This window comes from Pleuronectes platessa, chromosome 1 (assembly GCF_947347685.1).
Source record: "Pleuronectes platessa chromosome 1, fPlePla1.1, whole genome shotgun sequence".
Lineage (NCBI taxonomy): Eukaryota > Metazoa > Chordata > Actinopteri > Pleuronectiformes > Pleuronectidae > Pleuronectes > Pleuronectes platessa.
The window spans coordinates 15,852,751-15,993,956 of record NC_070626.1 but is presented as its reverse complement, the minus strand read 5'-3'; the positions used below and the strand labels follow the sequence as shown (position 1 = coordinate 15,993,956).

The window sequence follows — 141,206 nt, the reverse complement described above, 5'->3', positions numbered from 1 at the left end:
CACATTGATGTTGGACGGAATTCAAATCCTGAATCTAACATTTAGTGCAGTCCACAAAACCCGTGCCAGAATTTACCTGGCTCCAAGAAGTTCCTTAGATCTGAGACTAAAACTCTTGAGTCAGGAGAGAATCTGCAGGAGGTCCAGCAGCTCTGACTGAGGAAGGTGTTAGAGGAGATCCTGAATCCAATCGGCACTTCTCTTTCATCCGTGCCTGGACTGAACAATTTCTTATGGGGTTCAAAAAAATAATTCTCATCTGAAAACCCCCTGCTGGTGAGTGTCAACAAAGAAAAATCTCTAACCAGGTTCTCACGACTGCAGCCGGTGACAGGAGCAGTGTCAAAAGTCAGAGTTTGACTGTCTGCTGTTGGAAATTCAAGAGATATTCTGATTGAAGTAAGAGTGCAGATGGAGAAATGGGATGGGCAGGTAAAACAGTGATGTTGTGTTTTTCCATTTCTTTTTCCAACGTTTGTGGGTAGACAGAGTGAGAGCCTGTGAGTATGCGGGAGTGTTTAGACAATATATCAGGGCTCAACTGATTCACTTCCATTTCAATATTTCATTACAAGTCGCAAGTAAAATTTGTTTATCTTTCTTTATTGCCATTTTAAATAAAAATATATTGACAACTAGTGCAAATGAGGTAGTTTCATAACACAGTTGTGGTGGTTATGCATAATTATTGGACAACAGGAGGAAATAACAGCGGAAACTTTCTCATATTGATTTGATTTGAATTTGACCATCATCGTTAAACTTTGAAGAGAGATTATCTGGTCATTTAAATGACAATTTATTTACCAAACCACTTCTTCAAAAAACAAAACATACATATTTGTTAATTTCATTTTACGCGTCAAACAGAAATCCGATCGCAAACCCAGACAGACGGAGAAGGTAAGGCAAACTGAATACAGAGAGGTGAGTCAACCAAACAACACATCCCAAGCCTTTTCTTTTTTTACAGCTGTTACACACATCACACAGACGTCTCCTGTGAGCACATCATCGTCTCCAGCATCTCTCTCTGCAGGACAGCAACAATATTTTAATGTGATTCCGTCCTGAGATGAACAGAAGGTGGAATATGTCACTTTGGGACTTGATAGAATTGCAAATGACAGTTGGGAGTAGACAGAGACAGACCCGAGGCCGGGCTCACAGCTTGTTCATGACTTGATCAGTAGAGTTCACCAACTGTACACACAGCACCATATGACATTTTGGGGGCCTTTACTATGAAATACATAGTTTGTGTCCTCTGTTCTCATTGAACGAGTCACGCACCAAGCTGTTGGGCGAGAGCAGATGAACACACACCTGTGACATCAGAGACACTTCCTGTCTTTCTTTTCTCCGGCCTGTCAGAATACTAAACCGACATCTCTGAGATGCTTTTACTGCAGTGTCATAATTTTGAAAGTAGCTGCTTGGTCAATGAAGGACAGTGAATAGTACACAATCATTTGATGAATAAAAAAAAAATGTATTAAAAACATTAGCATTTTAATGATTTGTTGCAATGAGACAGTTTACAGTCAATTAGGTGGAATGTCACTTACTGTTGAGAGGAGAGTAGTAGCAAGTTATTTCAAGTACGAGTTGTGGTGACAAAGGTAATGGCCGTCTGGATTATGTTCTGAGGCAAATTATCTTTGAGGGAAGAAAGCACTACATTTTAATGGACCGCAGTGAGTCACTGAGGTGGTCAGAGTGGGCGTGCACAGCGCCGGAGTTTGACATCGAACTCAAAGGACAAAGTAAATCTCAATGATATGCAGCACCACTGCCATCCGCCCTTTGAGTAAGGACACAAAGTGGCCATCTCTTTGTAATATCCATTCATCAGTATTTCAATTTGGTTTTTGCATTCTTTTCATTGTGAGGACATGTCCTGTTTCCCATTGAAATGAAATGTCGTAATGGTCTCTGAAACCGGCTGCAATAGATACAATTCAGTGTCTTCCTGTCCAAACTCTGTTGGGGAAAATATCCAAAGTCTAGTACTTAACCTACAATATGGAGGCAGTACCTCAGTTTACATAAAGGAAGTCCCTTGGCTGCCTTGTATACTTTCATATACTGCTGATTTACCACCATTCACCATTAGTATAAGAGGAAAAGAGACTGCCCAACAAAGTTCACCGATGTGTGATGGCAACTCATGTTCAGCGAACGCAGCGCTGCTCTGTCTCACAACCTGACGACTTTATATATTCACGTTTTGAAGCAAAGTCTGAATTTGATCATTAAGGCTCACATCTTACAATAGGCATGAACATAGCAAAGGCATTAGCTTAAGGCAGCAGCTAAAAATACTGCCCTGTGTTTTGTGTTCTTGTCTGAGTTTTGTATTAAGTGTTAAAAAGAACAAAATGCTCTGAATCCAATTAATTTAAAGAAGGCATCAATCTCTGTTAAATTACTGTTATGTATTTATGGCCTGAGCTGAAAATGAAAAGAAAAAAACTTGCCCCTGTGGTGATGAAGGTGACTTAGAAATCTTTGGCTTCATTGATAATTTACTATCCAGTCTGAGTAATGTCTGCGGTAAGTCTGCAGTCAACAATGACAAGTTACACACTAAATCTAAATGTGGATGTAGGTCACCAACGTGAGTGAGACTCAGTGTCTTGCTCAAGGACACTTCAACACGCAGCATGTCTGAACTACTAAACCTGATATTACTGGATGACCCACTGCACCACTTTACCATGTCGCCTGTATCCGGAGTGAGACCCCAGTGGCAGTGTCGGACAACACCTCCACATTCCAAGATTCAATTGGATTTTATATCATTCAAAAACCATTGTGGAACTTTAAAACAGTTCAAAAGAGCCTGTGGAACCAGTACGTTGTCATATCTACACAGTCAGATGCTACTCTGTTCTAAAATTCAGTCTGACATAGAATAACAGGAACGTAAAGGTCAGTTTCCTGCTCTGCTTAAAAGCCTATTTTGTGATTAACAGTTTATTCGTGGTCTCTCAGAGAATTAGACTCCCCCTTTTTCTCTACTGACTGTGAAATCATATCATAGAAGGGGAAAAACACTGTCTGGTTCACCGTTGAGTGGAGAAATTTAATCATGAGTATTTTTGGCTTTGGTCAAGGTGAATTTAAGCACCGCCGGCTGGCTGTTCCAGGGAAACAGAAGGTTTGGTAGTTCTACAGAAGACAGCACATAACAATTTTCAAAATACTTTCTGGTAATTGAACCACACGTGAAAAATACAAACACTGTAGACCAGGTATATAGAAATTCCTGATCTATCTAATCCTAGAATAGGAGATCTGCTGCGTGTATGACACCACTTCACAGTACATGATCGTGTTTTTTCGTACAATCTATCCTTCTCATTACTACTACACTGCTAATTGACTGCAAAAAGATTACTTCCATCTCTTGCTCCTGGCATAACTTTTAGTAATTCTGTGCTGCTATCTGTCTAGTCAGCTGACCAGTGGTTTACACAACTGAGGATTTCCACTCAGGTCCTGTCCTGACTCGACCCTTCTCTGCCGTGATCTCAGAAAACAAAAAGGTCCTGGTCCTCGTCCTGGTCCTGGTCCACTACGTGCAGAACTCTGGCTCGAGGGTTTTCATATGCGGTAAGCCCTGGCAGCGATCACCCGATCACCCCGACCCTCTCTTCCCTTTAATGGCTTCCGATCAAGGCCCGAATGAGATATAAACTCCTCCTTCTCACCTACAAATCCCTCCATGCCCCAGCCCCACAATATCTAACTGACCTCCTCCACCCCTAAACTCCATCCTGACAGCTGCGGTCCTCAGACGCTGCTCTTCATCTCCCCAAACCAAACTGCTCCTTCCTGCCATTAGTGCTGTTTATTTCTGTGCTGCTATGACACATGTAGAAGTGTCCATGGTCTCTTGAAGGCACTTTATAATTTTTTTTTATAATTAGAATAAATTCTACTTTTATCAACCTACTCTTATTCAGTTTATATTAAGACTGTTTCAGGTTTTGAATGATTCATTTCTGGGTTTCTGATCTACTGTGTTACATGGTATTCACCATAGCCTGTTTATAAAGATGGATGACATGACAGCTCCCAAAAAGGTGAACCCTGAGCGTCTTGATCTTCCCTATGAGATTTGCTTTAGTATATACAGTGGATATAAAAAGTCTACACGCCCCTGTTCAATTTCAAGGTTTTTGTGATGTAAACAAATGAGACAAAGATAAATCCTGTCCAAACTTTTTCCACCTTTAATGTGACCTATAAGGTGAACAATTCAGTTGAAAAACAATCTGAAATCTTTTAGGAGGAAAAATAAAAAATATAAAACTTACCATAACCTGGTTGCATAAGTGTGCACACCCTTAACCTAATACTTTGTTGAGGCACCTTTGGATTGTATTACAACACTCAGTCTTTTGGGGTAGGAGTCTAATAGCATGGCACATCTTGACATGGCAATATTTTCCCACTCTTCTTTGCAAAATGGCTCCAAATCTGTCAAATTACGAGCACATCTCCTGTGCACAGCCCTCTTATGTTTACCCCACAGATGTTCAATTGGAATCAGATCTGGGGTCTGGCTGGGTCATTCCAAAAAATGCATCTTCTTCTAGTAAAGCCATGCTTTTGTTGATTTTGATGTGTGCTTTGGGTCATTGTCATGCTGATAGGTGAAATTCCTCTTCATCTTCAGCTTTCTAACGGTAGCCTGAAGGTTTTGTGCCAAACTGACTGGTTTTTCTTAACTGTTCATAATTCCCTCCACCTTGACTAAGGCCCCTTTTCCAGCTGAAGTAAAACAGCCCCAAAGCATGATGCTGCCACCACCAGGTTTCACTGTGGGTATGGTGTACTTTGGGTGATGTGTAGTGGGGTTTTTGCGCCAAACATACCTTTTGGAATTATGGCCGAAAGGTTCAACCTCGGTTTCATAAGACCATAACACATTTCCCCACATGCGTTTGGAGACTTCATGTATGTTTTTGCAAAATTTAGCCGGACTTGGATGTTTTTCTTGGTAAGAAAAGCTTCTGTCTTGCCACCCTGCCCCATAGCCCAAACATATGAAGAATACGGAAGATTGTTGTCACATGTAGTACACAGCCAGGCTTGCCAGAAATTCCTGCAGCTCCTTTAATGTTGCTGTCAGCCTCTTGGAAGCCTCCCTGACCAGTTTTCATCTTGTCTTTTCATCAATTTTGGAGGGATGTCCAGTTCTTGGTAATGTCAATGTTGTGGCATATTTTCTCCACTTGATGATGGCTGTCTTCACTTTGTTTCGTGGTATATCTAATACCTTGGAAATTATTTTGTACCCTTCTCCTGACCGATACCTTTCAATAATGAGATCGCTCTGATGCTTTGGAAGCTCTCTGCAAACCAAGGCTCTTGCTGTAAGTTGCAACTAAGAGAATGTCAGGAAAATCCTACTAGAACAGCTGAACTTTATTTAGGATTAATCAGAGTCACTGTAAATGATGGTAGGTGTGTACAGACTACTATTTAACATGAGTTTGAATGTGATTGATTAACTTTGAATACAGCCACATCCCCAGTTATAAGAGGGTGTGCACACGTATGCAACCACATTATTTTAGTTTTTTATTTGTATTTTTTCCTCTAAAAGATTTCAGTTTGTTTTTTCAATTGAATTGTATCATGTAAACGGTCACATTAAAGGTGGAAAAAGTTCAGACAGGATTTATCTTTGTCTCATTTGTTTACATCACAAAAACCTTGCATTTTAACAGGGGTGTGTAGACTTTTTATATCCACTGTAGATCATGAATCCCACCTCCTCCATGTTAGTGGATGGGAAATGGTCCAAACTAAAAAGTCAAAGTACCTGTCAAATGTTTCTCAAAGATGGTTTCTGTCAGTTCTTCATCATCAATAGAATGATGTATGTTTAAGTGATCACATTTGCAGTAAGTCTTGGTTAATTACTTATTTGATGCTAGAAAAAGGGGGTGAAATATCATGATTGACAGCTGAGACTGGGTCGGATTGGTCGAGCTCATGTATCGACCGGACCTCACTACCACAGCTCCATCTCCAAATTGCTAATGAGCAGAGTATGGCTCCGAATGATGTCCCAGTGCAGGAGGGCAGCATCCACATCTCGGTATATACAACAAAATTCTAAACTACTAAATAAAGCCTAAAAATGTGGTGGATGACATTTAAATCAATCACATACAGAAGTGAACGTGATCAATTGTACTTGAGCTTTTTGTTAAATATACACTATAAATAATATTCAACAGAGATATACAGTACATCATGTGCACACTAGTTATGTCTCCATCTAGACTGACCTTTTGAACCAGGTTGACCTGTCTTGTGTCTGCGCCCTGTATGAAAATGATCTTTCATCTCTAACCTCACTGGATGTATTTTTACCCAGAAGCCTGGAACCTAATAAATTGCCCAGAAAATACAATTCTGCAATGGACATTTCACAGCACCTTAACACTGCAATTGTGTCGACCGGATTGTGCCAATTGTGTTATGTCAAACAGTTTCTTTCCTGTGTTTGACATTTTATGAATTTCGAGTGTAAAGTGTAATTTTAAGATTGAGGCCTATGATGAAAGACACTAAAAAAAACACTAAAAGCAGACTGATCCTTTTGTTGTTTGATTTAGTTTCAGACACAGAAAGCATTTTAACAACATTGCGATGGATTTGATGTTGCTGAACAACAGCACTCTACTTTTGTTTCACTTTATGAAATGTTTTTGTGTCTTAGTGCGTCCACAGAGTTGCTCTATGTCAGACTGTAAACATCCACGTACATGTTGTTCCAGTATCAGTAATAAATCCAGATTCTATACATGTGTGCATCAACTAAAAAGCTGAGAAAGAAAGAAGAGAAAGAAGATGGATTTTAAATGTTAATTTTGGTCACACTATAGATGGCTACCTTATAAGCAGTGTGAGGCTGTTTATCGGAGTGTGTGTGTGTGTGTGTGTGTGTGTGTGTGTGTGTGTGTGTGTGTGTATGTGTGTGTGTGTGTGTGTGTGTGTGTGTTTGTGTGAGCTGGGGGGGGGGGGGGGGGGGCTTACCTCAGTTGATTCTTAGACAAACAAGAAGTCTGATCTGCACAATCAGAGCGGATCAGTGGCCTCCGGCTTGTATAGAGTTCTTGCGGTGCTTAATTTTCAAAAAATCTCTGATTGTGTCTTCATGTTTCCTTAATGTACTCATCAGCAGTACCTCCCTTTCCCTTTCATCCTGCTCCGTGGCAGTGCAATTCTCCTCTCTGGCTACTGAACATAACTGCTGAGACAGGTAGAAACTCCATGTTTGGTTTTTTTTCAGGAGTACACATCAGTTGTAATGTTCTTTCAAATCTCCCAACAAACTCACAACAGCGAGCCCTTTCATAATGCACCAAGTAATTGCCTGAAATTGTTTACAGATCAATATGAGCATTTCACCAGAGTCCTCTATCTGGCCAGGTTCTGAATGTATGGTGTGTCTTATTTTCATTATTTTTGTAGCTTTGGTTGGGTTTACTGACTGCTGAGAAATCTGTCGGTCCCCTCGGCTTGTTGGATTTGTAGCTTCTTTTTGCTTCCACCAGCCCCTGGTTAGCCCCTAAATTACTTCAGCTCTCCATCGGTTCACCCTGAACAGACAATGCACAATCCAGAGATGTGAGCTGGAAGCAGCTGCTCCCTGTCTCATGTAAGGCAATCTAACCAAACGCACCAGACACAATGTGCTTTAAATTGGATTATATCTACATATATACAGCTGCAGAATAGGCAGTGACACAAGCAGTGCCAGGAACTGTTCTGTATACTTTAAGATGTAATGTGCTACAATTCTTCATTAAAATGTCTAAAAACAACAAGAACTATGTTATATTTTGTTTACTTGTGTGTTTACTGCGTCATGTCCTCTTTACCTGTGGCTTTACCCGTCTCTGCCTTTACTTCCTGGGTAAACGATGATTGACGAAGGAAAAACACACTGCTAGCCAGTTAGCCCAGCGACTGTTTTATCTATCTGCTAGGTTATAAAGAGTTAAGTGGGTTCAAAGTAGATATTCTCAGACACTGGGGAGTCTGATTTAACATTTTACTCATGACCCTACTTTATTTATCCATTTTACAGCCTCTGAAGAGTTGTTTAATAGTGGGAGTAAACATAGCCTCTCTCTGTGTAACTATACAGCAGGTAGATATTCTCAACACACATCCATATGTCTGCTAATTACAGTTTGTCATTGAGCCGTTCACAGCGTCCACATCAGAGCCAGGACTGGGTACCTGTAGATCTACGAGGCCCTGGCTGTGAATAGCAGTAACACTGCCCTCGGTCATAATATCACGATGATGTGAACAATATCTCACAGACCACGGAGCAGCACTGTGGAGCTGAGATCACGGCTGCTGAGAAGTGACAGATGTCACACTCTTGACCGACACAGATGCCTGTGCTCTGTGAGCTATCACCACCTCCTTTCATGAAATAAAGGAGTTCTCTTCTGTAACGTCTAAGCTTTAGAAATCATCTCCATCTCCCACCTCGGTCCCTGGTTGCTGTGTGTATTATCGTGTGACTGTTCTGAAACTCAACCACCTGAATGTGTGTGTGGGGGGGGGGGGGGGGGGTCACCATGTTGACCATATGGCCGGCTTATTATGCACTGGCAGGGCATCTTAATGAGAGTCCACAACCTGACAGAGATATTCTTTTGAGCCGACACGCACACGCACACGCACACGCACACAAGCACACACGGCTGCAATCGAAGCCCTGCACTGACACCTCGTGGTAACAGGCACACTTGCCAACAAGATCAGTCAGTACAGATTAAAGGTTTATTTAAGGTCAATGATGAATTATAAATTTTCATAAATTACAATATACATGGTAGAATGACATTAAGCCCCAAGACACTGATATAACTTGTTTAGATATAGTGAAAATAACAAGATGAACAAGGCAAATATGGACCTTTACATAAAGTGTGAGACAATAAAACTGGATTTAGTTTTCGAATAACAACAGAGTTCTTGTTTCCAAGAGCTTTAGATGAAACATAAACTTTACAGCCATTATGTGAGATAAAGGATGGATAAAACCTGGAGTTTCATGCTTCTGTTGGGCCACTGCTCCCCAGCCTGAACACAAATTTCAGACACAGAAGTACACAAAGCTCAATCCATAATACTATGACTTGCCACATCAGGGTCATAAATATGGATGGCATAATATTATATTGGATATCTGATGTAGGAAACATGTCAGATGCCGAAATAAAACACCAGTGCACCTGTCACACAGCATCTTCTTGCCAACACTTATCTTTACTACAGAACACTAAGCTAAATGTTAGCTTCAGCTAATTAAAAACACTACAGTGTGTGTGAGCAGTGCAAATGATCCTTGTACTTTTTACTGCCCCTCATAAAATGGTTATAGAGGAAATGTAATTTTTAGTCAGTGAGAAACCAACACACTTCCTGGTTTGAGGTAATGGCTTACATAAACTCTGATAATCAGAACACATACACGCACACACAGACACACACCAGGGGGCTGGCCTTTACTGTCTATGGGTGTTTCTTTCATAAACTGGTGATAACACACAAATAGATTAACTAAGGACAGCTTGACGGACTCACAGATTGACGGGAGACTAAGGTAGTTACACGTCCCGTCGATCCCAAAACTCAAATTTTTCAAACGAAATCCATTTGAATTACCTACATTTGTTTTCATGATTTTGGATTTCACCGCTTTTAACTGTACTTTGGATGAAACTTCTTTCCTGTGGATAAAAGTTTTGCGCTGCGTTGAACAGAAGGTATTACTTCTTTTAAGCAATACAAGGACAGCAGATGTGTTTTGATGAATACTTGAGGATCTAATCAATAGAAGAATTTCCAAGATATCAAGGTAAAGTATTTATTTTTTCTATTACACGCATATTGTGCTAATTTACAAAAAGTCTTATTCGGGTAAATGTTTTAATATGTTTCCTCTTTGACAAAGACTCTATAGGTCACTGTAAAGCTGGAGAAGTGGAGGAGATAAGAAGATGGAAGAACTCAAATACAGAGGGAAAAAGAGAGAGGGAAGACACAGGTGAGAATGACTCTACTCTGCATGTTGCCTTTTTTAAAGGTCATTTTCAATTGAATGAATGACTCTGATCTTACATGTTAAAAAAAAGTGAACAATAAGCTGTATTTAAATACACTACCTATTTTCTGTAAGCGGAAGCCCGCTGATCCCAGCCTGGTGAAATCTATTCAGAGAAAAACAAATCTGTCGAGCTGATACTTGTGCTTCAGGTAGCAGAAATCATTCTATGGCTACATTGATGTTTTGTGATCCTTGCCATCTTGGTGAGGCAAACTTGATAAAGCATTTGGTTCTGTGCTGTGGCAATATGATAGTTTGCTCCTAAAGTCTCATCTGTATAAATTGTACCAAGATCAATACGGGAAGTAAGCTTGGCCGACAATGATTCACTGATGGAAAAACCTGTCAATGATCTGAATGTCTTTGTTTTATTATCGTGCGCACGTTGATATTATGCTGACGATAAATTTTCAATATATCGTGCAGCCCCAGTAGTGAAACAGATTCAGAAACGAATACACTCAGAGCATGTAGCTTTAAAATAAGGCAGCTGTTCCACATCAACACAGTTATTCAACACTTCAATATATATTCTTATCATGATGGATATTAGTCATAACATAAACCATATTCCCTGTGTCCTGACATGCTTCTCTTTACTGCTGTGGCTGATGTCATCCCACAGATACTGACCAATATTAAGGGAGTGTTCCTCCATTTCAAATGTTAAATTTTGTGAATCACATTCTAAATATATATATAAAGCATTTTTTTTTCTGCTCCACAATAGGCCAGACAAGAAGCCAATAATAAAAAAATTTAAATACAATAAAACAGCCCAGAAAAAAAAAATCTTATCAGTGTCTGTTTAGATAAAAAAAGAAATCTTGTAAAACCAGGAGTGGCTTTATAGCATCTAAACGCCCTGATAAAACTGTTTATTATTCTGACGGATACGCCCTACGAAAACTATTTGTAATTCTTACATTGATTATTATTATTCTTAGTTGTAACTATGATGAGCGGGTGAATATATGTGTGTGTTATGTTGCTATAGAATAGTGTGATTGAAAATTGAACACTGACTTTCTTCCAGCCTTTTAAAACCTGTGAATCAGCTGAAAGTTCTTTAACGATGTGATGACTGAGTAGATGCATCACTGAAGGAAAGCTCCCACGCACACGTTCTCATTTCACAAAACAACAGCAGCACTATTAGCCAATATTCGATAGCTGCTATGGGAAAGTCAAAGATCAGGCAAATTGTTATCAACTAAAGGAAGAGAATCCTCACCCTGTAATTATTCTGCACTTTAATCAGCCAGCAGCAGCGGGGGGGGGGGGGGGTTGGTTGATAGATACTCAAACATGTGTTGGTTCAAAGGGTTGTCTTGGGTTAAAATCCTGGGACCCAATGACCTGTCATTCAACCTTCCCCTTGTGCTAATCCCATCTAAAGAAGACCTCCATTGGGTCAAACTATTTGTTACAGATTAATAGACACTGTGGGTTATGATTTCCCAACATATCATCCCTTAATTCACTGCAATCAGTCTCATCCATATTATCTAATAAAGATGAAATTACAGTTTTTGATATTTTGACCTCTGCTTTTTGGGAAGTAAACTGGCCTATTCCTCAAACTGCAGAACACAAGGTTTTTACAGAGGTGCAGACTAAGTCCAGACATCAAAAATATGTTTTTAAATCTAAGGCAACAGTCTATAATTCAATGGTTCTCAATAGCGGAATTTGATCAAATCAAAAGTGAGTCAATATACAGATCTGTGTGTGCATTGTGAATCTGGATACAGGGATACATGGGATCCATTCCAGCTGAACCCAATCGGAGCTGAGAAGGAATCGAAGAGAAGATGTTTTCAGCTGGCCCAGTACCTGGTGGCTGTTATTGTGGGGTTAGCCGTCTTGACAAGTGCTGTTGTCGCTAAGGTAGGATTATCTTCTTGTCTATATTCCAGCATGGGTTTCAATACGATAATTTCCACTTCTCTGTGGTGCTGGAGCAAAGGACAGTCCCCTGCACGAAAACTAAGTTTCCTAAGTCAGAAGCCTGAAGCATTTTCATTTTTGATTAGATTTTTTTAACTTTACCGACACCAACAAATCCACGTTTGATAAATATCAGGGTGCAGCCCTTTCTCTGACAAATGGAAAAACTTATATATACCTTCATCGCCATTAGGTTCAATTATTATGCGTTTTTTGTTTCGAGCGCACCCATTATATCTTTTCCTATTATTCATACATTGTGTGTGTATCCATCTGTAATTTAATGTATTTTATATATACACATAACACATTCTTTTCAATTGATTGAATTTATTCACCAAACAGTATTGCTGGTTCCAGGTTTTCTCTGGTGAGGCTGGAGTTTCTGTAAATGCTGTAAAGTGTGTAAATGATGATTCAATGTTAAAGAGCATTTAATCCGTTAAATAGTTAGTATAACAGGATTATTGTGAACTACAAGCTGTGACTTGAACTCCCATTAAGTGTTACTGGGGTCGACATTTTGGAAGAGTAGAATTGGTTTGTTGTTAAAAAACAAATTTGCAGTTCAACAAATCATTAAAATAAAAGCTGTTTCAAATGTATATGAAGTGTTTAATGTTAAATGAATCAGCTATAGACAGTCAACAACAGCAAAAACAGCAAAACATGCCTGAATATATATATATATATTTTCCATTTTAAGTTCGACATTTGGTGCAGTGTATATCAAAACGCTTTTTTCCATCAGGACTTTTATAGTTTACAAAAACAAGCCTCTTATCTGTCTGTGCATGCCTACTCACAGTAACATGAACAATATCGCTGCTATTTATGAGAGGGCAAAGCTTACACTTGATCCCTTTGTACCCAAGTCTATCGCTCTGGTGCTTTATCTCTTTCTGTCTCTGTGTGCATTTCTGTCTTCTACTTGCAGATGCTATCTTCATTTTCTCTATCAATCTTTACCTCTGCAATATGTCCATGTGATGACATCGTCCACCTCCGTGCTTCTCTCTCCATCACAATAACAACCATTTCCCTAAACATTATGTAATCCGAAAACTTGTTTATTTCTCAAAGTGATGAGCTTTCGTAATGGGTGTGGTTAAAGTTATGAGGTGTCCTTAAACGCACCGTGAAATGAAAAATACATTGGTGAGGGCCAGCTGTTGTTTTAGTTTTCAATGCAGCTAGCTATCATCAACTTTTCAGACACTACCTATGACCATTTCCACCACAGCTTAGTAATTCCATTGTCTTATATCATAGTCGTTCTAATAATTACAGTAGATACAAGATCGGCTACACGCAGGACTTTACCAGAACAAATGATGATAAAGTCAAGGGAAGAGGATCTTTTAAAGTCTCTCTAACATAGTTACCCAAACACAGAGAGACACACATATAATCATATAATATAATGAAATGACACCGCAAACGTTGTCAGTCACAATAAGTCCTCTGCCTCATGCTCTGTGGTTAACGTTCTGAAGTTGTCTGTCCAATCAGGGCTCTCTCCTGGTGCTGTCCACCATGTCGTCTCCGACCTCCTTGCGCAGCCCAAAGGAAAAACAGTTCTACATGCTGATGCTGGTGTTCTGCTTGGTCTTCCCCAACTTCCTGATGTTTGTCAAGTCGCTGTGGAAATGTGCCTTCAAGAGCTTCGTACAACCCAACATGAAGACCCTGGCCTTTGTACGTGTTTACGAGTCGTGCTTTTAGTATGTTAAATGTTTTGCATGTAATAATGAAAAATGTATTATATATCCTTTTGTCTGATTATATTGTTTATGAGGGACACTCTTCAAGTTTTGATCAAGCAAAAAGTGATTCAACTTTAAAATAAAATAACTTTAAAATGTAGAGGATTTAGAGGTATTTTTAACATTTGGATTTTATTTCCTTGCTGATAACAAACCAGTTTTCAACCACCTGTAGACCCCAACAAATAGTGAGTGTGTGGAAATGATGTCCTGTTTGTGTCTTTTCCAGGTTTGTGCTATCGAGTGTCTGGTGTCTCTGGGCACTTCAGTCCTGGTGCTCGTTGTTATGCCTCAGTTTGACGTGCTGACTAATCTCTTCATCAGTGGAGGAGTCTGCATTGTGTCGGCCATTCTGCAGATTGTTTTCAGACTACAAAGAAAAACATGGAAAATTGTCTTCCCTCTCTGCTCCCTCGTTCTCACTGTTGCAGGTAACTAACTTTTTTTCTAAAGTTCAAGTAATTTATTATCCATCTCTGCCCGTCTGTTTTTGTTTGTTTGTTTGTTTTTTGCTAAGTTATACCATAGCAACAAATTAAGTTTACATTCACAAAGCATAACCTCTCAATGTCCTTTACATGAGTGTTGTTCAGTGTTCTGACTGGTTGGTTTGTAAGTTCTTATTCTATCCAAAAAGAAAATCTGATTATGGCTGTTAAATTCATCAGACTTAACAAATCACTGGTTCACAAAAGCAGAACATTTACCTCTGTTATAAGCTGAGTCATGTTTATTTGACCTCCCTCTTGTTTTGATTGGACACATTTCTGCGGTTTGTGACTTCATGATGTAACTGAACCAATGTGCCTATCAGACAATCAGTCCCCTCACTTTCTTTCCATTGTGATTGTTCATTCAAGCCAATGTCTGGTTCGTATGATCTGTAACTGTACGATTTACTAACTGGTACAACACTGAAAAGCTTAATAGCATTTTCTCAATATGTTCACTTCCACAATGTCCTTAAATATGAAAACCAGCCTTCAAGAAGTTTCTTTTGAAACTTGTTTGCTCTTCACAGATGTATTAGTTGTATTTGACCATATTTTCTCGGATGATACATGAGCACTTTAATGTCTTATCCAGTCAGAAGCTGAAACAGGAAACCACTGGTTTGACAACTTCTTCAATCCAGCATTTTCTTTAATACACACAGTAGCTTGCACGAGGAAAACAGGTACAATGTAAACTAACTTGTTTACTGATTAACTAACAGGTTACTGTCTCCTGGGAGTTGACTACTATGCGCGTGTGACATCAAAAGTGGATCTACAGAAAGCCGACTGCTTTATCTATGTTGGACTTGGAATTTTCTGTTCACTCCTCATCTCCCTCTGCTGGTGGGAAAATCCACTGCAAGCTACTAACCGAATGCAGGTATAATGCTTTTTTATTGTTCTGTCTTCACTGCAAAGACACTACTTTTTCAAATGAGCCTGACTTGAACTAACCCTTTTCACCCGTGTGGTAGATTCAAACCCCCCCGACCCTTAGCCTTTAACTGTTTCGACTCTGTAATATTTTGTAATCTCTAAATGGCAAGCTGCATCTTCCCCTAGAGCTGGTAGATGGTGATCTGTTTGGACCTGTATATTTGTAGTGCACATAAGTAATGACTTGACATGATCAGTGAAACTCTTCCCTCCATTTTCCTGCAGAAAAAACTGTCAGAACTGGACGGGTTCAGGGACTTTGTGTTTGTCATCAGCAGTCTTCTGAGGATAATCGTGATAGGTAATTATCTGGCATCCATGTTTGCAGCCACACATAATACTCAAAACAGCCATGCTTGCATAATTATGCTCTTAAAATCTACTTTCACTTACTTTTTTTGTTGTTGCCATGCTTAAACTGTAAAACATGTCATTTCAAACATTAACAGTGGAGAGCAAGCAGATATGTGTGATGTCAGGGGTGCAGATAGATTTCAAGGGATATTCTCCTGCTGTGATGAAGTCTTTAATTGTTGCTACAATTTGTTTAATGTTTGTTATTGTGTTGTAGGAGGTGTATACCTGTGTTACTATGTGCTTATCGATAAGTCTATCGTCTGGGCTGACTATAACATGCAGCCTGATGACTGGCAGCTATTGCAAATAGGACTGGGGCTGTTATTCTTACAGGTAAGTTGGAGGAGGTAATACAAACAGACATTGTTAGAGACAGACAGATAGGGTGTCTAGCACTGAGTACAGTTGGTTTGTATTGTCCGCTGTGGCTGTGTTGTCCTTGGGGGATATTAATTAAGGATTCTTTGACAGGTCAGGTGAGGTAATTTTATTTGATTATGTATTGCCTGACCAACATTTTAAGACATGATGAGACTGAATAACTCTGACAGTTGTCATACAGTCACTGATTCCTGAGCTGCCATCTTCACTGACATTCCCGTCCTCTGATCTCAGGCGTTCTGCTCGGCTGCCTGCCACTGGTTTGGGGTGGTGGCCTGTAAGATTCATGCAGTCCGGATGAGCTTTGCGTTGCCAGTATGTTGCACGGGGCCTGCAACCCTAATGTTGGGATTGATACTTTTCATAACCGAGGCACACAAATTGGATGGCAAAGACCATGGGACTATCCAAGGTCAGTTTATTTACACACATCAAGAGAAGGGGAAATGTGTGAAATGTTTGGCTTCAAGTTACTCACGCACCTTCGAGGGCACATCTGTACCAGGAAGCTGTGTCAAGAGTAAACGTCATTTCGCTAACAACCAGAACAACATTTCGTCGTTTCTACTGCAGGGTTTTGTGATAGCTTGATCCACCTGAGTCAAAAGAACACAACCGCGGTGGTCATACTCGAGATTACCAGGAGCATCTGTCGTACTTCCCTTAACAGGTACATATGATCTGAGCCTGTGAACAAATCAGTGACTCAGTGTGTGTGGGTGTGTGTGTAGTTTTCATGGTTTGTAAATTTGCTTGATCTGAGTTGCATGTTTTTCGACAGCTCTTACCTGCAATGGCCCTTTTCAATGCTGGCACTGGAGGGAGTGTGTATGTGGTCAGGCTTTGTCTCATGTACCTACTACGTGTGGAAGATCAAGGTACCAGTATAACATATACAAACATACACACACAGTCGTGTCCTTAATTTCAATGGATATTGCATTGACTTACATTTCTTTCTTTCTTCAACCCTCACCACTACAAATTGCCTAACCCTTTACCTACCTTAGCCTTACCCTATCCAAACCATAACACGTGTCTCTACCTCAAAGTTTCATGGTTTACATTATGGTTACTTGCTTTTTATCCCTGTAAGGAAAACGAGTTCTCATGGTGTGACTGTATAAACAGATCAGATCCCCACAACTTGAGTAATACCATCACTCTGAAATTTCTCCCACAAGCCAATAAAATAGATTTCAAACTGTCTGCAGCAAACCCAGATGAACAGTATCAGTTGAGTGGAAAGACTTGCAGCTGTTGAGGTTTTATTAATGTTTTTAAATGACTTAAACCTAAACGCTCCTATGGTTTTCTATGGTTTTCAGGTGCAGCGTATCGAGAGAACCTCTCAGCTCTTTGTTCGTCGTCTCTATGAATCTGCTTTCATTGACCTGTCTCTGCTACTCAACACGAAGATGAAGGTGCCACGAGCCCGAAACGAGGAGAGGTGGGAGGAAGTACATTTTTTGCAGATTGCATTATATTAATCACCAAGTGCACGTGTGGTGTCTGTGTGAAATAACTGGCTCCATAACGGATCAACGTTTGTTTGCTGGACTGTTGAGAGACGTGTGTTCACAACATTAACTGCTTTCCACCTCTCCTCTGCTCTGCTCTACAGCCAAGATGATATTCAGGAATGCGTGATCTATCTTTGTGCCACCATGTGGCATGAGACCTACGATGAAATGCTCAAGATTCTCACCTCCATGTTCAGGTTTGGGACACGGCCACCTCGATGTACCAGCCTAACATACATACATAACATGGGCTTCATTTATTTTTCATGTCGCTTTAACGAGCAACTCAACATCTTAACGTGTTGTTGTCACTGACTTCCACTGTTTAATTTGTCACCTTGCTGCGCTGACGCAAAGGTACACTCAAGGGTGTGTCCATGTAATGCAGCCTTATTGTTGGGTGTGAATGCAGACCACAGGGTTCAAATAGAGTCAGCAGTGCAAGATGTGGGCTATCTTCAAGCAGCAAGGCAGTGAAACAGAGGATTTCAGCCTGTTCTTATGTTGCTTTCTAAAATGTCAATCATTAATCAAATGTGTATATGACCTATGATATTACAGAAATTAGAGGCTAAATATGTTTCTGCTGGAATTGTATTAATTGTATTCTTAATTTGACAGTTTGTACAAAAGAAGAAAATAAACTAAGCTAACAGGCTTCCGTTACTGCAATTTGTTGTTTCAGGTTGGACCGCTATCGAGGCGACCCGAAGGAGGAACATAAGGACTGTTTTGACTTTGAGTGTCACATTTTTGTGGACGATGCCTTCATGACTGACGAGGACACGGGAAAGAGGCTGGTTAATACTTATGTTAATGACCTGATCAATGTTGTCATAGAGGTTTATAGGTGAGATTCTGCATCGGTCTACTATTTATCTACACACGTAAACATTTATCTGTACGACCAAACATCTTTGTCTCTAACCAACCATTAATCCATCCAACAACTCAGGGTGTTTACCAACAAAGAGCCAGACGATGTGTCGATCATTGAGGCTCCCTACGGAGGCAGGCTGATGTTTATAATGCCTGAAGGCAACATGCTTTATATTCACCTAAAAGACAAAAAGCTGATCAGGAACAAGAAGAGATGGTCCCAGGTATGGAGTGCTAATGGTGGCTGTGTGTGTGTGTATACATGCATCTGGATATGTGCATGTAAATCATAAAGGCGGCTTTACAACTGACAAGAGACAGACGAATAATAATGCTAATGTACCAAATACACCAATATGTTAATTTAACATCTCTGTATTGATATCATTGTCCTATATTATCTATATCTGTAGATATGTCTATAGTTATAATTGAAGGTATGCTTTATAATAATGTGGATACAATTACATTGTTGTTCTAGTTTTAGATGGTTCATTAAGAAGTCAATTCTGTTCCTCTGAAACAAATGTCCTTAACAACTGGACTTGGATTTTTGACTTTATATCATGTCTATGACTTTCAGATCATGTATATGTATTATCTACTCGGGTGGAAGGGTTACATTGTCAAGAACCCTCAGAAGATCCCAGTAAGACTTTTTGCATTTGTTTATTAAGTGCAATTATTAGTAGTTTGACAACATGCATTCCAAATATTGATCCGTGTCATTCTTTTCACAGCGTCAGAACAACCTATGCAGAGCCAGTCTGATCTCTTTAGATGGTGAAAGTTACCTGTTGCCTCAGTATGACAACGACTACAAGAGGAAATTAATCTCAGATGACCACACTTATATCTTGGCTCTGGACGGAGACACTGACTTCCAACCCAAAGCTGTCATTCTGCTAATAGACAGGTCAGTAAGAGACAAACACACCACGTTACTTCTACCATCATGGTTCAGGACAAACATCTCATCATTTAGCAACTTGAGTCATCGATAAACATGCAGTCAATGTTTCAGTTATTAAATAATTTTCAAATTTGTATTAATATTTTTTTTATTGATAGGTTGAGAATGTATGAAAATGTTGGTGCAGCATGTGGTAGAATCCATCCTACCGGTATGGGTAAGTAGTCTTTTAACTTTAAAATGTTCTTTATCGTTTATTTTAGGGCTTTATTGTTGTACTGGCACCTTAGGCTGGGGACCCATCTACTAATAGGACATGTTATCCAGCTACAGGGGATGAACAACACAAAGTCATGCCTTGAATATCACATTGAGAAGCACCATGTGTCTTATCTATTCATTCATTCTTATTTTTGAAGCTAAATGTAGCTATTAGACTGGCAATGCCAGGTGCTTTCTGGGTTCAGGTAGCATTCTCCTCAAGATCTAAACATAAGTCAGAGGGTTTTATCTAATCTTTTTTAATACATTACAAAAGATATGTGCACTTTAATTACACCATGCGTCATAAGAATATCTGCATTATGTACTGAGAAATTACCAAAAATGTCAAAAAAAAGTGAAAAGAATTATCAAATGAAACCGATCCAAGAGTTAATGGTTTCTAAGTTAATTACCCACCTGTCCAGAATGTTTCAGAAAATCTGTCCCGTAGTTTTTGTGTATTCCAGTAAACAGACAGACAGACAGACTAATGCCAATGAAAACATAACCACCTATGAGGTAAAAGGTGGTTCAATGTCAGATAATAAGAAATGGACTGGTACAATCCAGCAAAAACCCAACGTGTCTCGGAAAAGACTTCAGCTGGAAATAACTGAGCGAAAATGTTCCTCTTTCACTGATGAACATTGTCTCCAATTCTCTTATCCTCTGCCCTCCGTTTTATTTCTTCCATGTTCCTGTTCAACTCGTCTCCATGTCGCTCTCTGCTCACCCCCCCACGTCGGCCCACCATCCCAGGTCCCATGGTGTGGTACCAGAAGTTTGAGTACGCCGTGGGCCACTGGCTTCAGAAGACAGCAGAGCATGTGTTTGGCTGTGTGCTGTGCAGTCCGGGGTGTTTCAGTCTGTTTAGAGGGTCGGCTTTGATGGACGACAATGTCTTAAAGAGATACACAACAACTGCAACAAGGGCTGCAGAATATGTGCAATATGACCAAGGTTGGCTCACAGACACACAAGGGCACATGCCAATTTTTAACATCTCCTAGTTTTGTCTCATTACCTTTTTTTGGTCTGTTCATGTCCATGTAACACATCTCTGTTGTGTCCTGTTTGCACATGAACACTTTTGTAGGGGAGGACCGTTGGCTGTGTACTCTGTTACTGCAGCAGGGATGGCGCGTCGAATACAATGCTGCATCAGATGCGTACACCAACTCTCCACAGGAGTTCAAGGAGTTTTACAACCAGAGGAGACGATGGGGACCATCCACACTGGCTAATACACTGGACCTTCTGCACAGGTCATTACATAACAGTTTCAATCCATGGCCAGTCACTTTCAAAACATTACGTTCAAATTGGACACATTTCTAGGGTTTCCGACTCATGTGTATGAACTTCACCTCCCCCGATCAGCTGTTTACTCGTATATTGTGACATGTGTTGTACTCATAAGCACTCTTTTGTGGTTGGGACTTCAATTATAGTGGTGCAGAGACAGTGAAGAAGAACTCCTCAATCTCCAGGCTTTACATTTTCTACCAGATGTTTTCAGTTGGTTCCTCGATCCTTGGTCCAGCATCAGTGACTCTCATGATAGCAGGTGGGTTAAAGTTTAATACTCCCTAGCCCTTCCTTATTGGTGATCTTTCAATGACTGCAGCAGGGTTAACGGCTCTTATCTCCAATTAATTACGTACGTCACACATTTTATGAGTTCATGAACTTTTTCCCAGAATCTTTACAGGACCAGGATTTACAACACTTCCTGGTACAGATAACATTAGTGTTGAAAATTAACTTCTTCCCTATGCAGCTATCGTGTTTTTGTTTTTTTTCATTTTAATATTTAAAAAATATACTGTCAAACAACTGACACAATTTGTCTCAAAGGACTTCACAAATTGGAATCTTCCCATAAATTTGACCTCATCGTGAACCAATGCGACCTCTTGAGACGCCTAAATCTCTGTTGCACTGTGCGATAACATTTTATGACACTGCATGTCAAATATCTAGGTCTCAGATTGGTCATAAAATACTGGTCACACCTTTTTACAGTATCAGTTTTGAGACGTGCAATAAATCCCAGCTGAATCACAGTTCAACACAGTCTGTATTGGGTTGGTAAATGTGGACTGTGGCAGCAGATGCATTATGGGATTTTGGTCATCAATTTGTCCACATGAAGGCAAACTCTTATTAGAAACCCAATTGTACTAAACTTCTGCAATGTGACCCCAAAGCGCATTGTATTTAAGTGAACCTGAACTGGGAAGTATCTATGCAGTGACGGAACACAATCTATTCAAGTTTTCCGCTACGTTCATTTTGTATTAGTGTCCCACCCCTGCTACATTAGACATTATGGGTCCGGTCTCAAAGTCTCGAGTGTCCTTCCTCCTCAATCCCCCGCTGAACCTGCGCTCACTTTACACTTCAACGATAAACACCATCACTATCAGACGTTATCATGATACGTACAGTATTTGAAATGTACTGTTTGTTTGAGTCACTCTCACTTTAACCCTGATGTCCTTGCTGTGCACGTCTCATGTTGAGTGTAGCAGGTGTAACTGCATGCGCACAAAACGTTGCACTCTTTTTCTATAGCAGAGAAATGTGTGTCTCTTAGACTCAAGAGTGAATCAAGCAAACACCAAGTCAGCTTCAAATACTGTACGTGTCCCTGAGCTGGTCTGAGAATTGGAATGTTCACATGTGCGCAAAAAATGCTGACTCATCGCTCTGAGTTTGTTTGGTGGGCTGAAAGGGACCAAGTGGGAAAACGTTCGGAGATTACAGATTCAGTGACAAAGTTTTCTTCATGTTTCTCTCACAATGGACATCGTTTATCTGAAACATCCCAAAATTGTAAGTATATACTGTAAAGTGTGAAAGGTGCTACAAGCAGGTTAAATGAATACAACAGCAGATTGAAAGGCTGCAACATGTTTTCATAATATATCCATTGACTTGACTGAATCAAGACAGACTTTGTAATCACCTCATGTCACTTTACTAGGACTTGAAAGGCTCACTGGTTTAGTTTCCACCCAAATAACTTCACTGTCCATCGTCCTGCATCTGTTTCTCCGTTTGACCTTCTCTGAATGTCTCTCCGGTTCCGACAGGTGCCTTCCAGTTTGTCTTCAAAATCGAAGGGACACTTTCCATCCTCATCGCCAGCCTTCCCCCCGTGTTCTACATCATCGTCTGTTTTGTGGCCAAGTCTAATAATCAAATAACCATAGCTGCCATTATGAGTGTGTTCTATGCGTTCCTCATGACCGCATCCCTCTTCTCCATCATCGGTGGGTAAAACCTTTAAATAAAGAAAAACTTGATTTCATGTTACTGACATTTCTATGAAAACATTTTCCCTTTTTAGGTGACATGGTGATCCAGGGCACCTTCCTGACCCCTACTGGTGTGTTTTTGGTTTCTATGACAATCATGTACCTGGTGACAGCCTTACTTCACCCAGAGGAGTTTGGTATGATTTTATTTTATGATTCTAAATATTATCAGTTTTTAGTTAAATGTTTGATGCTACCAATATGTCACTTATGTAATTTTTTTATCCCACAGTGATGATTGTCTATGGTTTGATGTACTTCATCTGTATTCCAAGTGGATATCTCCTACTGACCATCTACTCACTGGTTAACATGCACGTTGTGACCTGGGGCACAAGAGAAACCACTAAGTAATGCATTGATAATTATTAGAATGGCGCCTGGCTGAAAACGAACAAGTCCAGCAATTTAAATTCGACAATAATAATCCTCAATGTTTGTCTGTATTTAAAAATTTGCTTATTTTTCTTTTATACTTTGTTCCTTCTGTCTATAGGAAAGAGGAAGTGAAGAAGAACACAAATATTATGTGTGACAGAAACTGTACAATCTGCTGTTGGGACATGAAGTGTCAGGTACTGTTACCAACCGGTCACAGAATACCTTACAAGTGGAGGAGTAGCTGTCTGGCTAAATGTATTTCATCCCGTTGCTTTGCAGGTGACACAGGAAAGCGAGAATCTGATGCTTCAACAAATCACTGGCCTGAATGCACAGCATGCCCCAAACACTTTGAATACCAACCTGCAAACATCTCAACACGCGACTGTAAACCTGGAGCTTCAAAACAAACCTGACACCACCATGGAGGAATTTTTCGAAAGAGCTCAGGCCCCTCCCACAGACAAACACAACAAGACAAACATAGACAAAGACGATGACACTGATTCCAGTAGCAGGTATTTCTTTCTTTTTTCTGTCTTTCTCCAAGCCTGTCGAGTCAGAAGCTTGGTCAATCGGCCAAACTGTTTGCCAATCATTTTTTAGATTTAAGTTATGGTCTGTCCTCATAGAAGAACACAAAACAATATACTGGAATTATGAAATGTATATTCCCCAAAATTCACAAAAAGTGTCTGTGTGCATGTGTGCAGTGATGACAGCTCTGAAAAGAAGAGCCTATCAATGACTCCATCAATGAGTGTAATCGGTGACGAGGATGATTTCTTACTGACTGGTATCCCAGAAGAAACCGAGGAGCTCCCTGTTAGTGGTGAGAGGTCTCATTTAAATTGGATGTGTTCATAATACCAATACTACTAATTACTGCAATTCAATATGAGAAGCACATAGCATAATGTGTGTGTGTGTGTGTGTGTGTGTGTGTGTGTGTGTGTGTGTGTGTGTGTGTGTGTGTGTGTGTGTGTGTGTGTGTGTGTGTGTGTGTGTTAGACTGGGTGATACCGGTGAAAGAAGAGTTCTTGAAGAAGCTGACTTACGCTAACATGAGAAGGAATCTACAAGCACAAATACGGTAAATGCATTTTTTTTTTGTATAGCAACAGGTCCAAAAAGTGTCAGTATTTGTGTAAAGGTTATTATTATGTTGTGTCTTAAATTGGTCTCAAATCACTGTTGTATCGGGTAAAACTATAAATGCAACTGTATAGAAACGGTTATTTGTTCTTGCAATCTTCTCCTCAGATACACACTTCGCAACAAAAATCAGGATGACTTGTGCGAGGAGCTGGTCCTGATGTTGACAGATACTCTCAATGTAGAGCTAAGTCATGTAGGGCCCGAAGATGTTCTGTCAAAAAGCCAGCTGGAGGAGCTACAATATGCACTGACAGAGCGGGTGATGACAACTGATTTGATCATCATACAAAAACAATGTGTTGTTCTTAGAAATGCATTGATATGTATTCTAGAGAATTTGCCGTTCATTGTATTGCACATTAGCGCTTCTATTTCAAAGGCTTTTCAATTTAAATGCAAACCAAATTTAACACTTAACTGCAGGGGAGCAATGACTGAATCACTGAGTGAGAGACTCTTATCTTTCAGGCTCGACGTATCATTAAGGTCAGTCAATTGAACAGACTGGAGAAGAGAGTGATGAGAGCCATCGAGAAAACACTCATCGCCCCGCAGGTGCAGAAACTAGATGAGGTAAGATACTGATTCAGCCCCTCGGTCTGTGAGAAGTAAATACTGAACAGCAGCTAGCAGAGATGAGTCATCGTAGCTACAACACTGAATATCATTTTCCATACAGATAAACAAATAGCAATTTAAGTATTACCACGACAACACCTCACTTCTGACACGTCTGAGAGGTGTTAAGGTCTGAATACAGATAAATGTTCTGGTTTTATTTTCAATGATTAGTTTATGAGAGTAAAGTAATAAAAAAGACGAAGCAACCAACATGAAATATCCAGATTACTTTGTATTGCCTCAGGCAGATGAAAATAGATATTTGGAAAATGGAGCGATTAGGTTGATCAGTGAACCATTCATTTCCTTCTTTCCACTTTTGCCTTAAATTAAATTAATCCTGCAATAAAATCCTGTGAATATGAATATGTGTTTGTGTGTTTAGGGTGAGCAAGACTTCTGGCACAAGTTACTCGAGCGCTACTTGAAGCCTATCGTTGACGTGAAAGCACATCAAGAGGAGGTGACCAGAGAGCTGAAGTCCCTGCGCAACAAGGTCAGACTTACTGTTACAGTAATGTGGTTATACAGTCATATTTACTGTACTGGTAGTAATATCTTATACACCAAACTAATCTTTAGTGTTTTTTTGTTCAATTTTATTACCTGGTGGTCAACATGCAGACACCGGTATCTGTTTTCAGTTATTATCACATGTTAATACTGGAACTGCTGACTGCTCCCGTTATGTTATTTAGGAAACATCCTCTGACTGGGTTGTTGGAAACTTGACATTAGCAATGGCTCATGGGAATTTCTGTCTATTTTGAGGGGACACAAATTTTTCTTACAATTTTTTCCAGCTACGAATACAGTCCATAAAATTTTTGGGTATTTCACTATTGAGTTTTAAAAAAATAGCATTGAATTCTCTTTCTTCCCTACAGTCCGTCTTCCTGTATTTCATCATCAACGTGCTGTGGGTGGTAGCTACCTTCTTCCTGCAGGCCATTGGAAATGATGTCATCAGCATCAAGATCCCTAAATACTATCCAAATGGAACTGAAGCGGAAGAATCCCTCAAGGTTGGAGCAAACAGACAGAGACAGAGACAGAGATAGCAATCGGAGGACTCTAACATATTTTTGAATGTCTGTCAGTGCTGCTGTAAATCCCACCAACAGTTATCGCTCCTTGTGTTGACAGGTGGAGCCACTCAGTTTGATGTTCCTGTTGTCTTTTGCTGTTCTGCTCGTTATGCAGTTCCTGGCGATGTTATATCACAGGTACACACACACACACACATACACATACATAGAATTATCATCACTTAATACCCAATTTTTACAGCTAAACATTCAGACACATACTCGATAAATATCGCTGTGCATACACTGACCTTGACTCGGAAGTTAGCATTCAGACACTGGAAGTTTATCGAGTGGCAAAGAAAAGTTTTCAAACTAGTTCTGAATATTTCCCCCCCACCAAGAGCAGGGGAGTTCTGATATAAATCCTTCCTTTATGGACAAATATGATATCCCTTGTTGTTTTCACATCTGTTGTGCAGCTTTTTCTTCTCTGTATTTTCTACTTGACTTAACACTCGGGGCTTCTTTGTTTGCAGGGTCTACACTCTGATCCACGTAGTGTCCTATCGCAGCACAGAGAAAGACTACAAACAGAAAGATGATGTAAGTAGCAACACTCACACAGACACACAGATATTCACATCAAACTTTGTTATTTTTTGGATTAAAATACTCAAACATGTAAGGTCCAAGATTTGTAGATGCTTGATTATCTTAATGCACTTTGCCGCTTTGGCCCTACGACGTGACATTGTTGTTAAATTGGTAATGGAGTTGTCATTTTGAAAACAGAAAAGAGTAAAGGATAACCATACAAAAAAGGTACTCCCAAAATTCAAACTGGCTCTACTCGATTTCCTGATAAATCGTATTCACAAAACAACAAAATCGAATCAATTCATCTTTGCACCCAAGTGAACGTTTGTGCCAAAATTTGAAGAAGTTGCCTTGAGATATCAAACTCAAAAGGCTGGAAGTTACAGCAACCTGGACCTTTGAACACCAAAATCGTATCAGTTCATCCCCAAAGTCCACGAAAATGGATGATTGGACAGGAAGCCTCAAAACATGGCACCTCCACTGCCAGCGACAGATGTAGCCATATAAAGGAAAAGGAGCACCATGTAAAACTGAAGTCATCCAGAGGGACCAGACCTCTCACGACTTCTACCTCAGACCTTAATTAGCTGGTTAGGGCTCTGGCTTGTAAACAAACATTATTGGGGAGAACAAGTGATTCAAATGTCAAAGCTTTATAAATACTCCCACTCCTCGACCCTTCTAACAACAATAAGAAGCTGCCTAGCACTATGGTTATTAAGATAATTGATGCCCACAAAGCGGGAAGGCTGTGAGAGGTGTGTTCAGGTCAAGAAGCATTAAGCTGAAGGTTTTTGCAAATTGCCCTCACTCTCCCGTCCTGAACATAAGCAATCAATGACGGTCAGCCCAAAAATCACAATCTTAGTTGCCTCAAAAAGTGTTTACAGGCTTTGATACTTGCTGACCATGGACTGGATGGTTCTTTTTTTTTGGAAATGTGCCACTTATAAAAACACATGAGAAACACCCACCAAGATGTGAGAACTGGCTCCATGTGTACAAGCTGTGGTCCTTAGCAAGGTAGTTATTGAGGCAAATGACTCACATTTATAATATAAACCATGCTGTATAATTTATAAACTTTATAGAGAGAAGGAAGGATGATAAAACTCCACCAGGTAACTAACAGATATCTGCACAGGCTGGTTTAAAATGGTCCAAATGACAGGCTGCCTCGTTGCACTGTCTGATATTGGATAAGCTTCCGCAAGCTTGACGATGATATTACTTACACACACACACACACACACACACACACACACACACACACACACACACACACAGAGAGAGAGAGAGAGAGAGACACCTGATCTCAGGCATTACAAGCAATAAAAAGCCCTTCACTGGCAGCAGTAAAGTCGTGTTTACAGCAGGTGATCTGCCAGAGGAGCCACAGAGGGAGGAGAGCCAGGGGAGCAGGTGACTCACCTTTATCATAGGATGGAACACATCTGTCCTCCAAGGTGGCGAGATGTTCCGATGCGATATCTCCACGTGGTTTATTCCCCCTGCGTGCTTCTTGTTTGGTTGTCAAAGTCTACCATGTTGTCCGGCTTCCTCCTCTAGCAGGCTCAGAGTTCACACGTTTCATTGGAGGCTTCACGCAAACTGTAGCTTCGTCACTTGAACCCGAGTCCAGACTGTTTACTAACTTTTCTACAAGCCAGCGTCACCTGCGTCCGTTTCAGCTGCAATACCACCTGTCACCACACAACGCACCGTGCGCACGCATTGCTAACCAGGAGGCGCTATTTCACGCATTATTTTAGTGAATAGATTATAATTTGGGTTATAAATTTTAACAAGATAGATTAAAACAAACATAAGGAAAACAGATTGATGTAAAACACAGTTACAAGGTGCTTTACAGATTGAAAATAAGAACTTGAAGGCAAACAACAGGAGACGGTTGAAAAGCAAACTATAAGAAAGATCACGCAGCAAAAGAGCAGATACAGAAATGGAAAAATGTCACAAATGATAAAATAATGATGATAAAATATTGTTAAATTATTAAAATAGACATTAGAACAAAACTAGGAGAAAGGCCTAGGTGACACGAACAACATAAAATACACAAACAATAACGTAAAACAAATCAAAACTGACATAAAAGAATAAACAATACCAATTGTTATGACAGCAATTTGAGCATGACCGTTAAAAATAATAAATAGAATCGGGTCAAATTAGGGGATGGGACATGATAACAGTTTGCGTTAAGCTGGGATTTAAGGTAGTGTAACTATACCCACATTGCATGTACCCAACAACCACACAGCATATATCCCTTTAAAATTATATTTGTTTTTATAACACTAATAATAAAAACAATTTAAATTGTCAGTTTAGTTTTTGTTAGCAAAGTTGACATAAATAAACACAAAATGTTGTAAACAGCCACATACAGCCACACAGGACTGCAGTGACCAGCAGTGACCAGCAGGGCTCTCAAAGTCCAACTCTAGGACAAGTTCCTTTTCAGTGACCATAAGCGATGTCATGTTTATTCATCGCTGCGTCATTGGTCTTTAGCTAGTTTTTTATTCAAGACAACTGAGCGATATTTAATCAAATAAAATATATATTTTAACATCTCATGATTTAAACCCATTGGCTCGAGGGTCCAAGGCATGGACCAACTTCCCCCATGTGCTATTCTGTCATTATATATAAAACATGACCATCGATTGTTTTTGTGTTTCCTTCGACTAGGAGGTCGATGACGATGTCCTCATTATGGAGAACCACAGTGCAAATGGACTCGTCCTTACCAGTGATGACCTGTGAAACTGAAATCCACCTTCAACAAGTAAAGCCCATTAACCAGTGCACACTGTCTGGGGAGGCAAAATGGCACAGTGGGAAATGAGATGTAACAGAATGAATAAGTTTTACTTAGTAAATTCAAATGAGGTTGTAAAGTTTACACAAACAGATCTAAAACAGTAATGTTTTAAAGTTAGTATGTTTTTCAAATGTTTTTGCTTTTAATAATTGTATTTATTGATCCTGAAGTATGTCTGAAAACATCAGGTCATTAATTAAATATACATATCGAAAATCACTAAATCTATGTTGTATGGGTTGCACATATCATGAGGGTAGAAATAAGGAAACACTATCAGTTCTGTAAGATTTCTAAAATGCTACATTTGCACATGAAATATTGTGAGAATTACTTCCATCATTTTATTGTCAAATGTCATGTATTTTATACTATAAATGCTTTCTAGTGAGTTATTGTTTGCCTGTAATATTGATTGTATTGGTGTAATTACATATAATAAAACATTTTAAAATGCAGTTTCACCATTAAGAGATACTGGTAGAGTGCCATGAAATAATTGTGTGATAACTGCAATTACTGGAAATAAGATTTTTTTGGTCTGAATTTGCAAAGATGTAATTTAAAATGCTGCCTTAATTGAGACATTGTCTGACCACCAGGGGGCATGGAGGCAAGTGGGATTTAGTGAGGTTTATAAAAGGAGGATGAACTGTGTCTGTCACTTATCTATTCAAAGACCTTAAAATGAATTATACTTCAGAATTTGTTCTATGCAGTACTTTCTTCTCAATATAGCTTAGAGGCAGTCCCATCTCCCCACTTAGATGACATCATTACAAAAACAACAGAAGACAACCTGAGTTGACCTTTTTTTAATGAAGAAGTCATTTCATTCAAATGAATGGAAGCAGTAGACACAGATATTAAATAGAGGCAATTGCAAAGCAATCATCCAAGATATTATTGGGCAGAGAGGTTTCAGCTGAGGGTGAGGCTGCACAACTGTAAAGGTTAAAACCCATTTAATCACTTTTTCAGATTGCAGGGTCGAAACACACACGCCTCCCACATGACACAGTCGGACACTGTACACTGCACACTGGGAACCATCAAGTTGTCATGATTAAAAGTGTTGCATCAGGATGATGCCTCTGCCATTTCAGGCAAAGACCCGAGTGTGATTGCTGCTGCTGTTCCCCAAACACCCAATATAAAAAAAAAGAAAAAAAAAACAAGAGTGACACTTTATCTAGAACTCAATGGATGACACATTTAAACTTTCAATTCAGGTCGTCACATGATGCGAAATGATGAATACAGGTTTGATTCACCTGTGTTTTTGTTCCTGTGCTATTCAAGATATAGCAAGGGCGTTACGTGCTATTGTATGTAGGGACACCAGTTCAGAAAATGTCATTCATGAGCTTCATCTAATGTGTCACCCTCAAAGAAACACATCAGGCTTTACAAAATGGCTTCCAGTGGTACTGTGTACACTGTACACAGACAAGCTGATCTTAAACTCGTTGGATGTGGCTACTTGGAAACAAACCCTATTCACTAGATAAGATGTCATTTAATTTACTGTGTGATAAAATTTTGAATACTTGAGTTTATATTTCTTCTTTTGTCCTGATGGGAGATTTCCACTGGCCACACATCAAGCCTCACCACTGTCAGCCAATAAAAACCACTGCCAGCCCAGTGAGCGACAGTCAGTCTTATCAGTCCCCAGGTCGGTGCTTCAGTAATCAAAAGCTTCGCTGAAGTTGCGTTTGTGTGTTCCTCTGCCGGCGCCGACGCCACCACCGTTCCTGAATCCGTTGCGTTGGCCGCCACCTCCCCCGAAGCTGCGTCCCCTTCCGCCTCTGAAGCCTCCTCCGCCTCTTCTGTCGCCACGGTTACCATTGCCAAAGCCTCCGTCGCCGCGGTTATTGTGCTGCTTCTCCTCCAGGTCTGGGAGCTCCTCGGCGGCTGACAGTTGCCAACGACGACCGTCCTTCCAGCCCTCCTGTTGAGAGAGGGAGCAGGGTGTAAATGAGTTTGACTTAAACAAGAATATACAAATTTCACTTTGGAGAATTCAGACCACCGCTCGTCTCGAACAGATGGGAATTATCACTGTTGTCCTCACCTGCATCTGCTTGACTTTGTCAACTGGGATATCGAAACAAACTCCCTGTTGGAAACACAATATGGGAGAGATGGTGAGTTTTTCTGTTCCTGTTCTGTTCAAAGAAGTCAGTCTCTGTACATACTGCGCTTTCAGAATGGTCATCTATAGAGAGGTTAAGTATTTTGCCAACAGACATTTTTTTGCTATACATAACAAGCTATTGTGTGACCTGAGTTGCTGAATTTAGATATAAACTTCTCACTGCATAATTATTTTTTATGCCGATGGAGGCAAGTCACTAATATGCCCATCAAAAAAACGTTCATTGGACCATTTGAACCAAATTCAAATAATCACTACTCTTCATTTAAAACTGTAGACAAAACATAACATTCTCTGCCTGGGGCAAGGATTCCTCAAAAGCCTACTCATGCAGTGAAAGGTATCTTTTGCTGAAAGCTCTTATATGAACACACTCAATGCCACGTAATATAATGCAAAACTGCAAAAAAGAACGTGCAACATGTAAATTGTTCAAATAAGTTATTTTACACATAGGTACATTTTTGTTGGAGTACATACCGTTTTGCCTTTAAGGAAGCACATTCTTTGAATGTGGTTCTCAAAGTCTTCGCCAAGTTGTTCTTTGATGCTTCTCCAAGCATAACCCAGATTATGCATCTCCTGAGAACACACCATCTGCATGGTGGTGAAACCCTGGAAATATTCAAAGGAATAATAAATTAGTTCGATGTAGGGTAATACATCAACTAAAGGCCAAACAAATGAATATAGGAGTCTAAATATTAAGCTGATAAGCACAACGTTCTAACTTTTTGGCTCATCCTATTATTTGTTTGTTGGCCCTACCCGCACGGATAGAAGGATAACACAGCTGCACAGTTGTGATCAGAGACTGTAAATAAAGATGAATAATGCTTCTTCACTTCCTCCCACTGTTCAGAGATGAAGCTAAAATATCCTGAATAAGAACACTGCCATCTTGGGCATTTGGAGGCCTAGGCTGTGCAGTAGTTATCAGGTGATGGTCTCCTCAATACATATTCCAGACCAACCTTGAGTTAGTTGTGGCTGTCAATCATTACATTTGTACCCATGTTTATAGCATCAAATAACTAATAAAAACCAAAGTTCCCGGATAAATAAACATTTGAAGAACATGTAAAATAAAGAAACCGTCTTTGAGATAAATCCATTTGACATGTACTTTGAATTTTGGTTCGGTCCATGTCCCATCTAACAGAGGAGGTGGGATTTATGACTTAAACTGCAACCAGCCGAGGTGGCGATCGAGACACTGTCATGTCATGTTGTCCTAGTTTATAAAAACAAGTCTATAGTAGTGAGAAACAGTACAGCCTGACATGAGCACACATTAATCCTCTATGGAAAACAAGCTGTGTGTGAGGGTGAGCAATGGTTAATATTATACGGTGGTGTGTCCAGTTTTATTGTTGCATACACTGTATGTGGGTGTATGACTTACAGAATCAGAGTTCAGCAGTGACCTCTGCTCCAGACTTGTGGCTCCAGAGATGTGGGCAAGGGCAGCAGCGAGTGCATCGACGGCGCCTTTCTCCTCGATCAGCTTCTCAGCTGAAGCTCTAAAGTATCCAATAGCTGTGACCGGAACTGAGTCCAAAAACCTGGACACAATGAAGAAAAAAATCATAACAATCTGACACTTTATTCTGCGCCATAAGGAAATACGTGTCACACTGGACAGTATCATGATTAAGATTTCAGTGGGAAAGAGGCTTTGAGGAGCCACAGTCTAACGTCTACGTAGCCACTAAGCCCTGCTACTCACTTGACAGCATCCTTGCTTGATGACTTGATGATATCATTGGAAGTGGGAACTCCAACTCGTTTGAATGTGATACCCTGGATGGTCAAAACATGAAATGTAGTTTAAGAGTCAACACAGAGAAATTTGATGTAGTCAGAATGTCTGAAAAGTATTTAATTTTATTTTGGTTGACCGAATACAAAAGAACATTTACCGCTTTGTTTTCTACGTAGCGCAGCTGGTCTTCCTCTTTCCTCTGGTAGAAACAGATGCAAACTCCAAGCCTGCCTGCTCGGCCTGTACGTCCTGAACGATGGATGTATGACTCCACATCCTGACAACAACCACAAAGACAGCAATATATTTCAGAGAAATGAAATGCAACAGGCATTTATGATTTTTTTATTCATCGAAAACGTTAGGGTAGTGTGCAGTGAACACATATCCACCAAGAGGCAATTCTTAATTTTCTAAATGAAATAAATCAGTGTGCTTAAGTGCACTGCCAAGGTTTTCATATTAAATTCAACAAAATCAGAAAACATGCAAATGCTCAGTTTTAAATTTATTTACCAACTTGAGTAGAATCTAAACCTTAGAAATCAGTGCATATTCACTTATCTAACCACTAATCAATGGCAACAGTCATACAAATCTGGTTAAATACTGGCAACAGGTCTCACCTTGGGTGGAGAGCACTGGACCACCAGGTCGATTTCAGGGATATCTAATCCACGAGATGCAACATTGGTGGCAACCAGAACCTCAAAGGTCCCATTCCTGAAGCCCTTCAGGGTGATCTCTCTCTGTTTCTGAGGAATATCACCATGGAGGGTCTGTGTACTCTAAAAATATAAAATAAAAATAAAATGAGACATGAATGAGAGAATTTTCTTGCTTTATTGTAGCTACTGCTTTCCACTTCTACTGGACTGTATCTGAGTGAAATTAAGACAAACCATGAAACAATATTTAAAGATTAAAAAAGGAAAAATCATAGCTTACAAATGAATGCTTCATAAAGGTGTAATAAAACGGCACTGTGGCTATAAATAAAAATGTCATGAATTAGGGCAGGGCATTATGGGCCGAAAATTGTTTCGGTGTACTTTTTGGCATTCAATATTTCATGCCTTCTTTTCATATGGGTCTTTGATACTGGAACATACGTCTTTAGAGAGGAAATGACCAGTTAAATTCAACGATACATTTTAAAAAGTTGCAATCACACCCAGCCTTGTATGTGTATGTATATGTATAGGTAGAAGTTTGTATGTACTTGTTTGATGGATGCGTTCATGGAGAGTTCATTGGCCTCTTTCTTTGTCTCCGTGAACACGATGCTCCGGCCGTGTCTGCCACTGTAGACCTGGATGACATCACCGATCACGGCTGCGCGCTGTGACCAGTGACAGGCGATGGCAAGATGCTTCAGACGAAATGAGGAAAGGGAGAAAGAAAGACATTTTCATTTATCCCGCTGGCAGACTAACTCCATCTAGTCCACGTATGTCAATGATAAATACAGTAGTTTTATTGGAAATTAACTTGTGCTTCCCTGAAGGAGATATATGTGAACTTATTTTACAGCCTCAATTACTTTAATTGCCCCTGCTTACAGGCAACTATAAGAAATCAAAGCCTTGGAGCTAAAAATGCTGCAATGCTTTTTATATCCACCACATATCCAATGCCCCTATCTCGTCCCCTAGCCCTTTCTTACACACACACACGCAGACTTACCTCCACAGTTGTTGCAGCTTTCTGAGTTTTCTTGCCGATTAGGTCAACATGTTTGCATTCTGGTCTCATGTATTTCTTGGCCACTTGGTAGACCCAGGCGGGGCAGGTGGCTGAAAACAGCAGCGTCTGGGGATTGGCTTCGCCGTCTAATGACACACACAAAAACAGACCAATGTCATTATGTGGGAGGGGAAAAAACATTCTGTATCTAAGATAATCTGAGAATCTACTCGTCCAAATTTATTTCACAAACCATCACAGACAGATTTACTTTACCTTTCTCATATGATGTAGCCAAAATTTCTTCAACCTGTTCTGCAAATCCCATGTCCAACATTTGGTCGACTTCATCCAGAATGACGTGCTTCACCTTGGACAGGTCAAGCTTGCTGTTCTGGAGGTGGTCTTTGATACGACCAGGGGTTCCAACCAAAACATCAATACCATTACGGATGGCATCAACTAGACGAGGGAAGAAGAATGGAGAAAGTCATTACATAGTGAGTGTAATTATGGTGTGTATTTTCAATGTTTTGTTATTTGCTTTCTCCGTTAAGAAAAAGCGTCTTTGATTATTATTCTAAAAGCTTTATAAATAAATGTTATTATTGATGAACTGTTCATTTTACAAGTATACTGTTGAAAAAAGAAGATACGCTCTACATAAAAAATTACTTGCGCCAACCATTGCAGTCTCTGTGTGCATATTTCTACATTCTTTTTTTAGATTAATATAAGGTCACTGTGACCTTTGACCACTGAAATGCAATCGTTTCAACTTTTAATAAAACTTACAACTGACAAATTGATGAAATACCCCCAAGCAGTCTTGAAATATCAAATTCAAGAGAGCAAAATCAATATTTTTTCAGATTAATATAAGGTCACTGTGACCTTTGACCAATGAAAGTTAATCAGTGAGTCCAGATGTAATGTGCCAGATGTATTGAAATTCCCCACTGACAGTCCTAATAATATCACAGGAGATCATCGATCACATCATCGAGTCCAAGTGAATGTTTGTGCCACATCTAATGAAATTCCACCAAAATGTTATCAGTTCATCTTTGAGTCTCAGGGAATGTTTGTACCAAATTTCTGGAGATATCATGTTCACCGGAATGGGGGGGCTGTACGGGCAGACGTACGACCAACCCGAGAACATAATGCCTCTAGCCACTGGCTGAAGCCAGCACCAAGGTATAAAAAAATATATCATTTGACTTTACTCACTCCTGTTTCCACTATTTCCCTTTACATCTATTTAGAACTGTTAACTCAAAAGCCTCTAATATGAATGTGAAGACTAATGATGAGCACTTCTATGAAAGACAACAGTTTTAGCATGACACTTACTCTGTGGGTTGTATGAGCTGCCGCCGTAGAAACAGACGATGGAAAGTTTGTTGGCGACGTCTTTGAAGTCCCTAGCGACCTGGATTGCTAACTCTCTGGTTGGAGTCAGCACCAGGACCTACAGACACACAGAGAAGAGAGTCAGTCTTTTGTAAACACGATGGAAACTGATGCTGAGACTCTGACGATGATGCTCATCTTCAGTGCCAAGTGTGAGTGCGTGAGTGTGTATGTGTGTACCTTGGGAGCTCGGCCTCTGGTCGGCGGCAATGAATCCCTCTGGATCTTCTCCACCAATGGGATGGCAAAGGAGAAGGTCTTTCCTGTTCCTGTTCGAGCTTGAGCGATTACATCTTCTCCATCAAACACTGGATTAAATGTCTTCACCTGAATGTCAAACAGGTAGGTGACTCCCCGGGCTGAGACAGAGAGAGAGATAGAGGAGGGGAAGAAAGTGGCATGAGAGAAAGGGGAGAGGGAAATTGTCTAACTCAGCTCCAAAGCCCATTGTTAACTCTCCAGAGAACAGTTTCAGTACAAAACTGGTTGTGTCTCTCAATATCAAACTTTGAGTCAATATTAGTGATCCACATATTTCAAATCAACATACTGTGTGTGAGTTAGAGTGTGGTGCCAACTTGTTGGGACCTGACAAGTCCGGAAGGGATCGGGTTCGAACAAAAGTTTTGAAATAATATTCAGGGTTGAGTCAGATTCAGTCACATTGGTTTGGCTATCTGTGAGTGGGTTCGGGTCGAGTATGGAGACTAAAGGCCAACTCATGCTTCTGAGTATAAGCCACGCCATAGGTATGCAAGTGTTTCAATATATTAAATAAGTTATAAAGTTACGTTCAGTAAACCACCGTCTACTTAGCCTTGTAAAAGCCAGATTTTTTACATGTAGAGGTACACCTCTGCTCTCAAGTTTAAGTGGTTAAAAATGAATGATGATGTAAATATGATGCTTACCTTTCAGTTTATTGATGGTAAAGTCGGAGATCTTGAAGTTGGAAAAGGCCCCATCCTTCTGCTCTTGTGTTTCCTAAACAGATTAACACAATCAGCCATGCAAGCGTTTTCTCTCAACAGCCGATTCCAAAAACCATTCATAAAAAATAAAACAATAATAACGTAAAGACAGCAAAAATATAGAGGTTGATGTTGTATGGTCACTACAAGCTAATTCATTAAAGCGGAATAATCTTAGTGAACCTTTAGTGGACCCGAAATTAGTTGGTTTGCATTTAACATGTAAGAGATTTGTTTCTCAATTTAGGCGCTTCTCGTGAAGAGAACCCAGACCTTTAGACAATTCCATGAATCTCTAGTCTTCTCAGAATATCAGCGAAGTTCTGGTTCACACATTTCTTGAATCGTTTCAGTCCATGAGTCTTACCGTATCTTTCTCGTTGTCACTGGCTGACTCTTCACCCGATGGTAACGGTGTCTGAACAGGGGTGTTCAGGGTGGAATGTCCATTGGTTGCTGCCTCTACGGTTGCTTTCTTTTGCTTAATTTTTTTCTGGAGTAACGACAGAGTATGACCAGAGAATGTTTATTTATATTCATATTAATACAATTATTTTCTGTCAGGAATCACATCTGTAGCCTTTAACAGAACAGATCATCCAATGTCTACTTCAATATGTAAAAAAATATATATAAAGCACTGACCTCTGTGTCTCCTTCAGTGTTCGTCTTAGTCTTCTTCTTCTTTGGTGTTTCAATACCGTTAATGTTGTCATTAAGGTCTGTGACCTCATCATGGCCGTTCACTTCATGACCTGCCAGCTTGTCTTTCTTCTTTTTCTTCTTTAGTGCTGGAGGTTCACAGTCTGGGTCCTCCTGCTCCTCTTGTTCCTCCGTCTGCTGCTTCTTCTTCAACTTCTTGGCTTCCTTGTTCTTGATCTTTATTTATACAGAAACGATAAATCAAACACTCAACCCTTGTATTTTAAATATCTGGTTTACAGATATGACACTGCATTGAATTTTACAAAAACTTGGATTGTTATCATTCTAATAAAATGTCAAATTATTCCTCATGTAATGTCAAAGTTATATTTAGAATTATTTTAGTATTTAATGGACGATTTTAATAGTTTGTTTACAGGAAAGAAAATCCCACAGAAAGCTGCAGCTGGTACAAAATGCTGCTGCTCGAGTTCTCACTAACACACAGAAGGTGGATGATATCACTCCAGTTCTGAAATCTCTACTCCCTGAATTGCCTTGGTGTTGTTATCCTAATCAAACTTTAGATTCTTCGAACTATTGTATCAACTAATTTAAACTTTTGGTCAGTGGCGACTAGTTATAACTTTTAATGTTAATAAAATAGTGGTAAAGGTTATCACTAATATCAAAATAAGAGTATCAGAAGTAAGGTCGTGGAAAGAGCAGTTCCACAGATTCACAAAACAATGCAACCCGATCTTATTGTGAGTGGATCCCGGAGTCATGGTAATATCAGTGTCGCCCAATAACATGAATCAATAGTAGCCGTTACACTTCATTTTGACAAAACGCTGACGAGCCCAGCTGATCGACGCGCACGCGCACACCAGCCCAGACAGAAACGCTTGCATGTGGTGCTTTAAAGGCGTCCATGCTTTTTCTGTAACACGTGGAAGGAACATGTGACTCACAGCTAGCCAGACCCTAGCATAGTTGGTCTTAACACGGTGCTAACACCTCAACAGCACTGGCCCACAGCCCCTCGTTATAACTACATTATGGCAGCAGCTTTGTCACAGCACACAACACATTGTTATGCTTGTCTGCTAACAGCAAGCTAGCTGGGTGGCCTAGCTTCCTGGTTAGCACGTTCGGCCACATGTTGTCAAACAGGGAGCCGCCGGGACACGACGCCGCGCGAGCGACGTGGATTTGTCGGTGTTTCTCGGTGTACGGAGGCTCTGCGCTCACCTTCAGTGCTTTCGCCTCACTGACGGTGTCCATCTCCGCCTCCTGGACCAGATCCTCGGTGTCAAATACGATCTTAGATGGCATTTCTCTTCCTCGATGTTTCCCCTCAACGTAGACACACTGGCGACTCTACGGACGCGCGGATGGAAAGGAACGCGCAGGGCGGCCCGAGCGGGGGTGTTCGCGCAATAGACTATAGAAATAGAAGCGGTAGACAGTGACGAGAAGAGCAAACCCTTTCACCTGAACCATAGACTGTAGATCTGTCAAGGGACCGCTGTGAGTTCTATACTACACGGAAGAACTAGAAGACAAGCTGTTTCTTGTTAGGAATAAATATGAGTGTGATAGAAATATCAGTGAGGTTCAAATAAACAAGGGTAAGATATATTTTATATTGTCTAAAAATAATAATAATAATACTTAATAATACATATGGCAATGTTTAAATACATAATAAGGAGCAAACGCAAAGAATAGTCATATATTGTAGGTTATATAGAAGTTATAGCTTTTTTGCGGGTGACGAATAGCCCCTGGTCCATTTAGGGGAGAGAACATGTCAAGGGGAGGATGGTACGCTGCCTCTCAAACGTAACGAGCTCTGTTCATCTTCCCTAACCATGACCCTTAACTCCAAACTAAACTAGATTTTAATCAGAACTTGAAAACCAAGTGTCAACTCTTAGACTGCCCTTAGAAGTTGTGAAGACTGGCCCAAAATTTCTCAGACAGGAAACACTTATAATGTTCAGCCCAAACAGCATGGCACCTAAATAGATAAGACCATATGCTGGACAGAAAAACAGAGAAATGTTTAGATTTTGTTATAAATTTATATTTGAACTTGAACATGTAATCATAATGATTTTAGTGGATCTTTTTAAACATTCAACAGCATGATAAGCACTCATTCTTGGTGTCTTTCCTTCTTTCTGTCAGTATAGAGTATGTGTTTGCCTACTGGTTTATCCATCTACCTTCCTATTTTGACTTTATAGTCATATAAGTGCGTGTATATTTAAGTGTTTCATTTTCAAATCTTGTATTATCTACTGCACATTAAAGCAGCTTTCTGTCTTCAGCAGATTATCATAACAGTCATTTTATAACCCTGGTCTTATCTCTGTGTGTTAGTATTATCCTGTCTGAGCTTATCAGGCGACAGAAACAATCAGATATGACCCCATGTGACTTGTACTGTATGACAATAGAGGTTTTTAGAGAAATGTAATTCACGGCCTACCTCTTAGTTATTAGATTTTTATTACATATAGTATAATATTTGTTTTTATTATTATTAATACTTTACATTGCACATAGGCAATAAACAATAAACATTTTAGGTGTTCAGGTGAAGAAAAGAAAAAAATAGTATACAAAGGGAAAAAAATACATTTCAATAATATACACATATTAATCGTTCAGCTATCATGACTCTTAAGATTAAATTTCCTATTTTGTAATGCATAAAGTACACGATTTATTTCTGTTCATGTTTGTGTAGATATATATTTAAAAAGTATTTTATCAGGCGATAGACCGGAGCATCTGCGTCACGTCTTTACGGCAGTGTCGTAAAGCGCAGTGTTGTTGCTGAAAATTTGACCGGTCGTCCTCTGCTCTGAGTTTCCAGTCGTCGTCCTTCAGGCAGTCGCTGCTTCTCTCTCGGCTGAAACACACCACAACACAGCGTGAAACCATGGCCGGGGTTATCGTGAGGAAATCGTTTGATTACCTGAAGAGCAAAGACTTCAGGGATTATTTGATGAGGTCTGTATTAGACGTTTGTAAGTGTATGTGTTAGCACCGCTTGACGCGCATGCTAACTCTCGTTAGCCCGATGGCTAAATGAGCTGCTAGCTTCTGGTAACTTTTGGTAATATTTAACAACCAGGCTGATGCTTTAAACTCTGTCGCCAGTTCCACGCATTCCCATGTTTCTGTCTGCTGTGTCGAAACGGGTTTTCTCTGTCAGCTTCTAAGGGCACTTGTGTTTGAAGTGGAGCGCGGAGAGAACCTGTCACTCCAGTTTAGATGCAGCTCATCGACATGTGGATGAAGTAGTTTTTATGCTTTAATGCTAAAACACACTTAAGGGGATATTCGCTCAGTTTGTGTAGAAACGCACAGAAACAACATGTGCAAGTCATACTGAGTTAAGCATTAATAACAGTGTTGAACTGGGTGTGAACAAGCAGAGAAATCAGTTCACATTACCTCGGACCACGTCGAGGTGGTGGGTTAATGTGTCTGTGTGCTCTGGTGCTTTGTTTACCTGCAACAGATTAAAGGCAAACTTCTGAGTGACGCAAGAGGTCGTCTCTGTTTACATAAATACAGTTTGAACGTCAAACAATGCACTTAACCTGTGGGCGAGTCTGAGACACACATTATGATGATGTTGGTAAGACACCTAGCGTCAAGCCTGGCTTCCTGACAAAACCAGACTGTATTGTTGTTGTGTTTTTGTCATCATGTCTATCATTTTTTTTTATTAATGTAATGCAAGCAGTGGCGCAACAGATATGGACCAGTGCCGATATTAGGGAATAGAACCATTTTTCGAGACAGATATATCGACCAGCATACGTGGATATATTGAAAGAATTGGGATTGATTGCATGGATGTTATCAAACCCTTGTGACAAAGAAATCTCATTGACTTATATTCAATAGTTTGACATTAAACATATATAAAACCACAGCGGTATAAAAATACAAACTAATATGTAGGTTTTCAATTAGGAAAATAAGAAATATTTTTTTCATAACATTTCAACTTAAACACACATGAATTCTGCATTGTTTATACTTACAGAAATGTCTGTTTAAAGTGGCATTAGCTGTATTGTGACATAGATCATTCAGTATGACTTATCTGTGTTTCTCCTTTTCCCTTCTTTGTGACCCTGGATTAATAAACAACATTCAACAGCACGGTAAGATCTCATCCATGGTGTCTTTCCATCTGTCTGTCAGTATACAATAAGTGTTTGTCCACTGGTTTATCTGTCTACCTTCTTATTTTGACTTTATAGTCATACCTTTCAATATGAGTGCACGTGTGTTTAAGTGTATCATTTTCAAATCTTTACTACTTATCTTTTCTATCACCTTTTCAATTCACATTGTGGATTTAACTGTTTAGAGTTCACAACTTCATTGTCCTGTAATTCTGCTCTGCTGTACAACAAGTGTACGATAAATGTCTAGTATTATAATTTGTCTCTGTGTGTGTGAATTCAGCATTTCTGGGGTCCTATCGCAAACTGGGGTCTTCCCATAGCCGCCATAGCAGATATGAAGAAGAGCCCTGAGATTATCAGTGGCAGGATGACATTCGGTAAGAGACACAGACAGATATACAGATTAAACACAACAGTATAACTGCATGGCACAAAATGCCCACATCCTGTGTTTTACATATTTAAGCAGGGGTAAGAAGTGTCCAGGATTTGATGTTAGCTAAAAAATTTGATTTAATAAATGTCTTTTGTGTCCCCCCCACTCTCAGCTCTGTCCTGTTACTCACTGCTCTTCATGAGGTTCGCCTACAAGGTGCAGCCACGCAACTGGCTGCTCTTTGCGTGCCATTTGACCAATGAGTCTGCACAGCTAATCCAGGGCAGTCGTCTCATGAGACACAAGTAAGTCACGCTCCAATCCAATGTTTCTTTGTTATTGTGGACAAGGGGATTTCTTAATGAAGAGGATGTGTAAACACTTTTTTTCATCCATGTTTACTGTGCTGTCATGTGCTAAAGAAGGGAAGCTTGGACCATGTTTTTTTTCAGTTAGTTCTTTTTGAGCAATATTTCTGCAATACATTGCAGATACTGGAAATATTGTTTTGTTTATATTGTTATATTAGCTTGTATAGCAGACCAGTATTATAGTCTACTTTGACTGCTAGATTATGCAACCACATACCCTGCTCTGCCAGGTGATGCATCTTTAAAAGGGACAATTCACAGAAATATGAAATTTCACACATTATCTACTCACAACTATGGTGATGTAGGGGTGGGTGAAGAGTTTGAGTCCACAAAACCCTGTTTACTGCTCAGAACCACAATTTTTTTTTGTTGACCCAAACACTTCACCCACGCCTCCATTGGCATGGTGCTCCTAGTCTACAGTCTTTAATTTTTTTTTTTTTAATATTTATTATGACACCTGACTTGTCTGCAAATGTCTGTGATCTTGTACAGGTGGCGGATCAGGCTACTTCTTATACTGTCTACTTTAATATGAAACTTGTGTGTTTAAACAAAGTTTGTCTCACCTCATCTTATTTATGCATTGTATGTTCTCTGTCATTTGTGGTTGCAATTATTCAATGGCCAGTTATTTTTAACCTGGTCCTTATTTTACCGCCAAGTCTTTTCACTTTTACTCAATATTTCAATGACTCAAGTTAAGAGGAAACACTTTCTTCTCGGATACACTCCAGTGGAGAAAGTGTAACGTGATGTAATGAACATGGTGTTAATGTTAGGAAAATAAGAGCTAGGTTGAGAGCAATTTAGAGAATGAGTTTGTGAACGACTCGTATGCACTGACTGTCTCTGCATTATTTCAGCATGGAGAAGAAGAAGCAATCTCAATCTCAGTGACAACGTGAAGCAGATGGAGAAGATCCACTTCATTATGGCACCATGCTGTGACAACAGCCACCTTAACCATCAACATTTTAACGAATCATTTGAACCGTGGCACTTACCCTATGAAATTACCACGACTCATCATCCTCATGAAGTTTTAGTCACTTTTTAAGATACAGACAGAAAAAGCAAACGCTTTCCTTAGTGAAAAAAGGTCAACTGCTGTGATTTATTTTTAAATTGTTTTGCTACATCAACATGACGCACAAAAGCCTGATGGTTACTAGATGCTTTGCACAGAGAAGCCACTGATCATTCAACACGTAAGAATGAGGCTGGAACATCATAATGCTCAGCCATAACATTTTAATAAGTAATTGACATGTTCAGCATATTTGACAGAGAATTTAACCTTAGTTCAGCTCAGTATATGGACTTCATTCATTTACCTTTACTGACACACAGGACACACACAGGAGAAAGATACTGTTGCTGTACATTGAAAACAATATTTGAGGATCTGATTTGACACGTTTTACTGTGTTATGATAAATAATGATTACCTAATCAAATGTTTAAATTATAAAAACTTAAATGTTTGTGTTTTTATGTGGTGCAGCTACCCCCACACTGTAAATCTGTAAACTTTAGGCTGAGATCACCAATATATAATCCTACATGACTGGGAAAGACAAGCTGCCTCTGTCAGTGCTAACCAAATGTACCATATGCATATTAATTTATTGTCATTGTACACTTCACATTCTCTTTCCCTGATTCACAATTTTGATTCTCTGGGTTTGTTAAATAAACTGGCTTTAACCAACTTGAACACAATTCACAGCTTTGATGACTGTTTTTCTGACGTTGGACTTTGCGACTGTAGTTTTCTCATTATTCTTGTCTGTTTGGTCCATGATGATTATAACTCAGAGAACAGGCAACCTTTGCTCGGTCAGATATTTCCCCATGGGGGCCCCTGCGTTGTATTTACACTCAGCAGCTAGCTCTGCAACCTAATGCCCTGTTAAATTAACACTGAGCGTGAAACTCTTTGAAACTTTTTATTTATTTGGTTATTTCTTGAATCCCCTTTCACATCGAATATTTACAATTTAGGTACAAGAGAGATTACAACATTTTTGTGATCGCATATATCCAAACAATTAAACACAGTGTGTAAGATTTAGGTGAAAGGGATATATTGGCAGAAATTGAATATAAAATAATCCTAGTGATGTCTTCACAATTGTGTTTCATCTTAACTGTATGAATCTTACCCTAGAACGGCCCCTTTATATTTAAATGTTGCATATTTACATCAGGAGCGGACCACTGCGGAGGCCGGCATGTTTCATATAGTAGCCCACACTGGACATACTAAAGGCCTTTTGAGTTTTTATGACAACTGAAGGCCTCCACAGGTTCTGCACACTGAACCTTTAAAACAGAACATTACATAAAGTATTGCACAGTCAATGAGGTACAAACTGTATTTTAGTAGTAGTTCCAGTTCCAGATGTGTCAAAAGTAGACTTCAGTGTCATGGTGGACTTTAATTCAATCCTCAAGTGCACATTTACCTCTGAATTGCTCTTATGTAATGGATGTGGACATTATAGATGCGATGCCACGTTAACGCCAGCAGGTGGGAGTAGTGCGACAGTAACCACAGACTGTATACAGAAACGAGCAAGTCGCAGCCGAGCATCACAGAGGAAGAAGAGGAGCAACATGGCGTCCCTGCGCAGTGATGAGTGGAAAGCGATCTGCGACCGATTCACCAACGCCCAAAACCTGACGGAGGTGGAATCACGAAAAGACCCTGAGAACGAGCCGTTCCGCTCCAAGTACAAGGCCCGGGAGCTGCTCCGGGAGATCTACTCCGCGCTCAAGTGTTTCGAAGCCGGAGACGGTGAAGACCAGGAGCAGGAGGAGGAGGGCGGCGGCGGCTGCGAGCAGCGGCCGGCGGAGCAGCCGGTGGACGGGCAGAGGGATGATGGGGTCGGTCAGCGCGAACTCTCCGGAGACTCTCCGGCGGGGCTGCGGGCCGCTCGGCTCGGGGCGGTGGAGTACTACCTGGGCGTCAACCACGTCGACACGGAGGAGCTGTCTGCCGGACAGGAGCATCTGACGAACTGCCTGAAGCTGCTGGGCAGATGCACAGCGTCATCTGAAAATGTGTCGCTGTTTATCAACGCCCGGGTAATGCTCACTTCAACATGAATAAAAGACAAACTGTCCATGAGCCTGGCAGCAGAGGTTTCTAATATAAACATGAAGAGGCATACACATAAATGTTTGACAGAAGACTAGAACACTACAGACGATGACATCAATGTTCGGTTGCTGGTGGACTTGTCTCAGCTCCAGTCTGTGACTCTTCAGACAGACACAGACAGTTGTGTTGTCCTGTCAAAGGATCTCTGTCTCTGACCGTGACAGACGCTCAGCTGCCCAGCTCCCACATTCGCGTTAGTCGTCATAGCCGATGGCTTTATGATAACTTAACAGAGGGCCAATGTGGCTATCGGCTTATTGCTCATAGTTAAACTGTTAACGTTCATAAAAAAACTGATCAATACTTCAGTGTTGTTGAAACAGGAGCTTTACTGGCCTTTCAATATTCGTCTTAAAGACCTGGGTGTCGGTCCTAACGATGCTTCGCCAAGTTTGTTCTGCTTGTGTGTTGTAGTATCTGAGTATGGATCCTTTCGACAACCCTAATAGATTATGACTGAGATGCTGCTACTGATCCAAGGCAGCGTGCACCACCTCTTCCCTTTTGCACACAGTCCAGCTTATGGGTCATGTATCTATGACCAGCTACAAGAGTCCCAGTAAAGCCATCACGTTGTTAGTAGGAGATTCCTCTCAAAACCAGATCCAAGTAGAAGTAGTAATGGATCAGTTGATCAGATGATATTGATCATGTGTTCTGTTTGTGTGTGTCCTCAGAACCAGCTGGGCATCCTGTCGGCCGGCTGGGACGAGACGGAGGCAGCTCAGGGATTCCTGGAGACAGCAGAATCCATCTACCTTCGATATATGAAGGAGGTGAGTCTCATCTGGTGACTGACAGATTTATTAATCATTGTTCATTGGTCTCCCCATTGTCAAATTATTCATGTGTCTGACTGTTGTTGTTGTGTTTTTTATGTAAACGTTGTGTACATGCTACTTACACAGCACTTTATATAGACGAAATGTGCTCTTGGTAGCCAAAATGGAGCAATTTTGCATCCGTCTCTATCAGTTTAAGTGTTTCAACTAATCTTGACACCAGAATTTTTTTTTTTTTCTTGTCTTTCAGGATGGCAGTCCTCCCACTGACATGACGGAGTACTTCACTACTGAGGAGAACCTGCTGACACATCAGGAAAGAACCAAGAGGTAAGCTGTAACCTCCAGTGTCCACATAGAGACACGTGCACACAGATCTTACCTGCCTGTAGTTATAATCATGTCGTTACTTTACTTTCCCTTCTTTACCTTCACTCCATCTTTACTCTTATACCTACCAGGTTCGAGTTGGCCTACACTCATACCATGTACTACCTTGCTCAAGTCTATAAAAACCTTGGTGAGTAGGAAAATTGTTTTACAGAACAGTATGTATTAACTGTTTTGCTCATGTAAAAAATATACAATAACAGTAAATGACAAAGAAGCTCCAGAATCTACATGAGCATCCACTGGTTGTTGAAGAGTTTATGAAGATTTAGGGATTAATATTTATCTCTGTGAATAAAATGAAGTGGAGTAATTTTAGCTAATTGACATCCTTATTTATTTAAATAGTTATAATTCGTGTGATTTATCTTTCAGGTCAAAATGAGCGATCAGCCACCTACTGTCACAGCACCCTGCAGAGACAGTTAAAGTTAAAAGAGTTCAATCCGATGGAGTGGGCCCTGAACGCTGCTTCACTATCACAGTATTACATCATTAAGGTGAGGCTGAGATAGATTTTTATAGATTAAAAACTATTTCTTTAAAACCTAAAATGTGCATTTGCATATGAGCCAGAATGTTCTACTGGTTTGATTTGAATGTCACCGTTTCCACTACATGGGAAAATTCCAGTTTCTCTGTGGTTCAGTTTTACAGTGTGTATATGTGTGTGTGAATTTTTTAAGGGCAACTACATGGAAGGCAGACATTGCCTCTCAGCGGCAACTGTTGTAGCAGGTTTGGCAGGAGAGGCTCCTTCTGAGGCTGCAGCACAGGAAAGTAAGTATAAACATTTTAATTAATATAAATATTAACTTTGGTTTCGCGTTGTTTTTCTGGACTGATAACACAACTGTGAGCAAAGCCTTTGAAGCCATTTTGGCTCAGCTCAGTTTAAAGCAAGTTTTTCTAACTGTTGAATATCAAGCATCTGTATGGTGACAATTTCTAGCTTCATGAAAATACACAATTCTTTCTTTCCTGTGTGTCACAGTCCACACCAGCAGTTGCACCGTGTGAATAGAAAACTGAAAATGTTTGTGGTTTTAGATGTTGAAGTTGCTCTAACACACAACTTCAATCTTTTTTCATTGTTCAGTCTCCAGGTTTCTTAACTCCTGACTCACGTAAGCTTTTGCTAGTGACTAGTCTCACGTACTTTTTCTAACCTACACTGGGAATTTCCGATTGCAATCAGTATGGACAAGAACAAAACAATGATTTGTGTGGTAGCAGTTTGAAGTTTATTGTGTTTGTTCAAATGTGTAACTTAAATGAAGATCAGACCATGTTTGAAGACATCTTTATTCATGAATAGGTCATTTCAAAGGGCTTACTTACTTTTCCTTGTCATGTACACATACAGCACTCCTTCCCTCTCTCTCCTGACATGTCCTAATGTCTCTCACTCCTTCTGTCTGACACAGGTGAGACAGAGAGTGAGGCTAGGGAGCAGCTCAGACAAAAGAGAGCAGATATTGCGAGATGTTGGATCAAATACTGCCTCAACCTCCTGCAGGATGCTAAGAAGCAGCTTGAGGTACTGCATGATTGTGCTTGTGTGTGCACTCGTGTGCGCCTGTGGCTGTTTTTATAATAGACTCATGACTGGGACACGGGTTCTCATGACTTTCACTCCAGTCTTATGAACAAACAGCAACAGCCATAATGACTGAACAGAAAGAGCAGCACCCACAAAAACATCAACATTATCAGCAGAAATCCCAAAGAAAAACGATTTTGTTCCAAAGATTGTTCACCTATGTCTAAGCTAAAGTTAAAGGATTAAATATCATCACATTAACAAACCTTGATATGCATCTTTTCCTGTGTAAATTATCTTTATGGCTGCTCATGTCTCTGAGCTCAGAAGTACACAATAATTTAAAATAAAGTGTTTTTCACCAGGACAACATTGGAGAGCTGGATACTGATCGTCAAGAAGAGTCGAAGAGAGCAAGACGACAAGAGGAGGAGGAGGAAGAGAAAGGCAGGAAGAGCGCTGTGCTGTTTGGCTCTGAAGACACTTTCGACTCCATCGCTAGCCTGGAAGAAAAGGTCTGGATATTGTGTTAGATAATAATTAGACTGCTGCGAGCAATGTCAACTTAAAACTGTTGTTAAGGAATATTTTATTCTCCTTTATTGATAATGTGTTAATTCACTGGCTCATAAACTGAATGTCATGTTTATGTCAAAAAATATTTTGATGTGTTAGTGTCAGTGGATGGATAAAAAGCCAAATAAACTTAGAACGTATGTGGTCAGAACTGAAGAACAAAGATGACTCTATCACTAGAGGGCGCCATTCTGCAAATTATTTAAAGGCTCAGTACTGTTGATAACCTCAAAGTTTCTCCTTTATGTTTCCTAGGTTTGCTGTTTGTGCCCATTGGACTTCACGGAGGCCAGAGCTGTGTTTCTAGTGGGACAGAATTATGTCACACAGGTATACTCAACACACACACGGATACACACTGTTGCACACCGTCACACACCATCATGTAAAGCAGATTGTGTGGATTTTACATGTTTTCTCTGGGCACTCTGACTTCATCCTACAGTCCAAATATATGCAAATTGGTATTATGTTAAAAGTTGGATAGATAATTAATAGATTGAAATAAGTAAACGCATGAGTGTGAATGTACCAAAGCTGAAGTCAAGCCCATTGCACTGCACTTGATCTACTCGTCTCTTCCTTACTGTTCTCAGGCACATTCTCTCAAGTATTCTTCCCAAGAAGCAAACCACTCGGATGATAAATGAAATATTATTGCGTGGTCAAATTATGTTGATTATGTTTCAATTTGATGAGATTCAACTTTGAAGTAAATTATTCACAGTGACAAAGGCAGCGTGCGAAGACAGACGCCACAGAAGTGTGACTCAATTGAAGCAAATGTAATGTGACAGATATTCTACACAAATTATGAATTACACATAGATAGTTTTCATGCCAGAGCTGCCCCTCAGACATTTTTTGTGTTTTTTCATCCACACAAGTTTACTTAAAAAAAAGAGCAAATTTCAACTGTCATAAATGATGGTGACGTCTGAAATGAATTGGCTCTTCGTCTTTTATTGATCTGTCTTTGTGCCTGTCTTTTTAAACCTTTGATTGTCTCTTGCAGGCCAAGGAGTACTTTCAGATGGATGGATATGTGACGGACCATGTGGAGATTTTGCAGGACTACAGCGCTCTATTCAGGGCCCTAGCTTTCTTTGAGGAGGATCTGGAGCGACGCTGCAAAATGCACAAACGAAGAGTTGATATGTTAGAGACCATCTGTAATGGTACCGACCTCATTTTGTCCTCGAGTCTCAACTTTGTTTGTTTGGTCCTTTTGAAAATTCACACAAGATAGAATTCAGTTGAAAAAAAGATTAAATAACCCATTGTGTCTTTCTACCTCTGTAGACTTAAATTCCCGGTACTACCTAATGATCCGCAGGCAGTTGATGTTTGAGTTGGCAGAGATCTACAGTGAAATGATGGACCTGAAACTGATGCTGGCCAACAGACAATCTGATACACAGTCGCTAGATAGCCACACCGTTAAGAAATTCAACCACCTCTGCTCTACATCTGCAAAGTGAGTGTATGTGTGTGATTGTTGTACCTGATGAATGTCTGAAAAATCTCTGCTACTCAATCTGATTTATTTATTATCTTCTCCTCTCCAGGTACTTCCAGATGTTCCTAGACTCTCTATGTTCTCCAGAAGGGAAGGTTCCGGAGCACCTGGAGGAGGAGGTGCTCAGACCAGCTCTGGTGGCTCGCTTCAGAGTAGCCCGACTGTACGGCCGCATCATCAGCTCTCCAGCCTCTGATCAGCTGGAAAACCTCAACAAATCTCTCGATAACTACAAGTATGAGTATACATTTTCTTAAATTAGGTAGATGCATACAAAAAACCTTCTGGACTACATGTGTATTAAACTACAGGATGACAGTAGATTGATAAAATAGGTTAATAAAGAAGTAAGAGGAAAATTGAATAAAAGAAGGATCTAATTGATGGACTAGAAAGGGAAGAGGAAATTAGTTAAAATTAGAAGAGCACACATTCATGAATTGAGATGAGACACTGCAAACTGTTTACATTAAATATATGCAAACCATCCATTGTGTGATATAGTAGAAAGGAATAAAGATCACCCAGCAAAAATACATATTTTGTTAGCAAAATCAGGATCGTTCAAGATCTTCGCAAAATGTCACCTGTTCATAGACATTGTCACTTGACACATGCTTGATTTTTGTTTTTTAGAAAAATCTCAACATAATTTTTTTGAGAAGCTTTGTCTCACAATGTTAAAGAAAGTAAAAACAATTCTGGATCCGGATCCGCTTCAAAATAAACCACCACTTTGTGTAATCCTGATATCTCACTCTGAAAACAGAACCTCTCTGTCAGAGACGATGAACACAAGGATGTGCTCTAACAGTCTAAATGCAGCCAGCTGCCAAGTTTATTTGAGTAACGTGTTGATCCTCACTTTCCCCCTCCACCTGTTGTCTAGGTACGTGGTGCAGTATTGTGAGTCCCACCCGGAGGCAACGGCCACTGTGGAGACGGAGCTGGAGCTGAGTAGGGAGATGGTTGGTCTACTCCCTCTCAAAATCAACCGGCTCAAAGCCCGGATGGCAACAAACAACTCGTTGGTTGACTAATTAATCCATCGATCTAAATTCACGACTTTATAATCTATCAGAGACTCTCCAACCGTTTCAGTAACTTGATGGTAGATGGACTCACCGTCTCGCTCCCTGTATATGTATTGGTGATCTCCTTATTTTTTTTTTCCAGTGAGAATGCTGCTTTTACATGACCATCAGACACATTACACTCTGTACATATGTGCTTTCCTCTGTGTAATGAAAGGTAGTCAGTTTCACTACTAATTCAGCCTGTAACTTTGGTTACTGTGGCCACACTAACAACAAAAGCTGGTGAGCGGTAGAGAGGGATTCACTCTGTACGACCAACAGGCTGCTTCCACTCCTCAGAATTCAGACGCTGCTGCAGCACATCAGCAGAAATAATCCTCCTGCTAGCACAACGTTATTATATTGCCTTGACTAAACGGATGTTGGTTTATTAGACGTCATAATTTGCATTATGTAGGTTTTATCCAGTCACACCTGTGTACCTTATTCCATTCATTGAGGAGTCACACTGTGTACACTAGACACTGTATGTAATGATATTAAACCAATGAAATATTACACACTTATAGGTCACCCAATAAATGATACTTCACTCATGTCGATAGAGGGGTGGGTGAAGTGTTTGAGTCCAGAAAACACTTTTTGAGTCTCAGGGGTAAACAGTGTTGCAGCCGAATCCAAAACAATTCTAGTAAATGGTGACCAGTTCTTCAGATGTAAAAAGGAACCACAGAAAAGAACAGAAAGTGCCTCCATACTGCTCCTGTGGTGTCGTCCAAGTGTCCGTAAGCCCCGACATTCATTTACACCGGGTTTTTAGCCTAAATGTCCTCTGTGATCCACATGGGAACGCAGCCCCAGAGGAGGATAACAGGACATTTAGGCTAATACTCCAAAAGTGTTTTGTGGACTCAGACACTTCACCCACCCAGAGTGAAGGCACAGGGGTGAGTAGATAACGAGTGAATTTAAAGTTTTCTATGAACTATCCCTGTAAGTCAGGGGGCTATGTCAATGTGCTGCAGTGAGGAGATAACTGTAAAAAAGATCCTCGGCTTTTAATCTGTTGTAATTCCACATTAGAGAAAGACCGCTCTGAATTTAATGACTCAGTCTGTGAGTAAAAGGCTTAATTTATCTCATTGTAGTTTGAGAAGTAGTTTTTCCACATTGTTGAACTGCTTTATGCAGAGAAATGTGTAAAATGTTGTCCATTGAAAGCTGACTGTGACTATTTGAAGGTGTATAATCTATAAAAGTTATAGAATACGTTTTTTTTTCTTCTGTAGTTTTCTCCTTAATGTTCACATATTGTAACACTGTTATTTACAATTATCACACTGTGCTGATGAGTTCAAAGGGCACATTTCACCCACCAGAGAGAAATGAAATCAGAATTTCTTAGAATCCTCATTTTCATTACGGGAAACGTCTGCAACACAAGTCACATGTCTGTGCTGATGCAGCTTCTCGCTAATCATGAGGTCTTGTCTCTTTGCCCTCCTCCATGCTTGTAGCCACAGGACATGTACCCACAGCTTCACCTACAGCTACAAAACTTGTCAAATACCCCGCTACACAAACACACACACTAGTTGTGCCCTTCCTACACAATGCAAAGACTATTTCAGTGCATCAAAACCTGCAATTCCTGCTTTAATTTATGCTCCCATTAACCTCTGTAGTGCTTGTCCCAACGTGCAACAACAACTGACAAACCTGCTCAGCACATCGACACTAGAAACTAATGAAAAAACGGAATTACAATTGGGCTGAGTAAGTTTACTGGAAATCCTGCCCTTACACGGAATACACACACTCACCCACACCGACCGATTCCTGGTAATTTTATCATTACATTACTTTTCCTTTTCATACAAATCTTGTAAAATCGTACAGTACACACAAACCTGTACATACTTATTTTTTACAATACATTGTTACTTAAAATTGTAATGAAGTACCTAAAATTAAACACCCCGACACAAATAGAATTACCTCCCAACCGAAAAAAGTAGCAGAGGCGTTTGCGGCATACTATAAAAAATTATATGAAGGTCAAGAATTGATAGGGAAGGAGGAGAAAATAACAAAACTCTTGGACTCGATCCAACTGAATAGATTATCACAGGAGGAGACTGAGATATTGTCTTCTCCCATAACAGTGCAGGAAATAACAGATAGTATTAGTAAATTAAAGAATAGTAAATCCCCGGGTGTCGATGGATACTCCGGGGAATATTATAAAGTTTTTGTACACGAACTAGCCCCAATTCTATGTCGAGTATATAATTATGCATTGGATGAAAGGGACCCCCCAAAAACTTGGACAGAGGCAATTATCACAGTTATACACAAAGATGGAAAAGACCCCACTCAGTGTATGGGTTATCGGCTGATAAGTCTGCTATGTCAGGATTTAAAAATCCTGACCTCTATCTTGGCAAATAGAATACAGAGACACATCCGGAAACTAGTTAACTCTGATCAAACGGGGTTCATAACCGGGAGGCAGGGCACTAATAATGTCAGACGAGCTCTAAATCTACAATCTATTGCTTCTGGTAGAAAGACTCCATCAATGCTTCTTAGCTTAGATGCTGAGAAGGCATTTGATGGACTGGACTGGACATTTTTGGAGCAAACAATGGCTCATATGGGCTTTAATGAAACCTTTTTGAGTTGGATTAAAGTGTTTTATATGAGTCCGAGGTCAAGAGTTAGAGTTAATGGCCAATGTTCCGACTTCTTTGACCTGGGAAGGGGGACAAGGCAGGGGGACGCACTTTCGCCAGCCCTGTTCGCTCTTAGTATTGAGCCCCTTGCGGAATTGATTAGAAGTAACCCCCTTATACAAGGAATAAGAGATGAGAGTGGAGAACAACATAAAATAGCCCTATATGCGGACGACATATTAGTGTTTAGTGAAAATCCCGTTCAGTCAGTCCCGGCTCTTCTACAAAATCTTAATGAATATGGTTTAGTATCAGGTTATAAAGTTAATCCTAGTAAATCAGAAGCAATGATGGTGTCTGGGACATGGCCTAGTCAGCTTGATGATATAGTAAACTTCCGCAGATCTAAACAGGGTTTCAGATATTTAGGGATCATACTCACTCCCCAGGTAACACAGCTATACCAGGCGAATTATAAAAAAATATTTGGGACATTTAGAAATGAATTGGCAAGATGGGATGTGCTACCATTATCCCTTCTGGGTAGAGTAGAAGCTGTTAAAATGAATCTACTTCCCAGAATTTTGTTTTTGTTTCAGTCTCTCCCAATCGGGATCCCAACATCAGCCTTCAATATGCTGGACAAGCTCATTTCTAAATTCATATGGCAAAACAAGAGACCAAGAGTGAGACTTAAAACGCTCACTCTTGGGAAGGACAGGGGTGGACTCAGCCTCCCTAATTTAAAATACTATTTCTGGGCAGCAAAACTAACAGCAGTGGTAGCTTGGATTAACAATGACTTAGAATCAGGATGGGTGAACATAGAGCAGAGCTCAGTGCCAGCAATACCTTTATCCACATTAGTGTTTCTAAACAAGCAATCCCAGATGAAATTTGAAATAAAAAATGTATGGGTAAAACACACCTTGAAAGTATGGTCGGCAGTCCAGAAGAAAATTAGAGGATCAGTTGCCCTCTCAAGGGCTATGCAGATTAATGGAAACCCAGATTTCCCCACCTCAACAACAGATATCACTTTTAAGATGTGGGCAGGCAGAAACCTGAGGGTTATTGACCAGTTGCTTTGTGACACCGGTATACAGCCATTCTCCTATCTACAAGACAAATTCCTTTTACCCCAAAGTGATATGTTCCGGTATTTTCAGATAAGAAATTACATTACAAACCATACAGATTGGAATATAATCAAAAATGCTCCAACGAACATGGAAATTTACTTTATTAATATAACTAAACATCAATTACCCAGTAAAAAGCATGTTTCCCATATATACAGAAATCTGTTACTGGATACATCAGACAACACTTTTTATATCAAAAACAAATGGGAGCTGGAGTTAAATACTATAATTGAGGATGGGGAGTGGGAAACAATGTGCATTGGATGTCATAAAGGTATTAATAGTAACATGTGGAAGGAGTTTGATTGGAAGATGAAGACTAGGTTCTTTAAGACGCCCTCCGTGGTCTCTAAATTTGCAGATAATCCAGCAGCAATATACTGCTGGAGACGATGTGGAATGGTTGGCGACCACTCACACATATTTTGGGATTGCCCAATGTTGCTTCCTTTTTGGAAGGGGATAAAGAGCGAGATAAATAAAGTTCTGGGAATTAATATACTATTCACCCCAAGTCAGTTTCTTTTCGATCTAGCTCCTGAAGGCATGTACACAAGAGACCAAGAGCACTTGTTGCATATACTCTTGATGACTGCTAGGAAAATGGTGACAATAAAATGGTTGAATCCACAGCCACCTACAGTGGCACAGTGGAAACAGAAGCTGAGGGAGGTGTATGCAATGGAGGCTCTAACGGCTCAATTGCAATTAAAGTCTGATGTTTTTGTGAGGAGATGGCTACCTATTGCAGGATACCTCTCTAATTGAGGGGAATCCTGTGGTACGATGGAACGTCTTAACTGTCCTTTTATTTATTTATTATTTTTCACCAATCAGTCTGTCATGTATGATCTGTGATGTTGTCAAGGAATGTTTGTGTTTCTCTTCAATAAAAACAAAGTTTAAAAAAAATAAATTGTAATGAACGTAAATGTAATTAGTAGCTCTACAAATCTGTTCCAATCCTAAATCTGAATATCACCTTTTCCTAAAGCATTTGGATAGTGAACATGGGGTCGGCTGTGGCTCAGGAGACAGAGCGGGTCGTCCACTGACCAGAAGGTCGGCAGTTTGATACAGTGCCTTGCATAAGTATTCACCCCCTTTGGACTTTTCTACATTTTGTCATGGTATAACCACAGATTAAAATTTATTTCATCGTGAGTTTATGTAATGGACCAACACAAAATAGTGCATCATTTGGAAGTGGGGGGAAATATTACATGGATTTCACAATTATTTACAAATAAAAATCTGAAAAGTGTTGAGTGCATATGTATTCACCCCCTTTACTGTGAAACCCCTAACAAAGATCTGGTGCGACCAATTGCATTCACAAGTCACATTTGCAAGTCACATAATTAGTAAATAGGGTCCACCTGTCTGCAATTTAATCTCAGTATAAATACACCTGTTCTGTGACGGACTCAGAGTTTGTTGGAGATCATTACTGAACAAACAGCATCATGAAGACCAAGGAGCTCACCAAACAGGTCAGGGATAAAGTTGTGGAGAAATATGAAGCAGGGTTAGATTATAAAAAAATATCCAGAGCTTTGAACATCTCTCTGAGCACCATAAAATCCATCATAAGAAAAGGGAAAGAATATGGCACAACCGCAAACCTACCAAGAGGAGGCCGTCCACCCAAACTGAAGAGTCGGACAAGGAGAAAATGAATCAGAGAAGCAACCAGGAGGCCCATGGTTACTCTGGAGGAGTTGCAGAGATCCACAGCTGAGGTGGGAGAATCTGTCCACAGGACAACTATTAGTCGTCTACTCCACAAATCTGGCCTTTATGGAAGAGTGGCAAGAAGAAAGCCATTGTTGAAAGGGATCCATAAAAAATCCCGTTTGGAGTTTGCCAGAAGCCATGTGGGAGACACAGCAAACATGTGGAAGAAGGTGCTCTGGTCAGATGAGACCAAAATTGAACTTTTTGACCTCAATGCAAAACGCTATGTGTGGCGAAAACCCAACACTGCCCATCACCCTGAGCACACCATCCCAACAGTGAAACATGGTGGTGGTAGCATCATGCTGTGGGGATGCTTCTCTTCAGCAGATACAGGGAAACTGGTCAGAATAGAGGGAAAGATGGATGGAGCCAAATACAGGGAAATCCTTGAAGAAAATCTGATGCAGTCTGCAAAAGACTTGAGACTGGGGCGGAGGTTCATCTTCCAGCAGGACAATGACCCTAAACATACAGCCAGAGCTACAAAGGAATGGTTTGGATTAAAGAATGTTAATGTCTTAAAATGGCCCAGTCAAAGCCCAGACCTCAATCCAATAGAGAATCTATGGCAAGACTTGAAGATTGCGGTTCACAGACGGTCTCCATCCAATCTGACTGAGCTTCATCTTTTTTGCCAAGAAGAATGGACAAACCTTTCCATCTCTAGATGTGCAAAGCTGGTAGAGACATACCCCAAAAGACTTGCAGCTGTAATTGCAGCGAAAGGGGGTTCTACCAAGTATTGACACAGGGGGGTGAATACTTATGCACCCAACAGATGTCAACTTTTTTGTTCTCATTATTGTTTGTGTCACAATAAAAATTTATTTTGCACCTCCAAAGTACTATGCATGTTTTGTTGATCAAACGGGAAAAAGTTTATTTAAGTCTATTTGAATTCCAGTTAGTAACAGTACATAATGGGAAAAAGTCCAAGGGGGGTGAATACTTATGCAAGGCACTGTATCTGTCTCCCCCATTCCACATTCCACATTGTCCTTGGATTGTTCTGATTTTGTAACCCAAATTGCGATTGTGATGATTGAATGTGTGTGAAAGACCAACCTTTTAGTGGTTATCTGGACTAGACCACTTTCTTATCCATGCACACACACTATGTACAGTCAAAGTAGCCCATAATAAGAATTATGATGCAAAAACAAAGCAGAGAATAGACCTTTATTCACAGCAGCCATTTTGACATGAAACACACATTTTACTAATCACATAGATGACAGTTCTCAGCCTCATCACTGTGGTGAAACTTGCTTCACCTCAAAGGGTTAAGACATGTTTCCAAATGAGCAAAAATGAAACCTAACGTTCTTATGTGCTGCCAGTAATCTTATCTTTTCTTTTCTATCCACCATTGCATGTTACAGCTTTATAATTGGGTTTAACAACCAGTGGTGCAGTAGTACTCAAAAATTGTGCTTAAGTAAAAGTACAAATAAATAAAAATGTACTAGAGTAAAAGTACCACATTAACCTTACCTCCATATGAGTAAAGTAAGTAAATACTTGAATATATTCAAAGTATTAAAGGTGCAGTGTGTAAGAGTTAGGTGAAAGGGATCTATTATCTAAAAAATAATCCTATTGATGTTTACTTTAGTGTGTAATAATTTAAATTGTATGAATTGTTGTTTTCTCTACCATAGAATGGGCCCTTTATTTTTACATACTTTTCATCTGGACTGTTTTTTACAGTAGCCCAAACTGGACAAACTAAACACCTTTGGAGTTTTTATGACAACTGAAGAAGAAGTCTGCAGGGTAGAGGGTGAAGAGGAACGGAGCCAGAAGCACCCCATTGGAGCTCCGTGCTGCAAACAGAACTGTCCAACACACAGTCGTCACATACTGGGGTCACTTGGGAGTAGTCAGTTCAGATGATGACAAATTAATAACTTAATATACATAAATATATAAACGATAGTGCAGTGATAATGTAAGACAGTTTGTGAGATGAACAAACTACCCAGCTGCCCACAGACATGTAGTCTTACATTTGCGTTGTGTCTTTTAGGTCTAATGAAGTGAGTTTGTTGTAGTTATCAGTCACTGCTACACTGTCCTGAGTTCTTTAGCCCCACTTTGCCTTATGTGTTTGCATATATGTTAACGACTGTGTGTGTTTGTGTGTGTGTGTGTGTTTACTGTATAGCATTGTCTCCACAGCCATAAACTCTGGTTACTCAGACAATATACTAGAAACCTACAATATGTGAGAAGTGTGGGAATGGAAACTGACCTGACTATAAAAAGTGGCTTTTCATAGACGCAGACACTGGCTGCTGCTGCAGGTAAACACAGGAGTACTGAATGGAGGATTGTGGACAAGACATGAAGAGTCACAGCTGGAGAAATGCTATGTGTGATAAATATATGTGGGCATGTGTACGTCATAAATATTTCACCTACTGTGTGTGTGTGTGTGTGTGTGAGTGTGTGTGTGTGTCTGTGTGTGGTTCTGTGTGTGTGTGCCCGCGCTTGTAGGCGAGGTTGGGCAAGCTAATGTGTCATTTCCTGAAGGAAAATGATAACAGCTGATGTTACCACTTCCTTTGCAGCATCGTCAGCTGAAACAAACTGATTCTCTCTCTCTCTCTCTCTCTCTCTCTCTCTCTCTCTCTCTCTCTCACTCACACACAGTCACACACAGTCACACACACATGGACACAAACAGAACTAGTTTTATAAACCACAGTTTGCTATACGGACAGGTGTGTTGCGGTCTCGTGGCTGCAGCTCTTGTAGTTCAACATGACATAAACCTTAGATGTTCTCAGCTGAGTTCCTCTTATCCCTACTGACAGATGAAAGTGATGAAACGCAACAGCTACGTAGAATTCACATGTTTTCGCAGGAGGTGCGTCAGTCAAAAATCTTGGAAATCAGACGTACGTGGTTTTCACAGAATTCCTCAGCACAGTGTGAGTAAAAAAGAGGAAGATGAGTATAATGTCGTACTAAGTAAATTGTTATGATCGAGCTTGACAAAGACCCTGAATCTATCTCAATTGGCTAGGAGGAAAGCAGTTAAAGAATATACATTGCATTACATATATGTATCCTTGTATTTATTTTTGAGTGATGACGCCACTGAGGGATTCTATAAAATACTTCTGAGGTTCAAGAGATATCAAAGTTAAGCTTTGCAACATTTTTTGTTGTCTATTCATTTTTGATGTGACACAGTCTAAAGTTCCATGACCTGCCGTACAGCTGCATGCCTCAACTCATGGTTAATGCAATAGTTACAAGAGAACATTACCTTGAAATCTCTTTGAATCATAATGCTCTAGTGTGTGTGTGTGTGTGTGTGTGTGTGTGTGTGTGTTTACACTCGGTTCCTATGCACATTAGTAAGTGTCCTGATCCAGAGATAAGTGTTAAACTGTTCCTAACAGCTCTAACAACACACTGAGCTCCATCTTAACATATAGCCTGTCGCTCCGTCATTATCGATACCTTAAAATCACATGCACATGACATCACGTGCTTGCTACATGCACCACCCTCTTCTCATCGGTGTTCCTCTGCCAGCTCCTATAGGGCCATGGAGCCTCCTGACTAACATCTGAGTCATTATCAAAGCACCCTAATGTTTAAACATGACTCACCCGCTGGAGGCACCAGGACAGACCTGGTGTCAACACTTGAAATGCCTCAACTTGTGTTTACAGGCACAGTCTTACACTGCAGGAAAAAACACAAATACTGATATGATTAAATATGTTTGATAGTAAACTAAAAAGATATCCAACCGTGTAAATATATGTGAGTTTTGCCTACAAAAAATGTACTAAGGTAAAAGTCCATATGTAGAGGCAACATAATGCAACAAAAATAAATGACAGTGTGACTCTATTCAGAGTGCTATATTCAATATCTAAATATTACAGAAATAAATAACATGAATTTGGTTTGTATTTATACAGAACTTTTCTAGCCTTGGTGACCTCTCTGAGCGCTTTACAGTACATTTGTGAAGTTCAGCATCTTGGCCAAGGACACTGCAGCGTTCACAATTGAGAAGACTGGGATTGAACGGCCGACCCTCTGATTAGAGGATGACCGCTCTACCCTCAGAGCCACAGTCACCCCAGTTTGAGAATACAGGTCAACAAGATACATTACATCTTATAAGATGGCCATGAATGTAAAATGAGAGTATCTGGTAACGGTACAGTGTTTCTCTGTATAATCTAATGCAGCTAATGCAAATACATTTACTCAACATACTTTGAGTAAATGTACTTGATTACGGTTAACTACCTTCAAACAAAGGTTATAAACCTGCAAGAGACATGTGGACACACTTGTAAGACACAGCGTACACACAAGAGAATGAAAGACAGACACACATGCACTCATGTAGAAGATCTCACACACATGATACAAACTCAAACGTGGACATGCTGTAGAAGAGTGAGTGGAATCAGGAGTGATGAGGTACACAGATGAGGATGCTGCTACTGCTTCTGGGGAGTGTGGGACCTGCAGTGACTGTGAGGACAGGATCCACTACACTCCCACATAATAACTGCTTCTCCTCAACGAGTCTGACATGATATGATGATGATCTGAAGCAGCAAGAGACACACACAAACACACACACTCACACACACACACACACACAACACACACACACACACACACACACACACACACACACACACACACACACACACACACACGCACACACACACAGAGAAACACGAACACACCACACCAAAACCTTATCCCCACTTCACACTATAACCGAACCAGCACAAAAAAAGCCCTTTCAGAACTGGGCTTTTCTGAACCTATAGTGTTTATTACAGTGGCCTTGAAACACAAAACACAACAGCATTATCTTCTAGTGGGAAAACTAGGTAGCTACTATTGGCTGCGAGAGAGGAGAGAGAAACCATGAACACTAGTAATCTGACTAGTTATAATGATAACAATAAGAGTGTAAAGTTGTTATTAATGATAGCAGCAACATATGTTATTATGATTATTATTATTACAATTTGGTGTTGTGTTTTGTGATTTGTTGTTATGTTTCGCACTCCAGGATCACCATAGTTTATGATGGAGAAGGTCCTAAATAGGTAAAGTAACACACACAGACATACGCGCGCGCGCACCAGAATCCACGCTGTTTCTTATCTGTCAATATAAAAAATGCGCTCAGCTAATTAAGTCTCGACCAGAAACACAGAGGGAGGGTCGGCTGCTGGTATTTCCTCAGCCACAGTGAAGGCGCTGTTACGCAAACTCGGACCTGATCAGTGACACTCGGAGGCGGTTAATGCAGAAAGTTTCCACTCGGGGAGGATGTGGAGCCTGCGTGCCCCAGAAGAAGAAGACTGGAGGAAACCATGACGCGCAGAGAGGGCTGAGCTCTGTCTGTCAGGGGGGAGCCAGACTTCACAGACACTTCGTCTTCAGCACGTTAACACGCTTCTCATCCACCAGCGGCTTTCATTACAGTTCCCTCTTGTTGCGTTGAAAAGAAAGTTCCTGAGGATGAAAGTGTTCCTGCTCCTGATCGTCTCCTGCCTCGCCGTACACAACGGGGAAGGTAAGTCTGCGATCCATTATCATCAGATTGGGTTCTACAATATAAGAGGTGCGGTGGACTTTCTCTTATTTCGAGCAGCAGCAGAGGAAACAAGTCCAGTCGATGTGTGAACTACATTCCCACACTTGACAATAGCAGAGCCTCAACCTTCAGGCTCCATCAGTGCCTTTCTGACTCACAAGTCAAAGGAGGGTTAGTTCCTCTCTTCTGGTATTTGACTGCCTGTGTCAGCACAACGGGATTACTCACAGCAACTGACTCCCACTCCTCATCTGTGGACGTCAGCTGGATGATATGTATCTAAACATCTGTCTACAGCAAATATCTCCACCTGTGACATCTGAAATCACTCGGCTCACTTATCATGCTGCTGTGATGAGATCTGATGCTTCAGAACTTTCTGCTTCACCTCATTTTTGATCAAATCGGAAAGAGTAAAGGCCTTTCAGTTTCCGGGTGAAGTTTCGATATGGCTTGTTCTACATGTAAAGGGATTTTTTTTTGGGGACGTCACCATGACACAAATAGCTAAGTGTGTTTTTTTTTATATAGGATGGAAATGATGTGGGGAATTCCTGTGTTTAAAAGGGACAGGGCGACTTTGTGACGTAGTTTTACTCTATTAGGCCTACAACTGGTAGTAAAAGGTTGAGTGATGAAACAACATCCTGTTGGGTCATTTTAGTCGAAACTAGAAAAGCTTTTTAGACTTTCATGTTTAGACTAAAGCAGTTTCATATCTCTTTTAAAGACATGACAAAAGACCGACATGTTATTTCCCTCTTGTCAAATTGGATCAGGCGATTCGTCAAATAGCCGTGCACACCTGAAAGCTTGATGCCTAAGAGCAAAGGACACCAAAACCTACACTCAGTCTCAACATTACCATCAGTCCATATTAGGCCAAAAATTATATCAACATAACATTTTTCACTTCTGTCAATATTGATAATAATCATGTTAAATGTCACAGTGTCGTTCAGTTTAAAGACTGGTATTAACTCCTGAGTGAAGGCTCTGGTTTTTAAACTCTTCTTTATGAGCAGAGAATGAAAAACACAATGATATACAGCAAAACATTTTACAAATCTGAGTGAGATCAAGGATGTGATATCTTCACTGTGCTTACGTGACATATGGGAACTCTACATTGAATTTTTGTTGTATTGCTATTGATGAAAATTATATTTTGATAATTATTGTAATATATTAATTTAGCCCAGCCCTAGTCCCACTATTTTTGATGAATAACCTCCATCACAGAAAGTGATAGATTAACTATGTCAACTAGAAATGTCACAAACCCACTTTTACCACTTTTCAAAATGCTTAATTGGTGTGAAAGATTGTGTAAAAGATGAACTTTTATGTTACACAAAACCGCGCCTAAAGCGATAACATTATCTTGCTTATTTTATCAACAAAACACTGCTGTCAGCTAGTTTGACAGGATGCTAGTGGGAAATAACCCCTAATACTTAAGCTACATAGTATCTCTACGATCAACTCGCAGTGATGTGTTGAGAAAAAAGCCTTGAATCTGTTACTTCCTATTCAAACAGAATAAGCGGCTCATGAGCTGAGAGCCATGAAACCAACTGTTGCTTCACATTGTTGCCGAATAATGTGGTAATCTCCAGAAACACCCTGAACACGGAACTGGTAAACCCTAAACGTTGCTGAACTGATCCAGATGAGGATCAGGATGTTGCCCAAGAGCCCTCTGACTGCAACTGAAACGTTCAACACGTAAAAAAAAGAAGCATAAATGAATCATCACTGACTTTTCTATCTGTCTCTCTCTGTCTCTCTCTCTCTCGCTCTCTCTCGCTCTCTCTCTCTCTCTCTCTCTATAGGAGCACCGAGGAGCTACGTCTACAAGTTTTTGAAATGTAACCCTGATGGCAACCAGGCCAACTGTGTGACTCAAGAGACTCCAGTGAGGCCATGGAGGGAAGACCTGCCGGACAAACTGCCCTCTTCAACCGCACAGTACCTGTTAGTATTCATGTGTTGTGTGCATCTCTTGAAAGACTTAGCAGGCTGGGGATGTGGGGGGGTCTTGTTTGCTCAGTGAATCGCTCAGGGGAAGGTGAGAGCTCCTCGGTAGCAGGGAGTTCGCTCCTGTGTTGACGTGAGTCCGCGGAAAAACAAAACATCCCTCTCTGCTGTACTGCTGTCAGATAAATGCAGACTTTAAATTTAGAAAATGCTGATTCCGCTTTGGATCGCTTACTCTGGTTAACACAACTCGAGCGACACACTATCTATCCGGATGTGCGCCTGTGTGTGTTTCCATGTGTTGTGTGTTTGAGAGAGTGTGTAAGTGTGAGGTAGGTGGCCAAGAAAAGCCAAAATAGAGGAGGACGTGGAGGGAGAGAGACAGAGGGGACAGTAGAGAGAGCAGGGAGGCTGGAGCTGGAACAATAAAGGCCTGAGGAGTTCAAGGTCGGGTTCACACTCGTCCAGAGCACAGAGGTCGAAGTTTGTGAAGTTTAAAGCAGAAGAAGTTGATCTGTGGACAGTTTTGTTTCATTTCCCTGTAGTTTGGAATGACAATGATGAGAAAAGCTGTTCCGTTTTCAGCACAAACCGGAGATGTTATCCAGATTGTTTCAGTTTTATCCTGATGGTTTTATTGTGTACTTATTTAAACTTAATCCAGATTATTCAAGGTAGATTTCTGTATAGCCTATTTGCATCTCATAAAAACATGTAGTAAGAAATGAAAAGTGTCATATGCTAAAAACAGAAAATACTCACTTAGTTTATGTCTGTTTGTTTGTACGCAACGTTACACAAAAACAACAGAACTGATTTCCATTAAGCTTGGTGGAGGGATGTGGTATGGGTCAGGAAGGAACCCATTACATTCTGGGGCGGATCCAGGATTTTCCTTAACACTATGAGGCCTTTCTTGACCTTTTCACTGTTTTCTCAGAGAATAATTAATGGATCTTGGCGATAAATCAGACATGTTTAGTGGACAGTGATTTGATGCAGATCCAAATAAAAATGTGGATCTAGTGAATTTAAATGTGGCTTCATCAGGGGACTGCTCGGCCTTGTCGGAGGTATGTGCTCTACTGAGTGATATTGTAGTTTTATGTAGTGATTTAAGATTAATCTAGATTATTTAAAACACAATCCTGCATGTATTTCTATATGAATGTCCTGAAAACAAACAGGAAATAGCAGGTCTAAAATTAACAGTTACATTTGCTATATAATTATATTAACACACATCCATTTCCTCATAATGCTAGTGTGAGCTAGTGTGTGCGTGTGTGTGTGTGTGTTTGTGATAGGGACTGGTTATCTCAGAGGGGTTTCTGGAGTATATTCAGTATATTCAGTTCAAAGTACTTGAACTGAATATATTCCCTCATTTATGACTGCTGTTGACTCTCCTATCTCTGAGTTACATTTAAAACGTCAACATTAACATGTTTTGTTGCAGCAACATTTTATATAAAACAGAACAAAATAGATTGCATTTGGCTGAGCTCCTTTCTTCTGTCATCATTAGTGGATTGTCACAAATTGTTGTCATAGTTAATTCACCATTATTATATTTCCAGGACATGTACACACTTTCATGTCTCGGCCTTAAATGGTTAAGTATCGTATGTTTCTTCAATGCCTTCTTAAGTTTTCCCCTGACCAACTCCACCTAGAGACAAGAGCTGAGAAGGAAAGGCAATATAGTTTGAACCTAAGAGGAATTCAGACCATTTTTATTTCGACTCTCAGTCCACATTGTTCCATTTAGTCTAACTTGAAACCTTCAAAAGAGAGACCTGTTGGAAATAATGAGCCAGTAAAGAAATGCATATGTGTGTGCATGTGTGTGTGTGTAGCACATATGGTATGTGTAAAAGATGTTAACATGTGTCTGCTGACAAAGTCTGTATCACAGTCTTTGTCTTAGCCCGCAGTTTCCCCTTTCATAGTTCCTCATATCCCACAGTTAATGACCTCGGTTCTTTTTCAAAGAAGAAAAAATCATATTTTACACAACCTCAGTTAATGTTAGATGTTGAAATCCCACAGTGAGATTCAAGTGGGTTTAAGGCCCTCTACCATTATATAGTCTCCACTTGTGTAATGTCAGTTAGTAGAGCGCACACCTTTACCAAGGCCCAACAGTCCCCGTATGAAACCACTTGTGGAACATTTTGGATTTTAGTTTTGATGACGTGTTTTAGTCCACATAAAATACTAAATTACAAATATTGTTTTCTCACAAAAAGTTGACAACTGCAATTACACCACAATACTACTCAATAAACTTGAATTTAAGTTTACACCTTTATCCTCATCCAAGACTACGATCCTTTGAGTAGGCAAAAAAAAATGTAATATCGAGATTCAACTGGTGTCTCCTACTTTATTGAACAGTCCAGTCTCAGTGATGCTGCCACATGACACCTGTCTTGAGCTGGTTTAAGGTGAACACAGAAAAACTCTCTCCCTTCAGCAAATGAATGTAAAGTGTAAAACCTCATCCCCCAGCACAGTGACAGTAACATTAACACATTTGAGGGCAGGGCTTAACACAGCGTTGGGTGTTGCTGCGTTAATGTTTTTTACAGTTCCTCGATTCTTTTGAAGCTGTTAGTCCAAAAAAGGAGAGAAGGTTTTTTCACATTGGGTCTTTTCTCTCCTTCTTCCTGATAAGACCTTCCAAACTGTGACTCTCCTGTTTCCACTGTGTTTCACTTTTAACATGTTGGTTGGTTCATCAAGTTTTTTCCAACATTTCTTCTGCAAGTTTTTAGGATAAAACCTTGGCTCTCAATCCTCCTGATGTGTGACTGCTGATTGTTCTTATATGAAAGTAGAGCCCTGGTGGATCTCCTGCTGTTTAACACGATCATTTACGACTCATTCATAATATTCAGTTTTCTAGATAGACTCTCCTTTGAAGGGGTTGTAGTAATTGTGGTTGCAAGTTGAATCCCTCAGTACACGAGTGTTAGACCTGTGTGACACATAACTACAAACACAAAACAATAGAACAGAAGCAGCGGACCTCCAGGCGTCACAGCCCACTTCCTCTCAACACTTCCCTCCTGCTTCCTGTTGAAGGCGAGCTGCAAAAAGGGAGAAAGGCTGCTGCTGATGATGATGTTTTTAAACAAGCTCAGAATGATGCAGGAGGCCAGATAAGAGGCCGAGTAACAAAACGGACATTCCATAAGAACAACTTTCATTTTCAAAGTAGTTTCCAGGTTCATTCACTCACTCTCCCCAAACAGCCTTAACACTGGTGTTCTTCTTTGACTATTTCCCTCTGGGCCTGTTTGCTGTTCAATGTTAAAATTATCACAAGCTTCACACAACCATGTCATTTAATTTAGTTTAGTAGCATTCAGGAAATGGTTTGGTTCACAGATGACAGATGCCACCCACCTCGTAGGGCTCATAATGAACTTTGGATGAAATTTGTGATCTGAAGTTTGGTTTCATGGCCGAGTCAATATCAGAGTTTTTCAGTGGAGATCTTGTACATGAGTGGTTTTTCAAAAGGATAATTGGATTGTTTCCTCCGTCAAGGAGGTCGTAATTTCACCCCTTGGTTTGTTGGTTGGTTGGTTTGTTTGTAAGCGTGACTGACTGGAAGGATAACCACGAAGCTTGGTGGGAGGATGTGGTGTGGGTCATTACATTTTGGTGCGGATCCAGATTAGGGGCAGATCCGGTATTTTTTGTCACTTTAGTCAACACTGTGAGATTGTGTGTTTTTCAACGTTTCCGTTGATTTCTCAGAGAATAATTCATGGATCTTGATGAAAAAAAATCCGACATGTTTATGAGTGTGTGCAATTTGGTGCAGATCCAAATAAAAATGAGTTAATTAAAATTTGGGTTCGTAAAGAGGCTTTAGGGCCCTGGCAGAGGTATTCACTCTGCTATAAGTGCTATTCTCGTCAAGTAATTTATATGTTCTAAAAAATATCTTTAAAGCTGATATACAAAACTGTCCACTAATTTAAATACAACAATTGCAATGTGTTGTTGAAAGTTTTCTGTAATTTTGTCATCTCTGTTCTTTTCTGAAGGGATGCTGTTAGAGTCATGTCACACTGACATCTACAACCTACTAAGCGCCATCAACATTTCTCAATATTCGACTTTCATTCTGTTTCCAGAGAGGCAGTCCCTGTGGAGGATGAACGCCCTCCAAGAGAGGAGGGAGAGGGGGAACTGCCAGTGATCAGTGGGGAGTCACCTCAGCCTGAAGAAGGTTCTGCAGGCTATGAAGGCTCTGCATCTGAATGGCCGTTCGTAGCTGACCGGGCATTTGCGAGTGCTGAAAGTGAGACAGGCTCTGGAGAGTCCTGGACAAAGAGCGACATGGACCTGTACAAAGGTAATGTTGGTTTTCTTCTTCCTCCCCCATTTCTAGGTCTCCATGTTTTCTGCTTCTGTCTGATCTGTCCTTATGTGGCTGTTTGCAGGTGGAGATAAGAGGAGCATGAGATGGTTGCTGCCCAGCAGGTCTGTGGTTGGTGAAGCAAAACCAGATGAGCAGGAGCTGAGAGACGACCACCTTCTGCAGCTGTAGGCTGGACACCCACCCTCTCACAGGCACACACATAAACACAAGGATAGTGTCTATTTCATTTCCATCTTATCCATTCAAATCACAAAGTGAATATTGCATCGCCACCTAGTGGTGGAGAAACTCTGATTTAAACTGATGATCTCTTTTCATTCTCAGTACTGTTGATGGTAATTATTCTCCTCAGCAATGTATCTGCCATCTATCGGCAGTGGCCAATGTTTGTGCTTTCTTGTGAAAGATGTGTAAGTTGGAAAATGCTCTTAAATATACATTTTTAAATATAATATCAAACAATTGTAATAGCAGTGCAGTAAGATGGCACCTTAGTCGATGACTTTTGTCTATGCAAATATGGTTCAAAGAGCTATTTATATAATTTCATCCCATCCGTGTCAAATGTTGTGACACTTACCTGTTTTGTAGCTTTTCCTGGGAACTCCTGGTCTGCAAAGTTGAACGAGATAATTGTGCAAACCAAAACCCCTCAGGAATGAATTTACGCAATCTTAACCACTGTGATCTGGAACATATTCAAAATATATATTATGTATGCGTTCCTACACGCTCTGTGTTGTCTCATATGCATTTGAAATTCTTCTATTAATAAAGGATTTACAACAACTCCATTCTGTTCTGTTTTCAGTGTTTCGTATCCTAACTCTGTTATCAGCTGTTAAATAAGGATTTAATGAGATGATGCTCCTCCAGCAACATGAGAGAATGTGTTTGGATACTGTATATCCTGTTGTCTCTTTATAGAAAATTGGAAATAATTTGACTTTATCAATTTGTGTTAAATCATATACTTGTTTATAAATTGTGATATATTGCTTATAGAGCGTGTGCCATTTGTGGCAGCTTGATTGAATTTAAGGGGACCGTGGTGGAGAAATAACTTGAATACTAATTTTTATTCCAAAATTAGCTAATCACAGATAGGATTATATTGTAATTGTTAACATACAAATGTATTGTTAAGTAAATACCAGGAATAACAGCAAAATTGGTCACCATATTATGGTTTTCAAAAGTGGTTTGTATTTTTAAAGTAAGTTTTCAAAAAGTACATCAATCTTTGTGAACTTTGTAATATTTAAACATTTTAATAAAACTATAAAAGATAAAGTCAATGGTGAATAAAATATTAAATTCAAAACTAAATGTTAAACCCAAATGTAGAATTTACATGTAAATGTAGAATCTAAATGATAAATTCAAATCCAATTTTAAAATCTAAATGGAAGTATCAAATCAAATTTTTGAATATAAATAACAGTTGGCCTAGTTTTAGTTAATATTGATTTACGTTTATCAAACATGAGGTAAGTTTAAAAGCTAAACAAGATGACATATTATTGTTATTTCCAATTTTACAATCTGCCCCATACAAGAAATGTGAGAAAGAGTAAATTTATAAACAATAAAGTCATCATCATTTTTTACACATTTGTGTCATCTGCTCATCCCAATATGTCCTTATATCTATATTATATACAAAGGTTTTTTCGACTTACTCGTGCTATCATCCTGTGCCACTGCACTTAACTTTATTACATTTCTATATAAACCCCGTTTTTATTCTTTTGTCTACCTCATTGTGACCTGCCTGCTGCTGAAACAACTGAATTGTGTGGATCAATAAAGTTTGATCTAATCTTTGTTGGATGATAAATGTTTTCAAATAATATGATGACATATTATTTGTTAACCGAAGTGGACTCAAGAACGTCCACCAATATATCATCGAGTGTAAATAATGGTATGAGCCTTAACAATGCAGTATTAGGGTGTATTATTCATATTAATAAGTGGTAAAGGATTATTAACGATGAGTATTGATAGGGAGTGTTAATAAGGGGAATATAAGGAGCGTTGTCATATGGTCACCACCTCTCCTTCACGCACATGACCCGGGTCACATGACGCGGAGCCCCGGTTCCACCTCCTGGTCCATGTTCACTCACAGCACGGAGCGAGGCTATTAGCAGTTAGCTGTTAGCTGTTAGCTGTTAGCTTCCACTGTCCAGACGGCCGACATGGTGAGTGTAAACCCGGACAGCAGCTGCTCGGACAGCGTAGGGCTGAACCCGCGTGTTTATTTGTTACAGACCGACACTGAGCTGAGCTCCCTGCTTCTCCTGACCGGCAGCTAACTCGTTTAGTTCAAGCTAACAGCGAAGCTAGCTGGCTCGGAGGAGTCAGGAGGCCCCTGCTCCCTGTGGGTCTCTGTGGTGTTGTGACTGGTGAGCAGCTGGTTCATAACAACACTGTGCTGGTTGAAAGTGGCGGATATCTGAGGTTAATGCAGCTTGTGTGTGTTTATGATACAAACGTGTGTGTTTTTAGAGATGCCACAGAGCTCCAGTCAGTGAGGCTGTTAGCTCACGTCCCTGGTTGTCTCCGGTTGGAGAAGTTGTCACGAGCTGACGTGGAATAACAGCAACAACTCTTTATGACATATGTCTGAAGGATGTGCAAGTTGATTCATTTAAACAACATATTTAACACAACGCTGACTTGTATGCAGTGTCATTGTGTAGTTCCGTAAGTTGTTTTCTTTTGTAGCTTCCTGCCCAGAGTATATTCTATTAATTTCCTGTCATGGGATGTGATGAATTCAAACATTTCCCACGTGTCCCCCCGGGGGCTGGTCTCTCCTGACGCCTGGATGATCGGGCCACTTCCTCCTGATTAGCTGCTGCAGCATGTTGAAGTGTTTGTAGCTCTGGTATGTTATTGAGTTAGTGTGGTAAATCGTTGATGTTCTCTTTCTGAATCCTGTCAGGGACTGAGGTCAGTTTCAACCTCAGACTGTGATGGCCACACCCTCAGTGACATTCAAGTCATCACTGTCCTCAGACAAGTGTGTCAACACCTCCTTCAGATTAGAATAGATAAACGTGATGTGTCAGCTTCTTGAATCAAGATAGCCACACAGCCATTGTGATCCTGGATTATCCCGACATGCCTTTGTATTTGATATGTTAATATTTGTTTTGTTTGATCACGTTTCATTTGTCCTAGAACCGTCATGATATAAAATGTAAAGCATCTCCAACAAGTATAAACGTTCTAAACCTTTAAAGGTGGTCATTGGCATCGATCACTCTGCTTAAAAATTGGCTGTTCTCTTACATGACAATGTTTTTTTTTGTATTAACTGTGATTTTAGGCTTAGTTAATTTTTTTGTCAAACCACATAACCAGTTAACTTTGTTGTCTGTGATGCATTTTCTTTTTCCAGAGTTTCCTGGGAGGTTTGTTTGGGCCGGTGTGTGAGATAGATGTGCTGCTGAACGATGCCGAGAACAGGAAGACTGCTGAGCTGAAGACAGAAGAGGGGAAAGTGGAGAAACACTACCTGTTCTACGATGGAGAGTCTGTCTCTGGGAAGGTAAACTGGGTTTACATGATTTACAAAGCAGACTGCAGAGGTTAAGGAAGGGATCCTACAAATGTGCTTTCTCTTTATGTATTAGTTAACAGAACTCATCCCGTCAGGACCCATTGGAGGGTTTAAACAAAGTCTGGCTCAGGTCAGGTTCGGTTTTGTTGGCTGGTCAATCAACTTCTTTTACACACTGCGTGTGCCTGTAACCAGTTGCATCGTCCGGCTCGGGTTTGGTTCAGAGACATCTTATAGAATGTCTGTCGGGTTCAGTTTAATTTCTCCCTGGGCTTCATCATGTTTGCACAGAAACTTGTGGCCTAAGTCCAACAAAAAAGTAGCATTTTGAAAGCGGTGCTGGTCTTGTTTTATCTTAAGAACTCTCAGTCTGCCTTTTAATCTGCCAGAAACTGGAGGATGATGCAGACACTTGCGTTCACTCCCTAACTGGGTCTTACAGCCGCACCATCTTTCCTTGGTTCACCACACTCACAAACTATCAAGGGACCTTTTTCAGAATGGCATCAGTATCAAATAACAGTGGCGAAGGCAACATGAATAACAAATGACTGCTTGTGCCTGACCTTGGATAAAGATATTTCTGATACTGAGCTAAAATGATCGTCTGAGATCATATGTCCTATCAATGAACGTAGCCTCGGTTAGCAGATACTCAGCTTCTCTGTCTGTGGTGGGATCCTCTCTTCAGCTATTGTCAGACATGAACTCCAGTCAAATCCGGAGAATTGGCTACAGAGTTTAACTGCAGTCTGTCTTCACTATGTGCACAACCCAGCGGAAAATGTTTTCTGCAAAGACGCGTTCACGACAGCATAAAATCCTCCGCGCTATGCAGGCCATACCTGGAGCAGCAAGTCAGGCAGTTGGAGTCAACAGAACCTGCGGCGTGTCTCACTCTGGCATTTCGCTCACACCTGCACCTCCTCCAGAGAGCATACGAAGGAACTGCTGAGCATGTCTGAAAACAACTTTTGAATGAGTCCTATGGGAAATTTAGGTTGTTCTGATGTGTTTGCAAGATCGGCTCCATGTCGTAACAATGGATAGCTCTTACCTTTTTTTGGAGGGGGAGGATTTGTGTTCTTAATTTCTTATTAAAATGTGTTATTAAATTGGTAATATTTCCAGATGACAACATTTCTTTTGAGTCATACTTGAGCTCATGAAATTATCCCTCGACAGGTGAATCTAAATGTGAGGCAGGGAGGAAAGCGACTCGAGCATCAGGGCATCCGCATCGAGTTCGTCGGACAGATAGGTGAGCATGATACAAGTGATGCATTCATCAGTGTCTCTCTGTTGTCTCTGTACTTTCATGTCTCTTCTTAAAGTGTTAAAGAGACAGCTGCTATTTATAATTATGATAAACTAACCTCATCTCTTTTCTTGCTTTAATCTTCGTAGGACAGTCAGTTAGATATATTCTGAATAACATTTAAAACCCTTTAATTTATATAACAGTGTGCTTCTTAAGCATTTTCAAATGATTATGCTTTGTAGTTTTAAAACTGCTTTTCAACATTAGGATTAACTCACGTGGCTAAAAGATTTACCAGAGCATGATGTCATCATGTGCAGCCTTTCTATAGCAGAGCTGAACTGTCCTCAATCCCTCCTCCATTAACTGTTGTGGAACATGAGAAGTTTGCTTTTAAAGCTATACAATCTTTTGAAGTTTTGCTTTGAAACGACCCAAAGACTCAAACTCAACTCTGCTGTATTTCAGAGCTCTTCTCTGATAAGAGCAACACCCATGAATTTGTGGACTTGGTGAAAGAGTTAGCGCTGCCTGGAGAACTCACTCAGAACAGAAGCTACGACTTTGAGTTCATGCAGGTGGAGAAGCCCTACGAGTCCTACACTGGAGCGAACGTCCGGCTAAGGTACAATCAAAACAGTTTGACATGAGGAAAGCTGCAGCTTCTGATAAATTATCTATCACATGGATGTATTATTATATCTGTGTTTCCTTCTGACAAATTTTCCGGACAGGCAATGAACTTTGTTGTTGAGTATCCATGTTCAATCTTATAGAAGTAAACAGTCTGCAGGGCTGTCTTTCTCTAGCTCATTTTGTATTGCTCTCCCTCCAGGGGGCGACAATGAGAGAACTTTACAGCAAGGATCAATAAACATATTGCTGGTATTGATAAATATATCAGATGTGCTGGGAATATAATTATTATAATAACAATAGAGCATTACTATCATTTCAATTACAAGAAAGGCAGCTATAACAAATAAACAATTTAATATTCTGGACTCTTTGAGTCAGGTGTATATGTATGAGGGAGGAAATACCTAGAAGTGTAAACCGCTAAGTTTCATGTGTTTTTTGACGTTGAAGCAATGGATCATTATCATAGCAGAACATCATGTTCATCACTGTGTTGGTCTTAAAGCTTGTGGTGTCTGTGTGCTCTTCTTGCAGGTATTTCCTCAGGGTGACAATAGTTCGTCGTCTGTCTGACTTAGTGAAGGAATACGAGTTAATTGTCCACCAGTTAGCCACGTACCCAGATATCAACAACTCAATCAAGATGGAGGTCGGCATCGAAGACTGTCTTCACATCGAGTTCGAGTACAATAAATCCAAGTGAGATTCATTTTGCTCTAACTTCTCTATTGAAGTGCAAACCTCAAGTCGTCAGTTTGAGCAGCTTCTTTCATGTGTCTCTTTACAAGATACCACCTCAAGGACGTGATTGTTGGGAAGATCTACTTCCTGCTGGTCAGGATCAAGATCCAACACATGGAGCTGCAGCTCATCAAGAAGGAGATGACAGGCATTGGTAAGAGTCCACGATAGCCATTTGTAAAGATAAGCTAAACTTGAGTAGCATCACTCTGTGGCTGCTTCAAAGCTCATCACATTTGAGCCTTTTATGTTTCTTAAATGCTCTGGTTGGTTTAATGAATGTGTTGGTCCTTCTTGTTAGGTCCCAGTACTACGACTGAGACGGAGACTGTTGCAAAGTATGAAATCATGGATGGAGCTCCAGTCAAAGGAGAATCAATCCCCATCAGACTGTTCTTGGCAGGTAAGAGCTCTTCACTCACTGCCGCTGACCTGATGCAACCTTATGTCCTCACGGTGTCCATTTCCCTCATAGCGGCTCCCTTCCAAAAAACATTTAAATCGGCATATTACAATTCAAATTTTAGTTTGAGTTTGAGTGACAGCCTATCACATCTTCTGCTTCCTTACAGGATATGACTTGACAGCAACCATGAGGGACGTCAACAAGAAGTTCTCTGTGCGCTACTTCCTTAATCTGGTGCTCGTGGACGAAGAGGATAGAAGATACTTTAAACAACAGGTAACACACTCATTCACACAGCTGTGGAGCTCTTCATCAGTGAGCTATTATCTTACTAACTGTACTTTTCCCTGCATTCATTCCTGTGCCTTCTTGTGTAGGAGGTCGTTTTGTGGAGAAAAGCCCCAGAGAAGATTAGGAAAAGAAACTTCCATCAGCGCTATGAGTCGCCCGAGCCCCGAACCCAGCCGGTTACTGCAGAGCAGCCAGAGATGTGAGCGTGATATCATGAACTAAGAACACACACAGACACACCCCAAATCTTCACTGCTGAACAGCCAGAGGTGTGAGAGCTGCACCAATATCCCCTGGGACTGAGACATGTCTGTATCCATGAATACACATAGCATACCTTCAGATATCCCCCCTTAAACCACCTCACAGCTTCTGATGTGAGCTATCCTGCCACCACTACCCCCCCAGGACTGAAAACACTCGCATACAGATGCAAAAGTCTGCTGAATGCGAAATATCAAGGCAAGAGTGCAAATCTAACCAACCCATGAAAGGAACAGTGAGGCAGCCGCTTTGATCCAGGCGTCTCGGACTGAAAACCCACATGCTCAAACAGACACACACAACCACACATACAGGGGAAGCCATAGAGTTTCCGTTTGCTGAATGAAACTGGAGAAAAGACAGAAGAGATGTGATATCTACACACGAGCACCACGCCGTTTATGGCTTTCTTCTGCAACAGGAGCTTCTTTCGGTTGCATGTTTGGACGGCACTTATCCAGGAGGTTCTCCGGTATCCTCCCTCCCAACCCCCTACAAAATGCTGCGTTTCTTTTTATCTGTATGGGCTACCAAGTGATTAAGTGCACAAGTCATGGGGATCAGCTTGAATACACAACCTGACGGCCTGAGTCGGCACATGAGCTCTATATTTATACACGATACATGAGTTTGAATAATGACACCTCCGTGCTCTCGCTCATCCTTACGCTGCTGCCGTGTTTTATTTAAGTATGATGCAACAGTCTGCTCACTGCTCGTTTCAAGTCAAATCTCAACTTAATTTTCAAATCCACTTTGATTTCATACAGAAAAGGTTTCAACTCATTGCCAACATTATGAATATAGTGTCATTCATTTCATAAAATTATGAGAGTAAATTACTATTATATAGAGCTGCAACTAATCGGAGAGAGAGATGTGTGTTCTCATACAGAAAATATATTTATTTGTTACTTGGTTGTGTCAGTTCACATTAATAGATGAAAGAAATGCATTGTCTTCCATTTCTGAAATGTAAAGCTTAAAAAAATTTGAAAGGTGATGAAGTTTGCCTGAAAACTGAAATTCTATCTTCACCGCACGATTAACGATTTACATTTTCAATGGAGCGATGAAATGATGCTCGCCACCATCAGCAGACGGCAGTTCCACTCTTGTCACTTTCACCTTATTTTTTACAAGGTATACTATCCTTTTTTTTTTTTAAGCTGGTTTGTTAGACCTAGAAAACTAATGTTATATATGACTCATGCCTGCTGTTGTAAGCACTGGAAGGCGTGCAGCATCAATATACTGTAAAATCCAATTATGTTCCACTGTGATGCTCAGACCGGCAGTTTAGGTCCAGCTTTAAAGACACACTCCTACACGCACATGGTTTGGGGGTGTAACCAGTCCGGTGTTCAGGGTCTATTTGCCCGTACGCTCTGATCTGTGGCCAGTTTTGCATGTTTCCCTTTGGATGCTTAACTCTGTATAAAGGGGCATGGAAGCTGAAATGAAACATCACTCAAGGAAAACTTCACCACCGAGCTCTCCTGTCTGTAATGGAAAATATACTGTCATTGATATATCACTACTTATTTAAATTGAATTTACTAATACAATATGTTGTTTCTTTTCTTTCTTTTTTTGGATGTGCAACTCATGCTCCCATAAATGTCTGAACACTCAGAGCTACAACTCAGTTTTTCTTCGGTTCCTTCACGCGAGTGTTAACCTTTGTAGTTTGATGTTCCTTTGTCTGGGAACAGTGTTATTTATTTCAGTTATTGCTTTGTATCTCTGCCTGTCAGATTTATCAGATATGTTTTCTGTCTTTCTGAACACGGTGCAGGTAGGGTTTGTTTGGTGTTCTTTAAAAAGTAACGAAGAAACACTTAAATGCCAAAACTCTCTGCCCCTGTCTTATCTACTGCATGTATCTTTACACGATGTCGAATCATGCTGTCAATGTGTGTGTGGGAGTGAGAGAGACAATGTGTGTGTGTGTGTGTATATACACCGAACCCAATTATATATAGCTTAAAAAAAACAGTGAATAAAGCAAATTTATACTGATTATCTTGTGCACCCTTTTTTTTTTTAAAGAAAAAATATTTTTGTGTTCATTCTTTATTGTTATTGTATCTCTTTGTGTGTTGTTGGATATTTAGTTGACAATAACATGAGTTTTCCTCACAGGGACCAGATCCTTTATATTATAGAAAGAATTAAAGGCTGCACTGCTGCACAGCTGTTCAGTCAGTAGCGATGATTAAAGTACACTGCAGAGAAGATTACTTCACATATTGTGCAGTACTATAGGCTACTGCTGGGTTACTGTCATCACATTCAAGGCTAGCATCAATTCGACATGTCCTTTGCTCGTGGGACAACTTAGTTTTCGCAAAGATCAATATCTGCAGTTTGCAGTTTATTGTTTAGCCTTTTGCCTTTCTGACCCACAGCTTAGTTATCCATGTTTGTAACTATATATATATATATATATACACACACACACACACACGTGTTTGTACATCTTTCTCAGTGAGGACACTCATTGACATACACACACACACCTACACACACAAAGGGGTGAAAACATAACTTGCTCTTGACTGTTATACTGTAATAAATCGATCAGACCCATGAATCCATATATTCAGACCGACAAAGACAGGACAAAGTTATGCAGAATTGTATCTATTATTATGTGGATGATTATTATTATTATCAGAATTAAAATGTAATACATTATTTACATTGTATATATAATTGTATAACATGCACAAAGAGGAGTGGGGGCTGGAGGTGTGGTTGAAGGGTTGGTTTAGGGGTGAGTGGTGGGACTGGGAGGTGGATAAATGTTACAGGGAGGGGATGGGAGCAGGGGAAAAGAAAGGGGGAAAGGGTTGGAGGGAATTTCAGTTATTGTGGGAGAAACCACCTCAATCTCTTATCTTTGGCTGAGTCTCGCTTTTAATGTTTGAGAGTTCATATCTGCCCTGCTCGCTCTCCTCCCCCTCACTGTCTGGTCGTCTTCTTGGTGTGACTCTTCTTCTCTTCCATCAATTGTTTGTCCTCCTCTCTGTTTGCAGCTGCTGCAGGTCTGGGTGACTTGTACAGTGCCTTGCATAAGTATTCACCCCCTTTGGACTTTTCTACATTTTGTCATGGTATAACCACAGATTAAAATTTATTTCATCATGAGTTTATGTAATGGACCAACACAAAATAGTGCATCATTTGGAAGTGGGGGGAAATATTACATGGATTTCACAATTATTTACAAATAAAAATCTGAAAAGTGTTGAGTGCATATGTATTCACCCCCTTTACTGTGAAACCCCTAACAAAGATCTGGTGCGACCAATTGCATTCACAAGTCACATTTACAAGTCACATAATTAGTAAATAGGGTCCACCTGTCTGCAATTTAATCTCAGTATAAATACACCTGTTCTGTGACAGACTCAGAGTTTGTTGGAGATCATTACTGAACAAACAGCATCATGAAGACCAAGGAGCTCACCAAACAGGTCAGGGATAAAGTTGTGGAGAAATATGAAGCAGGGTTAGGTTATAAAAAAATATCCAGAGCTTTGAACATCTCTCTGAGCACCATAAAATCCATCATAAGAAAATGGAAAGAATATGGCACAACCGCAAACCTACCAAGAGGAGGCCGTCCACCCAAACTGAAGAGTCGGACAAGGAGAAAATGAATCAGAGAAGCAACCAGGAGGCCCATGGTTACTCTGGAGGAGTTGCAGAGATCCACAGCTGAGGTGGGAGAATCTGTCCACAGGACAACTATTAGTCGTCTACTCCACAAATCTGGCCTTTATGGAAGAGTGGCAAGAAGGAAGCCATTGTTGAAAGGGATCCATAAAAAATCCCGTTTGGAGTTTGCCAGAAGCCATGTGGGAGACACAGCAAACATGTGGAAGAAGGTGCTCTGGTCAGATGAGACCAAAATTGAACTTTTTGGCCTCAATGCAAAACGCTATGTGTGGCGAAAACCCAACACTGCCCATCACCCTGAGCACACCATCCCAACAGTGAAACATGGTGGTGGTAGCATCATGCTGTGGGGATGCTTCTCTTCAGCAGGTACAGGGAAACTGGTCAGAATAGAGGGAAAGATGGATGGAGCCAAATACAGGGAAATCCTTGAAGAAAATCTGATGCAGTCTGCAAAAGACTTGAGACTGGGGCGGAGGTTCATCTTCCAGCAGGACAATGACCCTAAACATACAGCCAGAGCTACAAAGGAATGGTTTGGATTAAAGAATGTTAATGTCTTAAAATGGCCCAGTCAAAGCCCAGACCTCAATCCAATAGAGAATCTATGGCAAGACTTGAAGATTGCGGTTCACAGACGGTCTCCATCCAATCTGACTGAGCTTCATCTTTTTTGCCAAGAAGAATGGACAAACCTTTCCATCTCTAGATGTGCAAAGCTGGTAGAGACATACCCCAAAAGACTTGCAGCTGTAATTGCAGCGAAAGGGGGTTCTACCAAGTATTGACACAGGGGGGTGAATACTTATGCACCCAACAGATGTCAACTTTTTTGTTCTCATTATTGTTTATGTCACAATAAAATGTATTTTGCACCTCCAAAGTACTATGCATGTTTTGTTGATCAAACGGGAAAAAGTTTATTTAAGTCTATTTGAATTCCAGTTAGTAACAGTACATAATGGGAAAAAGTCCAAGGGGGGTGAATACTTATGCAAGGCACTGTATCTTGAGAGCCACATTTGACTCTTTCAGAACTTGTGCTGGTTTCTGCAGTGCAGACGAGGCACACTGGAGTCACTCAGAGATGGAAGCGTCAGTGTCTCCATACATGCACGCTGTAGTCTCCCCCAGTCAGCGTGAACACACAAACTAGGTGGAATGATAATTGTGAGTGATGCACAGGAAATATATCCGGAGTCTATACTAATATATGTCTGTGACATTGAGTGTCCTTCTCTTTTCCTGCTTTAGTACTTCTCGTACTTCTCTGCTTTATTGTAATGAATGGAAGGTATGGCATAATGATGTGTTTTATCTTTGTTCATGTTTCGAAACATTTTGATAACCTTGTTTAATAATTGTGTGACCTAATACGACATGTCTGTTTCATAGGGCAGCTGGATATTAAGATTTCATCTGGATTATTTGGCCTTGTTTAGAATTAGTTTTCTTTCTGATAAATTTGTATGATTTCCGGTTTCTTTGTTTTATTTTAATTTGTTCTTGGTTCTGTGGAAAACTTATTTTATGAGCCGAGAACCACAGCAGAAGAGGAGGCGGAGGTGGAGGTGGCCTGTACGTTCACTAAATCAATCGAGGCCGAGTACGGGAGAACATGCATCTCTTGTTCGACCTCTGAGGGATGTTTACGATGAAATGCACTTTGCGAATTTCCCGTATGTCAACACAACTACCTGGCCTACACAGATGAGTGGTGGCTGGCGACACCGATCTTTCACAGGCACCACAGATATCAAGGTGACGTTATGGGTGTGAGGAACGACTTGATGCAGTTCTTTCTGACGCCTGAGGAAGCGGTTTCATGGCAGAACGACATACTTGGCCCCAGATCTGGACCTGATGATCTTACCTGAGACGCTGGCTTTTAGAATTGTAAATAAAAAAATCTCAACTGTCTCAAAACCTGTTCGGTGTGTTATTCGATCCTTACTTTTCATACAAACATGTTGCAAAACACAAACTATTTAGACTTTTAGCCATGTAAATAAAGAAAATCCCCAACTGTTGAATTTAGTGTTTTATTTATAACAAATGTATAAACAAGCAATAATAAACTAAATAAGTAATAGAACAAGGTGCAAAAAAGTACTATACACAAACAAGGTGCAAATAAGTGATATAAAAAACAAGGTGTCAAATGAGTAATAAAACAAGGTGCAAAATACATTCTATAACTATATACTATAGTAACTTGAAACACGAGGCCCATTGTCGGTCTGATTAGAATGCATCAGGCTCCATACCTGAAACATTAATGACCGTTGTTTGTCTTTGGGCATATTCTTTCCCATAACACCCATGTACTGCCCCCAGCATGATAATTCGTCTTGTGGAGATGGACGATGTGCCACGGGCACATAGGTCCTGTACAACTGTTGCCTGCTCTCCTCGAGCTTAGAGTACACTTCGGTTATGAACCTCAGGTCTTGCGCCATCCGTCTTCTCCTCTTCTGTGAACGACGACATGGCGTGAGAATGAAGGCTGGAGGGTAGGCAGCCAGCACACGAGGAGAGGCCTCAGATTCTGAAGTGGATGAGTCAGGGGAAGTGAGCGGCGTGAGTGGCCCAGACCATCGTATTTTTTTCTATATTTGGCCCTCAGGATAAAAAGTTTGGACACCCCTGCCATAGTAGATTCCTAGTTGTATTTTGGGTTTGAAAATGCCGGTATTATTATATAGGGAATGAAACAGGAAGAGGGAGATCGTTCGGAAAGGATGTAGTTACCGGACCAATCACAGCCAAGGGGTATCCCTAGGCTCTCCGACATGCCGAAGGATAGAAAAATCAGAGGTGTACGTAGAGCTCTCCGAGGTGCTCGGAGAGGGCGTTCCACGTCGGCGATTCCCATGTGTCCGTCTCCGTCAAAACGGAGTAGCACATATCGGCCTATATCGGGCTTAAAGCAACATATTTTAGAGGCAATCATCATTTTACTACATACGATCTATGGGCTCAACCATAGAGAAGTCATTGTAGTTGCCTGTTTGTAATACGTTACAAACATATTAATTATATATCACTTAAATTAATATATTATATCAATTTGCCAGTTCAAATTAGTACCTTTCCTTAAAGTTTAAATCCTTATTATGATTTCACAATTCTAATTAATTTCTGCTTTGTTTTATTTCAGGCAGATTTGCGGCCAGCTATACAGAGAGTGGTCCTGTCCCACGTTGTGTTATCCGGAAGAAGTTATGTGTTGACCGTCCTCTGGTTTATTATCGCTCATATTTGGACCGGCTGAACAGTATGGAGCGACAGTAAGACGAGTCTGGAGGTTGCCCACAGACTGTATCGACACCCGGGGTGGAACCATGTCGGTAAACCGGTGTGTGTGGCTGTTTTCTCGGCTGCAGCTCCATGCTAACAGCCGGGCTGCCCGTTTCACCGCTGGAGGCAGCTGTCATGTGTCTGGGTGGTTACACAAACATCCGCGGGCCAGAAACGTTTCATCCAGCAGCTCTCCACCCAAAGCCCCGGACACGTCTCTGTTCGTCCCCGTCTCTCTGAAGACGGACTTCTCGATGGACGGGAGTGTTGGAGCAGAGCTCACCCAGCCGCTCTCTAAAGGTCAGTACCTTCAGATCTGGACCTCCGGGTTGCCAGGTCTGCGACACAAAACGAGACCTCCTTGTGTTGTGTCTCTATTGACGTATCAATCTTTGTGTCTGTGATTCAGAAGAACTGCTGAAAGTGTTGAACCGGTTTTATAAGAGGAAGGAGATGCAGAAGCTGGCAGCAGATCATGGCCTGGATGGTGAGGAAATCAAATCTCGTTTCAGCTGTTGGTCATTTCTCTCTTTCCCTTACAGTGTGTGTGTCAGACCACAGGGTTTAAAAGTGCTGCATCATTACTAAAAGAAACGTAACTAATGCTCCAATGCCTACCACATAATTAAGAATTCACGATCTAATTCACAACCTTTGTTTATATGAGATGTAAGTTTCTTTGTCTGATCTGTCAGAACCTTATTTTATATTCGTCAAGATACACATTAGACCAGCGCTGACTCTGTCTGGATCTCCTGGGTCACCAGGAGCCCAGGGGAGGGTTGGGATTGTTTCCCTTGCAAAGTTTCGTTTTTCGGAATAAGTGAATTCAGCCTCGTTGGGCGGATTAAAAGATAATGGTTGTCATCAACCAGACATAACTATTTATTAGCAGAGTATACCTGATTATTCAAATCGAACAACCGTGCATTGTTCAGCAATTTCTGTCGCATAGTTCACACACAGTTACGTGTTGTATTTTGTGTGTGCAGCTCGTCTGTTCCACCAGGCCTTCATCAGCTTCAGGAAGCATGTCCTGGAAGGATCAGCTCTCCCCGCTGATCTGCACATCATCCTCAGTGACATCTGCTGTGGAGCAGGTTTGTTAAATTCTGCTAGAGGCTCCAGTTTTTGGCATGAGTGGTAACTAATTAAAGTTATGATTCCATTAATCTTTCATTTCTTCTGCTCTCAAGGTCACATCGATGACATCTACCCCTACTTCATGCGTCACTCCAAGCAAATCTTCCCCATGCTGGACTGTATGGAGGACCTGAGAAAGATCTCTGACCTCAGGGTCCCTGCTAACTGGTGTGTACTATAGACCAGGAGTGTAGCTGATGTTAATGCATCTCATATCGGATGTAACCCTCAGCAACCACACTTTTACCTTCATCAAGAAGCCTCTAGGTTTGACTTTCTGTATGCATGTGTTATAACTCGCTCGAGTGTCATAGTTTCTCTCTGTTGTCTTGTTGGTCAGGTACCCTGAGGCTCGGGCCATCCAGAGGAAAGTGATTTTCCATGCTGGTCCCACTAACAGTGGTAAAACCTATCACGCCATCCAGCGCTTATTGGCTGCTAAGTCTGGAGTCTACTGTGGTCCCCTGAAACTACTGGCCCACGAGATCTTTGAGAAGACCAATAACGCTGTTCGTATACTCTTTTTCTGTTGTGTCTTTGCTATGGTCCATTTCTGTGCGTATTCTAAAGGTGCCATCTTTTATATCTTCTGCGTGTGTGTGTGTGTGTGTACCAGGGTGTACCATGTGACTTGGTTACAGGAGAGGAGCGGACGTTCATGGACTTGGAGGGTCGAGCTTCTGGCCACGTGGCCTGCACCATTGAGATGTGCAGTGTCAATACACCTTGTGAGTAAACACAACACAACACATAGCATCAATCAGTAGCTTCAATTCAAAAAGTAAACTAAACTGCTCTGTAGCTCATTGAATTGTTTTTCATTAGATTGTGTTTCCTCTAATCAAAACCATGTGTAATCATATTTAAACCTTGATTATTATCTAATTTTAAATTTTGTTGAGTTAAATTTAAAGTTACTGTGATGTGGCCATTTTTGAATTTGTTGCGCTCCTTAAAGAAATAATATGTTGTTTTTTTAAGTTATAAAAGAAGTCACTAAATTGGTCTTCTTACGGAAGCCTCATCAGCCTATATCTGAATATTTGATATTTTTTTCAACATCATCTTGAATATTTACCACAGGATTGTTTTTTCATTTGTAGATGAAGTGGCTGTAATTGATGAGATTCAGATGATCAGAGATCTTTCCAGAGGCTGGGCCTGGACCAGAGCACTAATGGGTTTGTAACACACACTCAAATTCGACATACAAACTGTGAAAATGTTGATAAACGCCCATGCAATGTTATAGGAAGTATTTTTAACACAAAATAAAAATCTTAAATAGGTTCTACTCTGACATATACTACTTTCTTCCCCCAATTTTGTGGTATTCTGTTCAGTTGTTTTTGTGTAATCTGGTTTATAAACAAACAAAAAATCTACCAACAAACGGGTGAAAATCAAGCTACTCGCACAAAAAAATTCAAAATGACACCCTATCCGTTACATCATGTCTAAAATTATGCGTAGATGCATGTTTAACCAGAAAAACTCATCTGTCCTCACACGCACATGGAAGGTTCAGCTTCTCACATGAATATCTGTGGCATTGTCGTTGCCCTCCTGATTAATTTGTCCCAAAGCTAAACTAATAAGCATTTCTAAAAAACATGTGCTGCATTAGTAAAACAACGTTTATTAACTTTTGCTCTTTTGCTGTGTTGTAGTTAAATCTTTTTTTCCAATGATGATTTCTCCAACCTCCACAGTAAGCATTTTCTCTGTGTTTATGCAGGTCTCTGTGCAGAGGAGATCCATGTGTGTGGAGAAGCTGCAGCTATCGACTTTATTAGAGAGCTGATGTACACCACTGGAGAGGAGGTGGAGGTGAGGCTGCAGCATGAAGCGCATCAGGAAGGCTATGGTTGATTCACTTTCCTCATCACCTTTTCTGTCCCTTCACTCCTCTTAAGGTTCACACCTACAAGCGTCTGACTCCATTCTCAATCCTGGATCAGGCTGTGGAGTCGTTGGACAACTTGAGAGAAGGAGATTGTATCGTCTGCTTCAGTAAAAATGACATCTACTCCATCAGCAGGCAGATCGAGATCAGAGGACTGGAGTGTGCTGTCATTTATGGGAGTTTACCTCCAAGTGAGTGAGGCAATGGTTTTTGATAAGAAGGAAACTTGTCACATATTGGTGCTCAGTTCTCTTCCTGGTTAAAAGTGAGCTAGAAATATGAGAAGATATGTTCATCCACACCTTCTGTGGATTTGTGAATGTGGGAGCAGTGTCTACAAAAAACACCAGGATCTTCCTGGGTTCAACTTGTTTACTACAACAGGGCATCAGTTCTAAAAAAATTAAAACCCAGTTGTTTTTTGTGATTAAAAGCCACCAAGCTGTCACAGGCCAAGAAGTTCAATGATCCGGATGACCCCTGCAAGATCATGGTCGCCACAGATGCCATTGGAATGGGCCTCAACCTGTAAGTACCAAAGCTGCAATATATATATATATATATAGTCATGGATCTTGATGAAAACAAATTTAAGTTCCAGCCTGTGGCGACGTTGTAGCTGCCTCCATGTTGAATTTAGTATAAATTGGTCAGTTGTCAACCCAACGCACAGGTGTGAAAACATAACCTCATTGGGAGGATATGCAGGACAGTGTAACGTACAGATTTTTATGAAGAAGTTCACATCATTTCTCTGCATGTCCTCTTTTCTCCAGGAGTATCAAACGCATCATCTTCAACAGTCTGGTGAAGCCTAATGTCAATGAGAAGGGGGAGAAACACATGGAGACCATCAGCACATCACAGGCTCTGCAGATAGCCGGCCGTGCAGGGAGGTCAGTCTCATTTCTGCTCAGGGTATCCTCCTCATGGAGGAGCAAGTGTTTAAACCCGTGTCCTCCGTGTCCTCTCACAGGTTCTCCTCCAAGTTTAAAGAGGGAGAAGTTACCACCATGCACAGAGATGATCTGCCTGTGCTGAAGGAAATACTCAGTCAGGCAGTGGAACCCATAGAGGTGAACACACATACACGCACACACACACACACACTCACACACACTCACACACAGGCAGCAGCAGCACTGGATGTTAATCTCTCCTCTTGTCTCAGACTGCAGGTCTACATCCCACAGCAGAGCAGATAGAGATGTTCGCCTATCATCTACCTGACGCTACATTATCCAACCTTGTGGTGAGTACACTCTCACCTTTGTTTAAGATTGACTGCACACTTAGATGTGTTGTTTGACCTGTAAACTAAATGATATGACTGTTCTCTGATGAAATGCTTAATTTCTTTGTTTTAAAATAGTGAGGCCAACCTGAGAAACATGTATGTCTATGAGTGAGAGATGATGTTACACTGTTGGTCCTTTAGTCAAGTGTTGATCTTTGCTTTTTCAAAATAAATTGACATAAACAGTTTATATTCATCAGGGGGTATTTACAGACAGTGTTGCCAACTTAGCAACTATATTTGTCAACTCTTCAGACTGCTTACGTGATTATTATAATTTTTTCACCTACTGACAAATCTAGTGACCTTTTGCACAAACCTTAGTGATCTTATATAGATGGGAGTTCCCAGTGTTGCCCTGTGAAAGGGAGGTCAAGCTTCCCCTCCACAGGCATCTCTCGGATCTCCTCGACCGAACAGCAGCTGACAGGAAACTTTGAGTGACATCAGACAATATCCCTCTGAAAGTACCTGATTCAAACAGGGTAGGACAGAATGCTGCTGAACTCCTGACAATCTGAGTGACTCCTCTCTCCGTGTCTCTTCCCCAGGACATATTTGTCAGCCTCTCTCAGGTGGATGGTCTGTATTTCGTCTGCAACATTGACGACTTCAAGTTTCTGGCTGATATGATTCAGCATATCCCACTCAACCTGAGGTCGCGCTACGTCTTCTGTACTGCTCCCATCAACAAGAAACAAACCTTCGTATGCACCTCCTTCCTAAAGGTAAGGAGGAGTGGGAGTGAACAAGGGGTGAGATTAAATGAGGTAATTGAAAAGAGAGCAGAAAGGAAGGAGTGGCAGATGAGAAGGCGCAATGCTGAGGTGGAATTAGCAATAAAGAATGCAGTTACTGGGTTTATTGTGGTCAGCATGTTGAGCTTTGCATGCTGCCCAGCACTCAGGTTTCTTCTCTTCCTCTTTTTTCAGTTTGCTCGTCAGTTCAGTCGAGATGAACCTCTGACCTTTGACTGGGTCTGTCGACATGTCAGCTGGCCTCTGGCTCATCCCAAAAACATTAAAGACCTGGTTCACTTGGAAGCTGTTCATGATGTGTTGGATCTTTACCTCTGGTTGAGGTAATGTTATCTGTACCTCTGCCAAGGAGGTTTTGTTTTCACCCCTTTTGTTTTTCCATTAGTTACCATCAAAAACCGTAAAATATTACATTTCTTTGTCATAAGGCATTCATAGTGACATCTTTGGAATAATTCATTTAAAACTAAAATGCTAATGCTGAAAATGAATATTTGTCGAGCTCTATTAAAAACTGCTTAGCTCTCTAATCCTTGTGGCTGTTGGTGTCTCTCTGTCTGCAGCTACCGTTTCATGGACATGTTTCCTGACACGGCCTTGATTCGAGAAATCCAGCGGGAGCTTGACGACATCATCCAACAGGGCGTCCAAAATATCACTCGTCTCATCAGAGCCACTGACACATCCCTCACTAGCCCAGTGCGGACACAGAGCAGCAGGAGTGGACAATTGAGTGGGAACAGTGGAGCTGCAGACGGTCGCTATTTGACCAACAGCAGAGGTCCGAGGGGACAGAGAGACTTAGGAGAGATGACAGACAGTTCTCTGGCTAACCGCCTGGTGAGAGACGGGCTGCTGACGCCTGATTTACTGCGGCAGCTGCAGAGAGAGTTTTCCAAAGATCCCAAGGAGGATTCCACCAACCAGCAGGTCCTTGATACAGAACATCACAACAATAACAACAAAGGGAAAAAACGGCGGAAGAAATGAAGATGTGACGTCTTGATGGCTGCACAGAGTCTCTGCTGCTGCCACAGATCCCACTGATACAAACTTTGAATCATATGTGGTGGTTTGAAATGAATCATGACCGGTAATGTGAATCTAAGAGGGATAATAAAAAGCTTTTAGCCTGAGCTGTAACAACAGTGGAGTTTTAGAGTCCGACATTTACAACATAGTACATTGACATCAAGGTAGACATGAAATTTATTTTTCACAGTTCTAAAAGCTCACTCTCTATTCTTTTTACAAATGTCCAAACTCTAACTAGTGATAGTGAACGTCTCTGGTTCAGGATCCGGTGAATGACCTGCTTGTTCCTGGTTCTTGTGAAGGTTCAGGTACCTGGTGGGAGATTCTCTGTTTGTCTGTCGAAGCAGAGAATAACTCACAGAATCACCTCAAACAAATTTTAGTGTCGAACAGGACCAACATCAAAATGTACTGAACTGACTTGGTTTGGGTTTATAAATACACCCCTTGTCTTGGATCTTTGTTGGAGATACCACGTTCAATGTCAGTTACCACTGGGCCACACTTCAAACTGGCAAGAAGCACTGTTTATCACAGTAAAGGATTCAGTAAAACTCACATTGTCAAATGCTATTTTGGAAACATTATTAAAATGTTCTGGAGCTGATTTACTCTTCATGCTGTCAACTCAACAAATACAGTATAACCAACTTGTTGTGGGTTCACCTGAAGAATTCCCTTTCTGCTTCTCTTTAACGAAATCACATTTCCTGTGAGCGTCCAGTCAACAGTTGGATTAGATAAGAGTGAGCGCAACCCTGTAACTGTCTATTTACAGATGAGATGCCATATTTTTCTTGTTTGTAAATTTAAGTTGATGACAGAAGCCAATAAAAGTTTGTTTTTTAATGTTTCTTGATTATATGAAAATGAATGATAAGTTGATTTAGTGTGGGCATAAAATCCAGTCGGGACAGACTGTAAACCAAAAAAGGTGCAACAGTCCCAAGTTGAATGGCACTCGGTAGAGATCATACCTCTGCTGAGTCCTCTTAAATACAACCCTGGATCTGACCTCTGATCTGCGTACACCAATATTTAATATGTTCTTTCCTGAGCCGTATGACATCCCTCTACCAAGCTTCATAGAAAGCCATCCAGTATTTTTTTTGTGTTATCTTGCTGACAAAGGTAATTCACAGACGTTAATTCAGTGTGATTAAGTTAACAGATTTTGTCTTTCAAAGAGTCATGAGGCCGATTTCCAGATACAGAAAATCACAAGAGGTTAGACATGTTACTCCCTTATTTCCACAACTTGTTGTGAAACCCATGCATCAGTGATTAACTCATATTTTGGAGATGTTATGATTCAGCAAAAGCCTATCAGTTCGCCAGAGACACCACAAAGTAGACCGGGCTGAAGTCTTAGAGAGAGGAGGAGGTGGTGGTGGAAAGGGGTTTGGCTTGTTAATCATTGAGATAGTGTAGCGGCTGCTCTCTGGTCTCACTCAGGACAAAATGAGACAATCGGAGTGAAATGCGAGGGAAGCAAGACTTACTGCATCTTAATATCTGAACACGCTTTTCATAACTTATATGGAAACTGTTTACATCATGCACTGACAGAGACACACACTGATTAACAAACCTGCTGGAAATTGTTTTGGTGGTGCTGTATCTAAACAACATGTTGACTCTTCAGCTTGTTTCCTTCCTCTTCTCCAAAATCAAGGAGGGCCCCACAAAGAAGGTAAGAGACGTCTTTCAGTACTTTGTTTGCAACGGATGAGGTTTCATGAGGCTGATTGTTGTGATATTTAAATAAGAGAGTGAGGGCCAGAGAAGAAACATGCAGAGAGAACTCCAGCCTCCACACGTTCAGTTAAAAATAACTTGTTGCCCATTAAAGAGCTGGTAATAATTTACTGGATCAGTCAGATTTGGTCATGTTTGGATAATTTCTTGTTTAATTTACTTCTTCTGATCATGTAATTTACAAAATTACTACGTTGTAATATCCTGATCTGAGCAGCTGTCTCCCTGCTATGTGTAAAAGTAAAAACTCCCTCTCTGATTTCAATTGTTGCTCTTTTCCAGCTGACAAAAATGACTTAAAGACGTTTTAAATGCAAATCCTGAGCTTGCAAATTCAATTCCAAAATTTTCCTCAACAGCATTGTTTTGTTAATGTGCATAAACACTTTCACAAAATCAGAAAGAATAGGCGGCGCTGAGATGATCAAGGTGCTGTAAAATAGTTGTTGTGTCACCGCCTGTGTTTTCCCAGTTTTAATGATTAACACACTCATCTCCTCTGTTAGTGCAAATGAGATCAGCTCACACTCACAGGGGCATAATATTGACTCACTCACGCACACACAAACACATAGTGACAGGAAGCCCTGGTGCACGTAGGCCAGAAGGACCTTGTCCCATGAACGCGTTGCCATGGGGATGGTTTGGCTCAGCACAAGGCCCAGAGTGTTATAATATTTTATATAATTTTGTAGTCATAATAAAAAGTTACGAAGAATCCTAGTAGACAGTTGAAAGCATTTCAAACCCCTACTACTACTACTACTAATTATTATAATAATAACAATAATTTATGTATTCATATAGCACCTTAAAATGCAGCTCAAAGTGCTTTACAAATGAACGTTTTTTTAAATAACATATAATGAATAAATTAAATAAAAGCAATAGCATAAAATACATAAAAGCATGAAGAGGGACATGAAATTAGAAATAATGAGGAAAAGTTCCTACAAGAATCAACAAGAATGATCAAATATACAAAATAATAAAAGACCCAAAAATCAGAAATGATAAAAAAAATACAATTAATCACAATTAGAAAAGCAGCATAACTCAAGGTTCTTGAACTAAGAGAAGGACAGAGTAATAAGGAAGCAGGAGAAGTGAGAAGAGGAGATTAAAAGAAGAGATGGATGAGATCTCTCCTTCCTCCTAAGACCCTCCGTCTCATTCAAGTTAAGTCAGAATACATCAGTCAGATTTATCCTGGTTTCTGTTTTCTCCGTCTCTCCTTAAAAAAAAGTTGAAGGTGGACAGCTTTCTGCACACGATGTGTCTCCATGACGACCAGCTGAGTGCCATCTCGGCCCGTTTCCAGGCTGAGATGAAGAAGGGGCTTTCAGCAGAGAGCAACGCTGCTGCTGCCGTCAAGATGCTGCCGACACATGTCCGCTCCACTCCTGATGGATCAGGTGACTCACATTAGGGATCTTCACACTTTTTCAGGCCCCTGTGTTGAACAATGTACACATAATGCACACCTACAGTATAAATGTGAAATGTTTTGGTCGCTCTCCTTCACTCCTGCAGAGAGAGGACAGTTTCTGGTGCTGGATCTCGGAGGCTCCAAGTTTAAAGTGCTCCGAGTTAAAGTGAGAGACGGAACGGGGATTAGGAGAGGAGGAGTGGAGATGGAGGAGAGGAGTTACCCAATACCACAGGAGCTGCTTGTGGGGAGAGGAGCAGAGGTGAGTAGTTGAAGACAGGAAAACATGAACAGTACAGTAAAAACTTTACTGTAAAAACAGTAAAAAAATTTGGTAAAAGATAGATAAAAAACAAAGACAATGGGTGGGGTGTTTGAGACTTTCCATCTTTTTCTTGACTTTGTTTCTCTGTGTTCTCTCTGACTCTGTGCGTAGTTACTGGACCATGTGTCCGAGTCTCTAAAAGACTTCCTACATGAGAAGAACATCAGCTTGGAGAAGAGACATCCTCTGGCCTTCACGTTCTCTTTCCCCTGCGAACTGTCCGCCCTTGATCAGGTGACGTCTCTCATTTGTTATTCACAACCTCTACCTGCAGTATAAACCTCTCTTGGTGTAAACATGGCACTGACTTTTTAAGATTTATATTCTGAAACCCCTCTAACCCCCTCTGTAGGGATCTTTGTTAAGCTGGAGTAAGAACTTCCGGGCTCGGGGCCTTCAGGGGAAGGACGTGGTTCAGGCCCTCAGAGACGCCATTGGCAGAACTGGGGTATGAGCTGTTCTTCATTATGGGACAAACAGACGCAGACATGACCTATTTAAACTTATTTTAGCCAATACTTCTGTATTTGGGATGCGACGATTGATGACATCATCTAAACCAAAGCCACCAAAGAGAGACTGAGTCCTGGACTGTATGGGCTTTTGGTTTACTAGGAGTTAGGTGTTATACTCACCTCATTATATCCACATATGCACTGTTGTGATTCTACGACATGAATCCTGTGACAACAATCTGAACTGTAAAGGTGCATCACTCTGTAACTCACTCTGCAGGGGATGAATACAGAGGTGTTAGCTGTGGTGAACGACACCGTAGCCACCATGATGACCTGTGGTTTTGAAGACAAGTATTGTGAAGTAGGACTCATCATTGGTGAGTACATTAGTACTGATTGGTTATGTGGATTCACTCTCCTGTAGTTGATTACAGTTTTCAAGTACACGATGTATTTTCCTTGAATATCTCTGAATTATACTTTTACACAACTTCAAATCTTAATATGAAAGGGATGATGCAGTTTAATTTAGTTCCAAAACAAACCATGAAAACATTTAGCTGCACAAAGAGTTAGCAGCTTTTGCAAATTATATATTTAAAATATACAGCTTCCATTTCATACCTATCAAACTATAATAATCTAAATATGGATGACGATGTCCAAGTTTGCATCTCCACTAAATATATTTTCCCCTCTAAATTTATCAAATGGTCCAAAGAGGTGAAATCCTCCAGTATTTTCAACACAAGTCAAAACAAATTGTGTGCTTGTTAGAACTTTTTTTCCTGCCACAGATTTATTTGATCTACTAATAAAACCTAAAATCTGAAATAAAATAATCTGACACCTTCCTTGTGTTATTTGTTATAATTCACTTTTATTGGAAAGTCAACATATTCTGGCATCATATAATGAAATGAAGGATAATGTTCCCCTTTTGGTTAGTATAGCCCTCCCTCTAGTGGTTCACTTTGATATTGCATGCGTGTTGTGTGTGCACGTGTTGTGTGCATGGAGACATTTGGACTATACCTCTTTGTGATTTAGAGTTTAGAATTAGGAGAGGGCTAAACTAAACTTAAATGGAGGTTATTTATGCACTTTTGAGTTTCAGGGTAGACATCCTTTAAGACAGAAGTGAATTCATGTAGATGATTGAAATTAAACTAATAAACATAATTGTGTATTTGCTGTGTGAATGTGTGTTTAGGTACAGGCACCAATGCGTGCTACATGGAGGAGCTGCGTCACATTGACCTGGTGCAGGGAGACGAGGGCAGGATGTGTGTGAACACCGAGTGGGGGGCGTTTGGAGACGACGGGGCTCTGAGCGATTACATCACTGAGTTTGACAGAGAGCTGGACGCAGCCTCCAACAACCCTGGGAAACAGATGTAAGGAGAGTGATGCAATAATTGTACCTGCAGAGCATGAGTGACACATTATTGTTTCCCAAGCACTTTATTTCTCTGTTAACACACGACTGTAAATCCTGATTGCAGCTTTGAGAAGATGGTGAGTGGGATGTACCTGGGGGAGTTGGTGAGGCTGGTTGTGTTAAAGATGGCTACACTGGGACTGCTGTTTGCTGGACATGTGTCCAACGCTCTGAGGATCAAAGGAACAGTTACCACTGCACATGTTGCAGCCATGGAGGAGTAAGTCTCTTCTAACTCAGTGTCACTCTGCATCTGCCTGAGAACAGTGAGATGTTATAAAGCTCCATCTCTCGCTCATCTTTCTCAGGTATAAAAATGGTCTGGAGAACACCAGACGCCTCCTCACAGGCCTGGACTTGACCCCTTCACTCGACGACTGCATCGCTGTTCAACATGTCAGCACCATCGTGTCCTTCAGGTCCTCAAACCTGGCGGCTGCAGGACTGGCCGCCATCTTGACTCGAATCAAGCAAAACCGGAAATGGAGGACGTTCAGGATCACTGTGGGTGTGGATGGAACGTTGTACAAGACCCACCCACAGTAGGTTATTACATTGAAAGTCAAACTCATGGCTCAATGGTGCACATCAAATGTCTGATGAAAGACATTTATCCATGTCTCAGTAGGAAAGACGTGTGTATGAAGAATAAAATTATAATGAAATCACTGACATCCATTTAACTCACTTTCAAGGTCCTGGAAGTGACATGCTGGTTCACTGGTCTATTGTTAATATTATCATATAAGTTCTGCTTTAGATAAGGCCTGTTACAGATTTATCCCATAGAAAGCTCTTATTTTTAATCCAAAATAATATTTAAAAAAATACATTTAAAGGCATTTAAACCATTATACATTTATAGTCTTATCTGCTAAATCAACTTACTATTGTGTGTCAGACATCTACGTTGGGAAATCACAATATGTAGTTGCAGCAGGTTACCAATAGAGGTCCTGAGAGTTTGAGTCCTTGTGTTCCAGGTATCCCAAACGTCTTCACAAAGTGGTGCGGCGGCTGCTTCCTGAGTGCCAGGTCCGATTTGTCCTGTCAGACAGCGGCAGCAGCAAAGGAGCTGCTCTGGTAACAGCAGTCGCTCAACGCCTGGCGTCGCAGAAGAGAACGGTCAGGAAACCTGGGTGTTTCTTCACCTGTCTTATCGCCATGAATACAAATCTGACACACAGCGGTTCTGCTTGTGTTCCAGGTGGATGAGACACTGTCTCTCTTCAGGCTGAGCTCCGAGCAGCTCCAGCTGGTGAAGGCCAGGATGAGGGCGGGGCTGGAGGCAGGGCTCAGGGGAGAGGGCCCCTCTGAAATCAAGATGCTGCCTTCGTTTGTGTCCCGCCTACCTGATGGCACAGGTCAGGATGATGTCTCTTTCATATTCAACAAGAGCAGTAACAAGTGGCCTATTGCTTTTTTTAATTGCCTATGTTAAGGTGAATATATATATGAATTGGTTGCAACGCCAGAAACACAGCAAAAGGGACACATGCAAGAACGGAAGGGGGGATGAGACCAGAAATGAAAAAGTACTAAACGAACAGACAAAAAAAAACAAGTAATCCAGATAAGATGCACGTAATAAACGCAACTCAACAATCTGCAAACAAAAAGAGGGAAATAAGGCTGTTTAAATTCGGGAAATCTATCTACTAATTAGTATATACAGGTGGGAAAACAACGGTCCAGAGGTTCAGGCCAACTAACTCTCTGTGTTTTCTCCTGAAGAGCATGGGAAATATCTCGCCCTGGATCTGGGAGGCACCAACTTCAAAGTGATGCTGGTGAACTTTAAAAAAGGTCTGCAACCGAGCTCTCAGGTCTACCACAAGATTTACACCATACCACTGGAGATCATGCAGGGAGCTGGAGAGGAGGTAAGATACAGACTGTCAACATGTTGGAGTGAGAGAGACTGAAGGATCCGCAGTAGCAGCCAATACAGACCACATGAAACTAGTTTTAGTGAATTACTGATCAGCAGTTATTGAGTAATACTAGTACTGATCAAACAAGCAGTTTCAATGTAGGGTTGTTGAAATATGACTGAAGATGTTCCTCAAAAAACAGTACTGAAAGTCAAATAAACAGTTTTTATCCATTCGTTTTCCTTCTCTCTTCTTCTCTGTCTGCCTCCAGTTGTTTGATCATTGTGCGCAGTGTGTCAGTGACTTCCTGGACTACATGGGGGTCAAAAACACTCGGCTGCCGGCGGGCTTCACCTTCTCTTTCCCCTGCGAGCAGACAGCCATTGACGCGGTGAGTGTTAAGTCTGGATCTTGGGCTTGAGTTGGCTCATGTTTGGTTAATTTGTTAGATGTTGAAATAGCTATCAATTATTAAATTACAAGCTTTTCAAATGCATTGTAAATATAGGCTTCAACGAAACACATAGAGCAGATCGTCCTCTAACCACAGGGTTAGTGGTTCCATCCCTAGCTCCTCCATTCTGCTTTCTGAAGTGTCCTTGGGCAAGATACTGAACCCCAAATTGCACCTGAGGCTGTGACGCAGTGTGTGAACATATACTCTATGTGCAGCATATATGTTTGTGTGAGTGGGTGAATGTGACTTGTACTGTAAAGAGCTTTTGAGTTAGTCGATAAAATTAGTAAAGCAGATATATATAATTGACCAAATTGAGAAAAGTCCCTTTTTGCATTTGTGTCATTTCCCAACCTTTCTGCAGGGCACACTGGTGAGCTGGACCAAAGGCTTCAACGCCACAGACTGTGAAGGACACGATGTTGTGGACATGCTGCGGGACGCCATCAAGAGACGCAACGTGAGTTGTTTGTCATCACAATCAGGGTTTGTCAGATCAGGTGACAGAACAATGGAGTGCTCTGTCTTATTGTTACATATTTTTAACAGTTACAGTAAACCTGTGGGTGAACTGAACAGTTTTCTGTTAAATTAATTATGATGACAAATAATGAGATGTCCCTTTAACACACTCACACATTATTAATATACCATGTGCTTACATGCTAACCTTAATAACATGTAGGTGATGTGGCTTACAAATATGTTGCAGGAGTTTGAGTTGGACATAGCAGCTGTAGCCAACGACACAGTCGCGACCATGATGAGCTGCGCCTATGAAGAGCCTCAGTGTGAAATTGGACTGATTGCTGGTATGTGGTCTGAATTGAGGACCTTTCTTTCTGGTCCTTCTTGTGCAGCGTGCTGCTTGACACATTCTTTGCTCTCAGAATAATGCTTAGACTGAGTTTACGGATATGTTTATGGTAGCACTTAAGCTCATGATGGTATGTATGACAGTGATTTTTGCGATTGTAGCCATTTGAGGATTCAGTAACAAGAGTCCTCACACATGTAATAATAATGCTTGCTTTTTGTTTTGTTTCCATACACAACTCAGTGAGTTACAGAGAAAATACTGGTTTTGAATTCCTTTTGTAACATGTGTGTAATTAGATTTTTACATTAACGATGGATAATATTGGTCGATGATCTTCTGATATTCCCCCTTTAAGATGAAATGTAGCCTAAAAATGAATTTATTCTTGTTATATGACAACTTTGTTCTCATAATCTTAAATATTTTCTAATATAATCTAATGAGTGGCCCTAATACTCTGTCTGCTATAATAAATTAACTTTATGATTCTTTTTCACAGGAAATGGCACTAATGTTTGTTACATGGAGGAACTGAGGAACATCAAGACGACTGAACAAAAGAAAAGACAAATGGTGAGGAGGCCTGAAGCAGAGGGGGACACCTCTCATTAACAGCTGACAGTGTTCAGGTTTTTTGCTGAGGTTGATTGGAGGATAACTGATGTACTTCACCTCCTCATGGTGCTTGCATTCAGCAGGACGATTGGTCGGATGGAGAGAATAAGGAGGGGGAAGCAAGGATACAGACGATGTGTATAAACTCAGAGTGGGGAGGTCTGGGGGATCACGGCTCTCTGGATGATCTCATCACACCTTATGACGCTGAGGTCGACCTGAACTCGCTTAACCCTGGAAAACAAAGGTTAGAAACTCTCTGTGGACGTCTCTACTGACCTTTAATGCTCCCTGATTGACCAGCATCCACATACTATATATGTTCATTTAGCACATAGGGATTCAGCTTCATGTTTGTGAGTGTGACAAGATTTTTATATGTGTGTATATGGACTTTATCTTACTTTTTGCATTAATCACTTTGTTTGTGTTAAGGCTTCATATTTTATAAAACCTGTAAAATTAGGCTGGTCCTGCAGATGTCACTGTTTTAACTAATTCTCTGTGTGTGTTTGTTTCGGTTCAGGTTTGAAAAACTGACCGGTGGGATGTACTTGGGTGAAGTTGTCCGTCAGACATTACTGGATTTAACCAGCCGAGGTTTGTTATTCAGAGGAAACGTCACCGACGCTTTGAAAACACCTGGAATATTCCAAACCAAGTACTTGTCACAAATAGAGAGGTAGGGAAACACCTGTCACCTAATTGGATATTCTAACTGCAAACACACTTGAATTTGTATGTAGGTGTGATGTGTGTTTTTTCTCCCCCTAGTGACCGCATGGCTCTACTGCAGGTCAGATCTATTCTCCAGGGCCTCAGGCTCGACAGCACCTGTGACGACAGCATCATCGTAAAAGAGGTAGGAGACAGAAAAAGATGGGCCTTTGGAACAGTGCTCAGAGTTCATGGACTTCTTTAGAGTCAGCTTGTTTTTTTAAATAAGGTCTGGTTTCATCAATTCTTTTTGATGTTCTGTTAAAAGTGGTCAATCTTACCTCTCTATCACTCTATGACAATCAGATGTCAGACATGTCTGTGGCCCTCGCAGGCCTGTAATAAACACAACTGATCATTTCATTTGGACCGAAATTCACGTCTTCACAAGTCGGAGCGACGTGTGCCGCAAAGGCAGAGGCTACAGTCGGCCTCTAGTTGTCAGGGGGTGCGTTCTCATGTCTTTTGGTGGCGTAGCTTTGACGAGAGGGACGATGGGGGGTGGGATGTATCGGTCGCTATTTTTTTAAGTGTAGCCGGTTCTTGGTGACTTTTTCCAGGATTTCCTATGCTAGCTTTTATCTACCTCGCTAAGAAACTCCAGTGACCCAACATGCACATTGGAAAATCCTTAAAACAACAAATGAAGCCATTACTAATCCCGAAGACAAAACCATGTCCTCCATCAATCAGCTGTGAAACTCTCTGGTTCCTAATACTGCTAATGGTTTGTCATTGCTAGGTGTGTGGAGCAGTGTCTCGTCGGGCAGCTCAGCTGTGCGGGGCAGGAATGGCGGCCGTGGTGGAGAAGATCAGAGAGAACCGAGGACTGGACCATCTCAGCATCACCGTAGGGGTGGATGGGAAACTCTACAAACTACACCCACAGTAAGTTATTATTTTGTTTATCTTTGTTGTAATCAATCTCAACAACCACCTTATTTGGTTCTGATGAATTACTGCTGTTGTTTCCAGTTTCTCTGAAGTCCTCCAGGAGACGGCCAGAGTTTTGGCTCCTCATTGTCACGTGACTTTTGTCCTATCTGAGGAAGGCAGAGGGAAGGGTGCGGCCCTCATCACCGCTCTGACCAGACCGAAGGAGGAGATGTAACTTGACATGACTTGCTCGTTTTGTTTTGCTCATTTGTCTCTTGCTATTTGAATTGTGTGAATGTGAATGTGGGAGAACTTCAGAATGTCATATGCTGGATTCACCGGCCACCACTTTAGACCCGACAGCAAGGGATTAAATCATTGTCTCTAATAATGTTTAGTGAACCAGATTCCAATTTATGGATTTCAACAAAATCACAATAAAGCTTGTAAACCTGCTTCCATATGTTTAAAGATTTGTCCCTTTAGAAAGTCCTCCCCTTGTTATTGGCTCTGTATTTAAGATGCACCACACACAATGTGTGACTGACTTAACAAATATACATAACTCTTTCTTTTATTTCTTCAGTTCTTGAGGCGGTCAGCTGTGGGAGAATGTCAGATGTTAATGTTAGCCATGCACTGATTACACTCCTGCCCTCTGATATACTGTAGCTATGATATGACTGTATCCATCTTTTTGTGTCCATAAAAATAACAGTTTGTCTTTGTGTGTATGTGTGTGTGTGTGTGTGTGTGTGTGTGTGTGTGTGTGTGTGTGTGTGTGTGTGTGTGTGTGTGTGTGTGTGTGTGTCAGTCAGCAGTACTTCAGTATTGATGAAGGGCAGAAGGAGGATAAGAATGCTGCTGACTATACTTCCCGAAAAGACAAAACAACTGTTGCTCTGTTCAGTGCTTCTGGACGGACTCTGCGTCCTTGTGATCGCCTGTCTGTCTTTCTGTCTGTCCCTCTTCCTGTCTCTCTGTCTGTCTCTCCCCTCTCGGTCTTTCTGTCAGAGCCATTCTGGTCATTCTGCCCATGTTGTTTATCCGTCTGGCTGGATCCCTGCCCGTCTGCCAGTGTCTTTATCTGTCAGTCTGCACGGCATACACTTAAATGAGTACTGAAATTTACAGACAGAAACTGTTACCTAACTTTAAAACATTTTATGTGAAGAGTTCAATTTCATTTTATCTGTCTTTGTGAATATGATGTTTCGATGATTTTTTAAAAGTTTTTGGTATACATTTTTTTGTTTAAAATGTCCATTACAATTGCCAACTACTGATCTGATACTATTGCAGTGCAATGGTCCATTAATCTGATAATCTATTTCATCACATGATGTGTAGAAGATGAAGGCAGGTAGGCAGAAAGCAGGAATGAAAGAAGTAATGACAAATGAAATGCAAATCATCGAGATAGAAAGACTGAAGGAATTAGGAAACAAATTAGAATGGATTAAAGAAAGGAAGGAAGTGTATGGAGAAAGGGTGCGTGCTTACAGGAGTGAAACAGAAGCTAATCTGTCAGGGATTAACAAATTAGACCGCTACCAGATGAGGGCCAAGTCTCTCTCTCTCTCTCTCTCTCTCTCTCTCTCTCTCACACACACTCTAACACATACAGACACACACAGACACACAGAGCAAAATCCCACCCTATCCTGGTGGTGACCTACAGTAGCTTCACAGTTGAACTACACATGCACTATCACTGCAGCTTCGATGCAGCGACACAGTGACTGATACAGAGCCGGTCTTTTCCTCTCAATTTCTCTAACAGGGCACTTTCCATTTCCTCTTGTTTGGTCCATTTGTTCATCCTGTATCTACTTCCTCTTCCCAGTCTTACACATTTTTCTTTCATTTTAGTTGGAATAAACTTGTTGGAAATACCTCTAACGATTTCCCCTGAAAGGTCATTCTTCAGGGTGCAAGGTGTGTTTGTGTGTGGTGCACTGTATATTCACTCTCTTCGTGTGTGTATGTGTGTGTGTCTTTGTCTCCCCTGTGAAGCAACAATAAGAGCCTTGACACACAAACACGCACACACAAACACAGAAATGCTCACCAGTTGAGACGCTGGTTTTTCAGATCTCTGGCTCTTTTAAGATTGTGTTCTATGTTTTTTAAATGCACTGTTCAGAGAGGACCGGCTTTCAATTTTAAATACACGGTAACTACTCTTAAAAGAAACAATGAATGAAAGTTTGAAGCTGGAATTTGAACGTGTGTGTGGAGTGGACAGTCGGAGAATGAAACAACTCGAAGCCTCAAAACATCCCTACGGTGACTGCTGTTGTGAGCCGTGTCCTGTGGATCATGGGAAACTTCTGTCAATGAAGGTAACTGAATTATTCAGACGGTGGAGAACCCTTTTTATACCGAGGACCATTTTAATTTTTTGGGCCTTCATTAATTATTGAACAGATATTTATCTCTTATTTCGGTTCTGCTTCTCCTCTTCTGAACATCTGATAGCTGATGGTGTTGATGACGATGTCACTAGCTTGTTCTCTGGGTTTGAGTCAGACAGGCTTGAGTCAACACTGATAATACACTGAACACACTGCTAATAGCTTACGGCAGGTGAGTGGGCTGAGTTGTACTTGTCAGACGCAAACTCGAGTGAGAGTCTCCTCAGAATTAGAGAATCCTCAGGGTTTCATGGAGTTTATATAGATTGAAGAAAGGGAGGTTGTTGCACGGTGCTTTGAGCTCGTTGTTGCTTTGCTTTGTTGTCCGTTTCCTGACACATCAGCTGGTTCCACGTTATAATACACAGCAAATATGATCTGCTCCATTTATTTACTTTTCATGTAGTGACACCTTAACAAGCTTTTGTTCTTGCATCGTAGAATAATGAATAGTGTTTCATTTTACTTATCCTCTGAATGAGGTTTCAGTTTTGCTATTAGCTCACTCACTACATAACTTACCTGTGTTACATTATCTCTGCCAGAGTGCGATCTTGTTAACGCTGCTGGTGGAAAACACACACTCCGACACAGAGCGTTCAATTGATCCCGGAGCATTACCATGCAACTCCAATGCCAGCACAAGTTTGCAAGTTATCTTGATGGTATTTGAGAGTATTTTACTAAGTCAATATGTAAATTGTCTATATACAAACAGCAGAAAACCCTGTGACTAGTATAAATAATGTTATAAGGAGAACTGACATGCAAAGTCGTATTTAAGAATTAAGAAAAGATAAGTATACAACTATTAAAAGTACACTTCGTGGACTTATATTTGTCAAATTACCATTGATTCATGTCAAAGTACAGTTTTTGTAGGGTGGCTCTATTGACTTCAGCCTCTATAGACTTTCTTCCATTCCACTCTCACTACTGTTTACTTCCAAAATGAATACATGTCCAGGCAGGTTGGCAGGGAGGATGCCAAGTGGCATCCAGGGAACAAAGGAAATTGCTTCCCTAGAAAATGTGTGTGTTCTAGTGAGTAGTCAGACATTTTACAGCCGGACATGATGATGTTTTCACTGTATAGGCCTAACTTCACAGTTAGTTCTTCTTTAAGTGGTATATGGAGGACAACGGTTCCTCTGTGTGTGCAGTTGTTCTTTAGAGAGTCCAGACAACAGACAGCTGCTGTTGTTGTGATGATGATGTAATGCCGGGCTGACAGGACAGTGCAGACAGTAGCAGCCGTCTGATAGGCTGACCCTGGAGAGAGTGAGAGGCTTTTTGCCCACTTCAGTTATGGAAAAGAAGGCGGAAGGAATGAAAGGAGAGGCAGGTGCATTCTTCTCAGTTGGAACACAGGAAAATAAGACAAAGTCCAACCATCCGCACTCATTTGTACTTTTAAGTCAAGTAAGGCAGTTGTTTGGGCTGTCATCTACCAAAGCAAGTTATCACAAGATGAGATGTGTCAAGTTCTGGGTGGCTTACATAGACAATTTGCAGGGGGAAGCCTTCTGTTTGCCTATGTGCATATGTTTAGGTGTGGATAACCCCTGTCTGACATTTAGACACAGTTTGGACAAAAACACCAAACAGTCTGCAAGGACCCAAGAGAATGGCCATCGAGGCTTTTACCTCATCTAGACTCAATTTTAGATTTATGCACCTCTGTCCCTGTTGCGTTAATCAAATTGGTGACAGGACTTTTTTTCGGTCAGGTGATGATACACATGTGTACGGAATTTCGTGGAAATCGGTTAAGCCATACAGAATTGTTGCTGTTGAGCCATTTTGCCACAACCATTTCAAATTACTCCATAATACGTACGTTGTCACCAGGCCTGATGCGCCTGTGAAGTTTGGTGAGTTTTCGAGTATGTTCAAGCCCACAAAAAAGCCATCAGCTTTGCTTTGACCTTATTGTATATCTCAGTTCTGCAAGGTACAGCGGAAAATGTACCAGCTGTTGGTCATTCATCTTGTGTGCCATGATGGTGTTTTCCTCGATTTACTTCACTGTTGAGTTTAGTTGTTCAGGGGATACTCTGAATATGTTAACCATTTGATACACAAGCAATGCAAACCCCTTCTAATGCTCATCATGGGTCAAAAATTACCCATATTCAATTCCTGTTTGATTTCATGCATGGCTTATTCTTCCTTCTTCATTTAGGAGAAGGCTCCTGTGAGGACATGGCAGACAATCTTATATGTAATCAAAGGAGCCTTCTTCATTAAGAAGGGCAGGATTCCAAGAAACACCCTCAATGCAGCTTGATCCTGTAGAACGTAGTCTAGGTCCTCATCAGCCGTAAGTCTGAAATGATTGTGAACAACCATACTTACACGAACAAGAAAATCGAAAGCATATTTTTTAATGCCTATAAAGCAGTCTATTAAGAATGTACTGTGATATTTCAAGTTTTATTATGTTAATCTAGCTATGGTTAGCTAACCAGAAAAGAAGCTAGCTAACTAACAGCTAGTTAGTATTGCACATATTTCTATTTCTCACTAGTAACGGATTGTTAAATCAGGATTAAAGGAATAGTTCACCCAAAATAGATCGTTTTAATTCACTCAGTATCTATTCACCCCTATGCAGATGGCGTGATAAGGGACTTACCTTCAGACGTAAAGAAACAACAGAAAAAAATAACAAATCATGCCTCCATACTGCTCCTGTCGTGTCAAGTATCCGCAAGCCCCAACATTCATATTGGACTCGGAAAATTGACATTTCCACCGTGTTTTAAAGCCTAAATGTTCGTTGATATCTTCCTACGAGGTTTATTCAGGGCCGTCGGCGGACTTAGCATCTTCTAGACTTTTAGGCTTAAAACATGGTGTAAATGATGCCGTTTGAAGTCGAATATGAATGTTGGGGCTTGTGGACACTTAGATGACACCACACAAGCAGTATTCCTGTGATACACAAAACGCACACAACATGGAGCCTCAGGTCCCGAGATCACAAGTGCTCTGGCCCACACAGTGCTGCTGGCAACCCTAGTTTTTATAGAACTAACCATTGCAGGTATGAGCCAGGTACCCTCCACCTAAACCCATACTCTGCCCCCTCAGCCAGGTAACACCTTCACTGATGCTCCTTCATCTTCTTAAAGTCATCTTCCTCAAGCCCTGGTTCAAACCCCTCCCCTCAGCCCGTTACGTTCCCGAGGCTCACAGGAGGAAGAGATTTTTGGATTTCCCTCGTCTTCCTCCCGAGCCTCCTGAGCCAGCTGACGGTCGACTCAAGAGCTCAGTGGAGCTCTGAGAGATAACATGGCCATGTGGCTAAATTTCTTATAACTTTATAACCTTGAAACAGTAAAAAACCTCCTCACCTCACTTTTCTTATTCTTTCTGTAATACTGTATGTCCCTCCCTGCTTCTCCTCCATGCTTGTAATTAGGCAGCCCCCTTTCTGTTCTCCTCTTCCTCTTCCTCCTCCATCACTGGGTTTGCCCCCAGGCATCAGCTGACCAGCCAATAAGAGTAGAGAGGATGTGGCACTCACCCCCACCCCGCCTAAACCACACACACTCCACCAGCCAATGAGTTCACACTATGTGGGCCGGACTCACGTTCAGGCCCTCCCTTCCCCTTTCTCTCTGTCTCTCTGTCTCTCTCTCTCTCTCTCTCTCTCTCTCTCTCTCTCTCTCTCTCTCTCTCTGGCTACTGCAGCTAAACTTGCTGTCTCACTCATGCTTCCTGGCTTCACTCACATGCACAGACAAGGAAGAGCTGTAGAGTCTTAGCTGCACGTGAAGCTGCTCTGTCTATTTTAAACCACACTGCGTTGGACTATATTTATATCTCCAGCAGCGTGTGACTCAGTGTGTGCACAGAGAAGAGCCAGGTCAAAGAAGATCCATCTATTTTTTTACATTTTTTAAACAATTTTGGGAATTTGCTGTGGCTCACTGTGTGTGTTACAGGGAGACACAGTGTGTGTGTGTGAGATCGAGTGAGCCTGCATGTGTGTGTGAGCGAGGAGCACAATGATTGCAGCCCAGCTAATTGCCTACTTCTTCACTGAACTCAAGGATGACCAGGTTAAAAAGGTGAGTGATGTGTGTTTGTGATCAGCCTCTGTCTCTGATGTTGGAGGGAAAAGGAGAGCATGTGTTGTAGAGGTCATTGGGTTTACCCGTACGCTGACCACCACAACTTTGCCATGAAGAGTTTGCCAGTGCAGAACCTATTAGGAAATGTTGAGACGTCTCTTTCCGGAAGTGATAAAAAGATTCATCATGTGGGGAGGGCGCTTGCACGAATCACTGATGTGGGACGTGACAGTTTTGGTGTAGTAAGATGTGTAAGGAGACACTACACAGGGGCGGGTGATTGGTGTCATTGGAGAGAGGTGTGGCGAGGAGAAGGAAGCCGGTCAGTGGGAGGATGTAAAGACTGATAAGCAGAGGGATGAGAAGGAGGACCTTGGAATGAAGGAGAAAAGTCATTTTAGGGGTCACTGAGTTTTTAATGATGTGGTCAAAATGATACTTACACCTTCAATTCCTTCAGAGGAACTCAACCAAAACTCAAACCTGACTCGTGTAACTTCTTTTCCGTAAGTTTTGAGTTCAGCCTGTAATGGGGGGGGAGAATGACACGAGGTGAACACCATGAATGTGAGTCTTTCATGACTCCTCAGCTGAGCACCCCCCACTGTAAGACCTCCGGTGTAAAACTGACTGGACCCGTTTGAGCGCCCCTCAGACTGAGAGGTGAGGGGGTCAGTCGAGCTTTTCCTGTTACTCAGACCTGCTCGTGCAGCCTCTCGATCCACTGTGCCGTAACAATCCTGTTGTCAGGCAACAAACACAGTCATATTCTGCAATCTAAGGTCGTCCAAATAAATATAACTGAGTCAGAGGACGGTAAAACACTTCCAGACCCACTAGTGCCGTCATATTTCGCTTGAATCTAAAATGATTCTACGGAAATTTCTCAACATGTTTCCGTTTAGTTCACACATGATGCAGGGGCCCTTTAAGGTCTCCTGCTGATGATGTCACGTATCATCGCCGACTGCAGATCATGCATCAAACACTGGTATTTTTCCTGCCTGCATTAAAAAGTTGCCACACTTCCTCCCTCCATTTTCTTCCCCCTGTCCTTCTCCGCTCTCTGATTTACATGGTGAACTCTTTAATCGCACACTGAGACACACAAAAGTGTCGGTCCCAGCTGTGCTTGCTATGCCAATGTCACAATCTGTTAAGAGGAAATACATCTCTCAGCTGCAAGGATCTGATGTAATGCTACACACATCTACCTCCCTCCTCACTCCCGCTGTCTTTCTCTCCCTAAAATAGGCCAGCTTTGAGCCATGTGACCATAGGTGTCAGGAGGAGAAGGCTTATACACAAATACGCCCACACACACACATTCATACACACAGGGCCAGGTGTGTACCTACTGTGTGGCTTTTTCAAAAAGCAGGTTTTAGTCTAGTACTCTACAAACAATTTCCAACACACGGAGCAGGTTTCAAGCTGTGACGAGTGAAGTGTTCAGCGGATTTAGTCACGACCTCGGCTGGAATCTGCAGTTGTCAAAGCGCCTCAGTCAGCTGAGTGCGTCTCCTCTCAATCCACTGCACTGTCCTTGGCCAGGTCCTTGATACACTGTGGGTGGTTAGTCTGAATCCAGAGCAGTGTTTTAGTGTGTGTGTGTGTGTGTGTGTGTGTGTGTGTGTGTGTGTGTGTGTGTGTGTGTGTGTGTGTGTGTGTGTGTGTGTGTGTGTGTGTGTGTGTGTGTGTGTGTGTGTGTGTGTGTGTGTGTGTGTGTGTGTGTGTGTGTGTGTGTGTGTGTGTGTGTGTGTGTGTGTGTGTGTGTGTGTGTGTGTGTGTGTGTGTGTCTGCGTGTGCATACGGTATAAGAAGGAAGGTGCAGGAGAGGGCAGTGTAGAGGACAGTATTTTTCCACATGGCGAGGCCGTGCGTGTGCACATGTACACACACACAGAGGAGTCGGGTTTCGGTGCGTCCCCCTGCATCACCTCGCAGTGACAAGGAGAGTGGGGCATTGTTTAGAGGTGGAATGCGAACAGAAAGGAGAAGGAGCCAGAGGGACAAGGAAAAAGGAGGGAGGGAGGGAAGGAGAGGCAGAGGGTGTGATCTCTTCCTGAAACTCAAACCATGCGGCTGCTGCTGGTGTCAGAGAAAGTTGTGTGTCAGAGGTGTGTTTTGGGGAAAAGGTGGCCTCGACTGACTCGTGCGTGCAGGCGAGAGGGGCCTCATGTCTCCTCACTGGGGAACCTTACTTTGCTCAACATTACTGGAAAAAGTAGAAAATCCTTTTTTGGGCCAAAAATGATATAATTCAATTGCCTAAGGAGATGCTTTCACCCCAGTCTGTTTGTTGGTTAGTTTATTTTTAATGAAGAATACACAAAAACCACTGAGTGGATTTCCATGAAACTCGGTGGAAGTGTGTGGTATGGGTCAGGGAAGAATTTGTTATATTATGTGCGGATCTGGATCAGGGGGTGGATGTTTTCTTCACTTAATTATATATATATACTAACATATTGAGACCTTTTTCACTAAGGCCGTTTAAGGACCGGTTTGGAGCCAGTATCTAATCTAGAATCAACTCTTTGTGTTTCAATAGCAAACAAACTGGTTCTTTGCCAGAAAAAGACGGTTCAACTGCATCCCCAACACTGGTTTAGAAGAAAGAGCTGGGGCTGGACCAAATTATTGTGACCTCCATTTAAAGAAGCAAAGGCGATTACTTTTAAATACGGCTGAGAAAGTGAATCAGCAGTGGTCTGTGGAGGAGTCTGTCACTTGAAAAGAGAAGCTGTAGTCCGCCATTGTTGATATTGTGCTTGAAGTCTGCGACGGTGTTGCTGGGTAATCAGAGACGTATGAGTAATGTATACAGGGATGTGATGACGAGGGCTTGGTGTTGACTCTGGCCCATGGAAAAGAAATTTGGTCATTAAAAAGTTAAACCAACTCCGAACCATCCCGAGCTGATGATATAAAGTTATATGTGAAAAATGTGGACAAATCATTTGTTTTTTGTCTGTATTCATGTGAGTAATAAAACCTACAGCAGATATATGTATCTGAGCTGAGTGAGGTGCAGACATGCTCTGCTCCCATAAAGTGCTTAGACATGGTTTCTATCTGCAGAGTGCTGAGTCATAATACAGTGATGTTTTTTTCTACCCTGCGGCATGAACTGAGTGTCGTCAGGGGCTCAGTGGATTTATCTTAGTTTGTTGTGGAGAACAATGTCTGCTGTTAATCCCCCCCCCTTTGTATCCAGGCAGTGGCACATTGTTATTCAAACCAAGCTAAGAACTAAGAACTCATCCTCCTTCAGTAGGCTAATGAGGAAATCATTCTTATTTTAACTAAGCAATTTGAATAAGAATCCAAGTTAGCTGAGTGGACACATACACTTTATATAAACTTATAAAGTCAGCAGTTATGTATGTTAAACAAATGATGCAGCACAGTTTCCGTCATCAGCATTGATTCAGTGCAGAAGAGGAGGAGGCTGGTGGTGAGCAGAGGGGGATAGGGAGCAGCAGTGCTGTGCTGCTGTAGGATGTGTTATCAATTTCAATGGATCACTGTGTATCGAGGCACCCAAACAGAATGGATCTGTTTACATCAGCTGACACAGCATGACGTGCATGATCCGCACTCGACTCAGAACACAGGTGGTGTGTCCTGCAGAGGTGAAAGTAGTGTTATGACCTTCACCAAGGAGATGATGTTATCCCCCCCCCCCCCCCGTCCATTTGTCTACTGGTTTGTTTGTTTGCAAGCAAGACTACGCAAAAAATAAATGAACCGATTTCCACAAAAGGATGGGTAAAGGAAGAACCAATAGAATTTTGGTGAGGATCCAGATCAGGGGGCGAATTCAGGATTAAGAAATGAATGGATCTTCATGAAATAAATCAAGCATTTTAGGCGGATGTCTGTGTGTATTAGTTTGTGGAATTTGTTGCAGAGGTATGCGCTGTACTGAGGGATGTTCTTGGTTTTCTGAATTGCAAAAATAAAGTTTGGATGTTGCTGCTTTGAATGAAGGTCCAGCTGGAACATGTGATTTAACCGATTCTGTTAAATAATGCAGAGTCAGAAGAGTTGGAGAAGAGGTGGATGGAAGCAGCCACAGACACCACTGTCCTTTATCAATGAATTACACAGAGAATTGATTGCCAGTAGATTCACCAGCAACAATTTGACACTAACATAATTAGTTTGTCTCCGTGTTAATACAACTTGAATACGGTTTCATTAAAAGAGGAGCTCAACTGTTTTCACTACAGAGCCATGTTTCCACTACATTATTCAGTCATAAACTTTAATGATTGTCACTTTTACATTCTGTAAGGGATGTTGTTTTTGGAAACATTCAAGTAGACGTTTGTGGGGAAATACCTCTCATTCAAATCTGCTTTTGATTCCTCATAAATACACATAACACTCAACGACCTCTTTGTTTTTGTTTGCAAGCTGTTTTACCATAAGGACACAATGTCACATGAGGACAAAGCTACAGGATGTTAGGAAAACAGGCTGACTTTTAAATGCATTCAAATACTTTAGACTGAGTTTTTTTGTTCCATGCTGATAAGGCATAATCAGAATTTCGGGGTAACTCTTCTTATGTATCTGCATACCTACATGGACGTATATTATTTACCAAGACATTTAGTTTGTGCATAGTTTCAAACGATATCAAGAATTTCTGCAATATAATTTCAATCAATAGCAAAAAGTACAATATCCGCGATTTCATTATTATGCATTTTGCAAGCACAGTGAGGAGGTGTAAAACCCTGTAAAATGTTTCTCATGTGCTCGAACTTCACTCAAGAGTTAAAATCAGTCTTCAAAGTTTTGAATGCGATTTTTATCTTTTATATAAACCAATGCACGCCTGGTGTAAGACAAATCTAAAGCAGTTATTGGTTTGGCTAATACATGGCAAAGTTTTAAAAAATATATAAAAAATGCACCTTCATGTTGCGGCACACTATCCAGGTGACTAACAACCATCATAGTAATGATAATAATTTTCCTTTTAAGTGTTTAAAAGGAAGATTGTAAGGTGTTTGTGTTGTGTAGGGGAAGTGTTAACTTTGCAATAGAAATAACAGGGCCTGAGGACTGACAGTAGCTTCATGAGGAGTTTTCAGGCACCGACATGTCTCTTCAAATCACAGACGAGACTTCAGTGTAAATTACAGACTTGGGTTGTTGACCTTTTTTATGGCCTTTTCCAGCAGTTTCCACCACTAATGTCGTTTACTGAGCCTTTGAGGGTGAGTGGTCTCAGCTGCGGACTCCTGTCTGACAGAAAATGTGCTAATGAGCTTTTGTCCCAGAGGCAGACTCATTCCACATGTGGACACTATATAGGGAATGTAACACCGGTAGATGAATGTTGGACAGTGTTGTTCTCTTGTATGTGTCTGAAGCCATTTTGGCTCCCAGCCTGTTTATATTATTCAGCTGCCTGTTAACACCCAGCTACTGTATCATAAAATCTAGGCTGACCAGGTACAGGAGCCAAAACCTCAGGACTAATCATGCTCTTTTCTCAGCCGCCCACCAACACATTGTTATCATGTTCTATTTCACTTATATCCATTTATTTGATCGTCTTTATTGTTATAATTTGACCTTATATAATTTACTTTCTGGAAACAAAATCAAACTATAGTTGTTTATACATTAAGGTAGATAGCCGGTGCATTCTAGTCAAAGCACTTCGCATAGAGCATGGAATGATGGTGGTCTGCCACTGTTTTGCCAGATCTGGGCCAGTAATCTGCCATAGCAATACCACATGTCAACCAAAGGAGCCAAATTAGTTTTGTGCAATCGGGCCATATTCACCATCTACCAAATGGGCCACTTTAGGTTCACATCCAGATTACACCTCGTCAAGAGCACCACATGTTTACCAAAGAAGGCCATCAGTTGTTTTGGGATATTTGGGCCACATTTGCTATTTTACAATTGGACCACTTTAGGCTCACATCTGTTTTGTCCGGGCCACAAGAAGCCCAGAAGTGCCTTCATCATTGCCTCACGTCCATATGCTGGCTTTGCCCTTCAGTGTCAGATGTTTGCTCAATTATACAGTCGATTTCTGTGGCCAGCAGATGCAAATTCCTACTTGTAAACTCTCTCACCCCAACTGACACAGTCCTGAACCAGTAGGCAGATAACAGAGCTCATAGGAAATGCAGGAAATAGAGGAAACAAAGTTAATGAGTGACCCCCTACTCAGGAAGTGGAAGAGTTCCCAACTGTGCATGTTACAATGAGTATAGCTCCAGTAAAATGATATCACAAGGCCATAATGTGCGTCACAGCACGCCCAAGCATTATAAGTACTATACTAAAAATGAGTCATGCGTGTGTGAACTTGTGTGACCCAGTGAGTATTATATGTTTCATATACATACTGTATGTACATACCTCACATATTCTGGGACTGATTGTTAAGAAACAGACTGGTGATAATCCAGTTATGAGCCACTGACGACTGGAGGAGTTAATCCTGCTTAGCCCCACTGCCGTTTTACAGAGCAAGTCGCAATGAACGTGACAGTTGAGTGTAATCCTCTGCTCTGGGTTTGTCTCACACTTGAATCATAAAGCAGCTCTTTGCTTCATCACACTGTGTGACGCAACTATGGACTTCACCAGGATTGTTTAACATCCTGTTCTTGAAAAGGTCATAAAGCTCAGACTGGTGTTTGCTGTGTGACACACTGAGAAGTTTTGACTGACTGATTTAAGAACCTGTCTGGGGTTTTGTGAATATTCCATAGTAGAATAATTTATGTCTTTCTTGTCTTTTTCTGTATTTGTTCCTGTGTATATCCCCTACTTTTATTACTTTCATACAAATATGGCCTATGGCATGTGGCCTTGAAAACAGGACTGATGCTACTGTGCTTTTCACTTTATTGGCTGTATTCAAAGACTTTTATTCCATAATTTTGTAATAAAGAAATTTAGAAATGGCTATGTTGTAAGGATGTGATTCATTTCTGGGTTAAACAGTACCTGTGGTAAGCTTTATATCAGTTAACCAGGAAGTAGATTATACCACTGGATGACTAAAACATCATGGGACAAGGAGTTAGTCATATTCACCTCCTTATGTTTATACAAAATAAAGGCTTTGTTATATGTAAATCTCTAATACTTTAATTTAATCATAGGCCATCTCACGGGTTAGTGTTGTGTATAGAGAGGGTTTCAATCACCTGAAACCATTTCCCCTTTCTCTTGAATGGACTCTGTGTACATTTTTAATATGGATGATTGATTGTCCGGACTAGGAAGATTAATGCTTCAGTTTTTGAGTCTAATCTTTCCTTTTAGATCGATAAGTACCTGTACTCCATGCGTTTCTCTGACGAGACGTTGGTGGAAATCACGCAGCGGTTCCGGAGGGAGCTGGCCAAAGGACTGGGTCGGGACACCAACACCACCGCTGCACTGAAGATGCTGCCTACGTTTGTGCGATCGATCCCCGACGGCTCAGGTGAGCAACTCCAGCCCTCATGTCTGAAGTCCACTGGGTCAAGCACTTCCTGCGATGGCAGTTTGACTTTTCTGTCTGAACGAGAGGCCACAACCGTCAGCCTGCACAATCTACCACTAGACTTTTTTATTCTCTCTACAGAATACCTCAGTAAACCCAGTGTTTGCAAACATAAAGGCCTGGATTCTGATGCAAATTTGGAGAATTTTTGAAAGAGAAATGATCTACTAAAAAGGACAAATGTAGAATTTTTGTCTCGTCTTCGCCTGACCTTTAATGTCATGCAGTCTAACACTGATGTATCAATACCTTTATTATTTGGATGAAGCACAGAGAGGAAAGACTATTTTGTTACAGAAGCTAAATCAAATGCATTTTAATCAAAGCCACTGAGCTCTACAGAGTTATTCATAACAGATCATATTTCACCATGTATATTGTCGTGGATAGAGGGATCGAAAAAGTCAGTATTTTTCTTATTTATAGTGGTTGAAACCCGTCTCATCTTTCAGAAGACAAGTCAAAAACCGTCATTGACATTTAATAAGTGTGTCCACCTGATCTGCGTGTCTTTATCATTTCGGGAGGGAACCAGATGTAAACACTGTCATACAGGGCAAACACAGTTTTTTTTTTAACAATATTTTTTATTGAAGTTTCAAGTGCATATCAAACTTTATGACGAATTTACAAACATTTTCATTTATATCCCCTAGAACAGTCACTCATTCACACAGACAAAGAGAAAATAAATAAATAAAATGGACAATGACAACAGACAAACTAATGGAGTAAAATAAATAAATAAATAAGGATAAGATGTACAGAGAGAAAAAAAAAAATAAAATAAAAAAATAAAATAAAATAAAAAAGCTGAATCAGGGCAAACACAGTTTTGTCTAGCAGTGAGTCAACAGAGCTGAACACTGCAGAAGGTCTTGTTGGTGATGACGACAAGAGATGTAGTTATTCTGGTTTAAGAACAAAACGGTCCTGAATCCATGCCGGCAGAAAAATGTTTATCTTGTAGAAAATTACCATACAGTATTTATTTACTTATTTCTTTGCACATCAGATGTCTTGTGTTTTCTTTGAGCTCAAAACAGTGAAATGTATGTGGACGTGACTATATCTATGCCCCTCTGTACCTAACGTCACTGTCTGCTGCTAGCTGACTAATACCGATTCACTGCAGTCGTTCTGTCCTTTAAGCGTCAATGTGCGTCAGAAGTTTTTTTTTAATATCCGTTACATAATACATTCGTGGAACTGGGTGTCTGTCAGAAATGATGTTATTACCCTCTCAAAGAAAATCTAATTTAGTCTACAACGTGAACACTTCCAGACACACACACACACGGACACAAACACACACACAATCAACACACAGATTAGAAGTAATCACACAAATCCTGCTGCCATTGTTAGCGAAGACAGTGTAAGTGAAATTCCTTCAGCACTATAGATATAAGTTCCTTACAACAATGCAGATTGTATAGACTTATATGACATAAGTATTTATTTAAATGTTGAACCTCATACATCCAACTGCAGCAGCAGCAACCTGCCCTTGATAATGAACCGATTTGAACTATCTAGTGTTGTATGATACAGCAGGTATCTATGGATAAATGCACACTACAGGTGATACAACCTACAGTAGTATCACATACATGTCAGTAAAGAGGCAATTGAGCATGTCAGTCTTCATCTGTTAGAGCTGCTCTTAGTGTTGTTTGTTTACTCAACATTAGACAAGATTCACAGACTGGCAGAGATTCAAAGGGATGGGATTACTCTGTCTGACTTAGAGAGGGCAGAAATTAGCCTGGGGTGTTGTTCACCTGATCTTTTCACTGTGAGCCACTGCAACATGTCTATTATATAAAATAACTCTGCACAGCCATAAAAAAGGAACTCATTAATCCATGGCTCACTCCCCTCTGGTCACAGTTACCAACAGAGATTTGACAGGTTGTCTTCACTGAATTCACATTCCTGTCAGACAAATTATCAGTCACTCTGACCCAAGTGAGCTACACAGACCTGACCTTGCATTCCTCATCTGCACAAAATGTTCCAGCACAGGATCGCAATAATCTGAAATTACTACACAACGTTTTTGTAATCTCCATTGAACCTTTACTCTGAGTAATACACAACGTAGCATTTTGACATTTTAAATCATTATCTGTAATAATTGTTGCCTGTAGTCTTTGAGAAGTGGGTAAACAACGGCTCTAGCTAAGTTTGTTATACTAATCAGTGGGTTCTTTACTCTCTGTCTGTGTCTGTGTGTGTGTGTGTGTGTGTGTGTGTGTGTGTGTGTGTGTGTGTGTGTGTGTGTGTGTGTGTGTGTGTGTGTGTGTGTGTGTGTGTGTGTGTGTGTGTGTGTGTGTGTGTGTGTGTGTGTGTGTGTGTGTGTGTGTGTGTGTGTGTGTGTGCAGCAGCACCAAGAACCTTCTGACCTAGTGAGACATGTTGTCAGTACTTTCTAAATGTGAAGTCGAGGTGAAGGTTACAGTTTGTACGAATTCACCAGGGAGTAAAAGCTGTAAAGCAGGAGTTAGAGGAAGGAAGCAGACGGTATCACCTCATATCAATGGTCAATACGCAACACAAGTCCTGTTATTAATCACTTATGATACACACTGAAACACTATTGATGTTAATCTCATGAAAAACCCATGATCCGATTCAGACCGAAATATAATCCCTTCTTATTGTCAGGAGAGCGTGTTGAATATTAAATCTATACCAGATTTTTATGGGATTTAAAATGAGTAAAGACACCAAAGTGTTTCCTTAGAGATTATGATGCAGGTTTTTTTTTTTGCAACCATTAACCAATACTATACAGGAAGTTGCAGGACAGAATAGAGTCAAGCAAACCACACACACACACATACACACACAAAGAAACGCATCCTATAAGAAGGCCTATAATGAAATGTATGCACCTTTCCATTTGTATCTATTTTGTTGATGTGCTCCGTCACATGTGACATCTACTGCACTTCTCTCTGTCCTTGGAGAGAAACCCTTCACTCGTGACTCTCTCTGAAGTTTTTGTGTGTTTCTCTTTCCTGCTATAAAGGTTTTTACTTTTTAGGACGTTTTGTCTCACCCTAGTGGAGGTTTAAGGATGTTACACCTTGTACAGATTGATAAACCCCATGAGGCAAATTTTTATTTGGGAATATGGGCTCTACAAATAATAATTGGAATAGAAATATAATGTTAGACTGCAAACATACATTACTAGGTATTTATTTACTTATTTTGCTTTATTGTAGTTGGAGGAGTTTTAAGATGTCATCTACAAACTTATTTTCCATGTCTCTTATAGTGTGACACTGTAGAGTGATACTGAGATCTCTATTTGTTTGCTAAGCTAACAGGAGGAAGATGTACCTATAATGCATGTCTTCCTGTTGAATTCTAAGCTGTCGTTATTATCTGTGTGCAAACATTGGCCCTTACAGTGAATAGAAGGGAATATATCTGCCACAGATGTATAAATCTATAGCCACGGAACTGCAAGATGACATTTCTCCCCCTCTCTTTCTTCTGTCTGTCTCAACAGAGAAAGGTGACTTCATTGCGTTGGACCTGGGAGGCAGCAACTTCCGGATCCTCCGCGTCAAAGTGAGCCACGAGAAGAAACAGACAGTTCTGATGGAGAGTCAAATCTACGACACACCAGAGGACATCATTCATGGAAGTGGAACGAGGGTAGGTTCATATCCCCCCCACACACACATACACACACAAACACACACACACAGTCTTGCTCAAGCTCAACCTGAGACGCCCCTCCCTCTCTCTTCCAGCTGTTCGACCATGTGGCAGAATGTCTCGGTGACTTCATGGAAAAACAACACATCAAAGATAAGAAACTCCCAGTGGGTTTCACCTTCTCCTTCCCCTGCCAGCAGACCAAACTAGATGAGGTAACGCATCACATTCATCAGCCAATCAAGGTTGTCAAGCTGCAGCCAGATTTAACTTTCTTGCTTATGCATATATCAATATCTTATACATACTTTGCTGTGTAGTTGACTTATTTAGGACGCACTACTGAATCCAAATATCGGAGGATTGCCAAAAAGCCAGTTTACACTTTTAGTTGCCTCAGAGTTCACAGTGACTTGTATGTGCCACACGAAACCATGTCTCCATGAATGATAGAATCACTGTGTTACGTTTCTCTCTCTGTTCGCCTGCAGGGCTATCTGATAACATGGACAAAGCGTTTCAAGGCAGGTGGCGTGGAGGGGATGGATGTTGTCAAGCTGCTCACCAAAGCCATTAAGAAACGAGGGGTGAGTCTCCTGTCGTCGTCTCAATCAACAATTCATTTTATCCTCATGAATTTGGTTTAATTCAAACTTGGATCCACAGATTTTAGAACATTTTAATAATAGTTCTCCTTTATGTGTGTGTGTTTATAATTTCAGGACTATGAGGCTGACATCATGGCCGTGGTAAACGATACAGTTGGAACGATGATGACCTGTGGCTTCGATGATCAACGCTGTGAAGTCGGCATCATCATCGGTACTAAAAACGATGTGTACTTAAACAGTACAATAAAACTATTTAGTAGTACAATAAAACAAGTACAATAAAAGCTGTGGTGCTGAATGTATTTGTGTGTTTGTAGGCACAGGCACCAATGCGTGCTACATGGAGGAGCTGCGCCACATCCACCAGGTGGAGGGAGACGAGGGCAGGATGTGTGTGAACACTGAGTGGGGGGCGTTCGGAGACGACGGCAGACTGGAAGACATCAGGACCGAGTTTGACAGAGAGATAGACCGAGGCTCTCTCAACCCGGGCAAACAGCTGTAAGTCAAAACAAAAACAATCAGAGCCTCATTCATGCCTGAGATCATCAAGAACTATTTTTAAGATGCAGTGGAAACACATGAACAGATGATTCGCTGTCAGTTTCTCAGCCGCTGCTCGTGTTAACGTTATTTAGAAAATATTTTTTCATTTATATTTTAAAATGAAGATCAAACTAAATTCAAGTTTAAGTTCTTTAAGGAGACATATTATACTATTTTTATACTATTTATCTTTAGTGTGTTTTAGGTTTTTTCATGTATTAAAAAGTTCTGCAAAATGAAAAAGTCCAAAGTCTGCGTGATGTCATATGACGTCGTTTGTTTCCAACAGAAATAGTTCAATCTATGACGCATGTGCCGGCTGCATGTGCACACCCACGAAGGTCACTCTTATGCAAAACATATTCAGAGTGACAGGTACACAGACCAAAGAGTAAAATAAAAGTTCCCCCGTGAGAGAAAGAACTGCATTGATGCTACAACTGCAGCTGAAGTAGTCACTCCTACTTCTACTGCTAAAAACACCAATAGTGACGTCTTTAACCATCTGTCGTAAAAATCATTAACCTTAGAGTTGTCTTTATGTCTGTTTCACTCCGTTCTCTTCGATCTTGCTTTGCTGTAGATTTGAGAAGATGGTCAGTGGTATGTACATGGGGGAGCTGGTGCGGCTCATTCTGGTGAAGATGGCCAGAGAGGGTCTGCTGTTCGAGGGGAGGATCACCCCTGAGCTGCTCACTAAAGAGACGTTCGAGACCAAACACGTCTCAGCCATAGAGAAGTAAGTCAACAGTTACAAACATTTTAAACAAACCTGCTTCATCAATTACTTCTAAAAATCATTCAAAATGTAATCGTATCAGTTGCTCGTCAGTGATAGTGTCCCTCTATGTGTGTGTGTGTGTGTGTGTCCTGTTTAGGAGTAAGGAAGGACTGAGCAAAGCCAGAGAGATTTTAACCAAACTTGGTGTGGAGCCGTCAAATGAGGACTGTATCGCTGTGCAGCATGTACGTACTGCTGCAAGACAACACACTTTTTAAAGCATTTTTTTTTTATTTAAGTATCACAAGGAAATTTTTAGTACCAGACAGCTATCATATCTTAGCATGTTGTGCTTAAAAAACAAACAAACTTTAACCTATGAGTTGTCTTTTTCTGCAGTTTGTAAAGTGTAAATATGCTGCCTGACTTTCTCACCTCTCCTCTTCCTTCAGGTTTGCACCATTGTGTCTTTCCGCTCGGCCAACCTTATAGCTGCAACGCTGGCCGCCATCCTAATGAGGCTAAAGGAAAACAAAGGTGTGGCACGACTTCGAACCACCGTAGGCATCGACGGGTCGCTCTACAAGATGCACCCACAGTGAGTGAAGGCAACATATAGAAAATTTATAAATTTGTCTGCACTGTTTTAATTAGTTTGATTTCTCTTTTCATCATGCATCTCATTATTGCTTTTCATTTCCCCACCAAGATCACTGAGAACTGCTGTCAGTTGGTTAAAAACTACATTATGTTGTTTGTTACCAGTCTGTATGAGCTGTTATAACTTCAGCTCCTCTTCTCTACACCTACCTCAGGTACGCCCGCCGTCTCCACAAGACAGTCCGTCGTTTGATGCCGGACTCTGACATCCGATTCCTATTGTCCGAGAGCGGCAGTGGAAAGGGGGCTGCCATGGTGACAGCTGTGGCCTACAGACTCGCCGACCAATCACGACAGATCACCGAAACGCTGGCCGAATTCCGCCTGACGAATGAACAGTTGTTGGAGGTGAGCGAGGGAGAGAGACTGTAGTGTGTGTGTCTGCGTCTGTAGGGCTGCATCCTTCACTGTGTCTTACTCACCAATTGAAATTGTCTTGATATCTCTACAGGTAAAGAAACGAATGAGGACAGAGATCCAAAATGGCCTTTCCAAGAGCACTCAGGACTCTGCAACGGTCAAAATGCTGCCGACCTTCGTACAGAGCACTCCCGATGGCACAGGTGACACACACACACACACACACACACACACTCTCAAACACACACACACAACTGTGACTACACACGTGTGTTTTTGTTTTGGAATATTAAGTCACTAAATATCTCTGCATCTCTGTCTTTTTCTCTGCCTCTCACATTATCCAGAGCATGGTGACTTCCTGGCTTTGGATTTGGGAGGAACCAACTTCAGGGTTCTGTTGGTCAAGATTCGTTCTGGCAAGAGGAGAACGGTGGAGATGCACAACAAGATTTACGCCATCCCTCTGGAGGTGATGCAGGGCACAGGAGAGGAGGTGAGAGAATAATCCATAATCCATGTAAACTGTGAAAAAGAACACAAACTGAACAGAAGAAAGAAAGTCGGACATGCGGGAGGAAAGCTTTGAACTTTACCTCATGTTACCTCGGGGGTAATGAGAAGTTTAGGGTGGTGAGGTAGCTAAGCTTGTTGACTTACAGGTAAGAAAATAGAAGGTTAGAGTTAAACGGGTAAATAGGTTGAGCGTTCAAGATCAGCATTGAGTTGAGAGTCTATGGAAACGTGGATTTGAACTTGTGCAGTGGCTTAGGGCAGGCTAATCCTGTCTGTGACTTTTTGGCCTGTTCCCTCCTCCACCTGTTACTCCGTCTCCTTCAGAGCATGTGTTGTATATGTTTAAAAAATGCTCCTTTTATTACATTTATTCATATACATGTATGTGTTTTGGTGATGTCACACGTTTCCCTGTACATCTCCACCCCAAATCAGGATAAACAGCTGATAGTCAAGGTTGTGACAAATGTGTTAAACAATTATCATCATCAAAGCCTCCTCTTTCTTCCAGTTGTTCGATCACATTGTGCAGTGCATCAGTGATTTCCTGGACTACATGGGGATGAAGAACACTCGTCTTCCTCTGGGCTTCACCTTCTCGTTCCCCTGCAGACAGACCAGCCTCGACGCTGTGAGTGAAGTCTGCTTCCTTCCTCTAGCTTGGCCAAAGACAGAAAAGCATCCGATGCAAGACGTGACCATTTCCCCTTGTGCGTGTTTGCAGGGCATCCTGGTGACATGGACCAAAGGCTTCAAGGCGACAGACTGTGAAGGAGAGGATGTGGTGGGACTCTTGAGGGAGGCCATCAAGAGGAGAGAGGTAGAATATGAGGAGCATCTTCATCGTCCGGCCGTTGAACATGGTGCTGTCTTAAACTGTAATGTTTGCATCACCTCATGTGTTCTCTCTGCAGGAGTTTGACCTGGATGTTGTGGCTGTGGTGAACGATACCGTGGGAACGATGATGACTTGTGCCTACGAAGAATCCACCTGTGAGATCGGACTCATTGCTGGTTAGTCTATAACAAATTTTAATTTTTTTTAAATATGAATATTCACTTTTCTGTGCTCTGTACATCTAATGTGACTGGACCGTCTGATCACAGGCACCGGGAGTAACGCGTGTTACATGGAGGAGATGAGGAACATCGAGACGGTCGAGGGAGATGAGGGACAGATGTGTGTCAACATGGAGTGGGGGGGTTTCGGAGACAACGGATGCCTTGACGACATCAGGACAGAGTATGACCGCACTGTGGATGACCTCTCGCTCAACCCGGGCAAACAAAGGTTAACCTCCGACACGCACACATAGAAACCCTTTACCTTCTGCACTCATATCCTTATAATATAAACGGTTTCCAGTGTTTATATGTCTATTCATATGTATTTCTTCCCCCCAATGTGTTTTACAGATATGAGAAAATGTGTAGCGGCATGTACCTCGGTGAAATTGTGCGAAACATCCTCATCGACATGACCAAGAAAGGATTCCTGTTCAGAGGACAGATTTCTGAGACACTGAAGACCAGAGGCATCTTTGAAACAAAGTTCCTCTCTCAGATAGAGAGGTACAAAAAAATGGGCCCATTGTTTGTTTTGTGTTTGTGTCGAGTGACAATGCATTACTCATGGAGTTGATCGGAAGTATTCTTGACTTCTGTCTCCATTGATTGTAGTCTGCACTCCCATTAGAGAACAGCATCTTTATCTTCTGTTTTGGCTCACTGAAGTTAACAGCACTTAAAGATGTATAAGCGTTTTTGTGATCCAACTCATTGTCTGTGTGTGTGTGTGTGTGTCTCTTTGTCTGTCTCCAGTGACAGACTGGCATTGCTGCAGGTCAGATCCATCCTGCAACACTTAGGACTAGACAGCTCCTGTGATGACAGTATCATCGTCAAAGAGGTAAAATACAGCGAGAAAAAGTAGAAGACATGTTTAAATGTTTTTCAAATTTGGACACAATCAAACGTTACATGCATGTTAATGAGGTCTCATGCTCAACTCTTGATAATACGCCAGTTGCAGTTATCAACACTATCTCGTGACCATTTTTGCACCACACAAGGTGTTTGGGGAGAATATTGACTCTATTGCAGAGCTGTTCTAGACTGTGTTAGTCTGAGCTTTGTGTACCTAATACCATGGTAACTAAGTGTGTACACTGGTTCATGAACACTATGAGAGAGCCTGAGCCCCACAATACCCTGTTATCAGGTGTACTTTGTGAAAGACAGCGAGGCAAATGTGACCAACAGGAAAATACCTTTTGAGTTATATTTATTTTTGTGAACGTGAGTTCTGGCTCAGTAAACTGTGGCATGTACAGTTAGTTAACTGTTGCAATAATGCTAATGGTTTGTCATTGGTAGGTGTGTGGAGTAGTGTCTCATCGTGCAGCTCAGATATGCGGGGCAGGAATGGCTGCAGTGGTGGACAAGATCAGAGAGAACCGAGGACTGGACCATCTCAAGATCACTGTAGGGGTGGATGGGACACTCTACAAACTACACCCACAGTAAGTGAAATTCCTCAGTAACTATTCTTACAAAAATGATCGACTGTCCTTTAAACTCCATTCGATTTTAATTGAATGACATGGTCATTTAAGCAACCTATGGTTTATTTTCAAGAAATACAAAAAGCCATAAAAAGCCACATGATCATGTTATGATCAGTGAAACAGTGAAACAGTTCATAGCACGTATAGAAAAAGTCATTTCACTATATTCCCTCAGCAGAAATGACGTGTCGTGCTTTGCTGCATCTTGATCGTGTTGAGTCATGCTTTAGTTATGTTCCAATAAAATATGAGGTGTTGCCCAAGACCAGACATAACTACTCAACCTGTTTTCTAGGCAATCTGCTCAAAAGCTTCATTGATGAAACATTATTTATCAAAATAATTGAACTGATTTAGGTCATTCAATGACAAAATCATTAGAAACTAATGACGTCCTATATTCTGACCAGAGAGCTCAGTTATGTTTTACTCCATATGTCTCTATGCGAATCGCTGGCTACTTGTCCAGGGTGTATCCCGCCTCTCGCGCAATGTCAAGCTCCCTCAGAGGATAAGTGGTATAGATGATGTATGGATGTTTCACCTCACTGTATTACATCACAACAAATCTTTTGTCTTTGTCCAGTTTTTCCCAGATCATGCACCAGACAGTGAATGAGCTGGCTCCCCAGTGTAACGTCAACTTCCTGCTGTCTGAGGATGGAAGCGGGAAAGGAGCTGCCCTCATCACAGCTGTGGGCTGCCGGCTGAGACAAGAGCTGAACAGCAAATAGAAAAGATCTCCTCATGTCTCACTGTTATATCCCCCACTCCCCCCCCCCCCCCCTCCCACCTCCACAGTCTTTAACTCTTTCTCTCATCCATTGTCTCCTTTTCCCTCCCAAATGAAACCCGTCCATTCAATGTATCACGCTCCAGTAGCTGCTTTAGTCTGTCCGCGTGTCAGGGCGAGAAGGAGATAGCTTTCCTCCACTGTGTAAAGTAGCAGAGCCTCGGGCACTATGTGGTAGTTAGATTGTTTATGATTGTAACGATACACAAACTTTTAAGATTTTGCTTTTCTGAGGTTAAAATCACGTAGATAAAACACGCACATTCAACTCTTGAGAATGTAGGGCAGAAAGAAAAATACTTTGCACACTCCCGTAATGCTCCTCTGTCGCCATCTGGAGGATTCCTCTGATAACTTCTGGTAACAATATCTGTTGCAATACATCGAGCACAACAGTCGCAGTAGAAAAGGAAAAAAACTTAACTCCTTCTTCAGTTCGCTGCCGGGATATAAAAACACTGTTTGAGACCAAAGTCACCAACGTGTGTCTGCTGTCGGCCACTCACACACTGTAAAAAGGCATATGAGCTGATATATAAATGTGTAATGAGATGAAAGGGAATATTTTTTGGCTTTAAAGATTCGAATGTCTTTACCCAGATATAAGACAATATGTTATACATACCTTGATGCTATTTATTTTATTTTTATATTGGGATGTGTTGAAAAATGTTACTGTTGCAATAATGATGCACATAAAGGAAGCCATTGTCCTCGCCAGCGCCCTCGGACGGTACCTGTCCTGTAAGGACAGGAACCTAAGAGGTGTCGCGTACTTGCTGAGTGTGCACATTTGTCCTAATTGAAAGCATTAATCCTCTTTAATGTATTCTACTGTAAATTATGTCCAAAGAGCTCTTGTATTTTACCATGTAGAAATGCTTTTGTTGGTACTAATCGCAGCTGTTGATCATTCGCTTTAAGAAGTACTGGCTCTTCAGCGCGGCGATGGCTCACCAGCCATAAAAACAGGAACGAGGTGCTTACACAGATGCCAGAGGAACAACAACGGACAATCTGTGTATGACAAGAACAGTTCAATGGTGAAACTTTTAGGGGATTTTAAACATTCTGGGAATAAAGCACCGTCACTCACTCCCGGTTTGCCATATGCTCCTACAAGTCAGGAGGGTGTTTTAATGAAACTACTGTGTGGCTCATTCAATTAGCAGAGCTCTTACAAATTCAATATTTATTTTTCTCTTTCATAAAAGTCATTAATCAGACAAGTTACTGCTACATATGAAGCTCTTTGAGAGATGGGCTCATTTGATTTTTTAGTGTAGGCTGGTTGAATTTTAAATCTCACATAAAGATACTCCGGACTACAGTTCAAATTCTGGCTTGTGGGGAAAGTTGGCTCCAGTTTGACCTGAAGCTAATACTTACAATAACTGAAAGCAATATAACTGCTGGTTCAATTTGAATATACTTTGTAGTTAGAGGTCAGCCTCTCCGGTAGGTCCTGAGCTACCCTGCCTTCACACACACACACACACACACACACACACACACACACACACACACACACACACACACACACACACACACACACTTTAATCTCTTTGCCTCTGTTCACAAAGCCTGGACTAACTGTTCAACACTGTCAGTCAACCAGTCATTAAATAAAAACAAACCTGTGTCAAACCGATTTTGTGGTTCTTTGCACCAGAGAATCAGCACTTATACATGTATGCTTTCTGTTTGGTAACTGTGTTTGTAAGTTCAACTAGAACTCTTTTATAGTGCCTCTCTCCGCCAAGGCCCGACAGTCTACTTATGAAACCCAATTTCACACACTCGCATATATCAGCATGTTTTGTGTAATTTTGCTAACAATCAACCAAACAGAGAAACGCAGACAACAACATAACCTCCTTGGTGGGGGTAAGTAGAACATAAGCTCCAGCCCTCATGTCTGTAATCATTAGTCTGACATGTGGTTGATAAAACTGCTCTGGCTCTAAACCTCTGTAACCAGACCCCTGATGCTTCTTTAGCTGGGGGCAACAGACGTTAACTAAATGGCTATTATCACAGTTTCAATTTGAGCAGTCGTGTTCGAAATGACAAAACTCGAATTGGATCTCTCCTGGAAGTTTTTGGGTGTTCTCCATCTTCACATTTATTACACACATAATATTATATTTTCATGTTGAATAAAGATCTTTTACAATGTCACTGTGTATTTTGAATGTTTAAAGTATTATTATATTATATTAATATAGTTAACAGAAATCAAAAAGTTTGTATTACACTCTGAAATGTCAGCGCTGAAACAGTGACAGGCTGGGTTCTTTTTATTTTATTTAGATAATGACCTGACTGTAAATGTGCAACCATCACACCAATTGCATATATTTACATTTGCACTTCATCAGCATATTTCACATGAATATTCTCAGTAGATGTCAATGTTACATTTCACATCAGATTCAGTAGCAGCACTTAACATTTAATCAGGACTCTTCACTGACCATGAGAAATATTACAGAAGTCTGAACCAGTGAAATCACAACATACACGAGACACACTTCTTGACCCCAGACGACGTGACGGAGATTTCACAGACGTAATGTACTTTAAAGAGAATTTTAAAAGGTTGAAAATATTTGTCTTCATTAAAGTGAGTAACTAGTGAATCACTATGTGCAGGATGAACGGAGATAAAACGGAAATAAAGGGAAAATACAGTCCTGGGTTCAGTGGCAGCCAAAAGCAGGAAAAACATAGAAAAGCAACAACATTTATACTTGGTGCTAATGCCAATAGAAATCCAGTAACCTCACATTTAAGAAGAGAACTACACTACACTTACAATAGATCATCATAGTTAGCAGCTTTTCTTTAATAGAGAGGGAGGAAGAAAAGCAAACAGTGACGGAAGGATTTAGAAGATGGAGCATGGGAGGTGTAAGAGAAAGAGATGAAAGATGGAGGGATTTATATACAGACTCAGCAGCAAATGCCAACACTGCCAGAATCAGCTGATCTTATTATTCAGTGTGCAGATGTGTTTTCACATGTTGATACGACCACGTTGGCATTAACAGCAACAGCTTCTAATTCACATAGAGTCGTTTATCAGTGTTATAAGAACACGTTCCTAGTCCCAGGTCACGTGGACAACACATCCCTTCCTGTCCAGGTGGATGAACGTTGCCACAGTTTGAACAGCTCTGATTGGCTGTCGGTGGCCTCTTTGAGAAGTTCAGCTCTGCAGAAGAGCCCTGCTGTCTTCCCACTGAGAATTGCCTCATCATGACCTCAGTGGTTGTGCTCCATAAGTTTGTCGGCTGCTGATTTTGGGTCATCCAGACTCTTCACCCCGTGTGTGTTGTACGCCGACGTGCATTTGTCAAGATGCACACAAGCGTCGCCCTCCGGGTTCAGCTCAGTTTTGATGTCTGAGTCCAGGGCGCTTGTCTTGATGGAGGCGCGTGTGTACGAGGCGTCGTTGCGGTGGCTGCGTGTCATGGTGACTCTGAAGGTGTGTGTGTGCCGCAGCTCCATCTTGTCCTCCTCCGACAATTTGATGAAGGGACACCAAGCAAAGGCGTGACGGAAACCAGCACGGAACCTGCAGAAAGATGGCAGAGTTATTTATTTTTTTCTGCTTCCTGTTTTGTGGGATGATGGAACTTGAGATTTGGATTTTTCTAATATTGTTTTACCTTTGGTTTAGACAGCAGTAAATAATAGGATTGTACATGGTGGAACTCATCGCCAGCCAGAATATGGCCAGGTACACCTGCAGAGGAGAGGAGACATGAAGCCCAGTAAAAACATAACACAGATTATACAGTGTGGCAAACAGGCAGAGGGGCAGCTGCTGACCTGCTGAATGTAATGTTGTTTATAAATGTCTCTGTTGAAGGATCCCAGTATGAAGTAGGTGTGGTAGGGCAGCCAGCAGAGGGCAAAGGTCACCACCACGACAACCATCATCTTCACCACCTATAGAGATCACAGACGAACGATACATACCCATGTTACTGCTGTATTTTTCCTCTTCAGCTATTTGTTTACAAGGGTATCTCATTTTTCTTCAGCTCAGCTAAATCTATTCCAGCTTGTCTGAGCACTTTTATCAAAGAGACACATTAAAAGGGCAGAGTCCTTGTTGCAAACAGCAGAATGAATGGAAGTGTGTGTTGACCTTTCTCTTGGCTGTCATCTGGCTGTGGTAATGCTCCGTCGCCTCCCCTGGGATGTGTCCGCCCCACAGCGTTTGGCCGACCAAACTGTAGGTCACCAGCATCACCAGCAGAGGGAGGACGTAGATCAGCAATATCACTGCAAACTGGTAACTACGGAGGGTGAAGGAGAGAGAGACAAAGAGAGAGAAAGAGAAAGAGAGAGAGAGAGAGAGAGAGAGAGAGAGAGAGAGAGAGAGAGAGAGAGAGAGAGAAAGAGAGAGAGAGAGAGAGAGATGGTCAAAAACTGATTTAAACAAACAAACACTAGATTCAGACTTTAGACTCTGTCCTCACTGGTCATCAGGGACATGCAGATATTTTTCTATCCTACTTTTCATTTCTGTTTTTATTCATTTTACACAAAACAAAATACTTTGCTATTGTGCTGTTGTCGTTTTCTAATCTTGTTCTGGGGGTGGATTATGGAGGGGGTCATGTCTTTATGATGATATGCACTTTATACAATCACACCAACGGAATCTCTTGGTACTTGAGTGATTTCCAATTGGTGCTTGTCGATGCTCATGTCTGTCTGTGAGCACTCCGTCGTTTGATTTTTTTAATAATCTTGCATACTTTGATTCTTGAGTCTTTAAAACAAGAATGGTTCATTAGTCACTATTTCATGTTTTCATTGTGAGGTTATCTGCCCACATTTTGTGAATGGTTAATAAGTGTCTTCTGCTGAAATAACCACCCACTCCATGTACGGACTTGGACTGACATTTACAGGTGCAGACATAACTTCATACAAATACTTTTTATTTTTAGAAGTGTAATTAATCTGTAACAGGAAGAATCAACAGTCATTATGTGCTTAAGAGATACACTAGAGGACATGCACCATTCAAATGTAATAACTGAGCTCTCCTATATGAAGGCTGACATGTTTATAATTATAAAATCTTGCTGTACGCTGATCTGCAGATGTTGTGTTTTAAATACCATTTGAGTTAAATGAAATGTATCATATCATGTAGACAGTAAATAGTGAGTGTCTTCACTGACAAGCAGATATATGATGGATGCATGTGTGGAGGATAGACAGCTTTTTATTTCACGTCATAAATCGGCCTTGTTGTAAATGTCACTGTTTCTTTCAATCAATCTTGTTTATTCACCTCAGTTGATGTTTTCCTCCGTAATCATCGGGCCAGTTGACCATGCACACGGTCCTGGGGTAATAAAACCTGGTCACGCTGTAGTAGCACTGAGGGAAGGCCAATGAAATCGCCACGATCCAAATCACAGCGATCACGACCTTTGTGGAGGTGGAGGAGAGGCGGGGCTTCAGAGGGTGGATGATGGCCATATACCTGAGAAAGCAATGAAGGATTTATTTGTGTACGTGTTTGTGCATCTTTGTCTGCAGACGCACATTCAGATATCTGATCTAACTCAGGGGATTAGATGTAAAGTGTGACTCTTACACTTCTTTTCTGCTTTGAAATCTGTGTCACAGGTGGTAAAAAGATCTATATATATCTAATATTTTGACTCATGGCAATTTAAAGTTATTTCTGTGTTATATTTCATATTGTGAATTTAAAAGATAATTTGCTCAAACTAATAAGCTTTACAATGACATCAAGATAATCAAATATCCTGTAATTCAAACTAATAACGATATATGAATGGTCTTCTTCTCTTCAATTCAAAGTCAATTGTTTCAAGGCCCTTGAAGAATCTAATGGGCAACAAGCAGAGACATATTCATGCATAAATCTGCATTTGATTAAAAATTCTAAAGATGTATTCTCTGCCCATCTCTCTCTCTCTCTCTCTCTCTCTCTCTCTCTCTCTCTCTCTCTCTCTCTATCTCTCTCTCTCTCTGCCATTTACCAAAGTTATAATCACAACATCTTATTCCTCCCTCTATCATATCTCTGTAATATAAACAACTCAAAGACACAGCGAATTGAAACTGCAGATATTCATCATCAAACTTAAAACACATCCTGCATATTTATCATAGTGATTTTCATGGATTCCAAGAAATTATTTTGTGAATTATCTTTCAAGCAGAAGAGACTGAATAATCATGAAACTGATATTAACTTAAGCAAATACTCATTGGTCATTTACATCAAATGGTTAAGTGAAATAATGATGATAAAAAACAATAATCCTGATGGCCATGGTGACTCACCGTTAATTTTATACAAAGTAATTCAATACTTGCTTGGCATCATTGCTCAGTGTTATCACCATTATAGTCAGATGATTCAACTATGACTATGAATCATTCATCTGAATTGTTCAGGACTGACAGCATGGATACATTTGAAATGCTGCTCCTCTATTATCTCATTTTTCTATGGACAATCATACTGTGATCTTGCACAGAACTATTTTCATTTAAGATGAAATTCCAATTTGTTACAGCTTTGTTACTGGCTGATGTGATGAATGAAAAAATATTAATAATGTATAAGACTAGTGCAAGTGGAATAATAAACCATGAATCAGAAAAAACTTGTGTGAAATAAGCACTCTCTTTCACTTTCTTTTACATCAACCTTATCTGTCACTTCTCCTTTTCTCTCTTACTTCCATTGACCTTGCTGTGTTTCGATTGGCACCTGTCACATCAGCCTCACATCTGGGAACACAAACTCCCCCTTCAGGGTGGCTGTGGCGGCAGCAGCGGTTAACATAGGTCTCATGTCTCTTAATGAATGTGGATCATGTTTCCCAGTTTATCTATTTACTGTGTGATTTAATCAGTTGCCACTTCAGATCAATAAAGTCACGTAAAGTGATGATTCCACAAACTGGAAAGTAATGAGGATGAATTGTTGCGTTGTGACCAGATATCCCACCTGGTCTGATTCCTGCATGTCGCGGCACATTCATCACTACACCTGCCCCGGGCCACAGTGAGCCCCAACGTCTGTCAGGAACACTTATGATAGAATAGTATTATCATTTAATGAAACTCTCTCCTCAGAGGAAACTGCATCACAGTGTATGTAGAGTAGGATTTTGGATGGAAATGCAGCCTCATACAACATCCCTCTCGAGTTTAAAAGCTTCAGCTTGTTTCGGATAAATTGAGGTTCAGCTCTGTGGTCATTTGTGAGGCTATAATCACTGCTGTTGTGCAGCACTGAAATAAATCAACTTTAAGTTCCCTCTGTGCATGTAAATGAGCCTGGTCCGAACATTTGAAAAAAACATGTAACGGCCTCTAAAATGAACACAAGCATCATAAAGAGCATGTTATTGATCTGCTGTAACTTGTAGCATCAGATTGTACACGTTTGAGTGTGAAGTGGCCACTGAGTCCCATGTTACAGACTGAAACTTCAAGCTCCACTGAGCATTCATGACATCTGTATCTGTGCTGCCTGTTGACCCATACTCTATCTCCTTCATGCTGAGTTTTCATCTGTATACGGGGGGCAGTTCCTGCAGCTGATGATGCTTCAAGTGAAGCTGGAGTGTCTGAATGACTGGCCACTTCACAGGGAGTTGCTGTTTAACTATTAATTTAACGTCAGATCGATCGCATATTATTGAAAACACATTTACAGTGAACTCTGTAATTGAAACCCACAGACAGAGCAACAAAAAGACCTGGCAGATGGTGCAGTACAGATAATGTAGTATAGTTAAAAGAGGTATCTGTTAATACAGCTTGTTTTCCATACTGCTGGGCTGACTGTTTGAGTAGCTGGTCATTCAGCCCTTTTTGACCGTTTGTATAATGCAGCTGCTAAATGGGGTGTAGGAGCCGAGGATTAGTCATTCCATTAGTGGCTAATGGCTGCATCGACACAGCTATAGGTGCTGAAAGGCTCATTTCCATGTCATTCTGGATGTAATAGTCAGCTAAATGGTAATATAATTCTATTTGAGACAATTCAAAGGTGTAGTTATTATGGTTTTTGCACAATCTTTCCTACCTGTCCACCGCGATGGCAGCCATGGAGTATATTGATGAAAACATTGCAGTGATGGGGAAAAAGTTCTGAAATCTGCAGTAGCCCAGACCGAAGTACCAGTCGTTGTGAAGTGCATAGACAAAGTTAAAAAGGGTGTTGAAGGTTGCCATGGAGACGTCGGAGAAGGCCAGGTTGACGATGAAGTAGTTGGTTACGGTCCTCATGCGTCGGTGAGCGAGGATAATCCAGATGACTGTGACATTTCCAGTGATGGACACCAGGATGATTAGGGTGTAGGCTATAGCCCACAGAGCCACCTGAGAGAGGAGGATAGGAGAGGAGAGGAGAAGAGAGGAGAGGAGGACAAGAAATAGCAACAGGACTATAAAAATAATAACTGTCAAATTAACTCTACAAGATAACAAGAAAACATTATGTCCTAAATTGTGGCTTGTAGATTTGAAATTACTGGTTTTGTTTTAAGACAAATCGGTCTGCAAGCGTTTGTCAAAATAACTTCAAAGTGGACTTATTTCACCATTTCCCATTATGTCACAGCTGGATTATAGACAACAGGCTTTAAACAATTGAGGAATATCCTACCCTGAGACTTCAACATGTGATCTCTGTGTTCCTCTCACCTGCCAGTCTGGCTGTTGGAACTGATTCCCAGTGGTCTCGTTCCCGTCCTCCCTCCAGTCGTCGGTGACTGATAAGGGAAATGAAGTGGACTCCGTGTCTCGTTCAATGTGTTGAATAAGACTGTCGACGTCCATATTTTCCTCCATGTTCACCTGCTGACAGAAACTTTCCATATTACTGGATGTATTTTGTGTGTCATGCGTAATGAGACTGACTGGTGGATCTGTATGCTGCTTAAGGAGACTTATACATGTATAAAGGTGTGGGGTGTATTTCTCCCTTGCAAAAAAACACAGTATACAACAGACATTAGAACCAGACTCAGAATCAGAATTAGAATTATTTTAATTGCCAAGTTTTTTTTACACATACAGGAAATTGCCTTGGTTTGGTTGGTGCATTGGACATAAAAACCACAATCGTACATATAACACAACATTACCTCTATGACACATATTCTTCCATTGTATGTGAAATAGGCTATTTTTCTTTTGGGGTTTCCTATAAGAGTTGCTTTGATTCTGTTGTATTTGAACCTTTTTGAAGCCTGCTTTTCAGATTTAAGGTCAGGTATTCATTTTCTCTGTTAAGGCGGCTCTCTGAGCATCAGCAGACTCAAGTTAATAATCATGCATCATATCGCTCGTGTGGCAAGTTTCACAGTTTCCAGATAACCTTATCTTACAGTTGCATGAAGCAGTTTCAATAAACGCTTCCCTAGTACATCAAATAAAGCTTGGCACACTTGTGCGTTAATGATTGTTATTAAAACAAAAATTAATTAATAACCAAACGTGCACACAGTCCATGCATTTGGCACACTCACAACAGCAGGGTGGTCTGGCTGTACAGTGAGCGCAACAGTGTGGCACAAGTGATAAATCCATGCATTGGAGAACCCAGGAGATAATACCTTACAGAGACAATATCATCCCTCCACTGTGCCTTACCTCTCTATTCACGCGGCTGAGTGGTCAGTTCGAACATCAGTTTGTCCAATTCACCGCAGCATATGTCCGAATATCACACTTCTTCTACGCCATGGACAGCCAGGTCCATCCAATAATCCATCAAGACATCGCTGCTCTTCCTCCCGCCGGCACACGCGCACACTCTCTCTCTCTCTCCTGGAATGTGGAACTTTCTTATTATGGCACAAGCTGCTAAGAGTGACGGAGACGCACAAACAGCACGCGACTATGCGCGTGGAGCTGCGCCAACTCCACGTACATGGGTGGGGGGGGACGAGGAAGAGAGAGAGGAAAAAGGAGAGTAGCTGTTGGCCCCTCGGTTTTCAGTGATGAAATGCTGCAAAAATAACTATTGTTGTGTTAACGTGAGAGAGCGAGAGCGAGAGTGTGTGATAATGCAAAAATAGTAAATTGAATATTGGAGGGGAGAGATATGACTGAATTGGTTTTGCATGACTCCAAATCAAGAAGGAAATGAAGAGAGAATGAGACCAAATGAGATCTGCAGACATGGATTCTCAGCTCTCCTTGAAATCTGATCAGTTGTGTGGCTCTTACCTGTGAAACTGCCTCGGTCATTTCTATACGTGGAGTCATTTCTATTCCTTGCTGCCATTTTCCGGCTCCTACAAGATCTCTGTTGGCCTCTGTGGATGTTTCTGAAGTTGTGCTTGAGGCCAACCGGAATCAGCGCGGTATCTATAGCCAACTCAATTCTTTCTCTGATGATCACACCCATAACTCAGACACTCAGCAAAGAGGTGGTCAGTGGAGAAATGCATTTTTGAAATGCACTTGGATTTTCCCCACAGGATGGGTGTTTCACAAATGTGAACTGATTTCAGGGCTGAAAATGGGAATTATCAAGTAAGTTATGTTTTTTCAGCTAGTCGCAGTCACACCTTTAGAGAAGCTGCTGGTGTGTGTGTTGATGGAATTATGACCAAACACTGTGAAAATATTAAAAGGTATTAAAATATGTGTGTATTTGATCTAACTCCACATGTCTATGTGTCATGTTGATACGTGTTATATGTGTACCGTACCCATATTCAATTCTTTCCTAAGCCATCCTAACCTAACCTATCCTACCCATATCCAGCCTTATCCTACCCTACCCTATCCTATCCTATCCTATCCAACCTATCCTTCCAATCCTTCCTATCCTTCCTATCCTATACCTATTAAACCTTAAGCAAGCCTATGCCTTAGGAAATATCCAGTAAAGCCACTTCTTCAGACAAAATGAAAAAAGATTGGGTTGCCAAAGGTTGCAGCACTGAGGACATCACTCAGTCATCTCTATGTATTGATTGACAAATCCTTCAGCCCCACAGCTATGAGATGCTCTCTGTGCCACGGTTATAAAGATTCACACCCTGTGGTCTATCATAGTGATGGCAAACAGGGCTTTCATAACTGACTTGCAAAGGGTTTTCAGGGAAAAAAATGAATGGCAGTTTTGGTGGTGATGATGCAGATCTTCTGTGCTGAAGATGAGAGATTGATCACAATGATGCTGAGACTGACCCTGATGGAGCCCCCTGGAAGAAGGAAAGGGACCCGCAAAATTCTTCTGCAGTGTGAAGGAGCGAATGGTTTCCTTCTTTAAAGAAGTGGTCAGAATTTAGCACAGCGCCAAGCCCCCTTGCTTCATTCACTGTCATTCTTATAATATTAAGTCTAGTTAGCTAGAGTTAAGCCCAGACTTACATTCATAAGAGTGTCTGGGAATGAAGTTAGGGGCAAGATTTAGGCCCACAGAATGACATTTCTGGTCCAGCAGGTCAGGTTTAATGGGCTGCTCTGTGTCTGTGCCTTTTCTTTACCTATTTGTATATGTGACATCCCCCCGGCATAATTACCTCTCTTCCAGCATGACAGCTCAAGGGCTGGTTCAGAGCCGGGGCTTAATCTCAAACCAGTTCTTCGTGTTTCGACAGCCAAAGATCCCGGCTCTCTGCCAGGAAAACTGATTCAAGAGCGACAATAACACTTTGCTAGTCCAGAAATGACAGCTGTTGCTGATACCTCTCTTTCCTACTGTTATATATTTTCTTGTACTTTCTGTGTCTTTTATTCTCATCCGACTACCACTTTGTTTTGTGTAGTTTATTAAATTTTTACTCTTTCTGTATGTCTTCTCCCTCCTGCTCTGTGTGAACCTCCCTCTCTGGGGAAATCAGCATGTGGCCTGTGTTCACAAGTGTTTGCACAGCAAAGAGTGGATTGCGGCAGTCTGATCTCATTCAGCTGGGCTCATTCTGTCATTTTTTTCAGTTGTGTGTGTACAGTATGAACTGCATGTGTGTACTTTCACATGCATACCCACCTTTACTGGCCAGCAGGGCCCTGGGGAAGGGCACATTGAAGGGTAAAAGGTAGGGGAAATCAAATGTTCTACCAAGGTGGTGTAATGCTGCCTCCTGAGGCGCTGTGGTTAAAGGAGTGGGGATACTGTGGGGACTGTCTATTCATTGCCTGATGAGGAAGGAGTGAAGTATCTTGTCTACCACTAACTTGCTCTAACAAAGACATAAGTCTGCAAGAACTCACACTGCTCCATAACTTGGGTGCAAAGTTAAACACTACAAAAAACTACATCCGATTGCATGTATATTTTGCACATTGTACCTATAGTCAGTTGACTGGGCACCTCGTCCAGATACTTTGAAAGACGAACCAAAAAAACAATTCTAGATATATTATTGTCAAGGTTAATCCAAACCACTCTTGTTAGGTTTTCAGAACTAGAATTAATTGTGATGAAACATGAAACTCTTTTGGTTCTCTAAATTTTGCTTTGCACTGTTCAAGGTCTTTTCCCTTTGGAAGAAGATAAGAGAAGGCGGTGATGGTAAACTGGATATAAGTCCACTTACTGCGTGAAAACAATGATTCAAGTGACTGAACAGTAACTCACCAACACATCATGTGTCCTCAGCTGAACGGCTGCTGGTAAGAGTTGCCTTTAGCCAATGGTGGAGACATGGGTGTGGCAACAGGGTATGGGAAATGAGGACGTTTTAATATGTTTGTGTCTGATAACCGCCTTCATTTCCTTGATTGTCTTTGTACAGGAGACTGCGTCAATACTGTGGTCGGAGAACCCTTACTGAGGCCCCATGTCACCAGTTTTCACCCAAAAGCTTCATAATGGTATAGGTTAGGTTGAAGACTAGAATGTCTAAATGTGTGTGTGTGAGATGTACCTGTGGTGGGGGTGGTTTAATGTGGGGCCCTCCAGGTTCCTTTTGCCTCAGGATCACTTTATACGCTCCTGGATTCTAACACTTTGCAAACTCTGTTAGAATCTGAGCTAAACAGCACTCGAATCAAAAACAACCCGATTGAAATACCTCACTACGTTTATATTTGTGAGCTTTTATACTTATACTTGATCCATGTGAGGTTGGTGTTATTCAGAGGTATAATTCTATTTACCAGTAACAGAGCAGCTGGTGAGTGTAACGTGTGGAAGTCAGAAACTCAATAAGTGAACATTTTGGCTTTCTTTTCTAAGGGTTTTATTGGATGTTTCTCTCTGCCTCTATTATAATTCACCACCAGGGGGCAAAATTAAATGTTATGGACATAGAAAGTGTATGGTTTTAAGAGGTTATTGATCAATAAAGTCTTAATTGATTAATTAACGATGTTTCATTAGCTGTTTCATAAGATGGCACAAATGGAACCTATATTAAATATAGCTGGTGTGCCTCAAGCTAGTTTGTAAATATTAATTAGGGCCCGAGCACCTCCGGTGGGAGGCCCTATTGAAATGGAAAAGATTATTCTGAGCATTTTTCAACGTGCTCAAAAAGTTGTAAAACTTTGAAGTAAATTAGAAAGTGGTGAAAATTCACGTATTCTGGAGAATTTGGAAATGGGCGTGGCAAAATGGCTCAACAGCGCCACCTAGGAAAAAGCCCCTCATTTAGCATTCACTGATCCTCACGAAAATGAGGATAGTTGTGTATCATGACCAGATGCACTAAAAAGCCTCAAGGACCATTATGAAAAACGCAACAGGAAGCCCGCCATTTTGGATTTGGTGGCCATTTTGGCCATATTCTAGCCTGGATGCCAGACGAACTTAGCCCCGCCCACAACATTTTTGGTCGGGCAGTTCGGTCTGGAGTTGCTCCGTTGGGAAAAAAATTATGCCCGACCGGGCCAATCAGATTGTCAGGGCGGGCTTTATACGATGATTGACAGATGATCAACGGTAACGTAATCAACCACGTCATCAAAGTGCCCTTGGGTTGAATTCGTTTTCAACAAACATGCCTGCCGCTGGCGAGCTGAGATGTGTAGATGCTGCCATTGAGTCTGTTTTAGAAGACATCGACAGTGCATTCATTTTGAAAGAGGAACACAGAACGTGGAGGTGACGCCAAAGCACCGCGCTAATCCCTATCGCCCCGGCGCTTGGCTGTTCACAACGGACACTGAAGCGACGCTGAACCGCCGGGCAGCGCTAATAATATCACCCGTTGATCCAGTAGATCGCTGCACGGCTTTGTGCCAGTCACACCGGAGGCTGAAGCACCGCGCTGCGCCAAGGCTGCCTCGCGGTGCTTCAGCCTCCGGTGTGACCGGCACAAAGTTTTAACATGGGAGTGGATGGGAGCCAGCTGTTATTTAAGGCTTGGCGCTGCGCTGAAGCGTCCGGTGTCAACCCGGCGTTAGTAAATAACTCACAATGCGTTGCTTAGCATACGTCACATACTACGTTGCTCTGATTGGTTGTAGGTCTATCCAATTGAGCGAAGAAGAATTTTACTTCCTGGTCAGTTGAAACACGCCCCATAATCACAGCCCAATGGAGCGGTCTCAGACTCACATTCTGACTAGAATTGTGAGTCTGACAACGTCAGGCTAGTCATATTCCACACTTTTACTTCAATGTACTTGTCGTAGGGCTTTCATCAGATCAACTAAAAATTTAGATGAGTGTCATCACAACAAGATGGAGATTAAAAGTTATTAAAAGATCCATTTCTACTCACACGGTGTGACCGTTGCGTGGCGTCAAAGTTTGATCACAGGCCATCAAAACACGAGCTTCTGTATCTTGGACATATTTGGTCCAATCGCGTCCAAACTAGACATGTAAGACAAGAGTCGCGACCTGATGGCATCCACAAAGACACAATGACTTAAAATCATAGCGCCACCTGCTGGCTACAGGAAGTGAAGCGTTTATCCTTGCTGCAGAGCTTAAAACGCACACAAGGCGGAGACGTGCGCTTGGTCTTCGATCACTCTCTCTTCCCCGACCGCAACATACTTGAAATCGCCTGTGCTCTGGCCCGTTAGTGCTACAACGTAGAACCTGGTTTTTACATGTTTCCTTTCAATAGTCATATTTCATCACAAAATGCAAAAATCTAGATTAATAATCGTGGATTCAAGCAGTCCCCTAACTGTATTATTATTCTCATTAAGATCCATGAATTATTCTCTGTGAAATCAGTTAAATTTGTAAAAGAAGTCTTTTGTCTCACATTGTTTAAGATAATGAAATAAAACTGTGAATCCACAATTACTGCTGTTTGAAAAAGTCTTAAATACGCAAACATATTACATAGAAAGTCTTAATTATGTTTAGCTATCTCTGAATTATTTTAATGTTCATATATATGATAATATGAAGATGTTAATTTAGCCAGTAACCCTTGCTTTTTCTAAAATATTTGTATTTTCATGGTTTTATATCATTGAAAAGAAATTTTTAGACTGATCGACAAAAAAACCTCAACGTGTTTCTTTAGTTTTCTGAATCTTAGTATTCTATTCACTATTTCACTATTCACAGTTTATTAACAAAATGAAAGGTAAATCACAGGAAAGGAGCTACTGAATGCATCTCTCTGTTGGATTCATTTATGTGTTTTTCAGGTATCGGCGCATTCACCATAGTCAATGGACACACGGTGTCTGGGGAAGATGTTGGAAACAAGTAAGACAGTGATGTTCCTGTGAAAGTGAGAATGATATGTGTTGGTTTTACTTGTGCGCTCATGAACCTTGTCATCTTGTCCTGCAGCTTTTTCCTGAGCAACAACAGCATTGGGAAGGTATTCTTTGCCAAAATAAATTAATGTATGGCTTTTAATCTTGTACTTTTTTGTTTTACACACAATTTCCTATTGTCTTCCCACCTGCTCTCTGCAT

General features: G+C 41.0%; 10 protein-coding genes across 17 annotated transcripts; 8 read left to right on the top strand and 2 right to left on the bottom strand.

Annotated features, from left to right (window-relative positions):
• The first annotated feature begins 10,052 nt into the window (after nucleotides 1-10,052).
• On the top strand, nucleotides 10,053-29,532 carry chs1 (chitin synthase 1). The gene is made up of 34 exons (XM_053417973.1): nucleotides 10,053-10,099; nucleotides 11,914-12,049; nucleotides 13,622-13,807; nucleotides 14,105-14,306; nucleotides 15,092-15,252; nucleotides 15,534-15,609; nucleotides 15,880-15,998; nucleotides 16,281-16,458; nucleotides 16,620-16,716; nucleotides 16,828-16,924; nucleotides 17,375-17,496; nucleotides 17,671-17,766; nucleotides 18,255-18,419; nucleotides 18,525-18,672; nucleotides 19,032-19,097; nucleotides 19,189-19,364; nucleotides 19,520-19,578; nucleotides 20,385-20,585; nucleotides 20,722-20,890; nucleotides 21,077-21,192; nucleotides 22,724-22,903; nucleotides 22,981-23,085; nucleotides 23,181-23,298; nucleotides 23,445-23,523; nucleotides 23,609-23,847; nucleotides 24,043-24,161; nucleotides 24,341-24,422; nucleotides 24,593-24,746; nucleotides 24,956-25,060; nucleotides 25,494-25,604; nucleotides 25,996-26,133; nucleotides 26,255-26,334; nucleotides 26,676-26,742; nucleotides 29,458-29,532. Exons 1-34 carry the CDS (start codon nucleotides 10,053-10,055, stop codon nucleotides 29,530-29,532), a joined length of 4,269 nt encoding a protein of 1,422 aa, XP_053273948.1.
• Nucleotides 29,533-30,390: 858 nt separating this feature from the next.
• ddx21 (DEAD (Asp-Glu-Ala-Asp) box helicase 21) lies at nucleotides 30,391-39,658 on the bottom strand. Its single transcript, XM_053418262.1, has 16 exons — nucleotides 39,489-39,658; nucleotides 38,235-38,468; nucleotides 37,957-38,082; nucleotides 37,530-37,602; nucleotides 36,799-36,977; nucleotides 36,559-36,676; nucleotides 35,479-35,664; nucleotides 35,203-35,348; nucleotides 34,739-34,888; nucleotides 34,143-34,304; nucleotides 33,674-33,793; nucleotides 33,481-33,554; nucleotides 33,157-33,316; nucleotides 32,232-32,366; nucleotides 31,668-31,712; nucleotides 30,391-31,544 (listed from the first exon to the last, which is right to left on the bottom strand). Exons 1-16 carry the CDS (start codon nucleotides 39,570-39,572, stop codon nucleotides 31,278-31,280), a joined length of 2,259 nt encoding a protein of 752 aa, XP_053274237.1. The 5' UTR covers nucleotides 39,573-39,658; the 3' UTR covers nucleotides 30,391-31,277.
• Nucleotides 39,659-41,069: 1,411 nt separating this feature from the next.
• On the top strand, nucleotides 41,070-44,932 carry mpc1 (mitochondrial pyruvate carrier 1). Its single transcript, XM_053423678.1, has 4 exons — nucleotides 41,070-41,265; nucleotides 42,738-42,834; nucleotides 43,006-43,138; nucleotides 44,074-44,932. Exons 1-4 carry the CDS (start codon nucleotides 41,191-41,193, stop codon nucleotides 44,105-44,107), a joined length of 339 nt encoding a protein of 112 aa, XP_053279653.1. The 5' UTR covers nucleotides 41,070-41,190; the 3' UTR covers nucleotides 44,108-44,932.
• An 848-nt stretch (nucleotides 44,933-45,780) lies between these two features.
• kifbp (kinesin family binding protein) lies at nucleotides 45,781-53,493 on the top strand. Its single transcript, XM_053424205.1, has 13 exons — nucleotides 45,781-46,300; nucleotides 47,054-47,152; nucleotides 47,409-47,488; nucleotides 47,620-47,678; nucleotides 47,924-48,048; nucleotides 48,235-48,328; nucleotides 48,976-49,088; nucleotides 49,457-49,606; nucleotides 49,923-49,997; nucleotides 50,683-50,845; nucleotides 50,970-51,144; nucleotides 51,236-51,421; nucleotides 52,076-53,493. The coding sequence occupies exons 1-13, from the start codon at nucleotides 45,830-45,832 to the stop codon at nucleotides 52,224-52,226; spliced, it is 1,941 nt and encodes a 646-aa protein (XP_053280180.1). The 5' UTR covers nucleotides 45,781-45,829; the 3' UTR covers nucleotides 52,227-53,493.
• A 9,623-nt stretch (nucleotides 53,494-63,116) lies between these two features.
• On the top strand, nucleotides 63,117-70,554 carry srgn (serglycin). Its single transcript, XM_053419384.1, has 4 exons — nucleotides 63,117-63,361; nucleotides 65,218-65,359; nucleotides 69,517-69,737; nucleotides 69,826-70,554. The coding sequence occupies exons 1-4, from the start codon at nucleotides 63,307-63,309 to the stop codon at nucleotides 69,930-69,932; spliced, it is 525 nt and encodes a 174-aa protein (XP_053275359.1). The 5' UTR covers nucleotides 63,117-63,306; the 3' UTR covers nucleotides 69,933-70,554.
• A 1,287-nt stretch (nucleotides 70,555-71,841) lies between these two features.
• Nucleotides 71,842-78,963, top strand: vps26a (VPS26, retromer complex component A). The gene is made up of 9 exons (XM_053422649.1): nucleotides 71,842-71,971; nucleotides 73,177-73,326; nucleotides 74,524-74,599; nucleotides 75,068-75,224; nucleotides 75,773-75,937; nucleotides 76,027-76,133; nucleotides 76,281-76,382; nucleotides 76,552-76,661; nucleotides 76,763-78,963. Exons 1-9 carry the CDS (start codon nucleotides 71,969-71,971, stop codon nucleotides 76,877-76,879), a joined length of 987 nt encoding a protein of 328 aa, XP_053278624.1. The 5' UTR covers nucleotides 71,842-71,968; the 3' UTR covers nucleotides 76,880-78,963.
• A 4,838-nt stretch (nucleotides 78,964-83,801) lies between these two features.
• supv3l1 (SUV3-like helicase) lies at nucleotides 83,802-90,915 on the top strand. Of its 2 annotated transcripts, XM_053411911.1 has the most exons (17): nucleotides 83,806-83,924; nucleotides 83,959-84,227; nucleotides 84,337-84,414; nucleotides 84,920-85,027; nucleotides 85,124-85,238; nucleotides 85,411-85,579; nucleotides 85,687-85,798; nucleotides 86,174-86,251; nucleotides 86,809-86,900; nucleotides 86,987-87,167; nucleotides 87,411-87,504; nucleotides 87,753-87,872; nucleotides 87,953-88,052; nucleotides 88,148-88,228; nucleotides 88,825-89,001; nucleotides 89,206-89,354; nucleotides 89,595-90,915. In XM_053411911.1, exons 2-17 carry the CDS (start codon nucleotides 83,972-83,974, stop codon nucleotides 90,019-90,021), a joined length of 2,337 nt encoding a protein of 778 aa, XP_053267886.1. In that variant the 5' UTR covers nucleotides 83,806-83,924; nucleotides 83,959-83,971; the 3' UTR covers nucleotides 90,022-90,915. The 2 variants fall into 2 exon arrangements, with proteins under 2 accessions (XP_053267804.1, XP_053267886.1); XM_053411829.1 differs by having other exon boundaries at nucleotides 83,802-84,227.
• Nucleotides 90,916-91,453: 538 nt separating this feature from the next.
• On the top strand, nucleotides 91,454-101,292 carry LOC128442060 (hexokinase HKDC1). 3 transcript variants are annotated; one of them, XM_053424381.1, is made up of 22 exons: nucleotides 91,454-91,588; nucleotides 91,622-91,759; nucleotides 93,071-93,239; nucleotides 93,358-93,515; nucleotides 93,690-93,812; nucleotides 93,931-94,026; nucleotides 94,314-94,413; nucleotides 95,250-95,433; nucleotides 95,542-95,697; nucleotides 95,786-96,019; nucleotides 96,461-96,602; nucleotides 96,685-96,841; nucleotides 97,212-97,360; nucleotides 97,623-97,742; nucleotides 98,173-98,268; nucleotides 98,521-98,620; nucleotides 99,128-99,201; nucleotides 99,324-99,490; nucleotides 99,770-99,925; nucleotides 100,018-100,105; nucleotides 100,703-100,848; nucleotides 100,936-101,292. In XM_053424381.1, exons 2-22 carry the CDS (start codon nucleotides 91,697-91,699, stop codon nucleotides 101,069-101,071), a joined length of 2,814 nt encoding a protein of 937 aa, XP_053280356.1. In that variant the 5' UTR covers nucleotides 91,454-91,588; nucleotides 91,622-91,696; the 3' UTR covers nucleotides 101,072-101,292. The 3 variants fall into 3 exon arrangements, with proteins under 3 accessions (XP_053280356.1, XP_053280441.1, XP_053280264.1); XM_053424466.1 differs by having other exon boundaries at nucleotides 91,459-91,759; nucleotides 99,327-99,490; XM_053424289.1 differs by having other exon boundaries at nucleotides 91,459-91,759.
• A 5,635-nt stretch (nucleotides 101,293-106,927) lies between these two features.
• hk1 (hexokinase 1) lies at nucleotides 106,928-126,974 on the top strand. The gene is made up of 21 exons (XM_053424589.1): nucleotides 106,928-107,332; nucleotides 114,653-114,815; nucleotides 118,402-118,550; nucleotides 118,649-118,768; nucleotides 119,045-119,140; nucleotides 119,276-119,375; nucleotides 119,482-119,665; nucleotides 120,294-120,449; nucleotides 120,589-120,676; nucleotides 120,884-121,029; nucleotides 121,247-121,439; nucleotides 121,543-121,654; nucleotides 121,799-121,947; nucleotides 122,479-122,598; nucleotides 122,692-122,787; nucleotides 122,882-122,981; nucleotides 123,075-123,258; nucleotides 123,384-123,539; nucleotides 123,789-123,876; nucleotides 124,344-124,489; nucleotides 125,121-126,974. Exons 1-21 carry the CDS (start codon nucleotides 107,270-107,272, stop codon nucleotides 125,266-125,268), a joined length of 2,757 nt encoding a protein of 918 aa, XP_053280564.1. The 5' UTR covers nucleotides 106,928-107,269; the 3' UTR covers nucleotides 125,269-126,974.
• Nucleotides 126,975-127,424: 450 nt separating this feature from the next.
• On the bottom strand, nucleotides 127,425-137,115 carry tacr2 (tachykinin receptor 2). Of its 5 annotated transcripts, none has more exons than XM_053424702.1 (9): nucleotides 136,892-137,115; nucleotides 135,006-135,275; nucleotides 134,055-134,210; nucleotides 133,435-133,730; nucleotides 130,648-130,842; nucleotides 129,487-129,637; nucleotides 129,165-129,284; nucleotides 129,002-129,078; nucleotides 127,425-128,907 (listed from the first exon to the last, which is right to left on the bottom strand). In XM_053424702.1, the coding sequence occupies exons 3-9, from the start codon at nucleotides 134,199-134,201 to the stop codon at nucleotides 128,595-128,597; spliced, it is 1,299 nt and encodes a 432-aa protein (XP_053280677.1). In that variant the 5' UTR covers nucleotides 134,202-134,210; nucleotides 135,006-135,275; nucleotides 136,892-137,115; the 3' UTR covers nucleotides 127,425-128,594. The 5 variants fall into 5 exon arrangements, with proteins under 5 accessions (XP_053280677.1, XP_053280991.1, XP_053280828.1 ...); XM_053425016.1 differs by having other exon boundaries at nucleotides 134,055-134,207; XM_053424853.1 differs by having other exon boundaries at nucleotides 135,006-135,182.
• Between the last annotated feature and the right edge of the window lie 4,091 nt (nucleotides 137,116-141,206).

Excerpts from the sequence above, each read along its gene's own strand:
- LOC128442060 (XM_053424381.1), top strand. The coding sequence starts at position 91,697 with ATGTTGACTCTTCAGCTTGTTTCCTTCCTCTTCTCCAAAATCAAGGAG. Across the intron at positions 91,760-93,070 it reads AGGAGGGCCCCACAAAGAAG|TTGAAGGTGGACAGCTTTCT; the intron begins GTAAGAGACGTC and ends CTTAAAAAAAAG. Across the intron at positions 95,698-95,785 it reads CATGTTGCAGCCATGGAGGA|GTATAAAAATGGTCTGGAGA; the intron begins GTAAGTCTCTTC and ends CATCTTTCTCAG.
- hk1 (XM_053424589.1), top strand. The coding sequence starts at position 107,270 with ATGATTGCAGCCCAGCTAATTGCCTACTTCTTCACTGAACTCAAGGAT. Across the intron at positions 120,677-120,883 it reads ACTGTATCGCTGTGCAGCAT|GTTTGCACCATTGTGTCTTT; the intron begins GTACGTACTGCT and ends CTCTTCCTTCAG. Across the intron at positions 121,948-122,478 it reads TGCAGGGCACAGGAGAGGAG|TTGTTCGATCACATTGTGCA; the intron begins GTGAGAGAATAA and ends TCTTTCTTCCAG.
- vps26a (XM_053422649.1), top strand. Across the intron at positions 75,225-75,772 it reads GGAGCGAACGTCCGGCTAAG|GTATTTCCTCAGGGTGACAA; the intron begins GTACAATCAAAA and ends CTCTTCTTGCAG. Across the intron at positions 76,134-76,280 it reads GAAGGAGATGACAGGCATTG|GTCCCAGTACTACGACTGAG; the intron begins GTAAGAGTCCAC and ends CCTTCTTGTTAG.
- supv3l1 (XM_053411829.1), top strand. The coding sequence starts at position 83,972 with ATGTCGGTAAACCGGTGTGTGTGGCTGTTTTCTCGGCTGCAGCTCCAT. Across the intron at positions 86,901-86,986 it reads CCACTGGAGAGGAGGTGGAG|GTTCACACCTACAAGCGTCT; the intron begins GTGAGGCTGCAG and ends ACTCCTCTTAAG. Across the intron at positions 88,229-88,824 it reads CTACATTATCCAACCTTGTG|GACATATTTGTCAGCCTCTC; the intron begins GTGAGTACACTC and ends TCTCTTCCCCAG.
- tacr2 (XM_053424702.1), bottom strand. The coding sequence starts at position 134,201 with ATGGAGGAAAATATGGACGTCGACAGTCTTATTCAACACATTGAACGA. Across the intron at positions 129,079-129,164 it reads AACAACATTACATTCAGCAG|GTGTACCTGGCCATATTCTG; the intron begins GTCAGCAGCTGC and ends TCTCCTCTGCAG. Across the intron at positions 128,908-129,001 it reads TACTGCTGTCTAAACCAAAG|GTTCCGTGCTGGTTTCCGTC; the intron begins GTAAAACAATAT and ends ATCTTTCTGCAG.
- ddx21 (XM_053418262.1), bottom strand. The coding sequence starts at position 39,572 with ATGCCATCTAAGATCGTATTTGACACCGAGGATCTGGTCCAGGAGGCG. Across the intron at positions 38,469-39,488 it reads GTGAGGCGAAAGCACTGAAG|ATCAAGAACAAGGAAGCCAA; the intron begins GTGAGCGCAGAG and ends GTATAAATAAAG. Across the intron at positions 31,545-31,667 it reads ACAAAGTCAAGCAGATGCAG|GAGGGCTGGAAGGACGGTCG; the intron begins GTGAGGACAACA and ends CTCTCTCAACAG.
- kifbp (XM_053424205.1), top strand. The coding sequence starts at position 45,830 with ATGGCGTCCCTGCGCAGTGATGAGTGGAAAGCGATCTGCGACCGATTC. Across the intron at positions 48,329-48,975 it reads TGAGGCTGCAGCACAGGAAA|GTGAGACAGAGAGTGAGGCT; the intron begins GTAAGTATAAAC and ends TGTCTGACACAG. Across the intron at positions 51,145-51,235 it reads CTCTGCTCTACATCTGCAAA|GTACTTCCAGATGTTCCTAG; the intron begins GTGAGTGTATGT and ends TCTCCTCTCCAG.
- srgn (XM_053419384.1), top strand. The coding sequence starts at position 63,307 with ATGAAAGTGTTCCTGCTCCTGATCGTCTCCTGCCTCGCCGTACACAAC. Across the intron at positions 65,360-69,516 it reads TCTTCAACCGCACAGTACCT|AGAGGCAGTCCCTGTGGAGG; the intron begins GTTAGTATTCAT and ends TTCTGTTTCCAG. Across the intron at positions 69,738-69,825 it reads CGACATGGACCTGTACAAAG|GTGGAGATAAGAGGAGCATG; the intron begins GTAATGTTGGTT and ends GGCTGTTTGCAG.
- chs1 (XM_053417973.1), top strand. The coding sequence starts at position 10,053 with ATGGAAGAACTCAAATACAGAGGGAAAAAGAGAGAGGGAAGACACAG. Across the intron at positions 23,848-24,042 it reads GACACTGATTCCAGTAGCAG|TGATGACAGCTCTGAAAAGA; the intron begins GTATTTCTTTCT and ends GCATGTGTGCAG. Across the intron at positions 25,061-25,493 it reads AGGTGCAGAAACTAGATGAG|GGTGAGCAAGACTTCTGGCA; the intron begins GTAAGATACTGA and ends TTGTGTGTTTAG.
- mpc1 (XM_053423678.1), top strand. The coding sequence starts at position 41,191 with ATGGCCGGGGTTATCGTGAGGAAATCGTTTGATTACCTGAAGAGCAAA. Across the intron at positions 41,266-42,737 it reads GGGATTATTTGATGAGGTCT|CATTTCTGGGGTCCTATCGC; the intron begins GTATTAGACGTT and ends GTGTGAATTCAG. Across the intron at positions 42,835-43,005 it reads CAGTGGCAGGATGACATTCG|CTCTGTCCTGTTACTCACTG; the intron begins GTAAGAGACACA and ends CCCCACTCTCAG.